This window comes from Aptenodytes patagonicus, chromosome 30, assembly GCF_965638725.1.
Source record: "Aptenodytes patagonicus chromosome 30, bAptPat1.pri.cur, whole genome shotgun sequence".
Classification (NCBI taxonomy): Eukaryota; Metazoa; Chordata; class Aves; order Sphenisciformes; family Spheniscidae; genus Aptenodytes; species Aptenodytes patagonicus.
In genome coordinates, this window is record NC_134978.1 from 112,876 (window position 1) to 248,592 (window position 135,717).

The 135,717-nt window shown below is 61.3% G+C and overlaps 7 protein-coding genes across 15 annotated transcripts in view; 3 read left to right on the forward strand and 4 right to left on the reverse strand.

Annotated features, from left to right (window-relative positions):
• Window positions 1–409: 409 nt before the first annotated feature.
• On the reverse strand, window positions 410–13,413 carry AKAP8L (A-kinase anchoring protein 8 like). The gene is made up of 13 exons (XM_076360840.1): window positions 13,351–13,413; window positions 11,860–11,892; window positions 10,548–10,788; window positions 7,944–8,412; window positions 7,385–7,508; window positions 7,163–7,218; window positions 6,464–6,500; window positions 4,966–5,074; window positions 4,454–4,595; window positions 3,854–3,959; window positions 3,205–3,335; window positions 2,098–2,193; window positions 410–1,571 (listed from the first exon to the last, which is right to left on the reverse strand). The coding sequence occupies exons 1-13, from the start codon at window positions 13,361–13,363 to the stop codon at window positions 1,050–1,052; spliced, it is 2,079 nt and encodes a 692-aa protein (XP_076216955.1). The 5' UTR covers window positions 13,364–13,413; the 3' UTR covers window positions 410–1,049.
• Window positions 13,414–17,262: 3,849 nt separating this feature from the next.
• WIZ (WIZ zinc finger) lies at window positions 17,263–76,986 on the reverse strand. Its single transcript, XM_076360830.1, has 12 exons — window positions 76,628–76,986; window positions 69,708–70,162; window positions 40,928–40,988; window positions 35,890–38,429; window positions 35,299–35,664; window positions 23,947–24,111; window positions 22,749–23,252; window positions 19,807–20,343; window positions 19,012–19,542; window positions 18,077–18,517; window positions 17,593–17,785; window positions 17,263–17,422 (listed from the first exon to the last, which is right to left on the reverse strand). The coding sequence occupies exons 1-12, from the start codon at window positions 76,984–76,986 to the stop codon at window positions 17,263–17,265; spliced, it is 6,312 nt and encodes a 2,103-aa protein (XP_076216945.1).
• A 1,293-nt stretch (window positions 76,987–78,279) lies between these two features.
• RASAL3 (RAS protein activator like 3) lies at window positions 78,280–87,856 on the reverse strand. 2 transcript variants are annotated; one of them, XM_076360819.1, is made up of 17 exons: window positions 87,785–87,856; window positions 87,580–87,664; window positions 85,543–85,631; window positions 85,358–85,446; window positions 85,150–85,273; window positions 84,549–84,647; window positions 83,126–83,662; window positions 82,554–82,698; window positions 82,186–82,330; window positions 81,408–81,644; window positions 80,712–80,913; window positions 80,469–80,572; window positions 79,337–79,649; window positions 79,118–79,246; window positions 78,839–79,038; window positions 78,658–78,733; window positions 78,280–78,563 (listed from the first exon to the last, which is right to left on the reverse strand). In XM_076360819.1, exons 1-17 carry the CDS (start codon window positions 87,800–87,802, stop codon window positions 78,414–78,416), a joined length of 2,742 nt encoding a protein of 913 aa, XP_076216934.1. In that variant the 5' UTR covers window positions 87,803–87,856; the 3' UTR covers window positions 78,280–78,413. The 2 variants fall into 2 exon arrangements, with proteins under 2 accessions (XP_076216934.1, XP_076216933.1); XM_076360818.1 differs by having other exon boundaries at window positions 80,463–80,572.
• Window positions 87,857–96,547: 8,691 nt separating this feature from the next.
• PGLYRP2 (peptidoglycan recognition protein 2) lies at window positions 96,548–101,382 on the reverse strand. Its single transcript, XM_076360820.1, has 5 exons — window positions 101,304–101,382; window positions 98,646–99,485; window positions 97,587–97,797; window positions 97,210–97,504; window positions 96,548–97,055 (listed from the first exon to the last, which is right to left on the reverse strand). The coding sequence occupies exons 1-5, from the start codon at window positions 101,353–101,355 to the stop codon at window positions 97,053–97,055; spliced, it is 1,401 nt and encodes a 466-aa protein (XP_076216935.1). The 5' UTR covers window positions 101,356–101,382; the 3' UTR covers window positions 96,548–97,052.
• A 2,763-nt stretch (window positions 101,383–104,145) lies between these two features.
• Window positions 104,146–111,287, forward strand: CYP4F22 (cytochrome P450 family 4 subfamily F member 22). Of its 3 annotated transcripts, none has more exons than XM_076360745.1 (12): window positions 104,146–104,331; window positions 105,401–105,545; window positions 106,385–106,438; window positions 106,521–106,648; window positions 107,848–107,975; window positions 108,471–108,738; window positions 109,947–110,013; window positions 110,087–110,216; window positions 110,289–110,422; window positions 110,511–110,575; window positions 110,692–110,774; window positions 111,032–111,287. In XM_076360745.1, exons 1-12 carry the CDS (start codon window positions 104,146–104,148, stop codon window positions 111,207–111,209), a joined length of 1,566 nt encoding a protein of 521 aa, XP_076216860.1. In that variant the 3' UTR covers window positions 111,210–111,287. The 3 variants fall into 3 exon arrangements, with proteins under 3 accessions (XP_076216860.1, XP_076216861.1, XP_076216862.1); XM_076360746.1 differs by having other exon boundaries at window positions 107,941–107,975; XM_076360747.1 differs by lacking the exon at window positions 105,401–105,545 and having other exon boundaries at window positions 104,151–104,331.
• Window positions 111,288–112,779: 1,492 nt separating this feature from the next.
• MCOLN1 (mucolipin TRP cation channel 1) lies at window positions 112,780–121,667 on the forward strand. The gene is made up of 14 exons (XM_076360812.1): window positions 112,780–112,812; window positions 112,971–113,161; window positions 115,317–115,484; window positions 115,581–115,740; window positions 115,898–115,985; window positions 116,744–116,840; window positions 117,018–117,117; window positions 117,257–117,363; window positions 117,750–117,899; window positions 118,399–118,500; window positions 118,766–118,888; window positions 119,170–119,376; window positions 120,022–120,152; window positions 120,606–121,667. Exons 1-14 carry the CDS (start codon window positions 112,797–112,799, stop codon window positions 120,640–120,642), a joined length of 1,677 nt encoding a protein of 558 aa, XP_076216927.1. The 5' UTR covers window positions 112,780–112,796; the 3' UTR covers window positions 120,643–121,667.
• Window positions 121,668–124,244: 2,577 nt separating this feature from the next.
• PNPLA6 (patatin like domain 6, lysophospholipase) overlaps window positions 124,245–135,717 on the forward strand; it is a 20,466-nt gene continuing 8,993 nt past the window's right edge. For 4 of the 6 annotated variants that reach the window (XM_076360781.1, XM_076360782.1, XM_076360786.1 and 1 more), the window contains exons 1-22: window positions 124,245–124,291; window positions 125,644–125,713; window positions 125,837–125,899; window positions 127,202–127,289; window positions 127,373–127,455; window positions 127,536–127,633; window positions 127,720–127,860; window positions 129,519–129,678; window positions 129,801–129,881; window positions 130,499–130,627; window positions 130,719–130,799; window positions 130,887–130,995; window positions 131,121–131,213; window positions 132,594–132,700; window positions 132,794–132,985; window positions 133,569–133,646; window positions 133,909–134,114; window positions 134,243–134,374; window positions 134,462–134,585; window positions 134,666–134,779; window positions 135,095–135,170; window positions 135,292–135,432. In XM_076360781.1, coding sequence (XP_076216896.1) covers window positions 125,675–125,713; window positions 125,837–125,899; window positions 127,202–127,289; window positions 127,373–127,455; window positions 127,536–127,633; window positions 127,720–127,860; window positions 129,519–129,678; window positions 129,801–129,881; window positions 130,499–130,627; window positions 130,719–130,799; window positions 130,887–130,995; window positions 131,121–131,213; window positions 132,594–132,700; window positions 132,794–132,985; window positions 133,569–133,646; window positions 133,909–134,114; window positions 134,243–134,374; window positions 134,462–134,585; window positions 134,666–134,779; window positions 135,095–135,170; window positions 135,292–135,432 — 2,335 coding nt within the window. In that variant the 5' untranslated portion in view covers window positions 124,245–124,291; window positions 125,644–125,674. The remainder of the gene's footprint in view (window positions 124,292–125,643; window positions 125,714–125,836; window positions 125,900–127,201; window positions 127,290–127,372; window positions 127,456–127,535; window positions 127,634–127,719; window positions 127,861–129,518; window positions 129,679–129,800; window positions 129,882–130,498; window positions 130,628–130,718; window positions 130,800–130,886; window positions 130,996–131,120; window positions 131,214–132,593; window positions 132,701–132,793; window positions 132,986–133,568; window positions 133,647–133,908; window positions 134,115–134,242; window positions 134,375–134,461; window positions 134,586–134,665; window positions 134,780–135,094; window positions 135,171–135,291; window positions 135,433–135,717) is intronic. The other 2 variants (XM_076360784.1, XM_076360783.1) reach the window with 2 other exon arrangements.

A 135,717-nucleotide genomic window follows, 5' to 3' on the forward strand; every position in this document is an offset into this window, starting at 1 on the left:
TTACACCAAGTTGGAGGTTTTTAAGACCGGACGTGGCGTCACAACCTGCGATTCAAGGCAAAGCGCGTCCTTATCCATCAACCCATCCGGCAGGAAAGCTCCCAGCCGCCCCTCTCCGTAGCAGGAATAACCTCTGCGGTACCATGGAAACCGATGTCCTTATTTCTCCCTCATTTCAGGGAGGATGATCCGTACTCCAGTTGATGATTAACCGATGACAGCTTCAGCTAAGTGGTTACTGCTGCCACGGGCGAGTAAGTCAGCTCCATCTGCAGTGTTGAAGAGGGAAGCCGAGCTGAATGCAAATAACGAACCAGAGCACGGAGACGCAGGATTTGTAGCCCGGTTCTAAGCCTCCAACCTCTCACAAGCTTTACCGGGGCACCAGAAATTAAGGCAGAGTCACAGGTAATCTCAGGATAGTCCTTTTATCTCCACCCACCAAAACATTCACCTTTCAAATGAAAGCATTTTACAAACAGTACAATGTTGACACCACTTAAGTTTCGCTCCGCGTTAAAAGGAAGAATAAAACATCAGGGAGAATATTACAGTCACATGGAAGTTATGCAGAACCTCAAACGGCGTACACCGCAGAAATTAAAACCCCGGAATAGAATTTCTGATGTTTCCAGACAGACAGGCTAAGGGGACAAACCACATCTTTGTTAAATATAGAAAAGTTTCAATTCAAGGGGAAGAGAAGAGGTTTCGTTCGCCAGATCGTGAAGTAGCACTGGTTTGCACACATGCTCAAAAGGAAATTCTCCTAGTACAAAGCTATCTAAAAAACAGAGACCGCACAAAACCTAGCTACTAAAATGAAGATTTGGTAAAAAAAAAAAAAAATTCCTCTATTTTCCAAAAAAAAAAAATCACTTTACAGGTAAAGGCTTCCACTGCCTAAGTGAGTTTAGTAGAATGAGAACTCAAAACATGTGCTATGAAATTCACAGATACAGTTATGTTCTTTAAAAGAAAAAAAAAAACAAACCAACCAACCCAAAATACGTCAGGTCTTTTACACAGCCGTTTCCCCCCTCCAGAGTTTACTCCGCGTCCTCGTCCTCTTGTGCTGCAGCAGCTTCCTCACTTTCTTCCTCCTCATCTTCCACCTCCACACCTTCTGCTGGCTGTTGCTCTTCTTCCTCAGGGAGAGATTCCTCTGCAGGCGGGGAATTCTGCTCCTCCGCGTTTTCTGCATCCGGCTCCGCCTCTGTTTGTGGTTGTGCCTCGATTTCTGGCTCTGTCCCTGTTTCTTCTCGCTCCCCCTCATTTTCAGCTCCTTCTGGGTTCTCTTCGGGATCCTTGTTTTCCTCATCTAGATTTTCCTCCTCTGGGTTTTCTTCTTCTTCTTCTTCTTCTGGATTTTCCTCTTCCGGATTTTCTTCCTCTGGATTTTCTTCTTCTGCATTTTCCTCCTCTGGATTTTCTTCTTCCGCATTTTCCTCCTCATCCTTGTTTTCATCTGCTCCTTCTGCTGTTCCTTCCTCTACGTTTCCACTGGCTCCCCCTTCCCCTTCCTCATGCTCCTCTTTTTCTTCTGGATCATCCGTGAAAGGATTCTCACCCTGAAAAGAGAAGACAAACGTTCGTCTGCTGCGAGTTTATCTCCAGCCGCTTCGAGGCGTTCACACCGCCTACACGCCAGCAAACCCTCCCAAGAAGTTCAGCATTACGGCTGCACCAAAAGCAGCCAAGTGAGCAGCTCCTGAAAGCAGACGCCACCTCGAGAATTCAAATCAACGCTAACATTGGCGGCGACAGCACAGCAACGGGCAGCTCTCCCGCCAAATTGAAGCTGGAGGCCTGGCTCATCCCGTTCTCGCTCAGGGTTCGGTGTAACGTGTGGGGCAGGAGATGACAGATGAAGTCATCTGCACTGTAGAGACTCGATGACCAGCAACCAGGAATCCAATATATGGTCAAAAATCTCCCCAAATCGCCTCAAAATTCAGCTAATAAGCACCCTCAACGGCAGCTACCGCAAAATTCCTACAGCATGAAAGTGTTGCTACAAGCTTGACCCCATACCAAGCCACTCCGGTTTGGATATATATATATATTTTTTTTATATATATATATAAAAATACCTACCTTCAGGTACCGCTCCAGTTTCTTACTGATTAGTTTGTTGTTGAGAATGCTCCTCGCAACTACTAGCGACGATTTCTTGGACTGCTCCATCATAGCCTGTCCGGGAGGACCAAAAAGAAAAACAACCATGCACTTAGATTTTTGTCCTGAATTAACTTACGAGGCCAGTAATTAGTCACAGCTCAGCAGCGGACGACAGGCTACAGAGCACGCTTCGGTATTTGGGTAGGTGACAACACAGCAATATTTAAGAAATCCGCGATTTTCTGCACGTTCCTCAATTCCGCGCTTCGGAAAGGCGAGTATCGGGCAGCCAAGGAAAAGCTGCGCGGGTTGTTTCACCCACTTCCGTCAGCGGGATCGTTTCAGCTTTCAGTCTCTGGGGACTGAAGCTGAAAGTCGGCGCGTTCCGGTTCTGCTGAAGCGTGGGGAGCGAAGGACGGCTGAACAGCCGAGCGCTGCAGACGGTAACGCAGCCTGCTCGACAGCGCCACAGTAACGCGTCGAGATTTAGTCGTGTGCCGATATACGTATTTTTATACCTAGAAAGAGCTGTCGTCTGACAGCCATCACCTCGGATCACTGCTTGTGGGCACAGTAAAGCTTGTAACGAAATCATCCTGTATGTATGTTGAAGTGGGGAAGCCAGAAAGCCGTTTGTTTTGCAAGAAACGGGGCAAGAGACACGAGATCTCGTTTTCAGAGTGGCACGAAGCTTTGCTGAAGGTGCTTTAATCCCGCGAGCGCCTTGCTCGCCAGCTTTTGCAAAGGGGAAGGTTTCTGGGGACACAAGAACAGTCAAAACTAACTGCAGACCGTGGAGAAAAATTTCTGGGGACACAAGAACATCAAAACTAACTGCAGACCGTGGAGAAAAATTTCTGGGGACACAAGAACATCAAAACTAACTGCAGACCGTGGAGAAAAATTTCTGGGGACACAAGAACATCAAAACTAACTGCAGACCGTGGAAGGCAGCACTGAAGAGGACAGAGGAATGTTCACCCTGGTTTCAGGAACCACCTGAACTCAAACCATCCAAACTCGCGCTCCTCCTATCGCGGCTGAAGCCTGCAAGACCCCCGAGGTGCCAGGCTGCCCACTCACCCGGCGGTTGTGGTTGTGGTCGAGCGACTTCAAGTGTTTCTGGATGATGCCGTACTGCATTGGGATGAAGAGGTCACAGGCAGCACAGTGAGCCGCCTCCACCTTTTTAATAAAATGCTCCATGCCAACATCTGAAAAGGAAGGTAAGAACAATATTAACCAGAAAATAATCCGGGGATCTGTGCTGTGCTACGGATTTTACTCCAGCCTCCATTATAAACTCATTTTTAACGCTTCCACCGGCATCAAAAGAGTCTTCCCGGGGGGCAGGAGAGGAGCCAAGCGGCGCGTGCGTTAGACACGGCCAGGTTGACAGAATACCGGTGGCCCAGATACAAACCCGGCCGCACGCCGCAACGTCAAGCAACGCAAGCTGCGTCAGCACTACGTGTTTGCAAAAAAAAAAAAAATAATAATAATCTCTTCAGCCAGCTAATCATTTAGCTAGCGTCCACAAAGCCGGGTAATAACCTGAAGTGGCTGACGGTGCACTTGAACGTACAGTAGGTTTTACTCTTCGGCAACACCAGCAGGTTCCCCGCCTCCCTTTTTTACTATTTTTTTACTATTTTACTATTTAAAGAGTTGACGGGGCAGCCAATACACACGAGAAAGGAACTCTTGCACGCGCACGGGTAGTAAATCTTACCTTGCGTAAGATCTTGGTCCCTATAAATCTGCTGGATAACCGCGTTAATGTCTTCAATTGCTTTACGACGCTCTTCAGTTTTCCTAGTTTTATTAGCAACGTATTCCTGTACGGCAGAATATTCGGTATTAATCTTTCCCCCCCCCCCCCCCCAACTTTGAGGTGCACCTCTCTAGCGTGCTCATCCTAAAGGTCCTACAAATCCCACCATGCATTGTCCTGCGGGCAGCACCGCCTTTCAGCGCTTAAGTCACCCACTCCAGCCACCGAAATCTGTGGTGGGCAAGTATTTTGTTTCCTACCAGTGCGGCCAGTGAGACTAGAGGTTAAGCGACCTGTTCAAAAGAAGAGGGCAGTCGAGGAAGAGCTGGAGTAGCACCTCGGATACTTTAGCCCAACTTTACTCCACTGTCTCTAGCAGTTTCTGACACAGTTACTTAGAGGGGCAGTTTGGGAGCTTTACGGCATCTCCGAAATAATAATAATAATAATAATAATAATAATAATAATAATAATAATAATAATAATAATAATAATAATAATAATAATAGAACCCCAAATTCTTAAACCTAGGGGACACAGACGTAGCCAGAGGCTCACCTGGAGAAAGTCAGCTGTTTGTTGAGGCAGCTTGGTTCCAACAAACTTGAAGTGTTCCTTGTGGAATTTACTCTCGAGGTGACTGTTCATCTCGTCATCGTAGAAGGTCCGATATTTGCATAACGAACAAACAAACTGGATCCTGTTGAGAGAGTCGGAGGGAGGCGATATTCAAGCCAATCCATTCCGGCTCTACTGGGTACCGCTTTCTCACCGGATCCGCTCCCTTGCTCTATTTAAGGGGTGGCAGATAAACTTATGGGAAGTCTCCAACCCTTTGAGCATTTACGGGATTGTTTCCCGGAAGGTTTTCCCATTTCTATTTATCTTTTAAGCATGGACGGCAAGAAGACCGGCAGGAGAGCAAAGCAGCTTCTACAAGGAACAGACAAAACACTACGACAACTGGGAACAACAGGACGGACCCCGGCTGCGAGTGCTACAGTCCCAGAGAAGCAAGCAACATCGCTAAAAAAAAAAAAAAAGAAATAAAACAAAACAGGAGACGTTACCTTTCTACCATGCGATCCCGATGCCTCTTCTTTTGCCTCTCTTGAGTTTTCTTGCCCGCCTGCAATTTGCGTTTGATTTGACTGATCTCTTCTTGAATTGTTAAAGCACCTAAGTGTTTAAAGCAGGTTGTATTTCAGGGCACTACTTGAGGACACCACCTGATTAAAGAGAATTTCCCTCGACAAGTTTAGTCGTCAGCCCGACCAACCCGCACAACCTAGAGGTGCCGTAGAGTCAAGAAGCTGCTCCCACCAGCCAACTACAGATAAACCTCTGCTTTAGACGACAGCACCGTCCACCCCAAATTAGCTTTTTTCCAAAAAAAACCAACCTTGCACTGGGACAGGCTTGGTGGGTGGGGGGGGCAGAGGGGAGAACCACGGCAGACGGACTCTAATGCGGTTTCCCAGCTCTTTATTTTAATTACTATTTACTACGACTGGTTTTACACGGTTTTAAGTATTAATTAGTTCAATTATTTGAAGTACCACCCGCTCGGATTTGCTCAGCCTCAAAGCAACCACTGGCAATGCGATAAAGCTTGGGTAAGGGGAACCAAAATTTACATCACTTATTTTTGGGACGGAAAAGCTGCTTCTGTCTCTGCCCGCCCTGGCGTACGGGCGGGCACGTCCCGGGATCAAATTTATGCTGCCCACCGGTGGGACGGGCAGCAAGGACCACACCCCCCCCCCCCCCCCATGAATGTTGCCAAGAGGTTTCTTTCCAGCCCTCCTCCTTCTCTAAGCTCCCTTCGGGTATCGCGGTGCTTCTCCGACCGGTCCCGTCTCTCCAAGCCGGGAAGCTCTATCCCGTTTCACAGCCCCAACAACTTACCCAAAGTCAAGTCTACGGCACAGCGGGAAATTAAATCTGGTTCCCTAAGGCCCAGGCTAGCAGCTTCACCAACCTACCTTGACCAAGGGATCCAGCTCCTCCCTAGCAGGGCTTTTACAGCATTTCCTTATCCCTGAGCAGACACAAAGGATGGGATTCATCTGACTAAATGCAGACATTACAGCTGAGCTAGTCCCCTGTCCCCCCGTCAGCGGAGATCTGACAGGTCTCATCCTGAAGAACAAGTGAATCGTGGCCCTGGGAAGGGCTCCCCCGTTTCTCTCCGCCGGCTACGGCGATGCAATTCCACCGGAGCCTCGCACGCAAGAGCCTCGACCGCTCTCGCTCGTAGGACCCCGCCTCTGATATCTATCACAGCACCGGACCAGCGTCCCCAGGGGACTCGGGGACAGGCGCGGAAGCCAAATCGCCCTTCATCGAGAAGGTGCAGAGGTTTAGCTCAGGTCACCAAGACGCAACGAACCAGAAGGGACAACGAAGCCACAAGGCAAACGGAGCGAACGGACTCTAAGAACCGAAGGAGCCTGAATAAACTCATCAGATTTAATTGGAAATCTCCTGGCCACGTCGGAGCCCTCGACTGGAGGGGGGTTATGCTCCGCGCGGAGCGCAAACGAGCTGTCGCACACACCAACTCACCTTTCTCCAAATCTTTTCCTTCTTCGTCTTCCCCCTCCTAAAAATGCAACGTCGGGAAGTTAAAACCATCTAGAGAAAGCGAACGCCTGGAGGCTGGCGTGACATCTCCACCAGCACCCTTCCTCTCAAACCCTCCCCAGGCACTCAAAGCACCGCACGGAGGAGCGACGTCTCCACCGGATCCGGCCGCTCCACGCTCCCTTAGCGCAGGGAAATCCGGCGCGGCGCCCGCTCGCTCGGCAGGAGGTGCTTCTACAACACCTGCAGGTCTTCCATCCGAGAGATCTCCCCCCACCAAGCTGAAGGGCGCCGGTGGAGGGGTGCCTTCAGTCCCCACCTAGAGCGAGGCAACGTAATCCCACGCTTCGGGATTCTCTGCGTCGCAGGCAATTGATTTTGGGGTTTTCCTTAGTTAAAGCTCTTTGCGCATGGGTATTTTTACTGCATTTCGCCACCGTAAAGTGTCTCGCAGTGACATTGCGGCCAGTGGGTGCAACTGGGAAACCCCTGTAACATCCACGCTTCCCGGGACGGAGCATTTTATTTCCATCCTCTCCCCCCTGCTTGTCCGAGCCTCTGCCCCCTGACTCGGTTTGGGAATAACGCGGGAGTCCGGGGATCTGCCCTCACCGGCTCCTGCACCTCCAACTAGAACCACAGCTTTTAATCACAGTAAAGTAGTTTTCAAGAGTTACTTACACCTCTGGAGCCCTCTTTCTCCTCTTTTTCTCCTGATTCTCCTTCCGTTCCCTCCTCTGAAAGAAACAACACAGTCAGCATAAAGAGAAGTAACCCAGACCGTCACCAACAGATTTGCCACCGCGTTAAACACGTGGCAAAGCACGATGGCTCTGCCGGAAATAAAGGGAGCGGCAGGTTTATACCGCTCCCGAGCGCGCCGCGAAGCCGCTCCGCTCTCACCGTTGTCGGAGTCGGAGTTGTCGGAGCCATCCGTCTTTGCCGCCTTGCTGTCGGGTTCATCGGAGCTGTTCGTTTGCTTCCGCTTCTTCGCGGTGGGATCTTTCTTGATTTTCTTTTTCTGGGGCTGCGAGAGAAGAGAAAGGTTAATCCCAGCGATACGAGCGGGTGCCCTCTGCAGCCAGCAATGTCTTGTTTCACTCATTTTTAGCGAGTTAAGTTTCTGACAGGCAGAGTTGATCAGGGCAGGACTTAATCCACCACACCTCTATCCCGTGCGATAGGCAATTAAGCTGTGAAGGACTGCAATATTCTCCTACCTTCAGAAAACAAAGCTTTTAGGATTAAAACATCCCATGTATCAATGCTGCTGTGCAACTGAGCGCAGCCTTCTCTGTCTGCTTAGGAGAAAACAGGCTACAAAGCCAGTAACACACAGAACTATATATTATCCCTTCCCAGAGAGCATTTTGGAGCCCTTCCCTGCAGGACACGTGGGTCTGTTGGGAAATAAGTCTCTATCCGAGCCGAGCAGGTGGGAGGATATTGCACAAGTACTTACTTTAAAATCCGAGTCCCACATTTTCCAGTTTCTCCTCATTCGTTGTTTCATCATTCCTCCTCCGTAACGCATATTTCCCGAGAAACCTCGCATTCCCTGGAACATGCTGAGTTCTGGGATAATGTTGTGGGAGAAGAGGGAAGGGAGCCTGGAGGAGCCGTGGGGACCGAGACCCCGTGATCCCATCGATTGCGGAGGCTCGTTCCACTGTCCGCCCATGCGCCCAGGATAGGAAGACGCCATGGGTCTGTTATTGCGTCCGTCTCTACCCCAATTCTGACCCCGTTGACCAAAGTTATCCCGTGCTCTGTTCTGGTATTGATCCCGGCGGTTCCCGTAGAAGTTGTCGTAGTGACCTTCGTAGGCGTTATCGTTGTCGTGTTCGGACTCGTTGTAATCGTAGCCGGACCGGTACATGTCACGGTCGTTCATCGAAGACCTCGAGTCGTAGGATTCGTACGAGTCGTACCTGCAAGAGACGCGTCGGCGAGACACCACTGAGAAACGGTGGCAGAGGTTAAGCAGACAAAACCCTTCGAAAGAGATTTTTACGTTTATTTTTTTCAATCGCCAGACGTTTCACTCAACATGGGACATATTTCACTGCGTGGTGGGACAGGACATGGACCAGCAAGAGCTGGTGACAGAGCTTCAAGGTTTCAGTGCCAGTGGTGGAGGAACCAGAGACCTTTAGACACGGGAAAACCCTGATGCCAGGGAGCCCCTCGAACCATCCATTTCTTTCAGAATTACCAAAATTTTATTCTTTTAAAAGAATAAAAAAACCCCCACATTGAGCAAAAGTTCCTTCACCAGCTGAGGCTGGTGTCAGGGGTCATTCCCCGCTCCCAAACATCTGCTTCAAAACGAGCTTTAGGAGCAGCCGAAGCAAACCACGAGCTGCTCGTCCTCACAGCAAGTTCCACCTTATCCAGAAACACTTCCAGGAGCAGCGAGATTTACTCCTCAGCTACTCAAGGAGCACCTTGGCCCAACCAAAGACCTATTCCAGACCCATCCTTCCTCACTCCCCATATGCAATCCAGCCATTAACAAACTGTTTTCCCAACTGCAAAGCCAACATATGCCCCAAATCGATTTTTTTTTTCCCCTCTTAGAAATGAGGCTGCGGAGGATTTTTATATTCTGCAATACTAAAACTGCGGCACACGCTTCGTACTGGAATTTAAGGCTTCGCGTGCTTGCCGGCAGCGCTTTGACTGACAAGGCAGGCGAGGAGGAAACCTGCTGCTCAAGAAAAGATCATGACGCTGAACTTAACGAGCCTCGTCAAAGCGTGACCACCCCCCCCCCCCCCCCCAGCCGCTGCGCTTTACAGCGAGGCCTCAGGAGCGCGGAGATGCGAATCAGCGGGGGAGAAAGAGATGTCATCATGGCTCCAAGGTAAGAAGAAAGTCACCCCGCTGATACAAGGAGAGACAGTGGAGCTACAAAATCAGGTTGGGCACCGATGGAGGAGCTGCCAGTGTCCGGTTACGCTCAGCTGGAGGGTGAGCGGCTCCTCCTCTGCTCCGTAGTAGCACGGAGCCAACGTTCTCCAAGTGATTTATCTTCCTCTTACCACGTTTCTCATTATTTCCTGCACAGAGCAGGAAATTTTTAGCTTTTTGATAAAGCCTACCCCATTCCCAACGGGTACGGCGGCGCCGAACCGGTGGAAACACGCCGCAGGCAGGAGCGTGTCTGTGAGCAGCCGGCTGCCGGCACACGAGATCAAAGCGGAGAAGCCCAAAACGATGTTTGAAGGGACAAGAATCCAGGGAACTATTCGGCAAACTCTTTCCAGCGCAGCTAAGCTGAGCAAGCGACCGAAACAAATCCATTGGATATAGCAGTACGGACGTGTCATTTCGTAGGAGAGTTACGGTTTTGGAGGCGTAGGAGTGGAGTAGAAAACAGTCACATCACATTTATTAATATTCACTCCTGGATTTTACCTTGTCCAACGTACTTTTACTTATTTAAGGCATTAAAAACCTGGAGCAAGTAGTCGCCCTGCAGAAATACCAAATCCTGGCTCAAACCCCACAGTGCACGTTAATAAATAAGAAATCTTTGGGGAAAGAATCCTGTTTATTAGTACTGAAACATTAACACAGATCAGCAAGGAGCTGAGCATCTACTGCGACACTGGCTACAAAAACCTCACTCCAGCAGCAGAAGTCAATCTAGTAATCAAAATTAGTAATTTAAACGCAGATTAAGTATGAAATAGCGCCTTGTTTTCCTTAACACTGCTCTACAAGTAAATAAGCTTGTGAGAACGAGGAATAAAAAGGATTCCTTATAATAATTATTTTACTGAAGAATCCTAAATTTTAGCCACTGCTGGAAATGCTGCGCTTTAAGTCCCAAATCTGGATTTTTTTTTTTTGCAAGACACGGATGAAAACTTAGTGTAAAATCCTATTTTACAGTTACAGCAGGTGAGAGGAGGACGGCTGAGCCAGCTCTGGACACTCACTTGAGTCACGACGCCGGAAAAGGCAAGAACGAGACCAGCAAGGAACAAACCGAGCAGCAACAACTCTTAACGAGCAGCAGATCGTTACCGCGTCTCCTCGCCTCACGCCCTGCGCTCACCTGTCTCCGCCAGATCCGTAGTGTCCTCCTTGCATCGTGTCCGTGTCCATGTGCGACACCATGTCCAAGCGCTGGTTCATTTTCGCGATGACGGCGTCGGCGTTGCCGCCGCCCGAACCGTCGGGGTTCATGTCAACGTCCGAATTGGCCATTTCCCAGGAGTTCGACGTGGCCATGCCGTATCCGTAATTACCCGAGTTATCCTGGCCGTATCCATAGCCATAACTGTATCCCTCGTAACCTGGAACAACAAAAATAAGAGAGCTGGGTTTATTTCTAGTTACCCGGCTTCGCTAATATTTTCATTCGAATGAAGATGCCCCAAGCAGTCGCCACAGGGAGTTAAAATAAAAAAAAAAGCTCAAATTTCTATTTAAGTCACCTATAAACTTTGAACCGTTGAGCTCACAAAGGTTTAAGGGAACAATTCGCTCGTGTAAGTCCCATAAAACACAGCCACAGCCTATAGCTTCCTCCATCTAACCTGCTCCGGAGAGGAATAAACACGGCCAAGGCAAAGCCTCCATAAAAACCTGTTTTGGGTTAACGCAGAGATACCAAAGAACCATTTTAAGCTGGTTTTTAGTTGGATACGAAAGCTGTCGGTAACCAGACGGATGCAGCTAGGACATACCTTCCCCGGGGCCTATATAAGCTGCTTTATAAGCCCTTCAATCCAAAGGGATGACGCTATAGCCCGTACCTGTCCTCTTCAGAGACGGTACAGCCGAGCACTGAAAGCAAAACCACTTTCAGCCTCGCGTTTCCCACACATTTTAGATCAGAAAGCGACAGAGAGGCTTCTCCTCTCGCTAAGGAAACCAAAACTGTTATAAACAGAAAAATAACCACCGTAGGAATAACACACAGAGCCAATTAAAAGCCTGCTGAGGATTAAAATTTAGGTTTTTCTTCTCCCTGACCTTTTATTTCGCTGCTGGCACACGCGGAGAGGGAGTTTGTATTTCCACTGTCTCCCCAAGCCTCGATTTACATCATTGCCTGCGGGTTTTCCAAGTAGCAGAAGGGGTTTTTTTTGGGGGGAAAACAATCCCAAACCCCAAATATTTTGCCTAGAACAGTTTTCCTGTGCAACCAGTTACAGCAAAGTTTTCTGTTGGCTTCAACATGACTTTTTAAAATCAAAGAAGAAAATCGTCACACAGGCGGGACAGTAAGAGGCTACACAGGGTCTGTGCTGCGGCGGGACGGCGGTTGTTCGTCACCGACCTCGGCACATCTCCCTCAGGCTCGGGAAATGGATCTGAAGTGGAAGGTAATAAAACATTACTCCAGTTTTTATTGTACTTGCCTCTGTTCGTCCCAGAGTTCCAGTCTCCATAACCTAGAAAAGAGCGAAAAGCAATTAGAGACGAGTTTATCGCTATCGTGGCACTCGTAGCCGAAGAGATTCTCGTTACCCAGCGTCAAAACGGAGCGACGCCCCGAATAATCCACGAGTCTTGCACCAAGTATCGAAGCAATCAGACCTTAACGTCGCCCCAGCAATGACACCTTCCCATGTGTCCTTTGCTCATCTTATGCAAAAAAACAGGTTTTAATTTCAAGCTGAGCTCCCGGTAACGATTTCCACGACCGAGTATTTTGGGAGCAGAGGCGAAGCGTTCGGGAAAGCGAGAGGGATCTCGCACGGAATAAACCCCGCTCCGATTAACGCCGAAGGAGGGGGGACCGGGACACGTCGGGGAAGTTTTAATCCCATTGTCCGTCAACCTGCAGCCTCCCGGGACTGACATTCAGACGCCCTTTGAGGCGAAACATATCTTGACGGCATCGCTGCACTTTGCCCTTGCAGGAAACCAGCTGAAGGTGGAGATACCGGGATGGCAGGACGCGGTCCGGAGAAGCCCCGGCCGAGACACCGACGTCCCACGCTCCCCGGTCGAGAAACCGTTACCCCGACGTTAATTTTCAAAGTAATTACAGCCTCATTAGCCAGGGTACGTATGCGCACCGCTTGCCTTCGTATCAATCCACACACACACTATGGGAAAGCGACGTTACCTTGCAGGTTCTTGTTGCGATTTCCCCCTTAATTAGAAACTCCTCTTCGCAGAAGAAAGGTAATTTATTAATTTTCTCCCCCCCCACCCCCCAGTTACAGCCTGAGCCACGTCCAGCCACAACAGCCGACACCGAATAGAGCGGCAAATCGCTTCCTACACCCACCGTACTCCACAGGTGAGCTGAGCTGCCGCTCCAGGAGCCGGCAAAGGAATAAAAGACGTCAAGATTGAAAGAAGGAAAGGCAAAATCGCCACTAAATTAGGCGAGAAGGAGGATTACGGCCGTAACCCGAGCGAGGATGAGGAATTCCTGTCAGCCGCCACCGCCAGACAGAAATCAGATGGAACCTAATTAAGCTTGATCACGGTTATGCTTAAAATAAATCAATTTTCTGTCAGAAATACAGTCTGGCTCGCTCCTTTCTCCCCCGCCACCCGCATCGGGGCTGGAAGCTCCCCGGGGAGCAGCGGGCCGGGGTCCCGGGGGTGGGAGCCGGAGGGGCCGCGGCCACAGCGGGGCTCCGAGGCGCTGGGCCGGAGGCAGAGCCACCTCCCAGCCGCGAGGCCCCGCTGACACGGGGACGGGACGAGGCCGGACGGCGGCAGCGCCCAGCGCCCCTCAGGGGCCCGCCCGAGCCGCAGCGCCCGCAGGCTCCGGCCTTCCCCGGCCTCGCAGCCGACCACCCGAGGGCCGGCGGGGGCCGCGGCAGCCCCGGCCGTGCCCCGGCTCCCCCGCGGGGCCGCCCCCGCCGCCATCTTGCGCCGCCGCCCCTCACCTGAGTAGCTCATGATGGCGGCGCCGCCGCCCGCCGCCGCCTCCTCCTGCGCGAGACGGTAACGGCGGCGCGCGGGCCCCGCCTCCCCGCCCCATTGGCCGCGCCGCTCCGCCTCCCCCGCTCTCATTGGTCGGCGGCCCCCCCGCGCCCCGCCGCCGTTGGTCCGGCCTCCCCGCGTGATCCGCGGCTCCCATTGGCGGCCGGCGGATGTCGCTCACCACCTCCCTCGCGTTCCATTGGGCGGCCCCCGCGGCGGTCGGCGGGGGCAGCTGTCAATCGCGGCGCGGCGGGCTCCTCGCTCAATGGAACCCGCAAGACCGAGCGCCGATTGATCGGCGTGGCTGTCACCGCGCGAGGAGGCGTGACCGCCACCGCTCTGTTCTCTGATTGGACAGCTAGGGGGGCGGGCTGACCCCGCCTGCGCCAATAGCGCCACAGACCCGCCTCGGGCTTCCAGCCCCGCCCCCCCCGCGCCGCGGCGCCTGCTGCTATTGGCTGCGGCTGCGAAGGCTCCGCCCCGCCAGGGACCCGCGCGACCCACCCGCGTGGGGGGCCGCGTGCCGGGAGCGGGCGCGCGCCTGCCGCGCGTCACCCACCCGCGAACGTGCGCGCGCGCGTCACGCGTGTCTGCGTCCCCCCCCCCCGGGGGGGACGGGCGGGCGCGCGCACGGGGGACTCACGGGGACACACACCCCCCCCCCGTGTCACCCGTGGGCGCGGCTGTCGCGGGGTGCCGGGTGGCGGCTTCCACCGGCCCAGACAGGGGCCACGGCCCGACCCCGCTGTCCCCGGACACGGCTCATCCCGACCCCGCCGTCCCCTTGTCCCCGGGGACACGGCCCCCCCCGACCCCACTGTCCCCATGTCCCCGGACACGGCTCATCCTGACCCCCGTGTCCCCTTGTCCCCGGGGACACCTGACCCCAGTGTCCCCATGTCCCAGGACATGGCCGCATCCTGACCCCGCCGTCCCCTCTTCCCTGGGGACAATCCTGACCCCGCTGTCCCCTGTCCCAGGACATGGCCGCATCCTGACCCCGCCGTCCCCTCCTCCCAACACAGGGCCACATCCCGACCCCGCTGTCCCCATATCCCCAGACACGGCTCATCCCGACCCCGGTGTCCCCTTTTTCCCTGGGGACAAGGCCAGCGCCTGACCCCGCTGTCCCCATGTCGCAGGACACGGCCACATCCCGACCCCGCCGTCCCCATATCCCCGGACACGGCCACAGCCTGACCCCGGTGTCCCCTTGTCCCCGGGGACACCTGACCCCAGTGTCCCCATGTCCCGGGACACGGCCACATCCCGACCCCAGTGTCCCCTCCTCCCAACACAGGGCCACATCCCGACCCCGCTGCCCCCTTTTCCCGGGGGACACGGCCTCCCCCTGACCCCACTTGTCCCCATGTCCCAGGACACGGCCACATCCCGACCCCGCCGTCCCCTCTTCCCTGGGGACAATCCTGACCCCGCCGTCCCCTCTTCCCAACACAGGGCCACATCCCGACCCCGCTGTCCCCATGTCACAGGACACGGCCACATCCTGACCCTGCCGTCCCCTTCTCCCCGGGGACACCTGGCCCCAGTGTCCCCATGCCCCAGGACACGGCCACATCCCGACCCTGCTGCCCCCTTGTCCCTGGGGACAATCCTGACCCCACCGTCCCCTTGTCCCCGGGAACACGGCCTCGCCCTGACCCCACTGTCCCCATGTCCCCGGACATGGCTCATCCTGACCCCCGTGTCCCCTTGTCCCCAGGGACACCTGACCCCAGTGTCCCCATGTCCCAGGACATGGCCGCATCCTGACCCCGCCGTCCCCTCTTCCCTGGGGACAATCCTGACCCCGCCGTCCCCTCTTCCCTGGGGACAATCCTGACCCCGCTGTCCCCTGTCCCAGGGACATGGCCGCATCCTGACCCCGCCGTCCCCTCCTCCCAACACAGGGCCACATCCCGACCCCGCTGTCCCCATGTCGCAGGACACGGCCACATCCCGACCCCGCCGTCCCCATATCCCCGGGCACGGCCACAGCCTGACCCCGGTGTCCCCTTGTCCCGGGGACACTGTGACCCAGTGTCCCCATGTCCCGGGACACGGCCACATCCCGACCCCAGTGTCCCTCCTCCCAACACAGGGCCACATCCCGACCCCGCTGCCCCTTTTCCCAGGGGACACGGCCTCCCCCTGACCCCACTTGTCCCCATGCCCCAGGACACGGCCACATCCCGACCCCGCCGTCCCCTTGTCCCCGGGGACAATCCTGACCCCGCTGTCCCCATATCCCCAGACATGTCTCATCCCAACCCCGCCGTCCCCTTTTCCCTGGGGACAATCCTGACCCCAGTGTCCCCATGTCCCGGGACACAGCCACATCCCGACCCCAGTGTCCCCTTTTCCCTGGGGACACGGCCACATCCTGACACCCCCCTCCCCTTCCTTCTGCGGGAAGGGGGGGGGGGGGGGGGGAGGCCCTAAAACCACCCCAATCCCCCCCAAAACCGCCTCCCCCCCCCCCCCCAGGGACCCCCAACCCCGCCCCCAATCCCCACATTCCGGGTATCCAGAGACTCCGCTCTCCCCCAGCTTCATTTCCAGAAGAATTTAATCCATCGTCCCATATTCCCGGGTACAAGAATCACCAGAATATGCCCCAAAAAAAGTGGAAATAAAAAAAAAAAAAAAAAAAAAAAAAAAGAAAAAAGAAAAAATATTTATCCGTTAAAATTCCTTCCGAAATTCGGAAGTTTTGGGATTTCCAAATAAAAATGAATATTCCTTATTTCTACACAAATCTAGAGTTTAAAAAAGTCAGGTCTATGGAGCTAGACAAGGAAAAAACCGGGAAAAATAAAGAAATAATAAAGCAACGGTGAAACTGGGGGGGGGGACGGGGGGGGGGACGGGACTGAGCCGAATCCTCCGGCGCCGCCACGGCCGATTCCGGAGAGGAATGCCGGGAATTCCCTGGGGATTTTTCCGGCTCCCACCGGACTTTCTTTTCTCCGGCGGGTTTGCGCTCACCCGCTGCTCCTCTCCGGTGAAATTAAACGGGATACGGCGGTGGCGGCAAGGGGCGGGGGGGGGGGGGGGGGAAGCGGTGAATCCGGCGTGGGGGGTTTGGTTGGTGTTTGTTTTTTTTTTGCCGCGGTGGAAAAGCAGGAGGGAAACGGCGGCGGTTTGGGGTTTGGTTTTTTTTGGTGTGGGAAAAGGGATTTTGGGCAACATGCAACCCCCGGAACCGAGGGATTCCGACATCTACGCGAGACTAAATTTCATCGTCGCCTACGGGGGAGGGGAAAAAAAATAAAATAATAATAAAAAAAAAAAAAGAATCGAATATACAATAACTCTAAGGGTCATATACAAATCCACAGCGTTTTCCGGGAACGCGGCTGCTCCCCGAAATTCCCTCCGGCCCGGCTCCATCCCGAATCGCCGCCGGTAAAGGCGGCACCGTTTGCTCTTTGGGTTAAAAAAAAAAACCAAAAAACCCCCCCCCAAAAAAAAAAAGCAGATTTTGGAAGCGAGGGAGGGGGGAAAATCCCGCCACCCCCGTGCCGGGACCGGCATCGAGTCGTTCCCTCCCCGATCCGATGCCGGATCCCGGTTGCCGCATGTCTCCCGCGGGATCGCTGAGGGTTGTTCTTGATCCATGTAGTGCTTGTGGCCGGGATCGCGTGTCGTCCCCCGCCTCCCCCCGCCCCCTGGCTCATCCCCTGGAAGGAGGCGGGGGGGGGGGGGGGGGGGGGGAAGGCAGGGATCGATCCCCCCTTTCCCCCCCCCCCCCCCCCCAAAAAAATAAGGAATCGTGGATGCGGGAAGGGGGAGGTGAGGAATGTTCCGGCGACATCCGCGGTCGCTTCCCCGCGCCGGCTCCGTCACGGTGAGAGCCGGGGTTTGGGCTCCTGTTACTGAGCCTCGAAGGGTGGGGGGGTTCGGGTGGGGGGGGGATCTTCGCCCCGTAAAGGATCCGCTTTGGAGAAATTCATTTCCAGGATGTGTCGCTGGAGATGCCGTACCCATTCCTCCTGGATGGAGAGGGGACCTTGGAATTCCACCTCGCAGAACCTATGGAGGACACGGCACCAGCTCGGGAATCGCGGTTTTGGGGGAAGGGGTGGAGACAGCCCCCAAAAAGAGGGATCCACGCCGCGGAGCAGGGAAAGGCAGCGCTTCCAGCCGGGAAAGAGGATCCCTAGGGATACGGAATGAAACCCCCCTTTCCCGAGAGGACCTACCTGCATTTGAGGGTGTAGATGTTCCCCACGAACTTCACCAAGGAGGTTTGCGGCGGGCGAGGGACCAGGGAAGGCACCGGCCTCATCCGCGGCGGCGGCTGCCGTGTCTCCTCCATTTTCTGTTGGAATTCGGCCCCTTCCTCTTCCCGGCGGAGCGGGGCGTCCAGGGGCCTCGCTTGCCTCCGCTCGAACTCTGGGATAGGAGAAATGGGGGGTGGGGAGGGGTTAGCTCGGGGCGGCGGCACGGCACCGCCGGCGCGGCACAGCCTCCCTGCTTTCAGGGAGCGGCCCCCGCTCATCAGGGGAACTGGGTCCCTGGGAGGAAGAGGAGGAGGAAGAAGGGGGGGGGCCCTCAGCTAAAGACCCCCCCCTTCCGGCGCTGCCGGGAACGGGCAGAGGGGACAGGAGAGGGTTTTTCCCCGGTGCTCTGCCGGTGCTGGAGACCCCCTCTGCCCCGCTCCCGGCTGGCTTCTCCCCAACTCACTGTTGATGTTCGAGCGTTGATGTTCCTCCACCTTCACCAACGAGAGGGGGGAAGTGATCATGGGTCGCTCACCGCTGCTTCCCCCATCCAGGATTTTTCCGGCATCGCCGTGAGCCAAATCTCCCGTCAACCCTTTGCTCAGAAGGGTCACGCCGCCGGCTTGAAGGCTGAGCGGCATCCGTCGAGCACCGCCGTCGTGATCCCGGGCGTGGGAAGAGTTACGGAATTTCTTGGTGAAGGGTCGCCCGCCTTGGATGTAGCTACGGTAAGCGCCGGCTTTTTGGGGTCGATGTCGGATCCATTCGCTGAGGGTCTCGATAGGCGAACCGTTAACGCACCATTCGGTGACGCCGAATTGCCGGAGATGCGCCCGCGCGTGGCTGGCCAAGGCTTTGCGGTTCTCGAAGTAGAGGCCGCACAGCTCGCAGCAGGCTTCGCTAGCTGGGGGGGGGGAGGGGGGGGGGGGGGCGGGAGGGGCAGGGGGAACGCGGGGCGGGGGGTGAACGGGCGAAGGCAGGGACGCGGCACGGGGCCGGTTCCCCCCCCCGCAACGCCGGTGCCTCCCCGCTCTGCGCGGAGGCAGGTCCACCGTGGGATTGAAATTCCCCGTGTTTTTCCAGCTCCAGAAGCGTCCCCCGGCCCCGCTGCGGGGGTGGGGGGGGTGGGGGTGGTGCGTGGGGGTGGGGGTGGGGGTGTCGGGGGTGGAGAAGGCTCCACGGAACCAGGCTCATTTGGATCAGGGGAAGCAACAACCCCAAACCTCCGCACCCCTCTCCCTGCTCTGCATCCCGCCCCGAGCCAAAAACCCTTCCCGGCACGGGGCTGGGGGTTCACCGTGCCCACCCCACCGCACGACGGACATCCCGGGGAGGGGCCGCACCGCGCTTCTCTCCTCCCCGCGCCCTCCCCCCCCATCCCGCATCCCCCCCACTTACACGTGTGCGCAGGTTTGTCGTGCACGGACTTGGTTTTGAAGGGCAGCTCGGTCTGGATGTACGCCTTGTGCTTGACTTCGGCGTGAGGCCCCAACCGATCGTCCTGTAAGGGCCGTTTGGCAGACAACGGCGTCAGGAAACCGCCCTGGGGTTTGCTGGTGAGAGGCGACAACGAGATCTCCCGGTTCAAGGTGGAACTGCCGGGGTTGGGTTTCCCCGTCCGCCCGCCCAGGGGAGGCAGGGCCATGCCCTGCAGGATTTTTCCGGGGGACTTGGGATCCGTCCCTTCCTCCCCGATAGATTTAGGGGGTTCGATGCTGGAGGTGTGCGGTTCCTTCTTGATAACGCAGGGTTTGGATTTCTTCTTGAGGATCTCCCGTAGCGTGTCGATGGGCGAACCGTTGACCGACCACTCGGTCACCCCCATTTGTCGGAGGTGAGATCGAGCGTGGCTCGACAAACCTTTGCGGTTTTCGAAATACTCGCCGCAAAACTCGCAGCGGATGTCTCGCACCGGGTCGGCTCGGGAGGCTGCGGGGAGAGACGTGGGGTCAGGGGGGAGAGGGACCGGGCTTAACCCCCCCCCCCCCCGCCCTCCGCTCCTCCCTGGCCGCAGCGAGGGGTCCCCCGACACCACGGCCCACGGAAGATGATGTGGGCTCCCCCCCCAGAGCACCGGGGAGAGCCCTCGGCCCCTCCCAGAGCAAGAGGGACCCCCGTGTCCCCGTCCCCGAGGGAGCGCGGTCCCACTCGGCCCCGCAGACAGAGCGGGGAAGGCGACGGCCGTGCACTTACAGAGGTTCAAGGGAGACATCTCCTCCCGCGGGGACCAGGCTCGGTCGGACGGGTGAGGTTCTCCGTGGAGTCCTCCCGACATCATCTCCCGTTTGATTTCCACCCTCAGTTGATCTTGTTTGAGTTTCTTCTGCAAGGAGGGAGGAGAAAGGCCTGGAAACATCTTCCGGGCGGTGGGAGGTGGGGACGAGGTAGGAGATTGCCCCATGGGGCTGCCGGGTTGCTGGACCTTCTTGGTGAGGGTGTGGATGTGAATCTCTCCAGGACCGCGCGGCTCCAAGGATCCCATGCTGCCCAAGAGGGTCTTGGCCATGGCTTTTTGCCCGGGACCGGCGGGATTAGAGGCGCTGCTCCGCGGTTGGGTTCTCCGTTTGAGGATCTCCCGTAGCGTGTCGATGGGCGAGCCGTTGACGTACCACTCGGTCACCCCCATTTGTCGGAGGTGGGATCGAGCGTGGCTCGACAGCCCTTTGCGGTTCTCGAAGTATTCGCCGCAGAACTCGCAGCGGATGTCTCGCACCGGCTCCGACCCCGAGGCTGCGGGGAGAGAAAGAGAAAGAGAGAGAAGAAAGACCGGCGTTGCTCAACGGACGGACAGGACAGACAGACGCAACCCACGGCGGCAAAGCCAATCCCAGCCCGAAATCGGAAGCAGGCTCGAACGCATCTGGGTACCCCAGGAAAACGCAACGGACGGGGGCTGCGGTGAGCCGGAGGGCTTCCCGGTGGGGCCAACGGCAGAGCCGTGGTCCGGAGCACTGGGATAACGCGGACGCTCGTGTCCCTTCCCGGCTCGTGGCCCCGGGAAGCGGCGAGTCTCACTGGTGCCGGCAGCGTCCAAGCCCAGCTGCCGCGGGGAGGAGGAAGGGCTCTGGATGAAGACACGCTCCCAGCCGCCGCGGTGCCGGTGGCACCGGGACAAACACCGCGTGCCTAAACCGAGCACATCCCCGCTAATCCCAGTGCTGGATGCTCGGCCCTCGAGCGGGGACGTTTCCCGCCTCCGGGAAGCGCCGATTCCCGGCACGTCGATGAAGAGGAGGAGGAAGACGAAGCGGGAAGAGGTTTTACCGCCAAAACCAAGCCGCAACCTGAGCCACGCGATACCCCGGAGGAGAAACGCAACTTCACCGGTCCTCGTCCACCCTCCGGCTGCGGAGGGTAAGGGAGAAACCATCGGCACTCAGTCGGGATGGGGAAATCGAGGCAGATCCCTGCCTGGAACTGGGGCAAAACCGCGCCAGCGGTTTGAACCCGCGCGGCACGGGAGACTCGAGCAGGGCGATTTCGGGAGGGGAGATCGGCGCAGGCAGGACTTGTCCAGCCGCTCCCCGGCACCGTGCAGCCGTCCCCACCGGTGGAAAGAGCTCACCGGGGAGGCCGGGGCTGTAATTTCTAACCCGAGTCAGGATTTTAGGCGTCGCTGAAGCGATGCCGGGAAGGGACCTACGGAGAGGGAGCGGCGGCATTGCGGCAGACGAAACCCTGCTCACCGCGCAGACCGGCCCCGGCCAACAGCCGGCACGGCCGCGGCTTTGGTTTCTTGGCCAGCGAAGGGGAACGAGGGAGAAGATCGGCTGATTCCTCGTGCCGCGGCTTGGGCTCTGACGGCCGCTGCAGCCTGCCGGGGACTTAGCTTACGCCAAGCTGAACGGCCAGCCAAGAGGTCGTCTGCTCCTACGGCTCCGTTAGCAGGCAGCCCTAACGAAGAAGAATTACGGCGCCGGCTACGAGAGGCATAAAGCGCTTTTCTGTTGCTGCTCCAAGTCTTTAAAGGGCTGCGAGGACGAGCCGGGGTCAAACTCTGCATCTTCTGTCACCGGCGGAGGAGCAGCACCCGGAGAGCGTCTCTGCTCCGGCAAACCCACGGGCGCATCCTCCAGCTACCGAGTCCGTCCCGCCACCGGCCAGCGTCCGGCTCTGCCATCCCGGAGCTTTTCAGCTTGGGAAAAGCGAGACGGTAACCGGGACGGAGCGATTTGATAGCCCTACGGCTCCAAGAAACCTCGCGGGGTTAGGTAATCCCCAGCCACAGGGATTTTGAGGGATATCGAGGGATATCGGGTCTCGGAGCCGCTCCTGCAACAAGGGAAGGAGCCGCTACAGCAAACGTTAGGACGCCGTCTTCTGCTTTATCGCAGGAAACGACCCCAAGCGTGCCGCAGTTCCCACCGGGGAAGATGAGGTGCCTGTTGGTGCTGCCAGAGGTGGGACGGGCTGGCTGGGCAAGCCCGCTAACGAGGAGGAAGAACTAACGAGCCAGAGAAGGCAAACAGCCCTTTGAGCTGTTGGGGAAGACGTTCCCAGCAAGACGCGGGGCTCTGGGAGAAGGCGGCAAGAGCCGGCTGCTGCCGGGAAAACCATTTTGGTCCCGAGGCGTCGGAATAAGTCACCGACGGAGCTTGGGGACGAAGAGGGACGGGTCAGCGCCAGGGCTGCGGTGCCAAGAGCCGCGGCAGCGCCTCCCCGAGCGCATCCGACGCTGGAAGTGGCAGCGGGGAACGGGCTGTCACCGGCCAAACCCACCGCGCTCTGTTGGGATTGGGGAGCCGGCCGTGTGTGGGATCGAGCCACGGCACAGGAGGGTGCTCCACGTCAGCCGAACCGTGGCCCGGAGGAGCCGAGGGATGGCGAGAGAAGTGGGGAAGAGAGATTTAGAGAGCTCGGAGGGCAGGGAGCCAGCGGTTTTCCTGAAATCCCGACGGGAATGCCCGTTCGCCCCGTCAGGGAAGACTGTCCCCTCCGATAATCGCGACGGAGCGGCGCGTGTCTCCCCCGGCACGGCGGTTACCAAATGCCGGCTCCTCCACCGAGCTTCTGCGCCCTCCCAGCCGCCGAGGGATGCCTGGCTTGGCGGGAGCGGGACGGGAGAAGCCGCGGATTTTCCCCCGCCCTCAGCCGGATGGGAAACACCAGGGGGGGAAAAAAAAAAAGAAACTCACTTAAATTGAGAGGTCCTTCCTCATCCGCCTGCGGCCACTGCGCTTTCGGGGAGCTCTGCAGAGGGCTCAGCGAGAGCTTGGAGCTCTTCTCCTCGGGGTTTTTCGGAGACGGGGACCCCGAAAGAGCCGACGGCACCTTCTTAAGGATGGGGGATCCCGGTTGCGAGAGGTTTTTTGAGAAGCCGGGAGGGGATTTGATGGCTTTATTAACGGGACCGTCCGGCGGGCGATCGCCGGCCTTGCCGAGCGCCAGGAGCGTGGGTCGAGGGGAACCGGCGGCGGCATCTTTGGGGGAACCGGATTTTTTGCCGAGGGTGGGAGACATGGGGCTGCCGTCGGGTTTGCCTTTTTGTTTCATCAGTTCGTAAAGCAAATCGATGGGAGCCCCGCTGCTCTCCGATTCGGCTACGCCGAGTTGCCGTAGGTGAGAACGGGCATGGCTGGATAAGCCTTTGCGGGTTTCGAAGCAGGCGCCGCACACTTCGCACGTCGTAAGGTTCTGGGCTAAAAAGAGAAAGGGAGGGTGGGGGGGGAAAAGAAAGAGAGAAAAAAGAAAATCAGGGCACGGTCGTGGCAAGAGGCACAAGGAGCAGCGTCCAGCCAGGTTGTTTCTCCCCCCACCCCCCCGAGGGATTTTTTTTGACCACCCCCAACCCTAATTTTGAACGTTAAGATGCTCCGCGCGTCCCTGCGCGGGCAGGAGCAAAGCGGGGAAGAGCGAGCAGAGGTGTTGGAGGAGAAGGATCGCTGCCCTGGGGTGGGAGGAGGCCGGTTTTCCCGCTCGATGATGTCTTCCAGAGTGTTTTCGAAAGCCTTGCCCACGGTTCGGTGAGCCGCAGGCAGGCTCCGAAGGCCAGCCAGCAAAGGAGGGGGATCTCAAAGCGATTATTTTAGGGGAACATCGTTAATTAGGAGAGGAAGGAGCGATTGAGGTGGTTTAAGGAGGACAGGGAGTGCACGCCGGTCCCAGCGAGCTTTGGAAAGCTGCTGGCGCCAGGGAAAGGAAAGCGACGTAAACAAGCGATACCGGAGTACAACACGACCACGCTCTTAATTAGAGGATTAATTAAGAAAAAGGACGTGAAAATCCTCCCGGATCAGGTTAAACAAACGCCTGCCAGGCTCCCCACTCTCTCCTCGCAGCAAAAACCCTGCACTCAGCTATCGGAGACGACGAGAAGCCCGGCAAAATACTCACTTTTGGAGTCCTGAGGCTCTGGTTTGCTCCCGGGCGGCTCAGGAGAGAGTTTGGTCCCTATCCTGGCGGGGGGTTGATCCAGCTGCCCGGCGGGAGCGCTTTTTTTCGGGAGAGGGGGTGAACCCACCTCCATGGCCACCAGTTCTTCCTCTTCCGGAGCCAGGACTGCCAAGAGAAGGAGACCATCAGCCCCCGAGGGCGAGTAACGCGGCCGAGGGAGGTCGGGGTGAGGAGGTGGCTTCGTTAGGCGAAGGTTTAAGCTGCCCCAAAGAGCTCAAGAGGAAGAAGCGTCGCCGTCGCCGCAGAGAACGGGGCTCTGCAGGGGGCTGGCGGGTGCTTTTAGAGGGGGACACCCGCCCCGGCGGCAGGCGACGTGCCCACTGGGACGGCGGTGACCTGCCAGCGGGATTTGGGGGCGCTTGGGGACAGCGGGAGGGGGGGAGGATGGTGGCATCTCCCGGCAGAAGAGGAGACAGTGGCAGCCCCCTGCGGAGGGGGGGAAATGGTGGCAGTTCCTTCGCTGGGGACGGTGGCAGCTCTGGGGGGGGGGGACACGACAGGACACGAAGGGGGCAGCTCCCCGGGGTGGGGACAGGGACATAAAAGTGGCATCTCTCTGCGGTGGGATGGATGGATGGATGGATGGATGGATGGATGGAGGCAGCTCCCTGGGGGGATGACGGGGACGGTGGCGGCTCCTTGCTGCGAAAGGGGGACACGAAGGTGGCAGCTCCCTGGGGGCAGGAGGACGGGGAAAGTGGCAGCTCCCTGGGGGGAAGGGGACACCGATGGTGGCAGCTCCCGGGGGGGGGCAGGGAGGACAGGGAAGGTGGCAGCTCGCTGCGGGGGGGGGGGCAGGGAAGGTGGCAGCTCGCTGGGCGGGAGGGTGGAGAACGACAGGGAAGGTGGCAGCTCCCTGGGAGGGGGCGGCAGGGAGGACAGGGAAGGTGGCAGTTCCCTGCAGGGAGGGGACAGGGAAGGTGGCAGCTCGCTGGGGGGAGGGGGCAGCGAAGGTGGCAGTTCCCTGCAGGGAGGGGACAGGGAAGGTGGCAGCTCGCTGCGGGGGTGGGGGGGGGGAATGTGAGACGGCCGTTGGCAGCCCCGCCCGGGCCCGGGGGCGGGTTGGGGGCTGCCTCGGGCTCACCGGGCACCGCTTCCCACCCCGGGGCGGTGCCGGGGCGCAGCCGGGATTTGCATCCCCCCCCCCCCCCCCACCCCACCCCGGATCGTCGTCGTCGTCGTCCCCCAGGAGGGCGGGGAGGAGGAGAAACGCCCCCCCCACCCCCCCACCCCGGTCCCAGCCGTGACAGGAACCGGGCGCGGCCCGTTGCGATCGGACAGGCCGGGCCCGGGGGGCCCCGCCGAGGGGATGGCGGGGCCCCCGTGAGGGACAAAGCGAGGCCGGGGTACGGACAAAGGAGGGCGGCGGCTCGGCGACAGCGGCCCTCAACCGGGCCCTCCCCACCGCCCTCGCCCCTTCCCCGTCAGGGCCGGGCCCGGAACCGGCGGCGGCCCCGGGTCGGGCCCGACGCTGCGGCGGGGGAAGGGGGTGGGGGGGATGGGGTGGGGGCCGCGGGTGGGCCCGGGCGCGACGGGGCGGGGTCGGCGGAGGAAAAGGGGGGCTCACCCGGCTCGGGCGCCGCCTCGGGCTCGGGTTCGCCGTCCCCACCCCGGTCCCGGTCCCGGGGTCGCGGCGCCGCCGCCGCTTTTGTCACTTTGGGCTGCGAGGAGGTGGAGGCCGCCATCTTGGCTCCGGCACATGCGGGGCGGCCGCCAGGCCGCCAGGCCGAGCGCCGAGCCGCGCGCGCCCGCCCGCCAGGCCGAGCGGTCGAGCGCCGAGTGAGGGGAACGGAGATAAATCGGGGCGGGCGGGGGGCCGGTCCCCGGGGCGGGAGGCCGAGCGCCGAGCGATCGGCGCCCCGGCCGGCAGAGGCGCGCGGGAGGAGGGGGGAGCGCCGAGCGATCGAGCGGTGGAGTGGGGGCGCTCCATGGCGGGGTGCGAGGCCCAGGCCCAGGCCCAGGCCCGGGCCCGGGCTCCGGGTTACTGGAGAAGGCCCCGGGGCCAGGCCCAGCTCGGCCCCGGGACCGACGTGCCCAGGCCCCCGGGGCTCAGCTCTTGTCCAGGCCCATGGGGGTCCCCTGGCCCTTGCAGGCCCCCACCGGGCCTGGCTGCACCCCGGGCCTGGGCTCCAGGTACGGGCCGGGGCCGGGGCCGGGGCCGGGGCCGGGGCCTGGGGCCTGCATCCCTCCACGGTCCCCCTCACGCCTCCAGCCCGGCCCCACAAGCCCCCCCCGGGGGCCCACCAGCCCCCCGGCCCCTGACTCAACCTGCCCCCTCACCTAAGGGGGCTCTCCCCCTCCCAACGCCGCTCATCCGGGGCTGGCCCCAGCCCAGGCCCGTTCCCCAGAGGACGGGACCACCCAAGTCAAGCACCACCCCGACACCTACGGAGATGGAAAAGGCCACCCAAGGGTTTCTCCGTCCCCATCCTCTCCCTTCTCCGTCCCTGTTCCCCCCCCCAGCCTCTGGCCACAGCCCGGGTTGCCACAGGGAGGGGGTTTCTATTCAAACCACTCCAATAAAAAGCAAAAAAGAGACGCAATTCGCCGTCCAGAGGAGGGATATGGGGACATCAGCCATCTCCTACGGCACTGCCACCCCTCCCCAAAGCAGGGGTTACAAATAACGGCCTGAGCACGGCTTCAGACCCAAAGGGACAGCGGCAGCAAAGCCTCCCCGAAAGCCCCGCTCCTAAACAGACCGACAAGCGCTACCGGAACCAGCTGAGAATTCCGAGTTTTTGGCAAGAGCTATTCCAAAACTACAGCAGGTGTTGGGAGAGAGCGAGCCCTGCGAAGGGAGACGCAGCCACGCGCTGCCCGAGGCGAAGAGCAGCAACGACGAGTCCTATCGGAAAAGGGAAACGCTGCCCGAGGCGAAGAGCAGCAACGACGAGTCCTATCGGAAAAGGGAAACGCTGCCGGAGCGCGGCGTGAGGAGGAGGAGGAGGAGGAGGAGGAGGAGGAGGAGAAGGGAACGTGGTGGAAACAGGTGTAGGAAACCAAAATCCACCCGGACTTGGAAACAAAATCCACCTGGATCGCAAAGCAACCGTAACAAGCGCAGAGCGTTAACCTCAGCGGTGAGCGGAGGTGACCGATCCCTGCCGGAACCGTCCCCATCCACTCCCGGCACAATAGGATGAGGAAGCTGGCTCTAACCGAAGGAACTTACGGGCAAATAAAAGTTACTTATGGAGCCCAAAATAGAAATAGAGAAAGACGGAGCGTGTAATCGTTACCTTGGACGGGTTCTGCTCAGCCCCATCCTCCTCCTCACCTCCCCAGTGAAGGACAAGCAGAGTCCCAACGCGGCCACAAGCATTTCCTTACAGTTTCTGAGCTTACGACTTGAAAACACGCGTTCAAAGCCAGCCGATTCGGTCCGTAATTACACCAGGAAAACCCACGTGCGATGGCAAACCTGCCTGCCGTTCCCAGAGCGCATAAACGAAACCGAACCAAGAAGAGGCAGTGGGGGAAGAGGAGAGAGCCCGCGAGAGCCACAGCTAAAACAGAACCAGAGCCACACCGGACACTTGGGTTTTCAGCATGGGGAAGCTTTGGACGTTCAAATTCCTACTTACTTTTGCATCTCAGGCAGCTTAAAAAGGGGCGGGTAGATGGTTAATCCAGCTTCTGCCAGATTAACCAGCTTCTGCGAGGCTAAAGAAGCCACGATGGGCTAAATCCTGACATTTTTAGGGAGTTTCAAAGCCTGCAGCGGTAACCAGAGGTCCCCAGGGGCTCTGGTCTCCGTGCAGTCACAGCACGGAGGGTCTCATCCTGGCAGCTTTCGGCTGCTGAGGTGACACGTGCTCACATCTGCGGGGCAGCACAGAGATTCACGAGTCCTCAAACACCCGTGAAGCATCCTCACGCTAATTCTCAACAAACCACGCTTCGAAGACGGGAGCGAAAAGCCCCTCGTAGCGGCCGACAACCCCATCGCACCTGGAAAAAGGCTCCCGTCGGACAACCTGCTGCTTTAACCCGGCTTGACGGGATGATCCGTGGAGCAGCCGGTGCCGCTTTCGAGCTGCAGAGCTCAGCTGGGGTCTGAGAAAACGATCCCCCAAATTTGAACCAAATCTTCCCGAAGAAGATCCAGCGAAGGCAACAAGGGGCACGGGAAACGCCGGGAGGGGCAGGACTGCCCGATCGCTGGCTTGCTAACGGGCTCCGTCTGGGGTGAGGATGAAAGCATCTGTCTTTGCTGGCCAGCCTACAGCGTCCAGAGCTCTCTGCGAGCCGATTCCTTGCCAAGGGGGTTTCGCCAGCTCTCTGTCGCGCTTCTGAGCTATCGAATCATTTCAAACACGGCGCTTCCCCTCGCTGGCTCTGCCGAGGAGGACAGCCTGCTAACGAACTGCGCCTAAAGTTCCTCTCTTCTTTCTCTACCGGGGTGGTAAGACATAAAACCTCTCCTTGGCTTAAAGGAGCTGGAGAAAAACCACCATCAGGACTGGGAGGTCATGAGGAATCGCTGTGGCAGGCGCAGGAGCTCACCGAAATTTAACGGGGAGAGGAGAAATTACAAGATGCTGTTCCTTTCTCCGCGGATATCCTGCTGGCATGCGGAGGCTTGGTTTGGGACCCGACGTGGTCGCAGTATCCATGGGTCTCCCCGGGTCATCCCAACTCGGAGCTCCCCCCCTGCAACACCCCCTTCTCCAGCAGTTACAAACCAGGGCCTCCCAAAAACATTAGGAAAGGGACGATTTCTATCCTTGATTGCCAAGGCCGAAATAGGTTATTGCGACCATCTGCCTTCGAGTGCTGCCCCCCGGGGATCCTCACTCCACGATTCCCGCGCTGGAAGACCTGGCTGAGAGATTTCACGCCGTCTCCTGTGGCCATAGATCAGCAGCGGTGAAAACGGAGCTCAAATTCAGGCTAAAAACCGACGTCCGGCCTCCCTGCGGCGCTGCCTACCATCAGAAATCTTCAGAGACCGGGAGAAAAGACAATATCAAGGGCAACGGCCCGTGTTATCCCCGTGCAGGGGAAGGAGGGAAGGGAAGGAGGCGGCCAACGTGAGCTTTTCAATAACCTGGAACTCGAGAAAGGAATCAAAGACGGCGGAAAGTAGGTCAGGCTGCGGGTGAGCGCAGAACGAGCACGCAGGGAGGGGAAGGGAAAAAAAAAAATAATAAATCAGAAAAGCCGACACAAAAGGAGAGCGTGACCCGAGAACCGTAACACGAGGAGGGTCCTCGGGGCACGTTAACCCGGGAGAGAGGTGGTGGCACCTCCAACCCTCTCCAAACTCAACGGGACACGGCCCTGAGCAACCTGACCTGGCTTTGAAGCTGACCTTGCTGGCAGCCGGGGTCAGGTACGGACCTCCAGAAGGTTTTTTTCTAACCTCCATTCATCTGCGATGAACGCAGCCCGCCACGGGACGCGCGGGCGTGCTCCTCGACGGACGGGAGGACGAAAGGCCGCGTCCACAAAGCGTCTCGGTTCCTTCGTGGAGGGCAACCACAATTAACCAGAGGAAGCAAAGGTCAGGATGGAAATCGGAGCCGCTGCTGAGCTGCGCCGAGGTCTTCGCTCTCAAGTCAAAGCGTCGAGGAAGAAATGAGGCTCAAAAAAAAAAACCCCAACCCATAAAATCTACAATGAACGTCCTCTTCCAGCCCTAGTTGAGCTGGTGGAAGAGCCTTGCCCTCCTGATCTCCTCCAGCCTCTTGCCGAGGCTCGGGCTGCGGTTGTCCCCATCCCAGGCACCACAAAGTCACGGGCTCCTCCTGGCTCGCACACCCTGGATAAAAAGAGGCGGGGGGGAGGAATCGAAGCGGCTGTGGGGTCTCTGCCCGCTTGGCTCTCCGAGCGGACCACACCAGGGTTCCCCCTTGCACACCCCTAAAATCAATTTTGGAGTCCTTGACACTCGTCGTCCACTGGAAGGAGCTCTCTGTTCTCCACGTGTCCTGGAGCGCAGCCCCGCAGAGAGGGATCTGGGGCTTTTGGTTGACGGGAAGCTCGGCGGGAGTCAACCGCGTGCCCTCGTGGCCAAAAGGGCCACCCGTATCCTGGCACGGTATAGCGAACCGGTCGAAAGCCGCCGTTGTCCCATGCCTTGGCGTGGCCTCACCTTGAGTCCCGTGGGCGCTTTGGGGCTCCACAATCTAAGAAGGACGTAAGAAAATATTAGAACGTGTCCAAAGGAGGGCAGCAGAGGTGGCGAAAGGAGTAGAGGGCTTGTGAGGAGCGGCTGAGGATACCAGGGTTGGTCAGCCTGGACGAGAGGAGACTGAGGGGTGACCTCGTTGCTGTCTGCAACTTCTTTGTGATGGGGAACGGCGAGGGAGGTGCTGATCTCTTCTCTCAGGCGTCTGGTGATAGGGAAGGGCTTAAAGTTGCGTCGGGGGAAGTTCAGATTGGCCGTTAGGAAAGAGTTCTTCATGGAGAGGGTGGTCAGGCACTGGAACGAGCTCCCCAGGGATGAGGTCATGGCCCCAGGCCTGTTGGTGTTCAAGAAGTGTTTGGAGAACGCGCTTAGATGTAGGCTTTGACTTTTAGGTTGCCCTGCGTGGAGTCAGGAGTTGGGCTTGATGATCCTCGTGGGTCTCTTCCAACCCAGGAGATTCTAAGAATGTTCCTTTCGTTCTGAAAACTGTGCTCTAGAGAGGGAGGAGACACTTCAGCTAAGGCAGGACCTCGGGCGTGGTAGGAGCAAGCCCCACTTCTGAGTCCTCATCTGGGGGCTCAACGCGAGCAAGCGGCAGATGGAGGAGTTGGAGAATCATTCCTGAAGCTCATGCCGTTCAACCGACCCTCTCCTCCTCCTCCTCAAAACCTGTGCTACATCAGATGTGCTCCAGAAGGAAGGACAGACCCTGTCGTCTCCGGCTCCGCGTGGGGTGAAAGGCCAACCGGCAAACAAACATTTGCTCCTCTTCCTAGACGGGGTGAAACGTCACTGTCGCTGCACAGGAGCGGATCGAGAGGAGAAATCCAGGTCTAGCAGAAGACCTCGTGGTTTGGGACGGTAAGAAAGACCATGGGGAGTTAAATCTGGGGGAGGAAAAAAAGGGGGGGAGAAGAAGAATGGAGGATGACGGTGCCAACCCCGCGAAAGCCGTCTGGCGGACAGAGCAAGGCGAGGCGGGCTACGAGGAAGGAGAGCTGCGAGCCGTTTTGAGGAGGATGCAATCGCCTCAACGCTTCCTAACGCCTGCCAAGAAGCGCCACGTGTTCCCCAAGGCGGCTGCCAATAGGTTCGGAGCCAGGAGATACACAAACAGCCTCGCTAACGAGCCAAAGCCGGGCTTCAAGGAGGCGGTTGCAGCAGCGGGGCACACCTTCGCCCGTCGCAACGTGTGGGGAAAGCCACCGCTGGGCGCAGGGACCTCCCCGGAGAAGCCACCAACTCCACTGGGGACAGCTCAGGAGCCAGTGGTCTCGCGGAAAAGGGCTGGCGGGGGCGGGGGGGGGGAAGGTTTTCAGACTTTTAAGCTGTTCAAAACCAAACCAGAGTGAATGTTGCAACCCCTGGCTACGTCACAGCCCGTCCCGGGATGGGCAAGAGCCGAGATAACCCTCCTGCTCTCCGCAGCACTGCAGCCGGGACACATCTGACGTTGAGCGCGGCACTTCAGGGAGGGTTCAGACATAATCGGGGAGGGAATCGCGAACGATCGAGGGCCTAAAATCACGACCAAAAAGGGGAGGTTGAAAGATCTGGGCCTACGGAAGAGCATAAACTGTTGTCTTTGCTTACTGCGGGTAAAATGAACAGCAATGGATTTAGATACTAAAACCACCAAAGACCCCATCCGCTTTCTAAGGGTGAGGGCTGGTGACGGCAGCGTGGGTGCCAAGGGCAGCGGTGGAGTCTCCGTCAGAGCCCGGAGCAGCCAAGTTCAGGTTGGTTTAGGTACCGTGGACTTGCTTGGAAGCGGCGGGAGGGAACAGGTAACCTCCGAGATCCCCCCGGTATCTCAAAACATCCTGTTTTTACCACAAACGCTCCCATCTAAACAACCAGCGCAGCCAAGTTCAAGTTCTCGCCGCAGACCCAAACACCTACTTCCTCCCTTTGACTTTTAGTTTTGCTTAAAGAGGGGGTGTTTTTTTTTGTTTTGCTTTTAAACAAGCAGCCAAGGGTATGAGACCAGCAAGAGCCAAGCCAGCTCTCCCGCTCCGTTCACGGGCAGAGCGAGCGCGTGTTAAACCCACAGCCCTTTCCCGACGCCGCTGTTCGTTTCTTCTCCGCGTCCCACCTGCGAGCAGCTCCGGGAAGGGAAACTTCGCCCCTCGAGGACAGAGATGCTCAGGTCTTGCCGTGATTTGATTACAAGCCCAAGAACGGAAAAGCACCACCATGCTCATTGAATCAATCTCCCGGCAGTCGGGGCCGAATCCTCCGCCTTCGTTTCTCGCTGCAGCCTCGTTAGAAACCATGAACCGCAGCCGGCGCAGAAAACGGTTCACGAAACGCTCCCCAAAAAGGGGATTTCTCCCTGCCTGCCCCCGCGACGGAGGGTTTCGGTTAAGGGTCTACCGATATTCTTAGCTCTTAACAGCTCGAGAGGCATCTTGCAACGCCGGCAGAGACCTTCTGGCAGTTCACGCGTCTGGAAGCGGAGAGGAAGGAAGCAGGAAGCGGTTCGCGGGGAGCTGCCTGCAGACGCTGAGCTGCGACATCGTCCCGGGGCGCGAGCAGCATCGCTGCTCCCACGGCACGGGGCTGCCGGCACCCCCGACACGGAGCCGCCGGCGGAGACGTCGCCAGGTCTGGTGCGGTGCCACCGCCGCCTTTTCACGAGATCCTCCTGCCATTATAACTTGCTAACGGGCCTTTATCTCGTTAGCGTTGCTTAAAACCCTCTATAAATGACGGAATTAGCATAACACACTAGCAGAGGACGTTAACACTAAGCAGGTGCCCTTAAGGCAGCTCCTCCGCTCCGGCCTGGGAGCGGCCGTCGAGCTTTTCGCGTGGCCGCAAAGATCCGCACAAGAAGCGGGCAGCTCGCTCGAGCTCTCGCACGTCTCACGAGTGATTTGAAGAGACACGGGGACAAGCAGGCTTAAAAAAACCCCAAAAAGCCCCCCAAAAACAAACAAAAAAACCCCGCCAACCCCGGCTAAAATCCTCCCGGCTACAGATTCGGCATCCCCCATCTCCAAACCCGCTTCACTGTTTGCTCAGCTGCTTCCCCGCAGCCGTACCCAGAGCGGGAGTTAAATAAATATTGCAACGCAACGGGCGCCACTTCATTCTTAAATCGGGTTGCGACAGATACTTTCAGCACGAAGCCAGAGCGCCCCGAAAGCGTCGTTTCGGGCTGGAAGCAAAAGAAGGAGGGTTTCGACTCACGGAGAGTCGTCTCCACGAGCTTGGGAGCGTAACTAAGAGACTTCGGGCTTGGATTTAAATACAAAAGCCGTCCACCGACGGCTATCTCCACGGGATCCGCTGTGCGTGCTTTGGTCACGCAACAGGTTGCTGGGCCGGGGTTTTTTAAGCTTTCCAAAAATTTACCTGTTTTCTTGGCATTGTCCCCCAAAGACACGACTCGTAAGGAAATACGGAGCACGCGAGTTTAAATCCAGGAGCGCGGCTTAAGGGGGTGTTTGAGCTCTTGCTCTTGTGCAGGTCACGCTCGCCCTCCGCCTCATCCCACGTGTCCGTCCTCAACCTTATCCGGGTTTAAATACGACGCTGAAGCGGACCAGAATTAAGCTCTAATTCAACTACTTTTACCTAGAAGGACAATTCCCGACCCGATTTCTCCCACCTTGAACCGGCGTTTCAAGGCAGCTGGAGATGGGCACAGCCCCGGGCCAACACCACACGCTGAAAAAACTTGAGTGACGTTGCCCGAACCGATAAGCGAGGTCGTATTTCAAGACGTGACCCATTTTTCTTCCCCCCCCCCGCCCCCAAAACTTCACATTGGGGACATTCGATATCAGATCTGCCGTGGTAAGAACGGCATTAACCTCTTCTCCAATGGGCGGTCGTTACTGAAGGGTGGCCGCACCCTTTCTTCACCGAAACGCTTTCCACCCTTTGTAACTACAAAATACACGAGCCCTAGTTTTTAAAACGGCGGTGCTATCCGTAACGGCTCGTGCCAGCGAATTTTGGGCACCGGGAGACCTAAAAATTACCGAGCGATAGTCACAGTCAGCAGGAGCATCCAGCCCCTGGCAGCAGAAACTCAGCTGAGCCCTCCAAAACGCCTCTCGTTGGCATCAGCCGCCACCCCGGGCTGGTAGCTATTCATCCTCCAAGGTTTGCCACGCCAAGAAAGAAGAGTTTGGGTTTGTTCGTATTTTAATTTGTGTTCGGTACGCTCAAGACTCGTTCCAAACTGCGGCCAGGCACGTGGAGCAGTCTGGCGAGCCGGGATCACAGGCTCTTTCATATTTCAATTAAAACCAGATCGCTTCTCGCTGCAGGGATGTACCTAAACGTAGGATCAGGCTGAGCGGAACCTAGCGAGAAGCTGCTTCAAGGACTTCAAGACGCTGCCAGAAGCGCCAGGGGCCAGTAGGTGGTTGGTTTTTCCTAATGCGCGAGCAAGTTTTTAGTCTTTGGGGGAAATGGTACGTTGCAAAGGTTTTGGTGCGAACTCAGTTTTTTGGAGCTTTGCAGGGGAAACCTGGAAGCTGTTTGGGACGGGCTCTGCCCTGGAACCGATGATCCCGGGCGAATAATTTGGAGCTCCACTGACGGAGGGGGACCAGCTCAGACCCAAATCCATTTGGGAAGGAGCATTTACGCTCCCCCCACGGTAACGTAACACCTACGGAAAATAAGCAGCCGAGGGATGAACACAGCTCCCCGCCCGGACCAGAGGTCGCATCCTGCCTTCTGCGTGGCCGAGCACTGCCAGCATGGACCGGTACCAGCGACCACGCTCTTCTCCTTCCCTCCAGCCACGCTCTGCCCTGTGATTTGCGAAGCTTTAGGGGTTTCCCCCCCGATGGAAACCTCGTTCCTAAACATGACACTTTTTACATGACAAAGCCCGAACGTCCAAAGCACAGCTCCCCGGTGGGATGCGTCCCCTCCATCCACCCCTCGAGAGACCGCACTTGCCCGGCTCTTTCATCTGCCGGCATCTCCATCCATCTGCCCCAAGCCAGCATCAGATTTCACAGGACACAGAGCGTCAACGATGGAGACGGATAAATCAACACCAGGTTACGCCGACTAAACCCTTCCCTGTAAATACCCCGCCTCCAGCAAGGCTCTGTTCAGCAGGATGCGACGGTTTGGGGTTATCAAAAGGGTTTCTGGCTTGCACGGGGGCGTTCGGGGACACTTACCGTCTCTGTAGGACTGCAGGGACTCATCTCCCCAGGACGGGGGGAACGGGGACAGAGGAGACCGTGGAATGCTGCACTCGGACATGGGGGTCATGCTCTTGCGAGGCACGAAGCCGTGAGCTTCCCTCTCTCGGCTCGGGGACGAGGGCTCCGCTCCCATCGCCGCTTGCAGCATCGGATGCTCCGATGAGTTGGCCAACAGCTCCTTGAGGATGTTAATGGGTGAGATGGTGAGTTCCCAGTTGGTAATACCAAAGTCTCTCAGGTGGGCTCTGGCGTGGCTGGAGAGACCCGCTCGCGTGTCGAAACCGGCCCCGCAGAATTCGCACCGCATCAGGCTGAAAGTACTCGGGTCGAAGTTTGCAACTGCGGAAAGAAGGACAGACAGTCAGCGCCGCCGCCGAAACCCTTGGATCAGGCCTCCGAGGGGGGAGTTTATTGCACCCGAGACAACCGCACGCCACCGGTTGTGCCGTGGCCACCACAGTTCAGGTTGACCACAGTACCATACGTACCCAATTCTCGATGGGAGGAGAAAACCCCACCGATTTAAAACAAGAAAATAGAAAGCACAGTGAATTGAATACATACTACCTTTTTTCTTCTTCTTTTGGAAGGAAAATTTTTGCTCAATAGCTTTCACTTCTTCCGCTGAGATGAAGTGACGGACGTTGTAGCTCACCCCCACCCTGTTGAGGTGGCCCCGCACGTGGTTCGCCAGCCCGATCCCGTTGTGAAACCGGTCTGGGCAGTAGGGACATTTCCTCTCCTCGTTCTTCAGCATGGGCGAGTCGGAGTCCAAGAGGTCATCGAGCTCCAGAGGACCCTCCAGAGGAGAATCCAGTAGGAGCATATCCAAGGGAAGGGGCTCTTCCATCATGAATTCCCGGGAAGGGAGTGGTGTTTTCTTCTTGAGCGGCTTCCCCCGGGGCCGCTTCGTCGCCTTGGGGTGCAGGTTCACCTCCTCCAGGAGGACGATGGGGACCATCTTCCGCAACTGCTGCTGCTGCTCCTCCGAAGCTATCGAAGAGTCCGTGGCTTTCAAGGTGTCTCTGAACGTCCTCTTGAGGTCCAAGGCAGCTTGAGGGATGGTGACGGGCTTGATGCCTCTGTTCTCGCTCAAATCCATTTCTGTGCTTACGGAGATCTCCTCCTCCATGCTCCCAGCATCGTTGGCCAACACCCACTTGTGCCTGAGCTCTTCCAGCCCCATCGGGTGGCTCCTGAGACCATCGCCTTCTCCTTCAAGGTGCTGAGCTGCTGCTTTTTTTTTCAGCTGCTGCAGAGCAAACTGGGAATAAGCTTTAGCGGAGGGAAAACCGGACAAGCCCAGGTTTTTATGCGGGGCAGCGTACGGGGCTGCTTTCCTGGCATGAAACCCTGGTGTCTGGTAGTCCTTTTTACTAGCCCCGTTGCTTTTGTCGAGTCTCGAGTGAGTTACGGCAAAACCGTGGACCCCTTCGTAATGCGATGTGCTTTCTCGGTGAGGTGGAGGGAAGAGCCGGTCTGCTTTGCCGAAATAATCCGTGTCTGCAAACCGGCCTGGCCTGGCCGGGCTGTAGGCATCTCTGCTAGTTCCCGGTTGATTGGGATCATCCTCGTACACCTCCGTGTCCCAGGAGAGGTGGGAATGGGCGTATTTCATGTGGTCCTTGAGGACGTTCTCGTTGGGGGCCGGGAAGCTGCAGAGCATACAGGTGCTGAGCCCTTTGCCGCTGCCTTGAGGTGGTACCTGCATCTGCAGGGACACGTGTTCATTTGGTTTGAAGTGTTTGTAGATGCCGTGCACGGGGCTATCCCGTATTTCTCCGCTGCCCGCGCTTCCGAAGAGATTCATGTTCTTTGCCCCTTGGTCCTTCCTCTCCTTGACGTGCATCTTGGCGTGCTGGACAAAGATCTTGGAGGAGTTTGTACCAAAGACACACTTGGGGCACTGGAGCCGGGCTTCCCGACCTTCGTCTGGAAACTCGTTCAACTTCTGGATCTCTTCGATAATTTTTTCCCTAGACTCTTGGTGGAGCCTTTTGTGCTGCTCCAAGGACGTGGGGTCTCCAAAGGCCCATCCGCACTCATTGCAGCAGAACTGACACTGCCCTCCCAAAGCATCTCTGTCTTGGTCCCTCCCTGGTCCACGATTATGCTGGAGCATGTGATCCATCAAGTGTTCCTTCTTCTTGAAGTAAATGCTGCACTCGATGCAGGTGTACACCGTAGGGTCCTCCTCCGGACCCAGCTCCTCCTTCCCCTGCTCCTCCAGCAAGACGCTGCACACGTAGGGCCTCATCTCGATGTCGTAGGAGCTGCAGGGAGCAGGCTCCAGAGACATCAGTGGGATCCGCTCCACCGAGTCTTCGGCATTTACCGTCCAGGACTGTTTGCCGACGGCGAGGTCCGCGCCGAGCTGAAGACCCGGCTTCTGTATTGTCCAGTCGGCCACGTTGACAGGGTTGATCTCGCCCAAGTCCGAGTTGACCATCAGCCCCTTCCTGTGGGACGAGGAGCTCTCCAGGGATTTGGACTTGCCGAGGACAGGGTTTAGCGTTTTTCTGAACACCGTCGGAGTCAGCGGAGGAGGCACTTCACGCACAGCCTGTCCCCGAAAGGGCAAGTTGGTTGCTACATCTGTCGGCTTGCTTATGTCTTTGTAGTGAGGACTTGGGCTTTTGTTGGGTCTAGAAATCCAGTCGACCCTCTGGATTCCTCTCTTGCTTTTATCTAAGTGCTCTTTGCTGAGGCCTTCAAGTTGCTTTGGTTCATTTTTAAGATATTTCTCTTCCCCGCCGCCAACCGATGCCCCCGCACAAGGGCTGGGCGTCTCTGCTGCCGCCTTGCCACCATCCAGGTCCTCGGAGTCGCTCTCCAGTTGCTCAGGATCCACCTGCACAGTATTTACAACCTGGGGCTCCACGGCGAACGCCGACTCCTTCACGCACCGCACGTCCTTCGAGTCCTTCAAGCCAGAGAGTCTCTCTAAAGTGCTTTCTTCTCTCCCGTCGCCCGCTCTCGTCTCCAGGGCGGAGGTGTCCCAGGTGACGCTGCCGGACACGGTCATGTTTCGCAGGTCTAGGGAGCTCCTGGCATCCGTTCTGTACAAAGCCTTCTTGAACTCCAAATGCTCTTCATTCGTGGAGCTGCAAGTAAGTTTTGAGAGTCAATAACTGGTTAACGGGATAATACAAACATTTCCATTTACAAAAGGGCTGTCGTGGAACCAGAGCGAGCCTACGTGGTGTTACAGCATAACACAGGCTGGGAATTTCACGGTGACTCCCATATCGCCCAAATTGTTAAAGACTTGGCACAAAAACAAGCCCTTGGCCACGCGCAGCTAGAATAATTTCTGCATCTTCTTCTGGGCTTGCTCCAAGCCCATTGCAGCGATGGCTGTAGCTGCTCCCCTACCGTGGCTCTTCCATGTTCGTGCCAGGCAGAACAGGAGCGCTGGGTTCCCATCACCACGTCCCCAGTTCCTGCCATGGGCCAGAAGTCACCTTTCCCTTGCTCCACCCCCCTCTCTGCTTCTCCTTCCCTTTCCCTTGCTAACTCCTCGGGATGCTCGGACACCTTATCGCCTCCTTTTTACCCAGCCCGACAGGGATATTTGCTCTTAACAATGACGCTTGTCACTATCGGGCCAAAGAACAGGCCAACGAGCTCTTCAAAGTTGCACAAAAACAGATTTAAGTGTCAACGTGGACCATTCCAAAGGTCTCTGGGACCAAAGGATGGTTCGTCTCCATGATTCAATGGAAGTCCCTGGGTGATCCCTCTCCACAGCAGGAGCGGGAAGTCTTTCTTGCCTGTGCAGAGACCTCAAGCCACAGTGGGATCGAGGTGGTTCCTCCCCATCCTCTTCCAAACCCTCAGCAAGGATCCCAAAGCTGGGAAGACCCCACATCAAGCAGCTGGAGAACATGAGCCTCCATGGGGTGAGCTCTACAGTGGGACTGGCTGGCCCCATGCCACTCAGACGGGTGCTGCTGGTACCACCACGGCACTGAAGACGTGTTGGGTGTTAGAGAGGGGCCGAGCACACCCGTGGGCAGTCCCAGCCCGGTGGTTTTGGAATTCCTACATTGGGCTTGGAGGCTTTCTCCTGGAAGGAGGGACATGGTGAGGACCATGAGGGTGCAACAGAGGCACTTGATGTTCTCCGAGATGCCTCGAGGGATTGGAGACACCTGCACGGGACCAACCGTTATGAGACAGGTTCTACAAGAGCCTCAAGCCCTTCTGCTGGGGTGGCGAGAGACTCGGTGGGGAAGCAGAGAGCCTCGAATGGCACCAGATCCCCCCATTTAGGCTTCTGAACTGGGCCCAAGAGGCCCAGGAGCCCCGATGTCCCTGATGGCAGCTTCACAGGGGCTTGGCAGATGCCGGCTCTGGGGCCGAGCAGACTTGGGGCATCCGCTGAGCTGCAGAGCGAGGCAAGACTCCTCCACGTCCCCATCCCTGCCCTAAGGATGCGACCCAGCTTCTGTCCTCCACAGCCAGCTTCATGCCCGGCTTCTCCCTCTACGCAGCGCCCGTGGCATGGATGCACGGCCAAGAGCCGGATGCAAACCGCCACATCCCGGCTCCTGCTCCCTGCTAAACCATCCCTAGGGAAGAAACCTGCCGGACCGCAGAGCCCGACACCCGGAGAAGCCCGGTGACTCGAGACCTTGTGCAAGGAGCTGCTCCAGGGCCAGCAAAACACTATCTCACGGGTCAAGTTGTGCTGCCAGGAGAACAAAGCGCCTTTGTTGGAGACAGCAGGGCTGCCAGTTCCACATGGTTCTCGTGCTGCCTCTCTCTCTCCTTTTTAAACCTGTTTATTTCCAGTTTGTTCCTGGAAAAAGCCAAGCTGAGGGGCGAACCGACCCTCACACCCCACCGCAGTCGCCCTCCCAGCTCCAAACCTTTCCCTATTTTTACTCGGGAGAAATTACTGCGGGCTGGAGGACGGGCTCGCCATCGTCTGTGGCTTGATATCAGGGAAATGTGATTCCCATGTGCACCGTAAACCCTGCAAACGTTATTAAAAATAACTCGCTAAGGAAACCGCTGGCCCAGGAAGGATCAGTCAACAGCAGATACTAAAATAAGCCTATTAAAACGTGCTGGGCATTGGTTGCATTGCTAAACAGGCTAAGACAGAGAGCGATTCTGAGCCAGGCGCGGGTCCCCGGTGCCACGGGGGACAAGGACCCTTGCTCTGCATTAGCCTTGGGCTGGTACCCCAAAATCTGCCTTTTCCAGGGTGCTCGGAGCTATTTGGGACACCCCTCAGCAGCTTCGGGACACCCAACGCAATCAAATCAAGCATCCACCTCCCAGCGTCTCTCTCTCCCTCGCAGCAGGGACAGCCCCAGCAGCACCGAGGGGAACCCGGATGGCTCCGAGGGGTAATTTAGGGTAGGCAGAAGCAGGGTGGTTTGTTGGGAAGCGGGACAAACGAGATGAATTAGAGCAGCCAACACTGCTCTGCAGCGAGGGGACTGTGCTGCCTGGCTCCGAAGGGACCTGCTGACGTCCTCGGTGGCGGGACAACCCTCTTCGGGGACAGCCAGGGAGATATTTTGGGGCTTTGTGTAACTGGAGTACCAGTAGCAAAGGGAGCACTCTGGGACATCCCTTGGGAACTTACCCGAGTTCGGTCCTGTGAGCTGTGGCTGGGATGGCACCAGAGAGGGCAGGATCAGGCTCATCTGCAACAGAGAGGAAAGCTCCAAGGTCAGTGCCCAAGTGAGGCTTCTTCAACGCAATTTGCAATAAAGTGATTGTATTTTTTGTGCGTGTTAACAAAGCTTTCCCAGCAGATAAACCCCCTCTGCTCCTGCTGCCCGTCCTTCCCTCCTACAGCCGGTTCCGGATTACGGGAGGATTTCCAAGCCACACTTAAGAGGGTTTAATCCCACGCACAACTATTTAATGTGTAATCGTTCCTGCAGCTAAGCAGTTTAACGGGAAGATGCACACGCCGCTGGCCGCACTCTCACCACCCCTGCTTGCCGGAGAGGTATCCGGCACGGTGCCGCGGCCGAGCAGCTGGACGAGGGCTGTCTTGGTCCACCCCGTGAAGAAGACCAGTTCCCCCGGCTCTATGGATGGGGCTCACAAATCTCCCCGGTGCCGGCGTGCTTCCCTGCCCTTGGACCGGTACGCAGGGTTTCTCCGGGTGCCCAAGCATCATCTGGGGCTTGGAGGAGCTTTGCTTCGCTCCGGTGTTGGCCGAACCCCCGGGATGGCTCCTGGGCTAAAATCACCTCCAAGCCTGCTCGCGAGAAGATGCAAGGCAGGATTTCAGGCAGCGACGACAGGGAGGCAAATGCCTCCTGAAGATCTGCAGGGCCTGGTGAGATATATCAGACCCAGACACGTCCTTCCAAAAGAGGAGGAAAGCCTTCAGCTGTCTCCAACGAAGACGTCTGGATCGAACCTACCTGGCCCAGAGGCTCCGTCAGCCGGGGCTGAGCTCAGGGCAGGACACGGGGGTCTCGCTCCTCGCGCCGGATCCCCCCCGCTCCTGATCTGGCCACGCGTTGCCTTGTCCCAGCCGTATGGAAAGCAGGGACTCGCTTGTTATTACAGGCGAGGCTGGGAGCTTGGGGAAGCCGAGGTGTAGCTGGGTGAAACCACGTTGTTTCCTGCTGCGAACCAGCCCCAGGCAAACAAGCTTGCTGCTAGGGCAAGGAACTGTCCCGCGTCCCTGCTCCCATCATCGTCATCTTGGGTCATGGGCAGCCCAGCAGCCCGGCCCCAGGCAAGCAAGCTTGCTGTTGGGACAAGGAATTGTCCCCCGTCCCCCGCTCCCATCACCGTCATCGCGGGTCATGGGATGCCCAGCAGCCCAAGAGTTGCCTGGAGCTCACCGGCGCGGTGGAAATAACCAGGAGGCCACGGGAAGGAGGTGTTCGCAGCTTGATGGAGGGGGCAGACCTGGCACAGACCATGCCTGGGGCTGACGGAGGAAAGGGACGTGCAAGGAGCAGCTCAGCCTCCACCACGCACCGTCCAACGACCCGGAGAGCCTTTACTGTTGAACGCAAAGATGAGAGAGAGAGCAGGATCAAGCCGCACGTCCTGGGAAGGAAACAGGGAGCGCTTTGGAAACGCAGGGCCAAGGAGATGGGGTTTGCTGCAACGGTCTGCGGGCTCAGCCCGTGAGAGCCTCTGCAGCCCAAACTGACCTCTGTCCTCTCCGGGATGGACGCAGCCGCTCACAGTTTGCATTTATTCTACAGATTACTGGTTACGTGCCGTAAAACCAGGAGGAACGTGGTATTCGTGCCACCATACTGGTTATGGAGATGAGGAAGGCAGGGCAGGACCTGCCCTGAAAGCAGAGGAGGGACGTGAAAAGCCAGGGTTGGCTTCCCATCCTTCTAATATCTTAGGTGAGCCACCTTAGAGGCGAGACTTTTAAGGCTGAGCATCTCCAACGTGTAGGTCTCGTCCGGAGATGACGGGGTTGGAGCTCTTTCATCTAGATGCAGAGCTGGGACCACGCACATCGCCGGGGTTTATCCGGCATCGGCGCTGTCAGAGCCCGTCCTGGAGAGGTGGCAGCATCCCTGGCTCCCAGGAGATCAGCTCCTTTGGACTTCAAAAAAAATCATTTCGGAAAAGGCCGGCGGGATCCAGAGCCAAGCTGCCGAGGTCATGGGAGACCGGCAGTGTTCATTCAGGAAAGCCTGAGTCACCAACCGGCCAGGGTGGGAATGCCAGGGGAAAGGACGGGGGGGGGAACCCAAACAACCAACCCCAACCCTCCCAAATCGGCAGATTTTAAAACACTTCCATAAATCCCTAGCGTGTGGATGGAGAGGGGCAGAGAGCACCGATCGCCGAGAAGGGACTGTGGCAGGAGCCTTCCAGGGACTCTTTTGTTCTCTGGAGCTCCAGCACGGCTCCTATTTTTAGAAACTGTCTCCTTTAGAGGAAAACATGCGGTGATTTATCTTTCTCCTGATGAGCACGTAACTGCACTCCCTGCAAATCCTGGTTTCTTGGAAACAGTGAGAGATGAGGGAGTTTAATGTCTTGGACTTAGGAGGCTCAAATTTACCCTCTATGGTAATCCAGCAAGAGCTGCTCCTCTAACCACAGGAGCGTGGCTGCAGCTTCTCCCGAGAGAGCACAGCGAATCTGAATTCATTTTTGAGCTCACGGTCTCTCCTCCAAGAGGTCAAAACACCCTCGTATCAGGGACACAGGTCTCTCCTCTCTGTTTTTCCTCTATCCCAAGAGTTAAAGCAACCCGGCCAGGACACCAAGACACTTTCAAAATCAAACCATCACATGAGCCCGTGGCCAAAACACACGCAAAAAGCCAGAGATAAGAGAAAACCCGTGAGTTTCCCAGCATGGGAGCGGTTACGCAGAGACCAGGAGCTCTCCTAGACGTGGCAGACCCGGCTCTAGACAAATTCGGCGATGGTTACTTACATAACGCGTTTCAAAGGTCGCGGATTGAGAAATACCGACATCTCCAGAAGAGCCGAAAGAGCCCCGACTCATCGAGGCTGTCACAATCAGGGTCGATAAGCAGAGGTTAACGGCACGCTCAAGAGCCTCGATAGCGCATCAAGGTGCAAAAGTTTTGCCTAAACCCTTCACCACCACCCCAGCAAACACCAGGATGCACCTTGAGGTGCTTCTCCCCATCACCACTCTCCGGGTGGCAGATGCTTCCTACGCAAAGGGTCAGGTTTATTTCGTACCGCATCTACTCAACACGCATTTTTTTAAGACTAACGACACACTAAACGGTAGCTGTGATAATTAGCAAGGCTGCCCTGCTGCGTCAGGAGGTCACAGAGATGTTGCTAGATCCAACATCCAACGAAGCCAGCCACGTGAAGGTCCCCAACCATCGGGGACCGGAGGACGCGATGGATAAAGACAGGCTGGGGGAGCTGGCCTCCTTCTGCTTCAAGATGAGAGCATGAAGGTGCTGCCTACAGCCACTAGCCGGAGGGTGTAGAGAAGATGAAGCCAAACTCCTCCTGGACACGTGCAACGAGAGGACAAGGAAGTTGCAACACGGGAAACTCTTCCCTGTGGGAGTGGGACAGCTCTGGGACAGGCCAGAGGTGTGGAGGATCTCCATCCCCGGAGTCGCTCAAAACCGGATGGGGCTTGAGCAACCTAACTTTGAAGTTGGCTGTGCTTCGAGCACAGGGGTGGGATGAAGACCTCTGGAGGGTCCTTCCAACCTCAATTATTCGGTGATTTTAGGATTAAAAGCCCAAAGAAGTTCAAGAGTCTAAAGCAAAGAGCTCTTTTGGATGGTCGTTTCCATCAAGACCCCAGACCACCCTGAGACAGGGAGAGGATCTCTCTCCTGAAGAGTTCAGCCAAGAAACTGTATTCTCCTGAGAGCTGCCCAGCTCCCAAGAGGTGTCTAGTGACAGTTTAAAAGCGCATAAAGGAGCGAAGACTTAAAGAAAACTCTAAAATACTATTATTTCCCAAACTTCAAACTGTGTAAGGCTCCACCCCCCGAATACAACAGAAGGTTTCCCTTCCATACGATCCTCCAAGATGGGAGGAAGGGCACCTACCTGACCTCCAGGTGCTCTCTGCATCTCACATCTCAGCGATAAAGGCTGAGGAGGGAGACCCGGCTCCAACTCAAGCTCTCCACCAGCTCCCAGATCAGCTGGGTTCCCACTGCAGAAGGACCGGCACTTCCAAAAGGACATCGGTCTGAGGACGGGGTGAACCGGTCTCCAGTCAGGGGAGGGAAAAAAAAAAACCAGGCTCCTCCAGAGGCTGATGACTTGGTTTAGACCAGAACTGGAACTCGTCAGAAATGAAAAATTTAGCAACTTGGACAGGAATTTGCAATACCACTTGTCCAAGCAATCTGAGGGCTTCCAAAAGCCCTCAAAACCAACCGATCACCTCCAAAAAGCCTTCACTGAGCCTACACGTGCTCTCCCAGGCTTTGTTTTTTCCCCAGCCTATCTAAACGAGCTGAAAAAAGCAGCAAGAAGAGATATTTTAGCTCCTCTACACCCAGGCTGAGGGACCTTGCCATTTAAGCAATGGTATTAGGCAAGGGGTGAGTTATTGCATCATCTTCCAAGTAACGCAAGGTGTCGCAAGGCACGATTTAGTTCTGGAATTAAAGACTAGCTCCTACTTAAGGCTCACGCTTTAATCTCGGGTGTTTAATTTGAGAGCAAAAGGTACCAGAAGAATCGCTCGTTGCCACCAGCAGCTGATAACAGCTTCTGCATATTGTAAATAACCTGGGGAAAAAAAAATTGGCTTGACACGTCGCCTTTCATCATCCAAAAAAACATAAGAGCAACCAGTGGTGCCAAAAAAAACAGCAGACGGACCCGCACAGCAGGATTACTGCTCGACAGCGGTGGGAAAACACCGCGTCCCCATGCCGTGGTGGTGCCGGAGCCGAGCGGCTGGGTTTTTACCGGCGTGCTACCACCCAACCCAACCATGGGGATTTCTGCCGCATCGGACGGCGCAGATTTGGGTTTGTTACCAGTGCAACGAGGAATCCCACGCTGGAAACGTTCAGTCACCTGGGGCTACATGATGGCCAAGAGATGGGGTGGGGTTTCCAGCCCCCAACACCACAGGAGATATTTAGCTCCCCAAAAGCTCGCTGGAAATGCCGGGAAGCAGGAGCTTCGTTTCCCACATTCCAGCCCATCTCCAAATCCATCCCGTGGCCCCAAACTTGGCTCTTCCAGCCCAAAGCAGCCATGCAAGAAGACCTCTCCAAGGCTACGTCCATGCTGGCAGAGCCACGGCAGGTCCAACCCGAGCTGGGCTTGTGTTTGCAGTGCAAACAGTGGCGTTCGGTGGGCAAAGGCGCCGTCGGTACTTTTGCTCGGCAATCCCGACATCCCCACGCACGAGCACGTGGCTCCGGGCTGAAAGCGGGTGACAGGAGAAGCAAAACATGGGAGATCCTGCAAAAGAGGGTGCAACCGGCAGCTCTTTCCTCTCCGACCCACTCTACATAGGACCAACAGCTCCCACGTGAAGGCAAGGGCTTTGCATGAGCGCCACGAGATGCTCCACGGCAGAGCTTTTCCCTTGCACAAGAGAAGACGACCGCCTGCACTCTGGCGTCCCACCGTCCACTGAAAGCACCTGGACGAGCAACCTGGGTGCTTTGCAACGTGTCGGGCTCAGTCTGAAGCCGTTTGGGTGGCCACCCATGCCAGATTCAAGCTCTTCGATGGTATTCCTGCCCCAAATCCCTGAGGTAGACACTACTCCTCCGTCCCAAGAACCCGGCATCGCTCCGCGCTCGCAACAGCCACTCTCCAGCAGAAATCATTTCACCCACAGTCTCACGCGAGCGTCCAAACGCTCCCTCCGGAGCCAGACGAGACGACTGCGTTCTCCGATCCTTCGCTGTGGCTTGCCAGAAGCGAGCTGGAGATTTTGCTCCATGCTCCTGAATACAGACGAGCTGGCGTGAGGACAGGCTTTGCTGTGGGAGGGCTTGGCCAGAAGCACGAACTTCACATTTCCACTTGAAAATGGGCACGTTTGGGTTTGGTTTTCCTGCACGTAGCTCCGGGTCCTGCTCCGACGAAAGCCCTCAGCCATTTGCAGATAGAAACGAGAGAGACATTTCTTTCTTCTTTGCGCTGCGTGGCAGTTCAGGGCAGTATTTAAGGACGCTCCTAAGCCTGCGGGCAGGTGACCTTGAGGACAGGAACTCTTCAAAGCACGGCGTGCTGGCAGCACATCGCGTCTCATCTGACTCGGGCTTAGCCGGCTGCTGACAGAGCTGGGGACGGTGCCGTTGTGTTCACGCGACACCGACAGCTCCCCGCGTTCGCTTCTGCTTGGGCTTCCCGGGAGCGACCTGGGTCACTTCACCCCTCTGCAGGTGCAGGGTGCTGGAATTTTGTGTATTTAAGGGCTGGAAATGCCCAGGATTGTGCAACCAGCATCCAGGTGCTGATATTTCTGCTGCTGGACTTTGCACAGGCGGGAAAAGACACCGCAAAGGGCCCAAGCGACGGCAGTCCACGAAGAGCGGTGCAGATAAACACTTACGTCCCCAACGTGTCTGCTCTAGTCCCAGGAGATGAATGCCGCAGGCTCGCACGCAAGGGGATCAGCTCGTCGCAGCAGGATGAATAACCCACCGGTTGGAGCTGCTCGTGTTTTAACCCACGCTCTGGCCTGGGAGGAGCTGCCTGGGTTGGGACTTTGCTCAGCTCGGGGCAGCGGCTGGACTCGGGAGCTTGGAGGACTCTGTATCATCGCTGCGAGGGGGTGGAGCAGATTCTGCTGATGAAAGAATGACGTCCAGCCCCGTAACGAGGTGAAAAACCCAACGTAGGGGTAAGAGCATCCGGAATAGATGCAGCTCGGTGCTCCCCAGCCAAAGGATCCCATATTTTTAATCGCACCGGTGCTACCGTCTTGTCAAATTATTCTCCCATCGACTCACCGAGGCCACACTGAGCTGTATTAATCCCGGTAGGAGTGGAGCCATCCGTACGTGGTCCCTCTGGCTCCTCGAGCTGCTTAGCAATGCTGGAGATGACCCAAAAAGAGGAGGCAGGACTGTGCAGGCAGGGTACAGGCAGCGTGAATTTAGACCAGCTCCAAAACCACAGCAAACGGTGCGCCGAGTGCTGGCAGCCGCGGTCCCATCCCTCCTGCCGGCACCGCATGCCCCGGTCATCCCTTGCACCGGCTCGGCCCTTTTTTTTTTTTTTTTGAGCCGTTTCAGCAAGTCTAACGTAGAGAATTGCTGGGGAAGACGGGATCGGGATCAAAAAAACAAGGACTGCAGATATCTCCGGGGAAGGACAGAGCCGGCTGCCAGAGGATCAGGTCAGAGCTCTTGCCCTCCACAACTTGACGCTTATCTCAACGCGGTGACTCATGCGGGATCTCTCCACCGAGAGAGGCCGGGCGCAAGATATCCGAAAGGCATTTGGGAGGCCGGGGATCGGCACGATTCCCCGTCCTTTGATCTCCTCCTTGGGTTCATTTTGTATGTGGGGAGAGAGGGTGCCCCCCCCCCCCCGCCCCGAGACACCACGGCACCTCCGTCCTTGGAGATCTTCCAAGCTGGACAACCTGCTCTTGCTTTGGCATTAGTCCTCCAACCCAAATCTCCCTGTCTACCCAAAAAGATGTCGAGGCTAAACAAGAAGCACCCCAACTATTTTTTCCCCAGCTTCATAAAGGCTTCGCGCTTGCTGCTCTCTGCCTGTTCCCAGTATTAATCCGGGCACAAACAGCCAAACCATCCCCCAACCACCGAAATTCAAGGGGTAGAAGCCTTCGGTGGGGGCTCAGAGACCTCCCAAAGCCTTGCTCGGGCAGAAGATAAAGCAATTTTGGTGCGGAAGGAGCCAAAACCTCCTGCCTTTCGCTCCAGCGAGCCATTGGCCCGTGCCTGATTTGGGGGGGGGGGGGGGCGCGGAATAAAAAAATAAAAAACCGAAATCCTGGAGGACAAGTACAACATCCTGGTCCCACCAAGTCCAGAAAACTCTCGGCAAGAGAAACCGGACCACCGGGAACTTCAGAGCAGGAGACAAGGACCTCCAGGCACTACCAAAACCAGCAACGCTCCAATATCAGCATTACCGGAGAATTTTAAGACAACCGTGAGCCACGGAGCAAGGACAAACACAGAGACATTTCCCATAGGAGAAGACCACAGAGGCCACGTTGACTCCGGGCCAAAGCCGCCCTGCGTTCCCCATCCACCAGCAACACGCGGTGATGGCTGCGGGTCTCAGCGGGCACAAGGAAACCTTGAAGCAACCCGCGAGCGCCCGTCCCTCCCGACGGATGGGCTTTGGGATAAGTACCGGTCTCCCCCGCTGGCTCCCACCTCCCCTAAAACCGAGCCCGTGGGTTTCCACCCTCCTTTCGCACAGGAGGAGGATCACATCCCCACGCGGAGTCGATCCCATCTGCTGAGTCCCCTCTTTGCGTTCTAGATGCGAAATAGGATTTGTTTTCACCCTGCCCAGACACCGCAGACCCCAAAACCCCACGCGAGACCGTGGGCACGTGGCCCCACATCCTACCATGTGCTCGGGGACGAGCGGGTCCCTCTCGCCTCCGTCACCAGCAGCGGTCCGGGGTTATCCTGTCCCCGCTATCACAACCGGTTCTCCCTCGAGCAGTTAGAAAGGCAACGCCTGCTCAGGAAGTGGTCTCTGCAGCAGACGGAGGTGGGGAACGGCACGGCTGCAAGGGGAGGGTGCTGGATGTGCTGACTCAGCACCCCAGCAAGCTCCGGCTCGTCCCGGCGACCCAGCCGCTCGGAGCAAGGCACGCAAGACCCCCCCCACCCCCCACCCCAGCCCACTTGGGCGGCGAGGCTGAGTGACGCACCGCGGGCCCGGAAAAATGCCAAACGGCTCTGACCCCACGAGCACCCATTTTTCACAGGGGGTTTCCCGATGCCACCAGCCCTGGTTATCTTTCGCTCGCCTCTCGCCGTGCAGGATTTCCCTGCCATCGCTGTCACGCCCAGGCTTAACTCTTCCCCTCAAAACACGGACCCGGCACCCCGGCTGTCTCTCGGCTCGGCTGTGCCCAGGCACGCTCCCTCCAGCAGCTCCGGAGTTCGTTCTTGCCGGTCCGGACAGATCGGTGCGTGTTGCATCCGTACAAAAACCCGCTCGAACCTCTCTGGATGGGACCTCTGCGTTAGCGAGCAAGCCTTGGGTTGCTCCGTGTGCCGTCCCCCGGTGCCAAGCAGATGTTTCACAGGATGCAACGTCTTCGCCGTGTGCTCGGCGGCCGCGTTTGTCTCTCCTCCGATGCAAAGCTCGGAGATTTGGCACCGGTTTGGCACCAACCGGCCACTTACGCTCAAGTCAAGCACTTCTCTTCCCAGCGCTGATCACCGATAAGAGCAACAACCCTCCTGCTGAAACACACCGTTCCCCACACACGAGCTCATCATCCTCCAAGAGATCCTCATGTTTTGGCTCAGGGGAAACAGTCACTCAAGAGATCTTCGTGTTTGGCTCAGAAATAAAGAATCACCCAAGAGATCCTCGTGTCTGGCTCAGAAATAAAGAAACACCCATCCATCGCTGCTGTCGATTCTCAAGACGGCACCCAAGCTTTCACGCCGAGAGGGCAGGGGTCCCGTGGGGACAGCTGGGTTTAAGCAAACTGCTCCCACTGGAGGAAAAATAAAAAAAAAAACAAACCAAAAAAAACCCACCCAAAAACCAACCCTGAACTAAGCCAGCGCCTGTTGGCTCGTGCGCACGGGCTCGCGTTCAAGCTGCCCGAGTCAGCAGAGCTCAGGAAGCCTTGCGCGCTTCTGGAAGACGGAGCTGTAGGAAGCATGACACATCTCGAGATGTTGGCTCCGCTCCCTGGGATGTTTATGGTCAGCGAGAGCTTGCCATGATTTCACAGGCTTTGCATAAACATCTGGATGAAGGACTCTACCGAGGCTTAACCGGAGACGCCGTCCCAGTGTGGGACCGGCAAGCGCCGCGTTACGCCCGGGCCGGAGCAGCAGGACCTCAACGTGGACGTGCAGGAGAGCCAGCAGCTTCAGGCACCCGTCCCACCGCAAGCACCGGCACATCTCCATCGGAGAGAAGAGCAGCACAGGGTGACTCGCTCACCCACCAAAGCCATTCCACCGGGGACCCCATCTTTCTGCTGAGCTCCGATCAAGGAGGAAAAGGATGAAACCAGGGATGAGGTGCCTCATCTCACTGGTCACCAAGGGCTGGAGAAGTCCCACCGGGGGTGGAAAGGAGATGTTAAGTGTCTGGATGGGAGCCACACCGCAGCTTCGAACGCTTCCCTTCAGCTCTCCCAGGACAGCGCAGTCCCTCCAGCCCTTGCAGGACTTGCCAGGGCCACCCAGGGGTGGCCAGAAGACGACGCTGAATTTTTATCTCCCAAACCTCGACCATTTGGGCACCGTCATCTTCTCAGAAACAGCTGCGCAGCGACACGCGGTTTCTTTTCCAAGAAAGAGGCCAACCTGCAGGTCTGCAAGCCAAAGAGCGGAGCCAGGAGAGGACAAGCTGTCTGCCCGGAGGAAGGGCCGCACCCTTCCATGACCGACGGAGCTGGGAGACGTCCCCGCAGCAGTCCAGAGACCTCGGGGCGGGGGAGCGGATCTCCACCGTGGTTTTGGCCACCGCAACCCAATGGTGAGGGCTTGTGAGGGCTTTGGAGACCAAGCAGGACCAACAAGGTAGAGAAGGAGAAGCTTCACAGCAGTATAAAACCCAGCAGGGCCCGTGAACGCAGAGGAAGATCTATGGAAGATCACAAAGGCCGCTGGAAAAAAGCATCTACGGGGGCAAAGACTCAACCAAGAAGGAAGCATCGAGGGGTTGCACTAAAGTGTCTCCTGGAGAGCCCGAGCAGCTGCCGGTGACGTCCCATACCTGCTCCTGACCCCAAAGGGTGCGTTAGACAGGTCCCCGATGTGGAGGAGAGCCGGGCAGCAGCACCCCGAGGGAAAAGGAGAGGGATATTGTGCCAAAAAAAGCCAGGGGTAATCCCAGGAATCGGAAGAGAGACAGGGGTGATCGACTGCAACGGGATGGGAAGCTCCTTAGCTGGATGACGGACGACCTGCTGCACTCAGCGATCACATGGGAACTGTGAGTCACCAACGGTGAGTTTGGGGGGGGGAGGAGAAAAAAACAACACCAAAAAATAGAAGAAAAAAAAAATATATATATATATATAGCTGTGGTTTGCAACCTGCAGTTCACAGACGACTTCGAAAGGCAGCGGAGAAAAGCCAGCCCGTTGTCAGCAGCTTGAACTCGCTCCGCAGGCATCCGCCTCCCGCTGGAAAACCTCCGGTAAATCTAACGAGGCGGAAAACCCCCCCGTTTCTCCCCGAAACTCCACGCACGACGGGGTCAAGGAGTCCGTGCCGAGACCCCGTGCAGGGTTTCAGCGCTGGCGTACGAGTGAGATCAACCGAAACTGAAACAGGTGCGAGGAAGGGCTACCATGGGGAAAACCAGCTCTTCTGCTGCAAGCAGACGAACAGCGTGGCTTGTTTAGCTTGGCACGGCCGAGAGGGAACCCGACACTTTCCCAGCGAGGAGCTTTGCTCTTATTTCCAGCCTCCCCACGCTCCCCGGCCAGAGGACATGAGTTATACTCGGGTTTTCTCAGCTCTCAGGGTATTTGCGGAGCCCAAGGGGATGCACCGGAGCCGTGCCCCGCACCCGGCCCCAGCGTGGGGGGATGCAGAGCCCAGACCCATCCGGAAAAGCTCCAGGCGCCGCGAGGCAGAGCTTTGGGCTGCGTTTCCTCCAAGAGAAAGGCAAAAGCTGGTGGTACGAGCCCGACAGTCAGGGTTGAGGGCTTGCTCCCAGGCTCGAGAGCGATACAGACTTCCCAGGATACTCCAAACGTTTGCATGACTTCGGGCTCCGGTGGTTATTTCCGAGGCTCCCGCAGAAGCAGGATGAGACCACGGGGCAAGGGCAGAAACTCAGTGCCCCAAACCCGGGGCTGATCCTACGACCCGCATCGGGTCGGGAGGATGCTGCTGCTCCTTCCCTCGCCGCGCTTGGACCACGCTGCCACCTCTCAGCATCACTCGCGCCAAAGATGCTCGGCCCACAGCACCTCTCAGGACAGCACCAACCCCGCTTGGCGATCCCAAACCCAAAACCTCCTGCTTTGAGCCCAGAAAAACCTCCAGCAAAACCTTCACGTGCTTCTGCAAACAGCGCTGAGGTCTGAATGGGTTTGAGACACAACACCAGCTCCTAAATGCTAATTGCTCTCCAGCTCCTGCTGCCCGCTTCGGGCAGGGGAGGCACTTGCTCTATGGCCATCCCCTAAAAAGACTTTTCAACCCCCCTAAAAGACTTTTCAACCCCCCTAAAAGACTTTGTCTTCTTTGCAAGCTCTCCTTAACCATCCCTGCCTCATACAGCCCCGAGCACGGCACCAAGCCATCTCCCAAAGTGTTTTCAAGCAAGCCGACGGACCGGGTGTGGATGCTCCGTAAAACCTGGCCAGTCCTTTACCACTTAAAACCCTCGGGGCTCCCCAGCCGTACCCTCAAATCTGGTGGGATGAGGATTGCCCTGAGCATCGTGGTCCCCCCTCCCAGGGACGCTGCCCGTGGCGGGTCCTGCATCCAGCATCTGCACCGGGTTTTACAGCTGCCGCACCATGCGGCGGACACCTCTCTCTGCAAATCAGGGTGCAAATACCTGTTTTAACAGGGTATTTTCTACCCGAGGTGTTTCCAATTCTGCATTTCCCCCATTACCAAGCCTTTTAAAAACAAAAGGCAAGTGAGAAAGAACACTGCCCGAGGGTGCCAGCCCTCCATTCAAGTCTTTTACCCGCAGCTAAGAGCCCAGATTGAGCCTTTTCAGAGGCGATTCCAAGCCGATCCTTGAAAACCTTTTTTTTTTTTTTTTTTTATTTCCCTTAAAGAGTTATCAGGCCTCCAAGCAAATCCATCCTCTAGATCCTGCTCTGCTCCATCCAGCTTTAAGCAAGATTTATGTGACGGGTGGCAGAAAACTTTCCTCGTCAGCAGAGGACACATCCAGCATCTAATGAAAGAACAGTTTCTATCCAAGCTGCTTGAAAGGCATCCAGACTCTGTTGCAAGCTCATCTTGTTTGGATCCATCTCTATTAAATTTCCAGCAGATCTCAGCTGCTCCCATAAAAGTGGTAGTGTTTTTACCGGCGATGAATGCAGGCGATTCACATCGCCATCCCCTTTTCGCTCCGGGTCCTTCCAACTCTGCGTCTTTCACCCCCATCAACTTTCTCCTCCATCTGCCGGCAGGTTTTGACTTCGCCATCATTAAAACAGGGTTTTAGGCACTTAAAAAGCAACGACAGGCGAGCGCTGGGAAGCCACAAGGCTCAGCTCTTTCGTACCTGTAATATTAGCAGGGGAGAAGATCCCCAAAGGCTGTTTTGGATGCTATAAGGCCACAGAGAAGACTCCTGAGGGATCTTCTTGTTGCTGTCAGCCTGTAACGAGCTGTCCTTTCCAATTACAGAAACCCACCGACCGCCACAAAGACCCGGGAACGCTTATTAATCACGCTGGTGTACGTGCTGGAGCGCTCCGGAGAGCACGCGACGTTGATGGGTGAGCCTTGCCGAGCGCGGATGCTTCCCCGAACCGAGCCAAGAGGTTGGATTCGGTCCTTGGCGCGAGCGCGGGCTCTCGGGGGCCGCCTTGGCATGGCGTCGGTGCCAAGCGCTGGTGTTATTGCGGTGACAGAGAAATCGCTGGACGGCTTCGCCTGGCAGCATCTCACCCCCCATGTCGGGGCTGGCAGGAACACGTCAGGCTCCAGCAACAAGGATGATGAGATGGAGCCCAAAAAGCTGCTGAGATCCTTCCTCCACTCAACCATCCTACATAAAGGAGGGCTGGGGGGCTCCTAAACACCCCAGGGAAGTCCCCAGGGTGGAAAAGCAGGACTCTGGCCCCAGGATGAGCAAGAAGGGACCGGCCACCAGCAACGCTTGCTGGAAAACAGCGATAAACTGAGAACATTTGCAGCCCCTGCCCAGGTCTTACAGTTAAGGCTGTGCTTGGACATCTCTACAGGGACTATCCGGTACAAAGTGGGGAGAAACACTTTCCCCAGCTCCTCCGTCCTTAAACTAATCCTTTTTTCTACATCCTGGAGTCTTTGATGGCCAAGCCCCAGAGGTCTCTTCCCACAGATACACACTTTTTCGGGAGACAGCAAGAAAAGGAAGGATTTTGACCACACGGACAGCCCAAAACTATAGTAACGCACCAGATAACACGGTTACAAGGAGGACAAACCAGACATGGTGCCACCGGGGAGGAAGGGAAGCAGCTGCTCAGCTCCACGTTGCACCCTAGAGACAAACCCAAGTGGGATAAGTGCCACCAGTTCTCCTACAACAAGTACACCATGCTTCCGCGGCAAGAACTTCACGTCTTAAAACCAGCTAGGTTCCCCCAAAACCGCAAAGCACCGGCTGGGTTGAAACCAGTGTGTCCCAATGACACAAGGACGTAGAATCTCCTGGGTTGGAAGAGACCCACGAGGATCATCAAGCCCAACTCCTGACTCCACGCAGGGCAACCTAAAAGTTAAAGCCTACATCTAAGCGCGTTCTCCAAACACTTCTTGAACACCGACAGGCTTGGGGCCATGACCTCATCCCTGGGGAGCTCGTTCCAGTGCCTGACCACCCTCTCCATGAAGAACTCTTTCCTAACGGCCAATCTGAACTTCCCCCGACGCAACTTTAAGCCCTTCCCTATCACCAGACGCCTGAGAGAAGAGATCAGCACCTCCCTCGCCGTTCCCCATCACAAAGAAGTTGCAGACAGCAACGAGGTCACCCCTCAGTCTCCTCTCGTCCAGGCTGACCAACCCTGGTATCCTCAGCCGCTCCTCACAAGCCCTCTACTCCTTTCGCCACCTCTGCTGCCCTCCTTTGGACACGTTCTAATATTTTCTTACGTCCTTCTTAGATTGTGGAGCCCCAAAGCGCCCACGGGACTCAAGGTGAGGCCACACCAAGGCATGGGACAACGGCGGCTTTCGACCGGTTCGCTATACCGTGCCAGGATACGGGTGGCCCTTTTGGCCACGAGGGCACGCGGTTGACTCCCGCCGAGCTTCCCGTCAACCAAAAGCCCCAGATCCCTCTCTGCGGGGCTGCGCTCCAGCCTCTTGGCCCCAAATCTATACGTACATCCTGGATGACACCATCCCAGGTGCAGAATCTGGCATTTGTCCTTGTTCAGTGTCATACAGCTGGTGATTGCCCAACGCTCTGATCTATCAAGATCTCTCCCTGAGGCCTCTCTACCCTCGAGGGAATCAACAGCTTCTCCTAATTTAGTAGCATCAGCAAAGTTACGGAGTGTGCACTCAACTCCCGTGTCCAAGTCATCGGTAAAAACATTGAAGAGAGAAAAACCCCTAGGGAACACCACTAGTGACTGGTCACCAGCCAGATGTTGCCCTGTTGACTATAACTCTTTGAGCCTGACCCTTCAAGCCAACTGTTCACCCGACGCGTTGTGTCCACGTCTAGCTGTATGCTGGACGTTTCGTCCAGAAGGATACTCTGAAACAGTATCAAAAGCTTTGCTAAAATCCCCAAAAACCTCATCCGCTGCCTTCCCTTCGTCCATGAGGCGGGTAACCTTGTCACGAAAGGATATCCAGTTAGGAAGACATGACTTTCCCTTCATGAACCCACGTTGGCTTTGACCAATGACTGCATCGTCTTTCAAGTGTTTTTCAATAACTCCCAGAATAACCTTCTCCATAATTTTAACAGGCACCAAAGCGAGACCGACAGGTCTATAATTACCAGGGTCATCTTTCTTGCCCTTCTTGGAAACTGGAATAACATTTGCTAGCTTCCAGTTGACTGGGACCTCTCCAGAGTCCCAAGACCCTTGATAAATAACAGAAAGGTCTCGCAATAACATCGGCCAACTCTCCCAGTACCCTGGGATGAATCCCATCGGGACCTGTAGATTTACGTGCATGCAGTTGCTGCAGCAAATCCCATACAAGGTCAAAGTCAGCTGGGAGCTTACCACTCCCCCCAGTTGTGGTCCTCCAACCCAACTCCACGGGGCCCCAGGGCCCATCACTGGTCTTAAAGAGAGGGGTGAAGAAGGCACGAAATGTCTCCGCTTTATCTTCATCTCTATTTATGAGGTGACCAACCTCATCAAGTAACGGACCAATGTTTTCTTTAGGCCTCCTTTTGCTGTTAACATACTTTAAAAAACCCTTTTTTTTTGTTATTCCCCACAGGACCGGCCAGACACGGTGCTGCAGGAGGCACAGTGCAAACATGCATTTCATTTTCTCAGCAGCAGCAAACTCCGGAGAAGGATTAACGTGGCCTCGTGCCGAAGCATTAGCTCATTTCTGCTGGGGTTGGGAGAAGGTTACGGTATCGCCATCCCCAGCTTGACCCAGCAGCAGTTTGCTCTTGCAAAAGGGGTCATTGCCACAGCCACTTATCCCTTACACCCTCCTGAATACCTTTTATCCTCCCAATATTGAGGAAGAAGAAAAAGAAAAAAATTAGATTGAGGCCACTTGCTGAGGTTTTCCAGACATCTGGCAGCCTGGATGGAGCAGGAGAGCAGCCTGGGCTGTAAGGCAGAAGCAAGCTGCCCCCAAAACCCCAACGCCGCAGCCATACCACGTTCACTCCCCACTTGCCCCAACCAAGAAGTTGGCTTTGAGTGGCCAAAAAACAGGCTTGCGCCCACTACAGCACCTTTCCTGCCCATAAATGCGCAGCGGAGAAGATGGATTGGGCCATGTCCTACTTTGCGAGGCAGCAGGAGAATCCACGGCTGTGCCCGGTGTTGCCCCCGGCTTATTTTTAAACCGTGGCCCGGTTAAGCACTAGCGACGGCACAGGGGAGAGAGGCTGCTCGGGGGGTGCTGGATTTGGGAGGTTATTTATAGACACCGAAAGACGGGCACGGCAGGTGCTCCGTGCCTTGGACAACCGCTTCCAAGCGCGGGTGTGAAACCTTCTCCCAGCACACCGAGGAGGACCAGAGGGCACCAGACAGGACCCCTCCTCGCCGCAGACCTTCAGGGCCACGGTTTTGGGTTACCAAAGACCACCCATGGCAAGAAAACGCCTCGAACGACACTCACCCCATTCTCTGGGCGGCACGTTTGAGGACCACGTCATGACCCACCTTCCCACCCCACAGGAACGTCGCCGTGCTCGCAACCATCAACCCAACCCTCGTGCTGCCATCAAACCCTTATTTTAGTGCTTATCCACGGCACGGGTGGAAAGCTACTAACCCCAAAAGTCTTTGGGAAGAGATTCACGGTCGAGAGCTTTGTTACCCCTGCGTTAGAAGAGACGTAGCGTGGGTTTTTTTCCATGCAACTTTAGGGTTTCCAACTGTACTCCACGTCCCAGCTCCAGCTAAGCCCTGCCTGTTGTCTTGGACTGAAGTATTCAATTATTTATTTGCTAGGCAACAACATGACATCTTTCCTGGCACCGTTCGCAGGCTAAGAGGCTGACGAAGCGGTAACTAGTGAGGAAGGTTACTGGGACTGCGAGCTCAGCCTCCCGGTTAAGAGAGGTTGAAAGCCAACAGCTTAAACTCAGCCCAACACCAGCGAGGAAGGAGACAACGTTGGAAAACAGCCACGATTTCAGGGGCAGCCCCTCACCCATGCAAGAAACCTCAGAAGAGGCCACTGGATGTAGGCACCGGGAACTGTCCCAAAGAGTTAAGGCAAGATTAGCAAGAGCTGCACCTCCGTTGGGTTTCTGGTCTCATGACTTGCATATCTTTTCTGGATGGAGTTCAAAGGCAGGCCATAAAAAAAATGGCCCAGCGGTTGGCAAACACACCTTGGGACGGGCTACACATGAGCTGCTCCGCTCCAGAAAAAGGTTTAGAGGCACCTGGAGCTCTCTGCTCAAACCAAGATCAAACCAAAGCATGATTTCCTACGCTGGAGCACTTCACGTGGGGACCCACCTTGCAAGAAAGACACGTTTTCCCCCCAAACACCCCTAAAACTCACTCTGATGCTTCACAATTAAAACTAGGACAGTGCCATGAGGTCTCGTCACCCCACCAAAGCCCAGATCTAGGACAAACCCCAGCGTTGCAAGGGCTGAGTGTACTTTGACCTCCTCACCCTGTTCATTTTATTTCCCAGGCTCCCGTAAACCAAGTGCTCCAGCTCTTTGCTCCTACCTCTCATCTGCAAGTCCCTACCCCCAAGAAGGGTCATCCAGATGCTCTTTGGAACAACGACAATCGGGAAGAGGTGGGACAGACGGCAGCACCTCAAGACCCTCACACATGCTCCATGACAAAGAATTCAAGACTTGGTTAAGGGAGAGTTTGAGGGTTGGGCTTGTAAACCACATGAACATCTACCAGAAGACTTTAAGGACCAAATTCTTGGGGTTTTTTGGTGTCTTCCTGGGCACGGGGCTGTACAACCGCCGGCTGGGGTAGCTCAGGCCAAGACAGACGCACGGACTCAACCAACAGTTGAGCAACAGCAGAAATTGCTCTTCAGAAACCGCTGTTTAAGAGACCAACGCTCCCTTCGTGCAAGCCCCAAACACCACTTCCCTTCTCCGTTGCTTTGCTCGTAGCTGTTGGCAGCCGACGCGAAACAAGCCCGACACTGGTGACCTGCTCGGGGACAGGAGGACACCACCAAGAGCGAAGCAAAAGATGTTCCTTCAGCTGCAGCGAAATGATGTTAAACCGTTATTTTGCGCAATTTCCAGACACGAGTTTTTCATCTCGGGCACGGGCAGGATCCTTTACCTTCCCCGGAGGACAGCGGTGAACCGCAGCCACCAAATGCCACCACTTTAGCACATCTCCAGCCAACCCATGCCCCCACAGGGTTGATTTGTGCTCCATCGGAGGTCCCTATGGCAGGCTCCCAGTGACCGGCATTAAAATAAAAAAAGAAAATAAATCACACATCCTAAAATCATCTCCCTTTCTCCAGCTGCTCCCAGTACGGCTCTGGGTGCAGATGCTTTTCAGTATTTTAATGCGAAATTGCAACCGGACCACATGCGTCCACTCAACATCATCCAGATTAACGCAACACAAAGTCATCTTATTTATCGCCAGACTGGCCACGCTCAAAGGTACCAGCGAGATCTCCGGAGGGCGGCTCAAAAAAATGGCAATTATTGGGTTGGTTGGGGTTTGTTGGTTTTTTTCCAGCGGTGGATCTGTTTGGATCAGCTCTGCAGCGTACAAGTCCTGGAGGAGCTTTGCCAAGCCGGTCTGTGTTGCGGTGCGGAGCACAGCCGTACACTGGCTCCATCCAAAACCCGACACCCCAATTTAGGGCTGCCCCCCGGCTCCGTCCAAAACCCGATGCCCCAATTCGGGGCCGTGCACCAACTTCATCCAAAACCCGACGCCCCAATTCAGGGCCATCCCCCGGCTCCGTCTCAAACCCGACGCCCCGATTTGGGGCCATCCCCCGGCTCTGTCCAACACTCGATGCCCCAATTCGGGGCCGTGCAAAGCAACCGGCAAACATTTGCCATTTGCAGCAATATTTGATGCCCTGCCGCCCAATTTTAGCAGCGCACGCGGCCCTTTGCAACACCTTGGCACCCGCAAACCACCCGGCACGTCTCCGTCTCCAAATCCTTGTTGCACAAGCCAGGAAAAACCATGCCGTACAGCTTAAATCCAGCTTTTCCAGCACCCAACGTCCAAAGGGCTCGATCCGGCACAAACAGGAACCTGAGCCCAGCACCCAGCCACGTGCCGCGGATCCTGCTCGGGCATCCCCGGACCGCGACATCCATCCGCTGCTGGGATTTATTGATTTCTACTGTACAGCCGAGCTGCCACCGGTGCTTTTCCAGCCGCTTCCTCCTTATCTCCATCCGCCCCGCGGCGGTTTGATTATTTAAGCACCATGCAGACTTTGCTCTTCCGAGCAAAGAAAAAAAAAGTCACCTTTGCCCTCTTCCCCGCTCCCATCCCCTCCGAAAGGATACTTGGGACTTTCGGAGGAGGGAAGCGGGTTCGGAGAGTCGTTCAGCCTTCATCCACCACCCCCCATGCTCCCACAGAGAGGATGAGCATGGTTTTGGGGTGAAAGCCATCCCCTGGAGAGGTTCCAGGGTGGGTGGGGAGCTGGGTAACGTGGATCAGGAGCCAGCCCCACCCACGGTGATTCGTCACCGGTGCCACCAACCCCCCCCAAAAAAAGACCCAAATTTGGGCAATTTCATCCTGGTGATTCCCTCGTCCTGCAAAATCCCTGCGGCACCTCGCGCTCAGCCCGGAGAGCAGCTCCCGTGTAGCAGGACGCCCCTAGAAAAGCCCCTGCCGCATCTAACGAGCTTTGCTTTAACGATGACGAAGGTGGCAACATCGCAGAGGCCAGGACCGAGGACATCTACAAGGATACACTCCGTGAGCGTGCAAAAAGAGACGCCGCAGGGCTCCCACCATCCCCAATCTCGCTGGATTTCTCCCCATTTTGCAAGGGGAGCCAAGCACACAGCCCCGGATCCCTCCCTCCGCGGCAGCGGGATTTTGCCGGGGGTGCAAGGGGAAACTGAGTCACGGATTGGAGCCCTGCAGCTTGAGATGATCTCTTTTTAAGGTAATTTAAGCCAGACATCACCCTCTGGGCAGCGGCGCCCCAAAATCAGGCTCTTCTCGGCATCACGGAGGGGGATGCAGCCGAACGGGTGAGCATCGTTATTCCCCAGCGGCAATTAAAACCCAAATTACCGCCAACCCAAGGACGGGTTGTCCCCAAACCTCTCCAGGCTGTAAAACACGGACGGGGACAACTTCCCAACACAGGCAGCACCGGTGACCGTCAAACCCCGTGGCTTATTTCTGCCACTTAATTACTTTCCGAGAGCTTATTCGGTAAGAAAAAAATACCTACAACCTCCAGCCCCACGGGACCGGCGAGCACTGAGCTGTCGGGACAAGCCAGTACCTTCCCCCAGGGTTGTTCCCTGCGTGGGCAGCAGGCGCCGAGCCCACCTCCGCCCCGGGAACGTCGTGTCCTGCCCCTCGATTTCCCGACTGCATCGGGCGGTGACGGGAGCGGAGGCAAACACGGCTCCGAGCATCCTTCCCCGGGTTCTTATGCGTGACTCCGGGCTCAAGTGGGCTCTTGAGTTTCATTCCAGCAGGGGGAAAAAAAAAAAACAAAAATTAAAAAAAAAAAATATATATATGTGTGTATATAAAAAATAACCGGGTCGTGCACGTGGATGCTGGAGAGGGGAGGGGATCTCCGAGCGTCGAGATCAGCCTTTCCCAGGAGCGATCTCAACTTCAAGAGCTCCTTAGTGGTGCTTGAAGGGATGAATCAAAAGAGGCTCTTGGCCCGTGACAGCGGTTCTTGCAAGTCAAGACTGGAGGGGGAAGGGGAGAGGGATGGAGAGGGGACACAGAAGAAGGGATTAAAAAGAAAGAAGTGGAGTTGGGGGGGGGGGGGGGGAATAAAATAGGTGGAGGAACAAAAGGGACACGGAGGTGGGACAAAGGCTGAGCCTCAGCCCCTGCCACATGCAGTCCATCTGGGGTATTGTCCTCGCTGTCAGACCTGTATAAATTAAACCCCCGGCGCCGTGAGCGCCTCCCCTACCTCCTTGCCGCGGCATCGTCTCTTCTTGAAGGGAGCAGGAAAAAAAAAAAAAATAAAATAAAATAAGTCTGTAAAAACTTCTCTATCTCCAGCTTCCCAAGCTGCCACGCCGCCTGACGCCGCAAAAGCTTGAGCGTCCTTCGGGGAGCTCAAAGGGGTGATTCCCCCCAAGGTGGGAGGGTTTGGGGTGGGGGGGTGGGGGGGATTGGTTTGCTCCTGCTAGAAACCCCCTGCCAAGAGGACGAGGCGGTGCAGGGTGCTGCACGGTGCCGAACAAGCCCGCGGGCTCTGGTTCTCCGCCAGCCCTTTCGTATCGCCTCCCAAAAAAAGACACAGTGGATTTATTTAGTCACCGGCATCCTAAAAAAAAAAAAACCCCACAAAACCCAAAAAACCTAAAAACACAAACCCAAAAAACATCCTGCTTCTTTCCCCCCCCCCCCCCCCGAGCTAGAAATGGCCCCAAACTAAACCGAGAGCGGCTTCCCCACAATCGCAATCAAAATAACCGTAAAAAGCTCTAAATTGGGAATAAACGATGCTGCGGCCGGGTTTCACCGCCTGCAGCATGGGAAAGCCCTGGGGTGCCCATCGGGGGCGGGCAGCGGGACGTCAAAGCAATTTGGGATGAAAAACGCTTCTTTTTAGCTAAAGCACACGAGTTGTTTGTACCTGAACTGGGTGTTTTCCCAGTTGTCCCGGTTCGGCACACGGCCGAACCTCGCGGCGTGCATCGGTTTGGGCTTTCCAGTCCAATATACGATGGATAAAATCCCGTCCTGCAGAACCGGGCTCAACACCGGGGATATTAAAACATCGAGACCAAATCAAACCCCATCTCCGATGCGACCGGGAGCAGAAGAGGAGCCTGATGCTGACCCGCAGTAGCTCGGTCGGATCCTGTACCGTCGATTCAACGCGTTATAAGCCATAAAAGAGAAGATTCGGCTAAATCGAGACATATCTGGCGGCTCCAGTGCCGGGAACGGCAGATTTCGGGTGGATAATCTCACGCCAGGACCGCAAACGCTGTTTCCCCTCTTCTACCTTCCTCGTATTAAATCAACGGGGGACTGTAGTGACACCACACGCTGCCACAGCATCCCCAGACCAGGATGTCCCTGCGCTAGGGACCTTGGTGACGCCGCACACTGCTGCATCGGGGACCTTGGTGACACCCCACACCGCCACAGCATCCCTAGAGCAGGACGTCCCTGTGTTAGGGACCTTAGTGACACCGCACGCTGCTGCATCGGGGACCTTGGTGACACCAGGCACTGCCACAGCATCCCCAGAGCAGGACGTCCCCACACCGGGGACCTTGTGACAGCCACAAGCATCCCTGGTGTAGCGTGTCCCCGTGCCAGGACAACATGAAGTGCCGTAGCAGGATGTCCCTATATTGGGGGACCATAGTGACACCCCACACTGTCACATCAATCCCAGAGCAGGATGTCCCCGTATTGGGGACGGTGGTGACACCCCACGCTGCCACGGCAATCCCAAAGCAGGACGTCCCCAAATCGGGGACCGTGGTGACACCCCACGCTGCCACAGCAATCCCAGAGCAGCACACCCCTGTACTGGGGACCTTGTGACACCCCACACTGCCACAGGAATCCCAAAGCAAAATGTCCCCAAATCGGGGACCATAGTGACACCCCACACTGCCATGGCAATCCCAAAGCAGGACGTCCCCAAATCGGGGACCCTGTGACACCCCACACTGCCACAGCATCCCCAGAGCAAGGTGTCCCTATACTGGGGACCTTGTGACACCCCACACTGCCACGGCAATCCCAGAGCAGCACACCCCTGTACTGGGGACCTTGTGACACCCCACACTGCCACAGGAATCCCAAAGCAAAATGTCCCCAAATCGGGGACCATAGTGACACCCCACACTGCCACAGCATCCCCAGAGCAGGACGTCCCCGCGTCGGGGACCCTGTGACACCCCACACTGCCATGGCATCCCCAAAGCAAGATGTCCCTGTACTGGGGACCTTGTGACACCCCACGCTGCCACGGCAATCCCAAAGCAGGACGTCCCCGTATTGGGGACCCTGTGACACCCCACACTGCCACAGCATCCCCAGAGCAAGGTGTCCCTGTACTGGGGACCTTGTGACACCCCACACTGCCATGGCAATCCCAAAGGAGGACATCCCTGTACTGGGGACCTTGTGACACCCCACACTGCCACGGCAATCCCAAAGGAGGACATCCCTGTACTGGGGACCTTGTGACACCCCACACTGCCACGGCAATCCCAAAGCAGGACGTCCCCGTGTCGGGGACCCTGTGACACCCCACACTGCCACAGCATCCCCAGAGCAAGGTGTCCCTGTACTGGGGACCTTGTGACACCCCACACTGCCACGGCAATCCCAAAGGAGGACATCCCTGCATCAGGGACCTTGTCATGCCCCACACTGCCCCAAGCATCCCCGATGCAGCATGTCCCCATGCCAGGGACATCAGGACACTACACATGGCCACAGCAATCCTGAAGCAAGACATCCCCACACTGGGGACCTCGTCACACCCCACACTGCCACGGCAATCCCAAAACAGGACGTCCCCACATCGAGGACCCTGTGGCACCATCCCCAAGCGCGGAGAGGAGCCGGGTATCATCCCTCCCACACGTGTAGCCGAAAGCGCAACCCCAACCCACCCGTCCCCAGCCCCCCAGCCAGCAAATCTTCCTCCAAAACCTCCCCACGCACCGGTGGCACCCGTCACCTCCGGTGAAACCTCCGACCTCGTGCTCCATCGCCAGCGGGGACATGAAGCCGGGTGACCGGGAGCCGGGGGAACTGAGGGGACCGGCCCCTCCCCGGGCAGCCCCAAGCCAACGCGATGCCGGGAGCGGTGCAAGGGAGGAAGAGCCGAGCAAAAGCTTGACGTGTTGATGGGCCGTGACCGACCGCAGCTCCAACCGCCCCAGCGATCCCCAGGCCGATACGGGGAGGAAAAACCCCTCCGGGTGCGGGTTGATAAGGGTGCCGGCGATTCGGGAAACAAGGAGGGAACCACAGCTTGAAGATAAAGGCTCGGCGATTCGGATCCTGCCTCGCCGGGTCCCACAGGGAAGCGGCACACCCCGCTTTACCCCGGGGGATGAGCCCCAAAATAGGAAGGGAGCGAAGGTTGGAGCATCTCCAAGCCCTGTTGCTGCTGCCCGCGGCAACAAGTTACACTAAAAGAGCCCCCGCGCGGCGCAGCACCCCAAAAAAATCCCGGTGAGCAGCCCGAAACATCCCCCCAAAGAGCAAGGAAGGGAGATGAGGCCACCAAAAAGTTGCGAGAAGGGTCCCCGTGGGCCGCGGCACTCAGCCCCCATCACTCACGGTGCCTCCAGCCAAAAACAGGGTGATGGTTCGGGTACTACAACCGGAGATGGGAAATCCCCGGCACCGGCTCCTTCCTCCTCGCCGGCTCAAAGCTCAGTCGGGCAGAACGGAGCAGCTGCCCGAGCCGCCACGGCGCTCGTTCCTCCACTAACGAGCCCGCGCGCTGCAGAGCCGGCGTGCCGCGATCACCAGCACCGGGGCGAGCAGCAACGTGGGGTTTCTTCCTCCACCTCTTCTCCTGAGCCACCATCCTTCAGGCGTGCCGGCAGCACTGGCACCGGCTCGGCGCTCTCCGGCACGCAAGCAGGACATGCCGCTGCTCTGGAGGGATGCTCCACGTCAAGGGCACCCCAAAAACCAGCCTCATTGCGGGGAGCGTCTCTCCCGGCAATCGCTTGCTGACCTCCCAGCAGCAGCGTGGACTCTGCCTGGCTCGGAAAAACTTACCGGCAGCTGCCAAACCACCTCTGGCTCACGGTCGGCGGCGCTCGGCAGAGGCTGGGATAATTTCGCCGTGATGAGGCTGTTGGAGGCATGAGAAGAGCCCCAAAACCTTGAGGTTGGCGGCACCGCAAGCATTTGTGCGGGGTCTTCCCACACGACAAGACCCTTAGACCGGCGTGCCAGTCTTAGCCTCCGTTTTGGGGCATCTTGGGCCATTTCACCTTGGTTTTTCGAGCTGGGAAGCAGCGATGGGGGCTTGCATCACTTTAAGTCTGCCCATGAGCAGGGCTGGAGCTGGGTCCCACCCGAAGCACCCCAGGACCCCCGCTGAGCCCCACCACGCACCCAGGGCCAGGTTGGACACCCGGATGGGGACATTCTCCATCTCCCGACGCAGCCCTCGCTATTTTTTGGGCACCGACTCCCTCCCCTTTTTTAAACGCCCGCGTCCATCCTGTGATGCCCGTGCCCCCACGTAGCTGGACACAAGGGAGCAAGGACCGTGCAGAAACGGGGGACAGGACGGAGCGAAGGTCCCATAGCTCTCGCCTGTTCGGACACGGTCATCCTTGATAACACCTCTCGCAGTCCTGAGGCCTAAACTTACGTCAAGGGCCTAAAGACCCAGGCTCTGAAACACATTTGAACCCACTGAGAGAGAAAACCTAAGGCGGGGAAGTAAAAGGAGAACCTCGCCCGCATAAAGTTAAAAGTAAAACCAACTTGTGATACCGAGCGCTTAGTTTAGTGATACAGCAGTTACGGCTCCTCATTATTAAAATAAGAGGGAAGGGGAGAAGACGGCGCATTTGAGTAAAAGATAAGCCCCAACCAAGGGCTTATCTACCGAGACCACGCGGCAACAAAAGCATAAAGGACGCGGACTGGAGGAGGCTCCTCGGAGCTGGACTGAGATCCCCGAACCGTCTGTGACCACCGGCTTGATCCTTATCGACAGGTCGTATCACCCTCCCTCCGTATGTGGTTGTGTCGTGTTAGGTGTTACTATTTCGCGAACCCGGACGCTTGCTTAAGGATCCTGGCTCTCAATAAACTGTCACCACATAGTACCCGCCTGCCTGTGGAGTCTGAGCAGGGGTTGGTTCCCCCCCCCCCCCCCCCCAACCCCTTCTTTTAGTACTATACGGTGCACGACACATCCCCCGGAGCTCATTTTCCACCCGTTGACCACGGTGAAGGAACCGAGAGCTGAAAAGCTTCCCAGATGCAACGTGGTCCTTCCCCACCCCCCTCGTGGCGGGTAAATAACAGGGGGACTCACCAAACAGATCGCCTGCGCCGGGAGATAAGGTTTTAAGTCAACCGGTGTTTGCGGAGGTGGGCAAACTCATGACGGGGAAGCGGTGTTGGAGAAGAATCGCAGCCGGCGACTCCACCGCTGTTACTGCTTCCAGCTGGGGAAAAAGCCACCCACCAGCCAGGGGACAATCGATGAGGCAAATCACCGGCCGGTGGAGGGATCCGTGGCCACCATCCACCTCGTTTTCCAGTGAGGACACGGGGATGGGGAAGGACAGGAGGGTTGCAAACGCATGGAGGGGTTCAGGTAGGACCCGGGATGGTGGAGGCACCTATCCAGCGTTTGGCACTGAAATGATGGAGTAGTTGAGGTGGGACAGGGTTAATCCTCCAAAGCAGGCAGAGGACAACCAGGGATCTACAAATGAGCGGACAACTTGCAGCAGCCGTGCTCGATAGATAAGGAACTGGCCGGAGAGCCGCATACAAAGAGTTATAGGCAACGTCTCAATGCCCAGGTGGAAACCAGCAACAAGTGGAGTCCCTCAAGGGTCCATACCGGGACCAATGCTATTTATTATCTCCACCAACACCACGGATGGAGCACACCCTCGGCAAGTTTGCGGGTGACAGCAACCTGAGTTGGTAACTTGAGGGAAGGGATGTCGTCCAGAAGGACCTCGACAGGCCAACATGACTTCTTGATGAGCCAACGTGAACCTCATGAAGTTCAACGAGGCCAAACGCAAGGTCCTGCACCTGGGTCGGGGCAACCCCCAGTATCACAAACTGGGGGACTGAGAGCAGCCCCATGGAGAAGGGCCTGTTAGGGCGGGTCCAGAGGAGGCCACGAAGATGATCCAAGAGCTGGAGCACCTCTCCTATGAAGAAAGGATGATATAGTTGGGGTTGTCCAGCCCGGAGAAGCGAAGGCTCTGGGGAGACCTTCTTGTGGCCTTTCCATATATAAAAGAGGTTTATAAGAAAGATGGAGGAAGACTTTTTACCAAGACCTGTAGGACAACGGGCAACAGTTTTGAACTGGAAGAGGGTAGATTTCGATTGGAGTTAAGGAAGAACTGTTTTATGATGAGGGTGGTGAGACACTGGACCGGGTCGCCCAGAGATGCTCCATCGTTGGGAGTGTTCAAGGTCAGGCTGGTTTTGAGCAACCTCATCTAGTGGAAGATCTCCGGGCCCACGGCAAGTTGAACTAGATGATCTTTGACAAGGGGGACAAGGGGTCTCCAACCCAAACCATTCTATGACAACCTCCCTGCTCATCCAAGAGCCCTTGGAGGAGAGTTTTTCCCAAAGCCGAGTCAGGGATGGACCCAACGGGGTCTCCCACGGGTGACGAAGATCTCCCACCCCATAGCAGGACATCCCCTGCAAGAGCATCTGGCGCGCGCAAGGGGTTTTCACGATGCCAAGGACATCCCAGTATAGCTCCACACCAGTGCTGGGGACCACCCAGTCCCTGCCGGAGCTCCTCATCCCCCACCACCCTCGTGGCACCGGCGGCACGGCTTCCCCAGCACCGAGCAGTGAGGGAGAGGACGATGCCTTTGCCCTGCAAGCGCGCAGCCGCCCTCGGCAGAGCCGGAGGAGCGTTTCCGTTTCGAGAAGAGGGGATTTCAGCGAGGCCAGGCGCAGGTGGCACGGTTTCGCTCCGCTCGGCACGGCTGCGGCTTCACCAGCAATACCGAAAACGCATGGGTCACCACCGGTGCGGCACAGCCCCCACCTGCTCCCTCCCAACACAGCACCAGTCCCACACCGACACACGGTGGAGCACAGCCCCCCCCCGTTTGGGGACACCTTCGGTTTGGGGTCCCGACACCACGCCAGGGGGGACAAGGGGTCTCCAAAAAGCCACCAGCTGGACCCACCATCGGGTTTTGCGCCTGTCTGTGGTGCTGAAGCCGGGCAGCGGCGTGTGGATGCCGGCCCGGCATTCGCACCCTCGCTTCTCCTTCCATCAAATCCACGTGTTTCTCATCGTACCGCGATTCCCGTTTCACCGTGAGATGCTGAGAGTTGGGGAACATCTCCGACACCAAGAGAGCAAACGCCCACCGCAAACCGCCCCGGCGCGATGGTGCGACCATCAGGCAAACCAACCGAATCAACCCGAGCATCACCGGGCACACACGAAGCACCGGGAGACGTCCCCGTCCCCCAAGAAGCCACCCCAACGGCGCCGACCGGGGACTTACCGGCCACGTCGTGCGCTTCCAAAGCAACATCAGGCTCCTGGCGGGAGAGCGACGAGAAGAAGTCGGGGTCCTCTTGCAACGGGCGCAGCTCGGCGCCGGAGGGTCCCTTCCCCTCCCTGCTCATCGTTGCCAGATCATCCGCGGCGTAGAAAGCATCTTCCTCGAGCTCCGTCTCCGTTTCCACCGACGTCCCAGATAAAGCCGGGTTCTCCAGGGGCTTTTTTGCATCTTGAAGGAAAGCGGCTCTTCGTTCTTCGCCTTGGGGGCACTCAAGGGCAGGAAAAGTCTCTTTGTTTGGCTCCGGTGTCATTAACAGGGCTCTGCCTCCATCTCCTTGGCGCTCTGAGAAATTAGGGACAGCTTTCTCCATCCCTCGCCGATTGTGCTGTGTCACTCGGAAAAAAACACCGCGCCGGCACTCAGGAGGGTTGGCGGCCAGGGACTGCTGGCAAAATCTACAAGAAATAAGAGATAAAAGAGGAGAAAAAGAGAAAAGAGGCTGGATTTTGCCGAGGTGGAGGAGAAACGGTTGCGGCTCTGCCCATGCCGGGAAACCCAACGGTCTCGGTGTCTCACCGTGGTCACCAAAGCTCTCAGTGTCCCGGAGCCGCGTAAGACATCAGGTCCCATCACTCTCCCCTTGCAAAAATTGATGCCACCAGCAGCCAGCACGGTGCCGGGTCCCTGCCAGAGTCGAAGGACCCCAAAAGGTGCCGCTTCTCCCCAACACGAAGCTTTTTCCCCGCTCCCCCTCTGCGCCGCGATTTGCCGAGGGAACAGCATCCCCTCCATCCCCTGCCACGCACCCCCCCAAAAAACCCCAGTCGCCCTCAAATCGATTATTTATCCCCCCAAAAATTCAATCCCGCCATGCAGCGCGGGGAAAGCCACCGGTTTGCACCCCTGGGAGCTCTGCTCCGCTGCCAGCTGCCCCAAAACCAGGGCGGCTGCCCCCAAAACCAGGCCGGGGCGGGGGGGGGGGGGGATTTTGGGGATGCTGTGCCACATCCTTCCCCTGTATGAATTCAAGTGGATGGGACAAAGTGGTACCTTCGGGCTGGGGGACCCTTGAAGGGTTTGGGGACCCCTCGAAGGGCTTGGGGACCCTTGGGGGGCAACCAGGTATCCGCCACCCAAGTGTGGAACCCCCCACCTCAAAAATAAACCGTCACCCCCAAAACACCTTCCACCACCCGACGCTGCCGCAGCTGCAGGTTAAAGGGTGAAAAATAAAATCGTTGGGAGAAATAAAGGAGAGCGCTCAGGATCCTGATCTCTGCAGGGCGGAGATGCCGGGTCAAATCCTGACCCGGAGCGGGCGGAGAAGGGAAAAATAGGAGGAAAGAGGCGCTAAAAAGCTGGGCTTATCAGCTCCGCTGGAGGATAAAGGCACAGGAGGAGAGCGAAGGAGCTAAATTTACCCCGCCGAGGAAGAAGGCAGAGAAGAGACTATAAATACCTTCAAGGTAAAGAATGCAAATGAAGAGGGAATTATTCGAGCTGGCGCAAGAGCAAGATGTTTCCCCGCCCCGGGGCCGAGGGAGGAGAGCGATGGAGCAAACCCCAATGCCCGGCAGCCACCCTGAAACCTCTCCCGTCCCGAAGCAGCCGGTGCCCGTCGCTTCCCCCGGGGGGAACGATGCCCGGAGCCAACATGGGTTAGTTTGCCAATAAGAAGTGAAAATAGAAATTCAATTAAATCAATTAAAAATACGTTGGCTCCAAACGCCGGCATCTTTCTTCCGTGAGGATCGGTTGCTCCGGCTGGCTTCGGTTCGTACGGAGCCTCCTCCAGCGTCGCCCCGAAATGGCACCCGATGCCCACGCCGTGCCGGCGGGATGCTCTCACCCTGAAGAACGGCGCCGCGTCGACGCTTCCCCCAGGCCCGGGGGAGGTTTTTGGGGAGCAAATCCCAAATTTGTGGATGTTTAAGGGTTTGCCGCGGTGTCAGCTCGGTGCCGGTGGGCTGGGATGAGGGTTGCTCCGCCAGGATGAAGCCACCCGCACCAGCTTACCGGGCAGAAGCAGGGGATCGCGGCGTCACCCCGTCTTTAACCACAGTCTGGCTTAAATCCGGTCGGACACACACGGCACTCCCTTTTTACCGCATCTACCATCGTGCCACAGTGGCTCATCCATCGTGCCGGCAGGATGGGAGCCCGGCAGCCGGCACGGCACCGGCGTTTCTCCCGGTGTTTCCCGGCGTGCCGTCAAACGACGAGGAGTCACCCCAAAACACGTTGCCCCGCTGCAAGGGAATAAAAAAAGCACGGCAACGTGCCGGGCGCGTGGTAGCGATGCGCCGGCAAAACTGGCAGGGGACAGGCAGGGGACAGGCAGGGGACAGGCAGCAGCACCTGGGATCCAGGGGGAGAAAAACCATCGCGGGGGTTTTGCTTTTTAATTGCAGCCGCATCTCGGCCCGGCCGGAGACCCCGGCACATCCCCGAGCCGGCGGGATCCATCCAGGCGAGAATGGGTGGGGGAAAAAAAAACCCCACGCAATAGGTTTCTTTTCAAAAGCTGCGGGGTTTTTTGGGATGCGGGTTTGGTCCGAGCCAACTCCACGACAGAATCTGGCATCCCTCAGGGACCACCGGCTCCTTTCCCCGGCGATAAATCGCAGCATCCCTTCGGCACCGTGCTCGCCCGCCTCGGTCCAAACCTTCGCTCACCGAAACGTGCCTCACCGCGGCCACGCCGAAACCCCCGCGCCGGGAATGACGCCAAATCCCCCACCCGCACCCCGGCATCGGGCTCGGCATCACCCACCGGCGCCTCAACCCACCAAAACCCCAATACCCAACCAAACACGAGCCGGCGCAGACAGGGCAGGACATCGGTGCCGCATCCCCCACCTTGCTCACTAAAAAAACCCCAGATTTTTCAAAGTTTTCCCTTTTATTCTTCCCAAAACACGGATCCACCCATCCGCCGTGCCGGCGGCGCTCCCTAAAAACCCACCGTCCTCCCCAAAAACCCACTTGGGGTGTCTTCAAGCTCACCGGGGCAGGGGGGGAAAAGGGAGTGGGTTTTTTTTTTCCCCCCCTCGGCTCGCTCTGCGCCAGCACCCTGAAAGACCCGAGCGCTCACCGTAAAGTTTAAAAAGCCTCTTCCCAAGCTCTGCTCGCTTCCCTGCTCGCTTCCCGAGCTCTGCTCGCTTCAAGGGTGGGAGCCGGACTGCGGAAACCCTTCCCCCAGCCCATCGCCCCAGAGCCATGCAAAGGCGGAGCAGAATTGGGACAATTTAAATGCTAAACCGGTTAAGTGGGGACAATCGCTGCCTTCCCTGGAAGTCAAGAGGAAGGGGCCTTTCCCCAGGCCAAACGGCTCCCGGCGGAGTTCTTGCAGTGGGTCACCCTGCGCCCTTGCCGCACGCTTGAGTCAGGAAGGCTTTGGCTGCGTGTTTTTTTTCCCCCCTGTGCGGCTGTTTGGGTTTTTTTTTTCTTTTCCCCCCTTTGCTGGGAGAGCAGAGCCACAGCGCAGGAGGACGGTGCCGGTTTTTCCCCCTTCATATTGGATCATGACCAAGCGTGCGGGGTCCGGCACGCTCATGGCACGCTTGAGCCGGGCAGGCTACGGCCGCGTGTTTTTTCCCCCACATGGTTGGGTTTTTTTTTTTCCTCCCTGGGAGAAACCTGTGGCAGAGCGAAGCCGCGGCGCAGAACGGCACTGGTTTTTTTTTCCCCTTCGTGGTGGGTCACAGACAAGCGCGCAGGGTCCGGCACGCTCGTGGCATGCTTGAGCCAGGCAGGCTACGGCCGCGTGGTTTTTCCCTCGTGTGGTTTTTCTTCCTCCCTGGGAGAAATGTGTGGCAGAGCAGAGTCGCAGCGCAAAGGGAACGGCACTTTTTCCCCTCTCCGTGCCGGGTCACGGCCAAGCGCGCGGGGTCCAGCGCGTTCACGGCGCGCTTGAGCCGGGCAGGCTCCAGCCATGGGCTTTTTTTCCTCCCTGGGAGAAACGTGTGGCGGAGCGGAGTCGCGGCACAGGAGGACGGCGCCGGTTTTTTCCCCCTCCGTGGTGGTGGTTCATGGCCAAGTGCGCGGAGTCGGCGCGCTCACAGCATGCTTGAGCCGGGCAGGCTACGGCCGTGGGGTTTTTTTTTTCCCCCCTACATGGGTAGTTTTTTTTTTCCTCACCGGGCAGAGCAAAGTCACAACGCAGGAGGACGGCACTGCTTTTTCCCCTCTCTCTGTGCCGAGTCACGACCAAGCGTGCGGGATCCAGCACACTCCAGGCATGCTTGAGCCGGGCAGGCTACGGCCGTGTGGTTTTTTTCCCCCCTGTGTGGGTTTTTTCCCCCCTCCCTGGGAGAAACGTGTGGCAGAGCGGAGCCGCGGCACAGGAGGACGGCGCCGGTTTTTTTTCCCTCCCTCCGTGGTGGTTCATGGCCAAGTGTGCGGGGTCTAGCGCGCTTGCGTCGACCAGGCTCCAGCCACGTACGTGGGTTTTCCCCACGTGTTTTGTTCGGGGTTGGGGGTTTTTTCCCCCCTCCTGTGGCAGAGCGGATCCACAATGCAGGAGGACGGCACCGGTTTTTCCAGGTGCCAGGTCACGGCCAAGTGCGCGAGGTCCCGCATGCTCCAGGTGCGCTTGAGCCGGGCAGGCTCCAGCCACGTGGTTTTTTTTTTTTCCCCCCACGTGTTTTTTTGGTTTGTTTTTTTTTTTTTCACCCTCGCTGGCAGAGCAGAATCACAACGCAGGAGGATGGTGCTGGTTTTTCCTTCTCCGCGCTAGGTCACAGCCAAGCTCGCAGGGTCCGGTGCACTCCAGGCACGCTTCAGCCGAGCAGGCTGCGACTGTGTGGTTTTTTTTTCCCCCCTGTGTGGTTTTTATTCCTCGCGTGGCAGAGCAGCGTCGTGACGCAGGACAGCACCAGTTTTTCCCTCTCCGTGCCAGGTCGCAGCCAAGTGCACAAGGTCCCGCGCGCTCCCAGCACGCTTGAGCCCGGCAAGCTCCAACCGTGTGTTTTTTTTTCCCCCCCCACGTGTTTGGTTTTGGTTGGTTTTTTTTTTTTCCCCCCTTGCTGGCAGAGCAGAGTCGCGATGTAGGAGGACGGCACCGGCTTTTCCTCCTCCGTGCCAGGTCACGGCCAAGCTCGCAGGGTCCAGCACGCTCCCACCGTGCTTGAACCGGGCAGACTCCAGCTGCGCGTTTCTCCCCCCCCCCCGGCCCCCCCCGTGTGGTTTCTTCTTCCTCGCGTGGCAAAGCGGAGCCGTGACACAGGAGGACAGCGCCGGTTTCCCTCGCTCCATCCCTGGCCACCACCAAGCGCGCAGGGTCCGGCGCGCTCGCACCAACGCCGCTTACGCGCAAAACACATCGCACCCACGAAGAAAACTCCGAAGGGGAGCGAGCACTCCAGATTTCAATGCGGGAGGAATTCGGGGAGGATCCGGAAAGCTCCCAGGACTCAAGCCAGGATCGTGGACAATTTCCTTCCACGGGGAAACCTCGAGCGATCGGCGACATTCCTCCCCGGCGTTAACGAGCTCGTTTAGCAGAAAAGCGTTTTGGGTTTTTTTTTCCCCCCCCAATCCCGGAGCAAAGGACGCGTCCCCCAGGGAGCTCTTCCATTTCTGCTCTGACGGTCGTGGCTAGAAGCCAGTAAATCCCGTGCCGAGGGGTTTTGTTGGGACGCGGGGCTTTGCCGGTGCTGGGATCCTCGGGGAATTCAGCTACAGGGTCGTCGGTGCTGCCAGGGTGGGGATTTTGCGGCGTCGAGCGGAGACAATCGTGCGCCAACTCCTCTAAACGATGCGCCAGGGAGGGAAATCCGGCGTCGAGCTGTGCCGGGATGAGCCAAAAGCTGCTCCGAGCCGTGCCAGGATGAGCCGAAAGCTGCTCCGAGAGATGGTGGCACCGCTCTCGCCTTCATGCCGTACGGCAGTGGCGCCGGCTGAGCTCCGACCCGCTCCCCGCCATCGAGCTGCTTGAGAAGAGGAAACATTCCCGGCACCACGGCACCGCACCAAAAACCTGCCACCGAACCCACCAGCGCTGCCAATCCCCGGCACGGGATGAAACGCCGCGGCACCGCTGCCTTCACAGCCCCCCCGTCGGCCCCGACACCGCTCCGGCCGGCGGAGGAGGGAGATGAAAAGTTCCCGGCGGAGATTACGAGGTCGCTGGATGCTCGTTTAACCCCGGTTAAGGAGCTCAGGAGAGGTCGGCCTCCTCCCACCGGCGCAGGAACGGTGCCGGTGATGGCGACGGAGGTGAACCGGCACGGGAAGGGCCGGGGGAAAGCGTTAGTGCGGGTCCGGATCCATCCCGTCCTCCCCCCACCCCCCGCGTTCCCAACCGGTGGATACCGAATCGAGCACCGCTCGGTACCGGCTCTCCCGGTGTTGCTGCCTGGCACCTGCCTGTACTTAACCCCCTGCCTGCCCCGGTCGCCTGGGTCCCCCCACATCACCACAACCACCCCCCCCCCCCCCCCGATGCCCACCCGGTCGCCTGGGTCCCCCCGCATCACCACACACACCCCCCCCCGATACCCACCCGGTCGCCCGGGTCCCCCCCTTCACCACAGCCCCCCCCCTCCCCTCCATGCCCACCCGGTCGCCTGGGTGCCCCCCCCTTCACCACAGCCCCCCCCCCCCCCCCCGCGGCCGCCGCATGCCCGCCCTCCCCGGGCCGCCTGGGTCCCCGACGTCCCCCCCGGCCGCCTGGGTCCCCCCCGGCCGCCTGGGTGTCGTGTCCCCCCCCCCCGCGTTTCAGCACCCCGGACGGGGCCGGTATGAGGTGGGGTGGGGGGGGGGGGGGGGGGGTTGGGGGGGAGAAGGGGTGGGTGTCAGCGTCGCCTCCCCCCGACCCAGCCGCGGGTCCCCCGGTAGCGGCTCCCGCTTTGGCTCCCGCCGGGCCAGGGCACCCCCCCCAGCCCCTCCCCGACACCCCGCCCCGCCCGGGCACTCACCCCGCCGGCCCCCCGGGGCCGGGCCCGCCGGGCTGCTGCTCCTCCTCAACGGCGCCGCTGCTGCAACCGCCGCCCCCGCCGCCTCCTGCCCGGCTCCGGCCTCCACAGCAGCCGCCGCGCCGGGGACATGGTCCCTTTAAATCCCCCCCCGGGGGCCCGGCCGGTCCCGCCGCCGCCGCCGCCGCCGCCGCCGCCGCCGCCGCCTCCTGCGCCGCTCCGGCCGCTCCCCCGCCCCCCTCCCGGCGGCGGGGCCTGACTACGTCACGCCGCGCGCGACCAGGCCGCCGCCGACATCTTGGGGGCGGCGAACGGGGTCCCAGCGCCGCCTCCGCCGCCGCTGCCGCCGTCGCCGCCGCCATGTTGGGCCGCGCCGTCCCCGCCGCGCGCTCCCGCCCCGCCGGAGCGGCCGCCGCGCGTCGCCGCCGCCGCCCTCCGCCCTCTCCGACCCGCGCGGCGCGCTGCTGATGACGTCGGCAGCTGGGCGCCGGCGCCATCTTGGGAGTGGCGGGGCGGGGGGGGGGGGAGGAGGGAAGGGGAGAGGCGGCGCGGCGACCTTCCAGGAGGGAGGGGGGGAGAGCGGCGCGGCTTTGCGCGTCATCGGCGAGCGACGGCGGCGCCGCGCGGCCATCTTGGGGGGGCGGAGGGGGAAGGTCTGGCTGGTCGGGGAAGGGCTGGCCCCGAGGGGACCCCAGGGGGACCCGCGGTCCTGTCAGCCCCGAGGGGACCCCATGGCCCGGTCCCAAGGGGTCCCCGTGGCCCTGTTGTCCCCAAAGTGTCCCCGTGGCCCTGCCCTGAGGGCTCCCCGTGACCCTCTTGTCCCCTGAGTGTCCCCATGGCCCTGTCCCAAAGGGTCCCCATGGCCCTGTCGTCCCCTGAGTGTCCCCGTGGCCCTGTCATCCCCAAAGTGTCCCCATGGCCCTGTCCCAGAGGGTCTCCATGGCCCTGCTCCAAGGGGTCCCTGTGGCCCTGTTGTCCCCAAAGTGTCCCCATGGCCCTATCCCAAAGGGTCCCGATGGCCCTGTCATCCCCAACATGTCCCCATGGCCCTGTCGTCCCCAACGTGTCCCCGTGGCCCTGTCCCCAGGGGTCCCCATGGCCCTGTCATCCCCAATGTGTCCCCGTGGCCCTGTCCCCAGGGGTCCCCATGGCCCTGTCATCCCCAATGTGTCCCCGTGGCCCTGTCCCCAGGGGTCCCCATGGCCCTGTCATCCCCAATGTGTCCCCGTGGCCCTGTCCCCAGGGGTCCCCATGGCCCTGTCATCCCCAACGTGTCCCCGTGGCCCTGTCCCCAGGGGTCCCCATGGCCCTGTCATCCCCAATGTGTCCCCGTGGCCCTATCCCAAAGGGTCCCGATGGCCCTGTCGTCCCCTGAGTGTCCCCATGGCCCCACCCTGAGGGGTTCCCATGGCCCTGACATCTCTGTCACTGCCCCAGGTCCCCATGGGTCTGCTCCAGGTCCCCATGGCCCTGACAGCCCCATCGCTGGCCCAAAGACTCCCCATGACCATGTCCCCGGGGGTCCCTGTGGCCCTGACATCCCTGTCACTGCCCCAGGTCCTGGGATGTCCCCGGCAGGCGTGGGGTGCTGGGGAGAGGGTGGGATTGGGGACAGAGCCCCGAGCGGTGGCAGGACACAACCAAGCACCTTGTGACGGTGGCACCAGTGCTGTTTATTGCCTGGGGAGGGGACACCCCGCGGGATCGGGATTAAACACCCTTCGGAAAGACCCAGGAGGTGGTGGGTGACTGGGCTGCAGGGACACGTTGGGGACACCGGGACAGCCGGTTACACGCTGGTGGCCTGAGCATCGTCACCGCTCTCGTCCCAACCCCGCGCCAGCATCCGGCGTCCCGTCCTCCCGGGGTGGCCCAGGGCTTGGGCGATGGCACCCCGCAGCTCCGCCTGCTCCCTCTCCAGCGCCGACAGCCGTCTCTCCTGCGAGGGGACCGCGTCAGCCCCCCCCCCCCCCCCGCCCCCGGCCCCGGGTCCCTCTTGTCACCCATGGATGCACCCGCGTCCCGGCTCTTACCAGCTCTCGGCTCTTCTCCTCGCTGGTCTTCAGCCTCTCCAGGTCTTTCTTCCTGGTGCCTTCAGCCGCCGTCAACCTAATTGGGGTGGGGATGAGCCGAGACCCCGACCCGGCGGTGGGGCACCCACTGGCAGGGGGCACCCACTGGTTTGGGGCACCCACTCCCCATCCCCATCCCTACCTGGCACCCAAATTGGCCGCACGGGCGTTTGCCTCCTCCAGCTGCTGCCGGAGACGCTCGAGCTGCTCTCGGTGCTGACCCTGCTCCTGCCGCAAGCCGCGGTGTTGGACCTCCATCTCGCCCGCCCGCGTCTCCGCCAGCCGTAACTTCTCCCGGTTCTCCGCCACCTCCTTCCGCAGCGCCTCGATCAACCGCCCGTGCTGGAGGGGGACGAGGACGGGGTGGAGGGGGTCAGCGGGGCACCCCGGTGGGTTTGGCTGCCGCCCACCCCAGGGTTACCTTCTCCAACGGGCGGATGGCGTAGAGCTCGCCCTGCGCCGCCGCCGCCGCCGCCTCCTCTGCGTAGCGCTGCCACGGCACCGTCGACTTGCGCGGCAGTGACGCCGATGAGCGCAGCTTCCCATGACCCTACGGCACCGGTGGCACCCGTTAATGCCGACGTTCTCCTCGGAGCACCGGCATCGATGCGAGGGTGGCGTGGCGGCCACCGTGGCTTACCGGGGCATCGCGGGGGACGAGGGACCCCGGGTTGTCCTCGGCCGGTGGCTCCACCACGTGTTCGGCGCTGCTCTGCTTGCGTAGGCGCCGGGCGGCTTTGCTCTGCGCCGGCACGCTCTGGGTGCGCTGCACGTTGCGGCGTTCACGGCTGGGCGGTGGTGATGGCACCGGTGCCGGTGATGGCTCTGGTTCTGGCCCATCCTCCCGGCCCCGGACGCGGCGGATGCTGATGAGGGACTGGCTCTTGATGAGGGGGCTGTGCTTGCTCAGGTCCCGTGGTGGCACGAAGCCTGGTTTGAAGCTCTTCGCCGGACTGCAAAGGGAGATGGGGCAATGGCACGGCCGGCTACCGGGGTGGTGCCAGACCCAGGAGGCGCCTGAACCACCCCGAACCCAACCAGGACCAGAGGCACCCCAGACCCAGTTGGGATCGGACCCATCTCCTGAACCCAGGCTGGACCTGAAGCACCTCAAACCCAACTGGGACCAGGACCATCCCTCAAACCCAACTGGGACCAGAACCATCCCTCAAACCCAACTGGGACCAGGACCATCCTCAAACCCAGCTGGCACCAGAACCATCTTCAAACCCAACTGGGACCAGAAACATCCCCCAAACCCAACTGGGACCAGGACCATCCCCCAAACCCAACTGGGACCAGAACCATCCCCCAAACCCAACTGGGACCAGAACCATCCTCAAACCCAACTGGGACCAGAAACATCTCCCAAACCCAGCTGGGACCAGAACCATCCTCAAACCCAGCTGGCACCAGAACCATCTTCAAACCCAACTGGGACCAGAAACATCTCCCAAACCCAGCTGGGACCAGAACCATCCCCCAAACCCAACTGGGACCAGAACCATCCTCAAACCCAACTGGGACCAGAAACATCTCCCAAACCCAGCTGGGACCAGGAACATCCCCCAAACCCAACTGGGAGCAGAACCATCCTCAAAACCAGCCTTGACCTGAACCGCCTCAAACCCAGCTAGAACCAGAGTCACCCCAAACCCAGGCGGGACCAGAACCACCCCAAACCCATCCTAGTGTCACCCCTCTACCAAAGCTCCTCCTGGCCCCGCATGTCCACCTTGGTTGCGTGTGTGTCCCTGTCCACCCACCGGTACCTTCGCTCCGTGGTGGAGCTGAGCCGGACAGAGACGGGGACAGGGGTCCCCTCCCTGATGGCGGTGAGGATGGTGGGCAGGGGCTCCAGCTCCTCCTGCGTGGCCTGCCAGGATGAGACAAGGACATTATGGGGACAATGGGTGACCTTGTGCCATCCACGGGGCAATGGACGCCAGCTCTGTGTGTGGGGAGGAGGTGGCCGGTCTCGCCAGCTACCCTTGGGGACAACTGGGTGGCGGCACCTGGTCCAAGCTGGAGAAGATGTCACAGAGCAGGAGGTGGAGAGTGGCGAGCTCCAGGGCCAGATCCACGTAGCCGTCGTAGGTGGCCATGTGGACGCTGCTCTCGGGGTTGGCCACGCTCTGCAGGAAGGCCGTCATGGTGCTCCAGTTGTGCTCCAAGAACTCGTTCATGAAGCCCATGTAGGCCTCCTTCTCGCCAAACCTGAGGACCACGATGGCCGGTTACCTGGGGGCCAGGCGACGGCCTGGGCCACCGCCATGGTCATGGGCCAGGCCACCTCCTGGATCATGGACCAAGTCACTGCAATGTCCCTGCACCACGTCACCACCCTGTCTACAAGCCAGGACATGGGTGAGGACGCTGCCGTGTTCTTGGACCAAGCCACCCATAGGTCAGGCCACCACAGGTGACGCAGGAGGCTCTGCTACTGGGACACCTCAGCCCCGTGCATGGAGTGGAGACGTTCTCTGCTGCCCCATGGCTGGTTCATGGCGTGTAGGAGATGTCCCTGCTGCCCCATGGCGTGTAAGGGACATCCCTGCCGCTCCATGGTATGTTGGGGACAACCCTACTGCCCCACGACCGTCCACGGCACGTGCCACACAGCGTGTAGGGGATGTCCCCGCCGCCCTGTGGCTTCCCCGTAGGGATGTCCCTCCCCACCGGTACCAGTGCCGTGCCCTGCTGTGACGTACGTGGTGAAGTTGGCCAGGTTCTGGATGACCTTGGCCACAAGGGTGAGGGTACGGGCGGTGGCCTCGCTCGGGTACTCCTGGACGAGGCCGAAGAGGCTGGGGGACATGACGGCGGGGCAGAGGAACCGCAGGAAGAGGGAGGCCGAGACCAGGCGCTGCCCGATGGGCGCCTTGCCCCGCGCCGCGCACTCCTCCTGCCACGCCGCGAAGATCTCGCCTAGCTCTGCCGGGAAGGCGCTGCGGGGAGAGACGCCCCGATGGAGGCTGGGGCAGGTGGGCGGCCCTGGAACCCCCACCATGATGTGCTGTGGGACACGGTGCCCACCGCGCCTATGCTTGTTCCTGTGCCGGTCCCCTGTGCTTGTCCCCAAGGTTGTCCTCAGGTCCTTCCTGGTGCCCATCCCCATGTCCATCCCAGGGATGGTGCCCATCCCTGTCCCCCATCCCCCATCCCAAGCTTGTCCCTGGGTCCTTCCTGGTGCCCATCCCCATGTCCATCCCAGGGATGGTGCCAGTCCCCAAACCCATCCCCACGCCCACCCTGGTGCCAGCGCCTGTCCTCCTGCCCATTCCCATTCCCGTCCCCAAGCTCATCCCTGCGCCCGTGCCCATCTCCAAGCTTTTCCCCAGGTCCTCCTGGTGTTGGTGCCCACCTTCGTGCCTGTCCCATTGCCCGTGCCGGTGTCCAACCCCAAACCCCCCCATCCCCGTGCGGGTGCCCACCCCCGTGGCCATCCCCCGTGCCCAACCCCATGCCCACGCGAGGGCTGGCCCTCACTCGCAGGACGCAGCGATGCGCTGGAAGGTCTCCTCGCAGACCTGCCGCAGGTTGTTCTGGTTGTCGGAGAGGTCAAGGCCGGCGCATTTGCCGGGATCAACCTCGCAGCTATCATCCGAGGTGCAGAGCTGGGCCACGGCCTCACCTGGGCACCGAGGGACAGCCCGTAAGGGGACCAACCAGCCGCCACCGTGGCCACGGTTGTGACAAGCCCCCGCCACATCCCCATGGATGTCCTGGGGGTGTCCTACAGCCCATGCCCTGCGCCCCGTAACACCCTGTAGCACCCTGTAATGTCATGCCCAGGATGTCCCGCACCCCGTAACGCCCCGTAATGTCCCACAAAGACCTGTAACGTTCAGACGTACCCAGCGTGTCCTGGAGGTACTTGCCCCCCACCAGCTTCATGTACTCATCGATGGCCTTGGTGGCCAGCGTGTTCTCACGGAAGATCAGCGCCTCACGGTCATCGAAGCGGTCCAGCTCGGCCACACCGAGGTCGATGAGGAACGACTGCCAGGTGGACGTGTTGAAGGGCTCGGCGGGCACCCATGGCCCCAAACGGCCTTGATCAACCCACCCTGGGAAGTGCCAGGATCTCCTGGCACTCCCCCGAATTGCGTTTCCCATCCCATCCCACCCATCCCACCCCATCCCATCCCACCCATCCCACCCATCCCATCCCATCCCATCCCAACCCAACTCACCCATCCCATCCCAATCCATCCCAACCCAACCCAACTCTCCCATCCCATCCCATTCCAACTCAACCCAACCCATCCAACCCATCCCAACCCAACTCATCCACCCCAGCTCTCCTGGCACCCCCAACCCATGATGGCCATCCCACCCCAACCACCATGCCCACAGCACCCCAGGCAGCACCCATCTTGCCCTCACCCACTCTCCCCACATCCCCCGTGGCCAGCACCCGCTCCACCTTGGCCTTCCCGGTGCTCTGCAAGACGCGGACCAGAGCACCGGCCAGCTCCTCCTTGTGCCGCACGGCGATGGTGGGCTCCAGACAGGCGCACAACTCCCGGTAATGGAAGGTGATGAACTCAGCCAACTCCTTGTAGCGTACGATGGGCAGCACCCGCACCTCCCGGTAGCGCCCGCGCACCCTCACCGACGGCACCCGCTCGCCTCCCCCAGGACCGCTCAGCGGGTACCAGCGCTCCAAGGGCTGCCGGGCGGCCGCCAGCTCGGCCAAAGGGACGGTGATGGAGGCCACCGGTTGACTGGGGTTGTCATCGCGGCAAAGGGCAAGGGTGAGGGCACGGGCGGGTGGTAAGGCGGCCAACTGGAAGAGTTCACCCCAAAAGAGCTCGCCGTCGGGGCCGGCCACCTTGGCGGTGGTACGGGCGAAGAGGGTGCCATCCAGGTGGAGGTGACAACGGAGGCGACGCCGAGGTGGCAGGTCCCGTGCTTCGTAGACCCACAGGCTCAGCGCCAGCTCCAGCCGCTCGCAGTTGTCCTGCCAGGGTGGGGGACATGGGTGGGGGGGATCAAGGGGACAGTGGGGGACGTGGGCGGGGGTGGGTGAATCTGCCGGGGGGGGGGGGGGGGGTTGGGGGGGACAGGGTGCAGGGGATAGGGAATTCTGCGGGTGAACGTGGGGATGGGGGGAATGGGGACAGGAGGGGACGTGGGGGACCGGGAGGGACACGTGGGAATGGAGGGGACATGGAGGGACAGGAGGGGACATGGGGGCCGGGGGGGACACTGGGGACAGGGGGGGACTGGAGAGGACATGGGGGGCTGGGAGCAGACATGGGATTCAGTGGAGGGACTTGGGGACAGGAGGGGACACAAGGGATGGGGCAGGACACTGGGGACAGGAAGGGGCATTGGGGACAGGAGGGGACAGGGGATTTTCCAGGGGGACATGGGGGACGGGAGGGGACATGGAAGAATAGGAGGGGACAGGGATTCTGTGGAGGGACATGGGGTCTTGATGGGACATGGAGGACTCGAGAGGACATGGGGGTCAGGAAGGGACACGGGGACACGGGTGGACAACCAAATCCTCAGGGGGACAGGAGGGGACAGCCAAATCCACGGAGGGACAGGAGATGACACGAGGGGACAGCCAAGCCCCCAGGGGACAGGAGAGGACATGGGGGACAGCCAAGCCATCCGGGGGACAGCAGGACACAAGGGGACACGGGGCTGTGGGTGCCTGCAGGGGTCCAGGGTGGGGTGGGGTGTTCGTGCCTCAGTTTCCCCGCCCAGCCCTGCCAGCGGGCCTCATCCCGCCCGTTGGGGAGACAGGAGGGGAGCGGGTGGCCCCTCACATCAGGGTGCTGGGGGTAGCGGGGGGTGGTCCCATGGGTGTCCCATGGGTGTCCCCACGGTCCCACCTTGTTGGGCTGCACGGTCCGGCGCAGGTTCTCAATCCAGCGGTCACGCTCGGCCAGGGACGTGCACCCGAAGGACCGGCTGCCCTCGCCCGTGATGATCTGGGTGCAGGGAGGGTGTCTGGGGAGCATCCTAGGGGCCTGGGGGGACTGTGCTGGGGGCGCTGGGTGCCCAAGACCAAGGGCTGTGCTGGGGTGTCCCGTCGGGGTGCCCTGGGTGCCTTTGCAGAGTGCCCTGGGTGCCCCTTCAGGGTGCCCTGAGTGCCTTTGCAGGGGGCCTGGGTGCCTCTCCAGGATGATTAGGGTGCCCTGGGTGCCCCTCCGGGTTGCCTGGGATGCTCTGGGTGCCTCTCCAGGGTGTCTGGTGTGCCCTGGGCGACCTGGGTGCCTCTCCAGGGTGCCTGGGATACCCTGGGTGCCTGTGCAGGGTGCCCTGGGTGCCCTGGGTGCCCTTCCATGTTGCCTGGGGTGCTCTGGGTGCCCCTCCAGGATGCTTAGCGTGCCCTGGGTGCCTATCCAGGGTGCCCTGGGTGCCTGTGCAGGGTGTTCTGGGTGCTCTGGGTGCCTCTCCAGGGCACCCTGACCACCCACCCAAGCCCATTACCTGAAAGCAAAACTTCTCGCCCACGATGCTGCCATGCACGGGCCGGATGATGACATTGTCCCCGGTGAGGTCCAGCTCGGCCACACTGGGCGGTGGCAACAGTGACTCCCATGAACCGTTCCGGCTGGGGACCCCACAGGGACAGGACCATCACCGGGGCACCCTCACCAGCACCCACATCTGCCCCCCACCCTCCGCGGTGCCGTACCTCTCGCCATCGGGGACCGTAACCACCGGCGCCTCGGCTTTGGGGACACCACGACCTTTCCTCTCACGGAGCCTCTTCCACAACAGCCCCTGGATGGGGTAAGGAGACGGCTGCCGTGTCACCCGTGGGTGGGGCTGAGCACCCTAGGTGGGGGGGGGGCTAGGATCAGGGTGGGGGGTGCCCACCTTGACATTGCTGAACTGGGAGGTGGGGGGGGTCTCGCTCTCGGTGCTTCTCCCGGCACCCCGGCTGCTCCTCTCATCCGCAGTCAGGTCTGGAGGGGCACCCAGCATCAGGACCCGCCCTTTACCCGCACCCCGAGCACCCCAACACCATGCCAGGGTTTTGGGGGGGGCCAGGATACACCCATACCCCCCCCCACCCCCTTGGGAAACATCAGCCAAAGCTGGAGGAAGGACCCAGGCGCCTGGTTCCGGGTGCCGAATCCCGCCAGCACCTCACCGTATCTGCAGCCCTGAGATGCAGCCAAGCTTTGGGTGCTGAAAATGGGTGCTCATGGGTGCAAGGGAGAAGGGGGCAGAGGGGTGTTTCCTGCTGCCTCGGCTCTGGTGCACGGCGCCGGTGCTCAGCCCCGGTGCCCAGCCCCGGTGCTGCGATGCCGAGCACCCATCCAGGATGGTCCCCACCCAGGTGCCATGTGGATGACGGCCCCGGTGCCAGGCGGGTGCCAGGGGTGTAACTCACCTCCCTGCGCCGTGCAGAGCAGCCAGCGGCGGGGCCCCATGGCTGGCAGCGATGCCGTCTGCCCGCGCTGGCGAGGGGCGCAGGGAGGAAGCCGAAAGCGTTTATCGCTCGGATCAGCAGACGCAGCAGCGTGGAGGAAGCGGTAATGGTACAAGGCAGCCTTGCACCCAGCGCTTCCCCCACGCACCCGGCTCGGTGTGGGGCACGGGGCATGGGGCACGGCGGGGTGCGCGGCACAGGGCATGGCATAGTGCATGGTGCGTGGCGTGGCGCGTGGGGCATGGCACAGGGCATGGCGTGGGGCATGGGGCACGGCGGCGTGATGCACGGCACAGGGCATGGCATGGTGTGCTGCACGGCACGGGGCATGGCACGAGGCATGGTGTGGTGCGCAGTGCATGGTGCACGGCACGGTGCATGGCACAGGGCATGGCGTGGGGCGTGGGGCATGGTGCACAGCATGGTGCACAGCACAGGGCATGGCGTGGTACATCGTGTGGTGCATGGCACGGGGCACGGCATGCTGCACGGCACGGTGCGCAAATGGTGCACAGCATGGGGCACGGCACGGGGCACGGCATGGGGCACGGCATGGGGCACGGCACAGGACACGACATGGTATGACACGAGGCTTAGCAGGGTGGACGACACGGGGCACAGCACGGGGCACGGCTCGCTGCGTGGCACGGTGTGCAACATGGGCACGGCACAAAGTCTTGCATCTGGCACGGCATGCGCGCAACGTGGGGCACGGCATGGGGTGCGGTACAGTGCACGGCACAGGGCATGGCATGGGGCATGACCGTGGAGCACGGCACGGGGCACGGGGCATGGCCATGATGCAAGATGTGGGGCGTGGGGCACGGTGCATGGCCGCACGGCGCATGGCACGATGCACGGCACAGGGCACGGCCATGATGCACGGCATGGGGCATGGTGCACAGTGCACGGCATGGTGCGTACCGTGGTGCACAGTGCACGGTGCCTGGCACGGGGCACGGCCGTGGTGCACAGCACAGCGCTCAGTGCACGGTGCGTGGCCGCATGGTGCATGGCACAGGGCATGGCCGTGACGCACGGCACAGTGCGCAGTGCACGGTGCACGGTCATACGGCGCGTGGCGCAGGGCATGGCCATGGTGCACGGCACGGTGCACGGCGCATGACGACACGGTGCATGGTACGATGCACGGCACAGGGCACGGCCACGGTGCAAGGCATGGTACAAGCTGCGTGGTGCACAGTGCACGGTGCATGGCATAGGGCATGGCCACAATGCACGGCACAGCGCACGGTGCGTGGCGCGTGTCATGGTGCACAGTGCCTGGCCACAATGCACGGCGCGGCGGCGCACGGCGCATGGCCGTACGGTGCATGGCACGGTGGCAAGCCACGGGGCACAGCCCAAGGGGCTCCATGCACAGGAGCTGCACCGGACCTGCATGCCCACGGCTCACACCAGCACGTGCCAACACCCCGTGGCATTGTCGCGTGCCGGCGCAGGGCGAGCTCACTCACCAGGGTCCCTCCTGCTGCCCGCCGGGTGCAGGTTGGTGCTCTCGGAGATGGAGCTCCCCGTCCGGTTCCTGCTCCTGCAGGAAGCCTGGTGGCGCAGAGGGGTCAGCCACCACCGTCCCCAGCACCCATCTGTGCACCCCGTCACCCAAGGGACTCCGGCACAAGCCCCTGGGTGCCCAGGGGACTCTCGTCCCCATGTCCTCACCTCCTCGTCCCTGCCCATGAGGACCAGATGTCCGTCCACCAACGAGAAGTTGGAGACATCCCACACCAGGGCATCGGGTGCCGGAGCCAGCGGGATCGATGACGTCCCATGGGTGCCCGCTGGGGGTGCAGAGCAGGGTGTCGGGGGGAGATTGGGTGCTCCCCATGCCCCCGTCACCCATGGGCAGCGTGGCAGTGCCGGGGGACATGTGGCTGTGGCCATGCCGCTATAGGTGTGACAATACCAGGGCACACGGGGCCACGGCCACGGTACGGTTGGGGTGATGGTGCCAGGGGACATACGGCCGTGGCCATGCCACCACGGGTGTGCTGGTGCCAGGGGACATATGGCCATATGTCGGGGTTTGACCCCAGCTGGCAACTAAGCCCGGCACAGCCGCTCGCTCGCTCCCCCCCGGTGGGACAGGGGAGAGAATCGGGGGGGTAAAAGGGAGAAAACTCCCGGGTTGGGATAAAGGCAGTTTAACGGGGAAAGCAAAAGCCGCACGCGCAGGCAAAGCAAGCCAAGGAATTCCTTCGCTCCTTCCCATGGGCGGGCAGGTGTTCAGCCATCTCCAGGACAGCAGGGCTCCATCACGCCTCACGGTGCCTTGGGAAGACAAACGCCATCGCTCCGAACGTCCCCCCCTCTTCCTCCTTCTTCCCCCAGCGTTATACGCTGAGCACGACGCCATACGGTGTGGGACATCCCTCGGGTCAGCTGGGGTCAGCTGTCCCGGCCGTGTCCCCTCCCAACTCCTTGCGCCCCCCCCCAGCCTGCTCGCGGGTGGGGTGGGGTTGAGGAGCAGAAAAGGCCTTGACTTAGTGTCAGCCCTGCTCAGCAGTGACGAAAACACCCCTGTGTTATCAACGCTCTTTCCAGCACAAATCCAAACCGTAGCCCCGTGCCAGCTGCTGGGAAGGAAATTAACCCTACCCCGGCCAAACCCAGCACATTCCCCACCCCTACATAAACCCAACGCGGGGCTCGAAGGGTTCGAGATAACGACGGGTTTGATCGGCATGTGCTAGATGGAATTTACAGCTGTTGTTGCTGTTCAGCTATTAATCGGCAGGCTCCCGCGCTTGCCGTGGGGCTTGCTCGCCCCGCTGGGTATCAGCGTCCCGTGCTCGTTCGTGGCTGCCTTTTGCGTTCGCTGCCCGCTGTCCTGCCGATCATCTCGCTCTGCTGAACCCGGGAACGTTTCGATACCAGCAATGGCCACGCGCCTGGGCTGGCAGACGGCCGGGACATCGCCGCTGTTTCTGTGCTGCTGCACCGGACGGGCTGGAACTCCGGCGTGAACTCGAGTCGTAGGGACCGCGACCCGTGGATGAATCCACGCGGGTGCAGGACACCCCGAAGCGTCTGTGGCCGTGGGTAAGTCCACGCCAGAGCAGGTAGGTTCTCGAAGCGTCTGTGGCCGTGGTTATGGCTGTGCCGCAGCAGGTACGCCTCTGAAGGGATTGTGGCCCAAGGGTAAGTCCACGCTGGAGAAGGCGCGCCTCGAAACGTCAGGGGCCGTGCATGAGGTCATGCTGGAGCATCTTAAAGCGTGTGGCCGTGGATAAGCCCATGACGGAGCAGGTACGCCCCTGGAGGGACTGCAGCCGTGGGGAAGGCCACGCTGGAGCAGGTTCACTCCCGAAGGGACTGCGGCTGCGGGTAAGGCCACGCTGGAGCAGGTATCTTGGACAGCGTCTCCCACAGCGTTCTCCTCGAGAAGCTGGCGGCTCACGGCTTAGACAGGTGGACTCTGTGCTGGGTAAAAAACTGGCTGGACGGCCGGGCCCAGAGAGTTGTGGTGAATGGAGTTACATCCAGTTGGCGGCTGGTCACGAGCGGTGTTCCCCAGGGCTCAGTTTTGGGGCCGGTCTTGTTCAATATCTTTATCGATGATCTGGATGAGGGGATCGAGTGCACCCTCAGTCAGTTTGCAGACGACACCAAGTTGGGCGGGAGCGTTGATCTGCTCGAGGGTAGGAAGGCTCTGCAGAGGGACCTGGACAGGCTGGATCGATGGGCCCAGGCCAACTGTATGAGGTTCAACGAGGCCAAGTGCCGGGTCCTGCACTTTGGCCATAACAACCCCAAGCAGCGCTACAGGCTTGGGGAAGAGTGGCTGGAAAGCTGCCTGGCGGAAAAGGACCTGGGGGTGCTGGTCGACAGCCGGCTGAACATGAGCCGGCAGTGTGCCCAGGCGGCCAAGAAGGCCAATGGCATCCTGGCCTGTATCAGAAAGAGTGTGGCCAGCAGGAGTAGGGAAGTGATTGTGCCCCTGTACTCGGCCCTGGTGAGGCCGCACCTCGAATACTGTGTTCAGTTTTGGGCCCCTCGCTACAAGAAGGACGTCGAGGTGCTGGAGCGTGTCCAGAGAAGGGCAACGAGGCTGGTGAGGGGTCTGGAGAACAAGTCTGATGAGGAGCGGCTGAGGGAACTGGGGCTGTTTAGCCTGGAGAAGAGGAGGCTGAGGGGAGACCTCATCGCTCTCTACAACCACCTGAAAGGAGGTTGTAGCGAGGGGGGGTCGGTCTCTTCTCCCAAGTAATAAGCGATAGGACGAGAGGAAACGGCCTCAAGTTGTGCCAGGGGAGGTTTACGTGGCATATTGGGAAAAGTGTCTTCACCGAAAGGCTTGTCAAGCTTTGGAAGAGGCTGCCCAGGGAAGGGGTGGAGTCCCCATCCCTGGAGGTATTTAAAAGACGAGTAGATGAGGCGCTCGGGGACATGGTTTAGTGGGCATGGGGGTGTTGGGTCGACAGTTGGACTCGATGATCTTAGAGGTCTCTTCCAACCTCAATGATTCTATGATTCTATGATCTCTGAAGGCATTGCGGCCCATGGAGAAGGCCACGCTGGGGCAGGTGCACCTCAAAGCGACTGTGGCTGTGGCTAAGTCTACGCCGCAGCAGGTTCACCCCCGGAGAGACTGCGGCTCACAGATAAGGCTCCGCTTGGAGCAGGTCCGCCCCTAAGGGACTGCAGCCTGCGGATAAGCCCAAGCCGGAGCAGGGGCAAGGGGAGGAGTTCATTGCGATGTTAAACCTGACGGTCCAGCCCAAAGGGACGAGGGGGCGGAGATTGCGATGGAAGTACCTTTAAATTGTTGTAACCCGGGATCCGAGTTGCAAATCCGATTTGGGAATTGCTATGGCGGGAACCACCCGAACCGGCGGAGGAGAAGCCTGACAAGCAGCAGCGACCCGGCCTGAGCTGGCTTTGGGGCCCTGTAACCCCACGCAACGCACCACCTCTCCTGCCCTGAGTGACCACCGTAACGGCCGGAGCCCAAAGCCGCGGACTAAATGAGCTCACGGGACGTTTTGTGGGCATTCGTGGACATTTTACGGACATTTCACAGTCCACAGACATGGGCTAAGGGAACGATGTCTGCGTATGGTCTCAAAGGATGGGGAGGGGGAGGGGGTGGTTAATGAGGGTGTGGGACCTGAGCATGACGTAAAGGGTGTGGAATAAAGGGTGGAGAATGTGCTGGGTTTGGCCGGGGTAGGGTTAATTTCCTTCCCAGCAGCTGGCACGGGGCTACGGTTTGGATTTGTGCTGGAAAGAGCGTTGATAACACAGGGGTGTTTTCGTCACTGCTGAGCAGGGCTGACACTAAGTCAAGGCCTTTTCTGCTCCTCAACCCCACCCCACCCGCGAGCAGGCTGGGGGGGCGCAAGGAGTTGGGAGGGGACACGGCCGGGACAGCTGACCCCAGCTGACCCGAGGGATGTCCCACACCGTATGACGTCGTGCTCAGCGTATAACGCTGGGGGAAGAAGGAGGAAGAGGGGGGGACGTTCGGAGCGATGGCGTTTGTCTTCCCAAGGCACCGTGAGGCGTGATGGAGCCCTGCTGTCCTGGAGATGGCTGAACACCTGCCCGCCCATGGGAAGGAGCGAAGGAATTCCTTGGCTTGCTTTGCCTGCGCGTGCGGCTTTTGCTTTCCCCGTTAAACTGCCTTTATCCCAACCCGGGAGTTTTCTCACTTTTACCCCCCCGATTCTCTCCCCCATCCCACCGGGGTGCAGTGAGCGAGCGGCTGTGCCGGGCTTAGCTGCCGGCTGGGGTCAAACGCCGCCGCCATGGAGGTGCCGCCATGAGCGCGGCGATGCCAGGGGAAATACGGCCACAGCCGTGCCACAGTTGGGGTGGCAATGGTGGGGGACACACGGCTGTGCCGCTATCAGCGCGGCAATGCCAAGCCACGCTTGGCCGTGGCCATGCCGTGGTGGGGACAAACCCCGGGTGGCTGCCCAGCACCAGGGCCCTGCCTGCACCGTGGGTGGCCCTGCCAGAGCCGAGCCGGTTTTGCCAGATCCGGGTGCCGCAGGGGCTGGCACGGCTCCACGTGCCGCCACCGAGCCCCGTGCCGGGCACACACGGGGAGCAGGGCCACGTGTGGCTGGGAGCGGGCCCTGGGGCCAGGTGGGACCCAGGCATCCTGCACCCATGGGTGCTCCCCCAACCCTGGAGGGCGCCTGCAGGCAGGAGCTCCCCAACACCAGCAAAGCCTGGCCGCATCCTGCACCCCGCTATGTCCCTCACCATCACCCACCCATCGCCCACCGCCTCCCAGACCCCAGCGGTCACCATCACCCATCACCACCACCCGCTACCCGCTGCCCCCAACCCACCGCCCATCACCCATTGCACCCCGGATCATCACCCATTTCCATTGCCCACCACCCGTCAGCCCCCAACCCATCATCCATCACCCCCAACTCATCACCCATCGTCATCACCCACCACCCATCACCCCCCAACCCATCACCCATCATTATCACCCCCTGCCCATCACTCCCAGCCCATCACCTATCGTCACCACCCGCCACCCATCGCCCCTAACCCATCACCTGTCGTCATCACCCACCACCCATCGCCCCTAACCCATCACCTGTCATCATCACCCACCACCCATTGCCCCTAACCCATCACCTGTCGTCATCACCCACCACCCATCGCCCCTAACCCATCACCTGTCGTCATCACCCACCACCCATCGCCTCTAACCCATCACCTGTCGTCATCATCCACCACCCATCGCCCCTAACCCATCACCTGTCGTCATCACCCACCGCTCCCCAACCCGTCACCAACCACCGCGCACCACCCATCATCCCCCAACCCATCGCCCATCACCCCCAACCACACTCCCCCCCCCCCGGCCCATCACCAGCACCCACCACCAGCACCCAGCACCCCGACCCCCACCCCTCCCCAGCACCCCCATACCTGGAACAGCATCATGGAGCACCTGCTCAGCCCTGGCGCCGTTCTCCACGTGACCCTTCCTCTTGGACATGGAGCGCAGGTACTTCTGCAGGGTGGCCTTGCCACCCTCGGGTCCCCGTGTCTCCTTGGTCCCCTTGGAGGGGGCTGAAAAAGCCCGTTGGAAGAGGGACCGGCGGGTGCTGGCCTTGGGTGCCCCCAAGCTGGAGCTGCCCTTTCCGGTCCCATCATCGGGGCCATCGGACTCGGGTTGGCTGTAGGAACGTTTCCAGCCCTGCAACCGGGTCCAACGCCGGCTGCCCGGGGACCCTGTGCCCCGCTCGGCTTCTCGGTCACCCATGGGTGCTGCCGTTCGCCATTTGTAGGTCTTCAGTAGAGTTGGCGGCTCGGGTCCCAGCGGGGGTTTCTCCACCTCCATCTGTGGGATGGGGAGAGCCACGGTAGCCACGGGGCGTCCACGAGCCGGCATGGGGAGCTGGGTGGGTGGCGGTGGGAAGGGCGCCCTTCTCTGGGCGCCCCCAATCTGGCATCCCCACCCGGGCACCCCTATTTGGGTGCCCTGTCCTAGTATCCCTATTGGAGCACCCCCACCCAGGCACCCCTATCCAGGCACCTCTAATTGAGTCCCCCTTTATGGGTGCCCCTATCCAGGCACCCATGTACAGGCACCCGATATGGGCACCCTATCCAGGCAACCCCCTATTTGGGTGCTCTCACCCAGTGCACCCCCATCCAGGCACCCTGTGTGGGTGCCCTTATCTGGGGGGTCTCTATCTGGACACCCCCACCCAAGCACCCCTATCCAGGCACCCTTATCTGGGTGCTCCCATCCAGGCACCCCAATCCAGGGACCCTTATTGGGGTACCTGTATGTTATGACCCCATTTGCGCACCCTTATCTGGGTGCCCCTCTCTGGGCACCCCTACCTGGGTGCCCTTCTCCAGAGCACCCTCATCCAGGCACCCCTATTTGGGTCCTCTCATCCAGGGCACCCTTATCTGGCCACCCTTATCTGGGCACCCACATTGGGGGGGTCTCTGCCCACCGAGGGGTCCCCATCTTGTGGGTGCCCACGTCCCTGGGGTGCCCCTGCCCACGGAGGGGGTCCCCCACCCAGTGGGTGCCCATGCCCCGGGGTAGCCCTGCCCATGAGGGGTCCCCATCTTGTGGGTGCCCACATCCCTGGGGTACCCCTGCCTGCCGAGGGGTCCCCACCTTGTGGGCACCCATGACCCTTGGGTGCCCCTGCCCATGGAGGGGGTCCCCCACCCAGTGGGTGCCCATGTCCCTGGGGTGCCCCTGCCCACCGAGGGGTCCCCAAATTATGGGTGCCCACATCCGTGGGGGTGCCCCTGCTCACTGAAGGGCCCCCATCTTATGGGTGCCCACAACCCTCGGGTGCCCCTGCCCATGGAGGGGGTCCCCCACCCAGTAGGTGCCCATGTCCCTGGGGTGCCCCTGCCCATGAGGGGTCCCCAAATTGTGGGTGCCCACATCCGTGGGGGTGCCCCTGCCCACGGAGGGGCCCCCACCTTGTGGGTGCCCACAACCCTCGGGTGCCCCTGCCCACGGAGGTGGTCCCCCACCCAGTGGGTGCCCATGTCCCTGGGGTGCCCCTGCCCACCGAGGGGTCCCCAAATTGTGGGTGCCCACGTCCCTGGGGTGCCTCTGCCCACCGAGGGGTCCCCAAATTCTGGGTGCCCACATCCGTGGGGGTGCCCCTGCCCACGGAGGGGTCCCCACCTTGTGGGTGCCCACAACCCTCGGGTGCCCCTGCCCACGGAGGTGGTCCCCCACCCAGTGGGTGCCCATGTCCCTGGGGTGCCCCTGCCCACCGAGGGGTCCCCAGATTCTGGGTGCCCACATCCGTGGGGGTGCCCCTGCCCACCGAGGGGTCCCCACCTTGTGGGTGCCCACGACCCTCGGGTGCCCCTGCCCACGGAGGGGGTCCCCCACCCAGTGGGTGCCCATGTCCCTGGGGTGCCCCTGCCCACCGAGGGGTCCCCAAATTCTGGGTGCCCACATCCGTGGGGGTGCCCCTGCCCACGGAGGGGTCCCCCACCCAGTGGGTGCCCGTGTACCCGGGGTGGCCCTGCCCATGAGGGGTCCCCATCTTGTGGGTGCCCACATCCCTGGGGTGCCCCTGCCCACGGAAGGGGTCCCCCATCTTGTGGGTGCCCACGCCAGCCCCTGCCCCCTGCAGCACCCATCCCTACCAGGGCGCGGTGGCACCGAGGGCACGGCAGCATCAGGATTCGGTGACACCAGGGTGCGGTGACACCAGGGACACAGTGACACCCAGGCAGGTGGCCCGCCACCACCTTGGCCCCGAGCGCAGGCGGGTGCCGGAGATGCTTCCGTCGCCGTCACGGCCGCGTTTCCCCTCACGCCGCCACAGCATTTCCTCCCGGCACCTGCACCCCACGCCGAGCCCGGGCCCTGGGGACCCTGCCAGCACCCCCGGGTGCACACATGGGTGCAGGCCAGGGTGGGGGTGGACGGGGCCGGTTGCACCCCAGGACCTCCTTGCTGTGGCACCCCCCCGGTGTGGCCCCAGGGTGGAAGTGAGCTGTGGGCACCCGTGGCTTTGGCGCCCGCCAATTTAGGGGTGCCAGCACCCTAGAGCTGAGCTGCAGAGGGTGCCCAAACCCTGGGGCGGGGGTTGTGCACCAGTGTTTTTGGGGTCCCCACCCCAACTTGCAGCACCCTACAGCACCCCATCACCCATACCCTCCCCTGCAGCACCCCTTGCTCCTCAGGGTGCTGCCTCACCCCGCCCCAGCACCCCCGCATCCCCTGTGCACCCCCAAGGCTGGAGCATCACCCCGGGGGGGGTGCCACCCCCACCCACCCACCCCCCGTGCACCCCCCCGCCGTCCCCGTGGTACCTCGGCTCTTCTCTGCCTGCTCCGGCACCCGAACTCGGCCGTCCCGGTTCCTGTCGTGGCTTCCCCATGTGACCAGGCAGGAGTTTCAGTCACACCCTCACCTCCGCCTCTGCCCCGATGATGTTATCTACGCTCCCAGCTCGGCCGGGCTCACGTTCGGCCACGGTTCGGGACGTGCCGAGAAGGGTGAGCTATGCCGGGCCACCCCACGGCGGGGGGGGGGGGGGTCTGGGTACCCTGGTGGCCGGTTGCGTGCATCCGGCTGAAACGCCATCATTAGGTTTCAGAGTGAACGGGTGCTGGAGATGGCAGCACCTGGGCGCTACGGTGTGGGGTGCGGCATGGGCACCTCTGGGGGCTGGATGCCCATCTTGGGGGGGCGGGGGGGGGGGCATCTTGGGGGGGGGGTATGGAGGTGGGGGTCTCCTTGGGGGTCATGTGGGGTTTTCAAGGTGGGTTAAGGGGGGACAGTGCTGCTTGGGCGCAGGACATGCGTGTGCGTGCACACACACGCGTGTGCCACAGCAGGTCCCAGGCACCTGGGTCCCTCATTTGAGTCCTCTCCTATGACCCCATGGCCAACCCCTACCCCGTGCCTCAGTTTCCCCCTCACTCTCCAGGGACCACCCGAAGCCGATGTCCTGGCACTGACTTTATTGTGGCTACGGGGCTGGTCTGCTGGGCCAGTGGGGCCGGGCCAGGAGCCATCCCGGCTGATGCCCACCTGGGCCAGGATCTGTCCAGGCTGGTAGCCTTCAAGGCCGGGGTCCTTCCGGGCCAGTGTCCATCAGGGTTGGCATCCGTCGGACCGGCGTCCACCTGGACCGCGGTCCATCTGTGCTGGCATCCATTGGGCTGGCGTCCACCTGGACCAGGGCCGATCCGTGACGGCATCCGTTGGCTCAGGGTCTGTCTGGACCAGGGTCCACCTGGGCTGGCACCCGTCCGACCAGGATCCATCTCAACCAGGGTCCACCCAGGCCGGTGTCCATCCGGACCAGGGTCCATCCAGGCTGGCATCCATTGGGCCACCACCTGTTGGACCAGGGTCCATCCAGACCATCACCCGTTGGGCCAGCATCCATCTAGACCATGAACCAACCTTGCCGGCACCCATCCAGACCGGGACCCACAGAGCCGATCCTCACTGCAGAGGAGGGAAGAAACCACGGTCAGTCCCAACATCACCTCCCACATCCACCCCCACCAAACCCCCGTCCTCCTGGCCATGCCAGACCAGACCAGACACCCCGACCGGGCACCTCCCAACCCCTGGAGATGCCACAGAGCTTGGTGCTCACCTCGAAGCCGTGCCAGGTCTCAATCTCATGGAAGAGGGAGTTGCCGGGGCAGTCGGTGTGACCCATCTGGCGGTGGCCACGTAGGGTGTAGTTGCGGTGAAGCCGGCCGGTCCGCACGGCGCAGGGCAGGAGCCTGTCCCGCACCAGGGCGATGGCATCGGGGTCCGGCAAGGTGGCCGAGAAGTCTCCAATGTAGCTCACGCCGTAGCCTTTGCTGTTGTAGCCTTTGGTGTGGGCACCAACCCAGTGCCAGCCTCGGCCTTGGTACAGGTACCCATCCGACCCCACCACGAAGCTGCAAGCACCCATGGGTCAACCCGAGCTGCCCGGAGATGGGTGACGGGGACTGCGGTGGGGTGACGGTGACAGAGTCTCACCTGTAGCCGATGTCATCCCAACCGCGGGTGTCCTGGTGAAAGCGTTGCATGGCGCGCATGTCCCGGGCGCAGGCGGTGAAGGTGCGGCACGGGGCGCTGGGTATGAAGGTGTGGTGGACGTAGACAGAGCCCAAGGGGAGGGTCAACGGTTTGGGGGTGCCCCGGTAGGGACGGGCACCCCACATGCACCGGGGCACGATGGCCGGGCACTCTGCGAGGGAAGGCAGGCGGTGGAAGAAGGGGACTTGCCTGGTCCCACGGGCAGGTGGGGACGTGGCAGCGTCCCCCTGGGGTCTTGGGGACACGGAGCATCTGCCCAGCTGAGGAACCCCTTGGCCTGGGACATGGTAGTGTCCTCCTGGGGTCCCCTCATCTAGGGGACGTGGAGCATCTGCTCAGGGTGTCCCTTGGCTGGGGACATGGCTGTGTCCAGCGTCGGGCGGACACACCGGTGTCCATCCAGAGGACATGGTGGTGGCCATCCAGGGGACACATCGGTGTCCATCCAGGGGACGAAGCAGTGTCCAGGGACCCATTATCCAGGGGACATGGTGGTGTCCATCCAGGGACCACCATCTGGGGACACACCAGTGTCCATCCAGGGGACACAGTGGTGTCCATCCAGGAGACACACCGATGTCCAGCCAGGAGACCTGTGGGTATCCATCCAGGGGACATGGTGGTGTCCGTCATGGGGACACACCGATGTCCATCCAGGGGACACACTGGTGTCCATCCAAGGGACCTGTGGGTGTCCATCATGGGGACACATCAATGTCCATCCAGGGGACACGGTGGTGTCCATCAAGGGACCACCCCCTGGGGACACAGTGGTGTCCATCCAGGGGACCTGCGGGTGTCCATCCAGGGGACATGGTGGTGTCTGACCATGCCAGGCCGCATGTCACCAGTCAGCTCTCAGAGTGCCACCAACACTGGGGTGACACTGGGGACCCCCAGCCCCACCCAGGGTGCAGCTCTCCACCCATCCTCCCACCCAGGTTTTTTTTGGGGGGGGGGGGGCAGATGTGATATCGCGACTCGGTGCCACCTCCCTACCCACGTAGACCTCCGTGAAGTCCTGCGCCGCTTGACGAGCGATGGCCACCACCTCCTCCGGCCCCACGTCCTCCAAGAGCTCCTGGGTGGGTGGCAGCACCCGCAGCACCCTCAGCATCGCCGCCACCTCCTCCTCCAGCTTCCCCGGCCCCGTCAGCACCCCGAAATCTCGTCGCCGGTAACTGCTGGGTGGTCGCTCCTTCTCCGTGCCGTTGCCCGTCCCGTAGTAGCCCCGGAGAAGGTCGGCGAGCGGAACGGGTGCTTGGGCCAGGTGGGCACCCAACAGCACCCCATCCATCGCCCCGTTGGCAACGGCATCAGGGATGGGCGAGGGGGGTCCCAGCAGGGTGTAGTTTTGGGGGTCATCCACGTCATCCCAACAGCCGTCAGGTCCGAGTGTGGTTCGGTTGCCATCACCGTCACGAGCCAAGAGGAAGGATGTCCCCAAAACCTCGGTGATGGTGACGGCGTAGAGCGCGTCGATGGGTGGCTCGACGGTGGGGAAGGGCCACCCCGCCGCCCGCTTGAGGCCAACCTCGATGCCGGCGAGGAGGGGGCCAAGGGCAATGGCGGAGCCGTCGGGTGCCAGCACCACGCCGCGCTCGGGTGCCGTGGCGTCCTGGTGGAGGAGTTGGGTGAAGAGCAGCCACTGCTCACGGCTGAGCGTTCGTGGGGCTGGTGGGACATCGGGTGGCTCTCCCAGCACCGCGCGGCACCCCGGGGTGCTGCAGCCACCCAGCGCCCGCGCCAGCTCCGGCACAGTGCCGGTGAAGTCGTGGTCAGTCGATTCAAGGGCTTCCACGATCTGAACGACCGAGTCCATGTGGCGCGGTGGGAGACCTGGGGAGGGGACGGAGACGTGGGAGGGGACCGAGGGGCACCCGTGGGGTCGGGGGTGCCCGTGGGTGCAGGGATGGCGAGAGTCTCCCCAGGGTGGGTGAGTGTGCACCCAAAACAGGGTGACTGCACCAAAGCGAGGGGAAAGGCACCCAAAACAGGGCGAAGGCACCCAAAACAGGATGAAAGCACCCAAAACAGGGAGAATGCACCCAAAACAGGATGAAAGCACCCAAAACAGGGAGAATGCACCCAAAACAGGATGAAAGCACCCAAAACAGGGAGAATGCACCCAAAACAAGATGAAAGCACCCATAGCAGAGCAAATGCACCCAGAAAAGGGCAAATGCACCCCAAACCAGAGCAAATGCACCCAAAACAGGGTGAAAGCACCTAAAACTGGGTGAATGCACCCAGAGCAACATGAAAGGACCCAGAGGAGGGCGCAAGCACCCAGGAAAAGGGTGAATGCACCCAAAACAGGGCGAATGCACCCAAACCAGGGTGAATGCACCCCAGGCAAGGGGAAAGCACCCAAACCAGGGCGAATGCACCCAGAAAAGGACGGCTGCACCCAAAACAGGATGAAAGCACCCACTGCACAGCAAATGCACCCAGAGCAGGGTGACTGCACCCAGAAAAGGGCAAACGCACCCAAAACCAGAGCAAATGCACCCAAAACAGAGTGAAAGCACCCATAGCGCTGCAAATGCACCCAGAGGAGGGCGCAAGCACCCAGGAAAAGGGTAAATGCACCTAAAACTGGGTGAAAGCACCCAAACCAGGGTGAAAGCACCCAAACCAGGGCGAATGCACCCAGAACAGGGTGAAAGCACCTAAAACTGGGTGAAAGCACCCAAACCAGGGTGAATGCACCCATAACAGGGTGAAAGCACCCAGAAGAGGGCGCAAACACCCCGGAAAAGGGTGAATGTACCCAAAACGGAGTGAACGCGCCCAAAACAGGGCGAAAACACCCCAAAGCAGGACAAAAGCACCCAGACCAGGGTGAAAGCACCCCCAAACAGGGTGAGAGCACCCAGAAAAGGGCAAATGCACCCAAAACAGGGAAAACCCACCCAAACCAGGGCAAAACCACCCGGAACAGGGTGCAAGCACCCCAAAAAAGGCGGAAGCGCCCTCCCAAAAAATAGCAACGGCACCCGGAACCGGGTGACTGCACCCAAAACAGGGCGAAAACACCCCCAAAAAGGCAAAAGTACCCCCCAAAAAAGGGCAAAAAGCACCCCAAACCAGGGCGACTGCACCCGTCGCGAGCACCCGAAGCCCGACTGAAGCGGAACGTGCCCAAAACTGGGTGCAGCCCCTCCCCCGCCCCCGCTGACACCACCCACCCCCCCCGGCACCACCCATGTGGGCACAAATTTGGGCTAGAATCGCCCTAATTAGGGAAAAAAATGCAACCGGAGCCATTTTGGGCTGAAAAGGGGCTCGGGGAAGGCCCCGGGGTTGCCACACGCGTGTGGTGGCGTGTTGGGGCATGTCGTAGCAGGTGGCCGCACGCCGGGGTGCGTTGTGATGTATCGTGGCATGCTGTGACGTGTCATGGGGTGTCGTGGGGTGTCGCGGCGTGCTGTGGGGTGGCGTGGCGTGGCGTGGCGTGTTGTGGCGTGGCGTGGCGTGTTGTGGCACGTCGCGGGGTGCTGTGGGGTGTTGTGGGGTGTTGTGGGGTGTTGTAGCGTGTCGTGGCGCGTTCTAGCACGTTGCGGCGTGTTGCGGCGTGTTGCGGCGTGGCGTGGGGTGTTGCGGCGTGGCGTGGGGTGTTGCGGCGTGGCGTGGCGTGGCGTGGCATGTGCTTACCTGTGCCGGGCCGGGCGCAGACGCTCAGCACCCCAAGGAGCCACGGGAGCATGGTGCAGGATACGGCCCCCGCTCGCCGCGTCCCGTGTCGTGGCCTCGCCGGACTTTGGCCCCGGGGGCGGGGGATGGTGGCGGGGCGGGGCGGGGGGGGGGACGGGACACGGGGGGGACGGACACGACACACGGGCACGGTGGGGTGTGTCAGGGTGGCACACGTGTGTGTTGCGTGGGCGCTTCTGGCTCTGCAGTATTTGTGTGCCTCTGTGTGTGTGTGCGCGCGTGTGGTGGCGTGCACACGCGTGGCGGGGGGGCGCCTCGGAAGGGGCTACATGCGTGTGTGTGTGTGCGCGCGCGCGTGCATGGGGTGTGTGCGCACAAGAAGCGTGTACATGCGTGCACGTGTGTGCGCGTGTGCTTGTGCATGGGGTGCATACGCACCCGTGTGCGTGCACATACGTGTGCGTGTGGCTGCATACGTGCGTGTGCGTGTGCACGGGGGGGTGTGCATACGTCCATGTGTGTGTACAGGGGGATGTGCCTATGTGCACGTGTGTGTGCATGTGCTTGTGTATGGGGTGCATACGTGGGGGGGGGGTGTGCACGGGAGGGGGTGCTTACACACGTGTGTGTGCACAAGGGGTGTGTGCATACATGGGGGGGCGTGCACAGGGGGCGTGTGCTTACACACGTGTGTGTGTGTGCACGGGGGGTGTGCATACATGCACGTGTGTGCGTGGGGGGTGTGCACAGGGGGTGTGTGCTTACACACGTGTGTGTGTGTGCACGGGGGGTGTGCATACCTGCACGTGTGTGGGGGGGTGCGTGCACAGGGGGTGTGTGCTTACACACGTGTGTGCACAGGGGGTGTGCATACGTGCACGTGTGTGCGTGGGGTGTGTGCAGGGTGTGTGTGCTTACACGTGTATGTGCACAAGGGGTGTGTGCATACGTGCACGTGTGTGCGTGGGGGGTGTGCACAGGGGGTGTGTGCTTACACACATGTGTGTGCACAAGGGGTGTGTGCATACGTGCACACGTGTGTGCACAGGGTGTGTGTGCTTACACACATGTGTGTGCACGGGGGGTGTGTCATATGTGCACGTGTGTGGGGGGGTGCGTGCACAGGGGGTGTGTGCTTACACACGTGTGTGCACGGGGGGTGTGCATACGTGCACGTGTGTGCGTGGGGTGTGTGCAGGGTGTGTGTGCTTACACGTGTATGTGCACAAGGGGTGTGTGCATACGTGCACGTGTGTGCGTGGGGGGTGTGCAGGGGGTGTGTGCTTACACACGTGTGTGTGCATGGGGGGTGTGCATACGTGCACATGTGTGCATGGGGGGGTGCACAAGGTGTGTGCGTTTACACACGTGTGTGTGTGCACAAGGGGTGTGTGCATACGTGCACGTGTGTGCGTGGGGGGTGTGCACAGGGGGTGTGTGCTTACACACGTGAGTGTGTGCACGGGGGGTGTGCATATGTGCATGTGTGTGCATGGGGGGCGTGCACAGGGTGTGTGTGCTTACACACGTGTGTGTGTGTGCATGGGGGGTGTGTGCATACGTGCACGTGTGTGTGCATACATACATGTGTGTGCATTGCGTGTGCACGGGGGTGTATACATACGTGTGGTGCATGAGGTGCGTGCGCACACATACGTGTGTGCGCACTGCGTGTGCGTGGGGGGGTGCGCACGGGGCGTATGTGCACACATACCTGCGTGCGCGTGTGCACGCGTGTGTACACATGGTGTGCGTGTGCGTGGGGGGTGCACGGGGTGTGTGCACAGCTTGGGTGTGTGCACACGTGTGTGCGTTGGCGGGCGTGTGCAAGCAAAGGGTGCGTGTGCATGTGTGTGTGCACGTGTGTGCGTGTGCATGTGTGTGCGTGTGCATGTGCCACAGGGACACACGTCAGGGCATGAAGCCACCAGGACACACATGGGGTGACAAAGCCACCAGGACACATGTCAGGGCGTGAAGCCACCGGGACACGTCAGGGGACGATGCCACCAGCACATGCATGGGGGGACGGTGCCACCAGGACACACATGAGGGGACAATGCCACCAGGACACATATGGAGGGGACGGGGACAAAGCCACCGGGACACATGTCAGGGCATGAAGCCACCGGGACACGTCAGGGGACGATGCCACCAGCACATGCATGGGGGGACGGTGCCACCAGGACACACATGAGGGGACAATGCCACCAGGACACATATGGAGGGGACGGGGACAAAGCCACCGGGACACATGTCAGGGCATGAAGCCACCGGGACACGTCAGGGGACGATGCCACCAGCACATGCATGGGGGGACGGTGCCACCAGGACACACATGAGGGGACAATGCCACCAGGACACATATGGAGGGGACGGGGACAAAGCCACCGGGACACATGTCAGGGCATGAAGCCACCGGGACACGTCAGGGGACGATGCCACCAGCACATGCATGGGGGGACGGTGCCACCAGGACACACATGAGGGGACAATGCCACCAGGACACATATGGGGGGGGATGGGGACAAAGCCACCAGCACATGCATGGGGGGACGGTGCCACCAGGACACATGAGGGGACAATGCCACCAGGACACATGTGGGGGGGACGGGGACAAAGCCACCGGGACATGTAGGGAGGGACGATGCCACCAGGACACACATGTCAGGGCATGAAGTCACCAGGACACACGTCAGGGGACAATGCCACCAGGACACACATCACGACAAAGCCACCAGGATGCGCACGATGACACCCCGCTGCAGGGACACACGTGACAACGCAGTGCTGTGCCCACCCCCCCGCCTGACCTTTGCCCTGTCCCCAGGGAGCGGGTGCCATGGTGGTGGCCTGGGCTCTGGGTCCCCTGGCTGCGGTGGCCATCGGCACCCTGCTCCTGGCCCTGCTGCTGGGATGGCTTTGGGACGCCGTTGTCACCGTCACCCGCTTCCGGGCCACTTGCCACCGACTGCGCCAGTTCCCCCGGCCGCCGTGGCGCAGCTGGCTGCTAGGTCACACCGGCTTGGTGAGGGGACAGCGGGGGAGACAGGGTGGTGGCACCTGGGGGGTGGCAGGGACAGGGTAGAGGCACCTGGGGGGGGGGACAGCAGAGGCAGGGTGGTGGCAGCTGGGGGGGACAGCTGGGGGGGTGGCAGGGACAGGGTGGTGGCACATAGGATGGGGGACAGCGGGAACAGGGTGGTGGCAGCTGGGGGGGTGGCAGGGACAGGGTGGTGGCACCTAGGATGGGGGACAGTGGGTGACAGGGTGGTGGCACCTAGGATGGGGGACAGTGGGGACAGGGTGGTGGCAGCTGGGGGGGTGGCAGGGGCAGGGTGGTGGCACCTAGGATGGGGGACAGTGGGGACAGGGTGGTGGCACCTAGGATGGGGGACAGTGGGGACAGGGTGGTGGCAGCTGGGGGGGTGGCAGGGACAGGGTGGTGGCACCTCGGGGGGTGGCAGGGACAGGGTGGTGGCACCTAGGATGGGGGACAGTGGGGACAGGGTGGTGGCAGCTGGGGGGGGCGGCAGGGATAGGGTGGTGGCACCTAGAATGGGGGACAGTGGGGACAGGGTGGTGGCACCTAGGATGGGGGACAGCGGGAACAGGGTGGTGGCAGTTGGGCGGGGTGGCAGGGACAGGGTGGTGGCACCTAGGATGGGGGACAGTGGGGACAGGGTGGTGGCAGCTGGGGGGGTGGCAGGGACAGGGTGGTGGCACCTAGGATGGGGGACAGTGGGGACAGGGTGGTGGCAGCTGGGGGGGGCGGCAGGGGCAGGGTGGTGGCACCTAGGATGGGGGACAGTGGGGACAGGGTGGTGGCACCTAGGATGGGGGACAGTGGGGACAGGGTGGTGGCAGTTGGGGGGGGTGGCAGGGACAGGGTGGTGGCACCTCGGGGGGTGGCAGGGACAGGGTGGTGGCACATGAGCTCTGCGTGTCCCCCAAGTCCATCTGTGAACCCAAGCTGAGACCATCCCCACGGCTGGCCACGAGCTGGGTACAAGCATGTCCCCAAGGCTGGCCATGACCCTGGGGGACAAGGGTGTCCCCAAGCCTGTCACTGAGCCCCGGGGTGCCCCGTGGCGCAGGGGAAGAGCACGGAGGAGGGACTGCGGCAGGTGGACGAGCTGGTGGCACGGTACCGGCGTGGCTGCCTGTGGTGGCTCTCGCCATGGACGCCCATCCTACGCCTCTTCCACCCCGACACCCTCCGCCCCCTCCTCCTGGCCTCAGGTAGGACACGAGGGTCACAACCCGCCCCTGAGGGTCCCCCAGGGTCACCCAGAGGTGTCACCGCGCCTGGTCTGGTGACCCGGCCATGCCCAGGCACCCATCCTGTGGTGGCCACCAACCCAACCCCAAGGGTCTCCAGAGCCACCCAGAGGTCACCCTTGGCTGGCCCAGTGAGTGCCCAAATGCCCATGCCATGGTGGCCACCAACCTATCCTTGAGGGTCCCCAGGGCCACCCAAAGGTGTGACCCATGGCCAGCCCAAATGCCACCCCATAGTGACCACCAACCTGCCCCTGAGGGTCCCCAGGGCCACCCAAAGGTGTGACCCATGGCCAGCCCAAATGCCACCCCATAGTGACCACCAACCTGCCCCTGAGGGTCGCCAAGGCCACCCAGAGGTGTCACCCATGGCCGGCCCAGTGAGTGCCCAAATGCCCATGCCATGGTGGCCACCAACCTATCCTTGAGGGTCCCCAGGGCCACCCAAAGGTGTGACCCACGGCCAGCCCAAATGCCACCCCATAGTGACCACCAACCTGCCCCTGAGGGTCCGCAGGGCCACCCAGAGGTGTCACCCATGGCTGGCCCAGTGAGTGTCCAAATGCCCATGCCACGGTGGCCACCAACCTGTCCTTAAGGGTCCCCAGAGCCACCCAAAGGTGTCACCATGGCCAGCTGGGTGGCCTGGTTGTACCCAAAACCCCATCCTGTGGCGGTTATGGGTGCAGGTGGGGGGGGTCCCCTCTCCCTAGGGACCCCACCCTCCTTGGAAGCCCCTGAGGGGACCTGATGCCACCCTGGTGGCACCCCTCCCCAGCTCCCGCTCTCCCCTCCCGCAGCCTTCGTCGCCCCCAAGGACCAGCTCTTCTATGGCTTCCTCAAGCCCTGGCTGGGTGAGTGGGTGCTTGGGGGCGGCGGGATGGGTGGGCAGCACCCATGGGTGCCCCATGGATGGAGCTGGGTGTCTCCCCGCAGGGGACGGGCTGCTGCTGAGCCGCGGGCAGAAGTGGGCTCGGCACCGGCGCCTACTGACACCCGCCTTCCACTGGGACGTCCTCAAGTCCTACGTGGGCGTCTTCAACCAGAGCACCCACATCATGCATGTGAGCACCCGCCGCCTGCACCCCGAGCCCTGGCCTGCGCCCGCTGCCTGCGGCTGGACCCCAACCTGCACCTGCTGCCTGCACCCGGAGCCCTGGCCTGCACCCGCTGCCTGCACCCAGACCCCAACCTGCACCCGCTGCCTGCACCCAGACCTGCACCCGGACCCCAACCTGCACCCGCTGCCTGCACCCGGACCCCAACCTGCACCCATTGCCTGCACCCAGACCTGCACCCAGATCCCAACCTGCACCCAGACCCCGTCCTGCACCCAGACCCCTGTCCTGCACCCGCTGCCTGCACCCAGGTCCCGTCCTGCACCCGCTGCCTGCACCCAGACCTGCACCCAGACCCCAACCTGCACCCAGACCCCTGTCCTGCACCCGCTGCCTGCACCCAGACCCCAACCTGCACCCGTTGCCTGCACCCAGACCTGCACCCAGACCCCAACCTGCACCCAGACCCCTGTCCTGCACCCGTTGCCTGCACCCAGACCTGCACCCAGACCCCAACCTGCACCCAGACCCCTATCCTGCACCTGCTGCCTGCACCCAGACCCCCGACCTGCACCCATTGCCTGCACCCCAACCTGCACCCAGACCCCAACCTGCACCCAGACCCCTGTCCTGCACCCGCTGCCTGCACCCAGACCCTAACCTGCACCCGTTGCCTGCACCCCAACCTTCACCCAGACCCCTGTCCTGCACCCGCTGCCTGCACCCAGACCTGCACCCAGACCCCAGCCTGCACCCAGATCCCGTCCTGCACCCAGACCCCAACCTGCACCCGCTGCCTGCACCCCAACCTTCACCCAGACCCCTGTCCTGCACCCGCTGCCTGCACCCAGACCTGCACCCAGACCCCAGCTTGCACCCAGATCCTGTCCTGCACCCACTGCCTGCACCCAGACCTGCACCCAGACCCCAGCTTGCACCCAGATCCTGTCCTGCACCCGCTGCCTGCACCCAGACCTGCACCCGGATCCCAACCTGCACCCAGATCCCATCCTGCACCCGCTGCCTGCACCCGAATCCCAACCTGCACCCAGATCCCATCCTGCACCCAGTCCCCTGTCCTTCACCCGCCTCCTGCACCCGGATCCCAGTCCCTGCCCCAGCCCTGCACCCGGACCCTGATCCCCAACCCCCTGACCTGCACCCAGACCCCAACCCGCGCCCAGACCCCCACCCCCTGCCTGCAGGCCAAGTGGCGGGCAGCGGCGCGGGCGGCGGGGGGCCCGGTGGGGCTGGAGGTGCTGGAGCAGCTCAGCCTCCTCACCCTGGACACCCTCCAGAAATGCATCTTCAGCCACGAGAGCCGCTGCCAGGAGTGAGTGTCACCCTGTCACCCGCCAGGGTCCCCAGCACCGTCCCTGTCCCCCCTTCCTGGGGGGGGTCTCCCCGCAAGGGACATCCCCCACCCCACTCCCCACCTTACCCCGGCTCTGTCCCCTGCTGGGGTCCCCCCCCCCCTGCCCTGGTTTGGTCCCCAACTGGGGTCCCCCCTGGGCTTTGCACCCATCACGGTCCCCACCATCCCAACACTGTGTGTGTCCCCCCCCCGGGTCCCCCCACCCCAACTCCGTCCCTCCTGGGGTGTCATCCCCCCCCCAGCTTTGCCCTCCCATCAGGGTCCCGTCCCCCTCCCCCAGGGCTCTGAGTCCCCGCCCTGGTGTCACCCCAGCCTGGCCCCACATGTCCTCACGGGCCAGGGTCCTGCTGCCACCCCATGTCCCCGCTGAAGCTCACCGTGGCCAGAGGGGTGGCCATCCCCGGTGGCCTGCGGTGGCTGTCCCCCCCGCCAGCGGTCCCCGGCACCCCGCAGGCAGCCCAGCGAGTACATCAAGGCCATCCTGGAGCTGAGCACCTTGGTGGTGAGACGCCATCACCGGCTGCTCCATCACCCGACGTGGCTCTACCGCCTGTCGGCCGACGGGCGCCGCTTCGCCCAAGCCTGCGCCACCGTGCACAGCTTCACCGCCGCCGTGGTGCAACGCCGGCGCCAGGCCCTCGACCGCCTCGGCCGCCAGGCCTGGCTGGAGAGCCACCAGGGACGGAGCATGGACTTCATTGACCTTCTCCTGCTCACTAAGGTAGTGCCGGGGTGAGAGATGGTGCGGCCGGGGGCAGGGTTGGCCATAGGGTGGTGGCCACAGGGGAACGGTGGTGGCCATGGAGAGGGTTGGCCGTAGGGTGGTAGCCATACGGAGGTGGTGGTGGCTGAGGGGATGGTGGTGGCCATGGAAAAGGGTGGCCACAGGGTGGTGGCCACAGGGGAACGGTGGTGGCCATGGAGAGGGTTGGCTGTAGGGTGGTAGCCATACGGAGGTGGTGGTGGCTGAGGGGATGGTGGTGGCCATGGAAAAGGGTGGCCACAGGGTGGTGGCCACAGGGGAATGGTGGTGGCCATGGAGAGGGTTGGCCGTAGGGTGGTAGCCATACAGAGATGGTGGTGGCCGAGGGGATGGTGGTGGCCATCAAAAAGGTTGGCCATAGGGTGGTGGCCACAGGGGAACAGTGGTGGCCATGGAGAGGGTTGGCCGTAGGGTGGTAGCCATACGGAGGTGGTGGTGGCTGAGGGGATGGTGGTGGCCATGGAAAAGGGTGGCCACAGGGTGGTGGCCACAGGGGAACGGTGGTGGCCATGGAGAGGGTTGGCTGTAGGGTGGTAGCCATACGGACATGATGGTGGCCGAGGGGATGGTGGTGGCCATGGAAAAGGGTGGCCACAGGGTGGTGGCCACAGGGGAACGGTGGTGGCCATGGAGAGGGTTGGCCGTAGGGTGGTAGCCATACGGACATGATGGTGGCCGAGGGGATGGTGGTGGCCATGGAAAAGGGTGGCCACAGCGTGGTGGCCACAGGGGAACGGTGGTGGCCATGGAGAGGGTTGGCTGTAGGGTGGTAGCCATACGGAGGTGGTGGTGGCCGAGGGGATGGTGGTGGCCATGGAAAAGGGTGGCCACAGGGTGGTGGCCACAGGGGAACGGTGGTGGCCATGGAGAGGGTTGGCCGTAGGGTGGTAGCCATACGGACATGATGGTGGCCGAGGGGATGGTGGTGGCCATGGAAAAGGGTGGCCACAGCGTGGTGGCCACAGGGGAACGGTGGTGGCCATGGAGAGGGTTGGCTGTAGGGTGGTAGCCATACGGAGGTGGTGGTGGCCGAGGGGATGGTGGTGGCCATGGAAAAGGGTGGCCACAGGGTGGTGGCCACAGGGGAATGGTGGTGGCCATGGAGAGGGTTGGCCGTAGACTGGTGGCCCTGGGGGGCCCCTCGGCTGCCGCGCTCGCCCTTGCAGGACAAGGACGGCAACACCCTGTCGGACGAAGACATCTCGGCCGAGGCTGACACCTTCATGTTCGAGGGTAAGGGGAAGCCACCAGGTGCCATCGGAGCGGGGGACTCGCATGTCCCCTCGCTAACCCCTTGTCCCTGCAGGCCACGACACGACGGCCAGCGGTTTGGCGTGGCTGCTCTACAACCTGGCCCGCCACCCCCAGTACCAGGAGCGGTGCCGCCAGGAGGTCCGCGAGCTCCTCAAGGGCAGGGACGTGGAGGAGATCGAATGGTGAGAGGTCCCCGGTGTCATCCCCCAGCCAGCCGGCTTGGGGACACCGGTGCCACCATCCCTCGCCCCCAGGGAGGACCTGTCCCGCCTGCCCTTCACCACCATGTGCATCAAGGAGAGCCTCCGCCTGCATCCCCCTGTCACCGCCGTGTCCCGGTGCTGCACCGAGGACATCGCCCTGCGTGATGGACGAGTCATCCCCAAGGGTACGGCTCGCCCGGGGTGCAGGGTGTCCCCGATGTCACCATCCCTCCTTGTCCCCTGTCCCTAAGGTGGCCGTTTCCATCCCACCAGGGATCATCTGCCTGATGAGCATCTACGGGACCCACCACAACCCAGACGTCTGGCCCGAGCCCCAGGTAGAGCCACTTGGCCCTGGTGGCACCCACCCTGCCATGACCGTGGGACAGCAGCTTGTCACCGTGGGCAGGGACAACCATGTCCCCACGGCACGACGGTGTCTGTGTCACCCCAGGTCTACAACCCGCTGAGGTTCAGCCTGGAGAACAGCCAGGGACGGTCCCCGTTGGCCTTCATCCCCTTCTCCGCCGGTCCCAGGTAAGTCCACGGTGGGGACACCGGTGTACCCCACGTGTCACCCCCCAGCCTGGTTGGGTTCAAGGTGGGGTGGTTGTCCCCAAGCTGTGACATTCGGGCGTCACGGAGGACAACGCCGTCCCCACGTTTCGAGGAGGTTCCACCATCTGCTCCACCACCCAGCCCAGCTAGGGGGTGGGGTCTGCTGTCCCCCGCGTCCGCGTCCCCGTCCCCGTCCCCCCCCCCTACAGAGGTGACAGAGGGGGACGTGGTGGCAGGAACTGCATCGGGCAGAACTTCGCCATGGCTGAGCTGAAGGTGGTGGCGGCGTTGACGGTGGCACGCTTCACCATCCGGCTGGACGCGGGGCGGCCACCGCGCCGCAAGCCCGAGCTCATCCTCCGCACCGAGGACGGGCTCTGGCTGCTGCTGGAGCCGCTGCCGGAGGTGGCCTGAGGGACACGGGGGACAACGGGGGACACCCCACGCGGTGGACGTCCCCACCCGAGGGAGGAGCAGTGAATAAATGGTGGCAGGCGAGGGACAGTGTCGTGGTGGTGTGGTGGGGGACGGGGTGGGGTGGTGGCACTGGTGGGGATGTGTCCTCCTCGATCACGTGCCACCTCACGGCGTGGACGTGTCCCTCCATGCCACATGTGACCATCCCGGCATGGATGTGTACCCCTGGGCCACACGTCACCATCCTGGCATGGACGTGGCCACACGTCACCATCCTGGCATGGAAGTGTCCCCCTGGGCCACATGTCCCTGTCCTGGTTGGGAAGTGTCCCCCCTATGCTACTACATGTCACCAGCCTGGCATGGATGTGCCCCCCCCCGCCACATGTCACCGTCCTGGCATGTCCCCCTGGGCCACATGTCACCATCCATGGGCATGTCCCCTCATGTCACATGTCACTGTCCTGGCATGGACATGTCCCCCTGGGCCACATGTCACCATCCATGGACATGTCCCTCTGTGCCACATGTCACTGTCCTGGCATGGACATGTCCCCCTGGGCCACATGTCACCATCCATGGACATGTCCCTCTGTGCCACATGTCACTGTCCTGGCATGGACATGTCCCCCTGGGCCACATGTCACCATCCATGGGCATGTCCCTCCGTGCCACATGTCCCCCCCCCATGCCACATATCACCGTCCATGGACGTGTCCCCTCCATGCCACATGACACTGTCCACGGACATGTCCCCTCACGCCACATGTCACCATCCATGGACGTGTCCCCCTCATGCCACATGTCACCATCCATGGACGTGTCCCCTCACACCACATGTCCCCATCCACGGACATGTCCCCTCATGTCACATGTCCCCATCCACGGACATGTCCCCTCACGCCACATGTCACCATCCATGGACGTGTCCCCCCCATGCCACATGTCACCATCCATGGACGTGTCCCCTCACATCACATGTCCCTCTCATGCCACATGTCCCCATCCATGGACATGTCCCCCTCGTGCCACATGTCACCGTCCATGGACATGTCCCCTCACGCCACATGTCACCACCCATGGACGTGTCCCCCTCGTGCCACATGTCACCATCCATGGACGTGTCCCCTCACACCACATGTCCCCATCCACGGACATGTCCCCTCACGTCACATGTCCCCATCCACGGACATGTCCCCTCACGCCACATGTCCCCATCCATGGACGTGTCCCCCCCACGCCACATGTCACCGTCCTGGCACAGGCGCGGGGGGGGGGGGAAGAGCGACGGCGGCGGGTGGGCGTGGCTACGGCCAAGCGGCAGGTGGGCGTGGCCACGGTCGGGCAGTGGGCGGGGCCACAGCGCTCTGGGCGGTGGGAAGGCGTGGCTACGGCCAAGCGGCGGGTGGGCGTGGCCACGGTCGGGCAGTGGGCGGGGCCACAGCGCTCTGGGCGGTGGGAGGGCGTGGCTACGGCCAAGCGGCGGGTGGGCGCGGCTAGAGCCGACCGGCGGGTGGGCGGAGCCGCGGCGGTGCCTTCCGGTCACGTGAGGCGGGGCGGCTGAAGCCGCGGTGCGGCGGCGCCATGGCGGCCCCGTCCGGTGAGCGGCAACCGGGGAGCGGACCGGGTAGGGGAGGGCGGCGGGGAGGGAAGGGGGGGGGACGGCGCGGGTCCGCGCCGTCCCCCCCCCTTCCCTCCCCGCCGCCCTCCCTGCCGGAGGCCCCCGGTACCCGCCTGTTAACGGCCGTTTCCCCTCAGAAACGGAGCGGCTGCTAGGCCGCGGCCCCGGGTACGGCACGGCGGAGTCTCCGGCGGTGGCGGAGGAAGAAGAGCTGCGACGCCGCCTCAAGTACTTTTTCATGAGCCCCTGCGATAAGTACCGGGCCCGGGGACGGCGACCCGTTAAGTTGGGGCTGCAGCTGGCCAAGATCCTCCTCGTCACCGTCCAGGTGCGGGGACACCGGGGGACACCGGGGAGGGGTGGCCTTGGGGCATGGGTGGCCCTGGGGAACGGGGACACCGGGCACCGGGGAGGGGTGGCCCTGGGACATGGGGACGCTGGGGAAAGGGGGCACGGGGACACCGGGGAGGGGTGGCCTTGGGGCATGGGTGGCCCTGGGGAACAGGGACACCGGGCACCGGGGAGGGGTGGCCTTGGGGCATGGGTGGCCCTGGGGAACGGGGACACCGGGCACCGGGGAGGGGTGGCCCTGGGACATGGGGACGCTGGGGAAAGGGGGCACCGGGACACCGGGGAGGGGTGGCCTTGGGGCATGGGTGGCCCTGGGGAACGGGGACACCGGGCACCGGGGAGGGGTGGCCCTGGGACATGGGGACGCTGGGGAAAGGGGGCACCGGGACACCGGGGAGGGGTGGCCCTGGGGCATGGGTGGTCCTGGGGAACGGGGACAGTGGGGAGGGAGGCACTGGGGAGGGTCCTGGGACATGGGGACACCGGGGAGAGGAGCCTGGGGGCACTGGGGGGCAATGGGGCATGGGGACACCGGGGTGGGGTGGCCCTGGGACATGGGGACACCGGGCAAAGGAGCTGGGGGGCACTGGGCACAGGGACACTGGGGAAGGGGTCCCCTGGGACATGGGGACAGCGGGGAGGGAGGCACTGGGGAGGGTCCTGGGACGTGGGGACACCGGGGAGAGGAGCCTGGGGGCACTGGGGGGCAATGGGGCATGGGGACACCGGGGTGGGGTGGCCCTGGGACATGGGGACACCGGGGAGAGGATCCGGGGGGCACTGGGCACAGGGACACTGGGGAAGGGGTCCCCTGGGACATGGGGACAGCGGGGAGGGGGACGCCAGGGTGGCACTGAGGGGCGATGGGCAGGGGGACACGGGGACATGGGGAAATTGGGGGTTGACAATGACACAGGCACTCTGGGGGAGGGGCTCTGAGCACAGGAGGTGACCTCTGAGGTGGGCACTGGGCATGGGGACATAGGAGGGGACACCCTTAGTGAGGCCTGGGGACATTGTGGGGAGCGCTGGGGGTTTGGGGGGGCGGGGCTTGAGTATTTGGGGACACTTGGGTGGGGGTGCTTGGGGACAGCGGGGGACTCGGGAGAGGTCCCCTGGGGGGGGGGTGTGTGTGTCATCTGTTGGGGTTATGGGTGCCACACGGTAACCCACGGTTACCTTGGGGTCCGCGTGCCACACACTGGGGTGTCTCAAGCAGTGGGTGATGCCGGGGTGCCCCAAAAAAGGGGGGGGGGGGGGGAGCAGAAAGGACACCCTTCCCCGCCTCAGGGTGTCACCGGCTCCCCGACGGGCGCCAGGCTCCATCCCGGGGCGGAAAAAAAAAATCCCTTGGCGGCTGCCAGGCTGCGGTCACAAGGCAGGGAAGAAACAGCCAGCGTGTGACATCCCCTTCCCGGCGACGGAAATCGGGGCGCCGGGGCCTTGACCGTCCCCCCCCCCACCCCCACCTCCACCCCCACCCCTTTGCTGCCTGCTCAGCGCAGCCTGGCTGCCTGCACCCTGCCTGACAGGCAGCAGCTCCCAGCTCAGCAGTCCTGGGTGCTTTCCCCCACACCCCCCCCCCCCCCCCCCCCACCCCGAGGCTTTGAGCGGTGTCACCCGGAGCCACCCGTGCCCTCGCCCTGTCGACAAGCAGCGCTAACGAACGCCGTCTTGTGTTAATAAACGCAAGCTAATTACCGGCATGGGGAAGGGTATAGAGCGCGCAGGCAGGGAAAAAACGCTGACGAAGAGGAGGAAGATCAGGGTCGGCTCTGCCGTCCCGTTCCCGGGGTGTTTGGTGGCACTGGGGGTGGTGGTGGGGGGGACACGATGACGCACGCGTGTCCCCAAGGCGATCGTCCTCCCCCCGTCTGCGGTGGGAGAGGAGCTTCGCCGCAGGAGATCGGCCGGTGTAGGAGGTTTTGGGGCAACCAGGTGGACGTGGGGGACAACCCTGGGGACGCGCTAGCTGGCCCTTGTCTTCTTGGGATCACCCAAGTGTAGGGCGATGGTTTTTTTGCCTCCTGCGAGCGTCTTCGGGGCGAAACAGCTGCGTTTTGGGTCGTGGCATCGTTGTTTATGGAACCGCTGGGGCAGGGATTTAATCGTGATCTCTCTTTGTCCCTCAGCTCATCCTCTTCGGGCTCAGCAACCAGATGGTGGTGACGTTCAAGGAGGAGAACACCATCGCCTTCAAACACCTCTTCCTGAAGGACTACGCGGACGGGGCGGACGACTCCTACGCCGTCTACACGCAGCGCGACCTCTACGACCGCATGTTTTACGCCGTGGAGAAGGTGAGAGCCGCGGACGGAGCGGGACGGGGAGGCGGCTCGGGGACGCGGAGGTGGCTCGGGGCCACGTACAACCGCTGAGGGCATCTCCTTCTCCAGTACTTGGCCATTCCCAACGAGACCATCGGCCGCTACGCCTACGTGCGGGGGGAGAGCGGAGGGAACCAGTCGGCCCTCATGCTGTGCCAGCAGTACTACCGTAAAGGGCGCATCGATCCAGCCAACGACACCTTCAACATTGACCCCAAGATTGTCACAGGTGGGTTGTTTTGGGGAGGGTGGGGCTGAGGTCGCTTGTCCCACAGCCACCACTGGGTCCCGGGGAGGTTTTATGATCCTCGTCCTGGGCTTGAGAGGCTCTAAGGGGTCTGCGTGGGGCCTCGGGCTTCCCTGAAGGCGGTTCTCCCTCCCTGCAGACTGCCTGGGAGTGGATCCTGAGGACCCACAGCCTCTGCCCCCAGAGCTGGACCGCAGCTACAAGAACTTCACCCTCAAATTTCACAAGTAAAAATGAGGGGTGTCCCAGCGTTTGGGTGCTGGGGACGTCCCGTCGGCGCAGGGTACGGGCGAGGGCGGAACAGGGACCCCAACGCGGGGACTTCCTCACGCTGAAACCTGCCGCCAGGATGGAAAAGCCCCAGTTGGTTTTAAAAACGCCGCTCGCGGGATAGGAAAAAAAAAAAAACAAACCCCGACCCTTTTGCCGAGGGAGATGTGAAACCGGTGAGGTTGCACAACAAAGCAGCTGCTTTCCGGCCCCGTCTCCGTCGGCATCAGCTGCAGAGCTGGCCCCGACGCACCGCGGCTGTCTTGCGACACTTGCACTGGGGGTTGTTTTCCCCGAAACCCTGTGCTGGCTTTCGGCAGCGTTTTGATGGCCCGTGGCCGAGTCCTGCAGTTGTGGGCACGTTATCGGAGCGGGCAGAGCCCGTCTTCTTGCCGGTGCCGGGCAGAGGGATGCCGGTGCTGCTGGCGCCAAGAGATGCGGCGTAGCTTGTGGCACCGTCTCTTCCGGAGGGTCCGACCTCCCCTTCGAAGCAAAATTCACCGACGCTGGGGCATGTTGGCAGCTGTTTGCTCCTCTAAAGCTGGAGCCACCCTTTCCGGGGGCTGTACGCACCCCCAAGGAAGGTGTTTACCCCCCCTCTGTCGGTTGTTTGACTCTTGGCGCCGTGTTTTGGGGGTTTGGGGGGGGGTCTAAGTGGGCCGAGACACCCCGGACCGGCCCCGGGAAGAGGATTAACGAACATCCCTTCCCGCAGACTCATCAACGTCACCATCCAGTTCAAGCTGAAAGCCATCAACATCCAAACCATCATCAACAACGAGATCCCCGACTGCTACACCTTCACCATCACCGTGAGTGCGTTGGCACCGCTCCCCACCTCGGGGGTGAGCCGGCCGGGCTGCGTGGGGGTGACGGCGGCCCTCGTGGGCACGTAGGGAACCGGGTACGGGCAGCGTCCCGGCAGCGAGGAGCTGCCAGACGGTGTCACGGGCGGTAACTGTCCCGTGTGTCCCCCCCCTTCTCCCCAGATCACGTTCGACAACAAGGCGCACAGCGGCCGGGTGAAAATCCGCCTCGACAACCGGGCTGACATCAAGGAGTGCAAAGATCCCAGCGTCTTCGGCCGAGGTAGGAGCCACGAGGGCGTGACAAAGGTGGCATCTGTCCCCAGTGGGTGCCACAGGGCTGTGTGTGTGTAGGGGGGGGCCTCAGGGTGCTCCTGGGCGGCTGTCCCCCTCGTTAAGAAGAGCCGCCGCGCGTCTTGCAGGTGACAATTCCTTCCGGCTGTTCTTCGACGTCGTCGTCATCCTCGTCTGCTCGCTCTCCTTCATCCTCTGCGCTCGCTCCATCATCCGGGGCCTGATGCTGCAGCACGTGAGTGGTGGGACGGCGGGAAGCGGCGCTAACCGTAGCTACCTTCCACGGTGAAACCGGTGGGGACGGACAGAGCTGCCACCGGGACGCTGTTTTGGCGCTGCCGGCTTTCAGAGGAGGCCCTTTCCCCGCGGGGGGACGGACAGAGCTGCCACCGGGACGCTGTTTTGGCGCTGCCGGCTTTCAGAGGAGGCCCTTTCCCCGCGGGGGGACGGACAGAGCTGCCACCGGGACGCTGTTTTGGCGCTGCCGGCTTTCAGAGGAGGCCCTTTCCCCACGGGGATGCTCAGTCAAAGCTGTGGGTGCCGCGAGACGGGCAAAACTCTCCAGGCGGTGGGTAAAGGACCCCGTTTGTTTGGTTGGTTGGTTTTTTTCTCCCCACGCAGGAGTTCAGCCGGTTCTTCCAGCGCCGTTACGACCAGCACGTGTGCTTGTCGGACCGCATGGAGTTCCTCAACGGTTGGTACATCCTCCTGGTGATCAGCGACGTCCTCACCGTGCTGGGAACCATCATGAAAATCGGCATCGAGTCCAAGGTATGGGGGGGACACCGGGGAACGAAGCTGGAGGTTTGGCAGATCCTGGGTGCGCTGGGGGCTGCTGGCACGGGTGTCCCCTTGCTCCGGGGAAGGGGACGTTTCTGGGTGGCAGGGGTAAGCCTTCCCGCTTGGCCGGGAACCGGCCTCTCCGGGGTGCTGGCGGCGTGTCGTCTGCCCCGCCGAAGCTGTCCTGGATGTAATCGGAGCCCTGGCAGCGGGTTAGGGGACAGACATCGCTCCTTGAGGGGTTCACGGAGGGGTCCTGGCCCAAGTGGCACCCCAGAGCCCCCCCTTTTCCCTTTGGGACAGGGAGATGGCAACAAAGGGACAGGCAGAGTCCTGTCCGGCTGCTGCGTCGTGGCTTGCGGCACCGGGATTTCACTCGCCGCTAGCTTGTGGCTAGCGCAGGGGGTTGTTAGGGCTTCAGGGATGGCGTTGGGGACTTCGGGGACGGCGCTGGCTGTGCCTCGGGCCCGTGACACCTCTGTCCCTGCAGAACTTCGCCAGCTACGACGTCTGCAGCATCCTCCTGGGCACCTCCACGCTACTAGTCTGGGTCGGGGTCATTCGCTACCTCACCTTCTTCCAGAAGTACAACGTGAGTGACACCAGGGAGGTGACCTGGGAGCCGAGGGGACACTTTCCAGGGCTGGGAATGGCCGTGCCAGCCCGGTCCTGAGCGCCCGGGCAGGCTCAGGCTCATCCTGCAGCTGCTGCGTGTCCCCAGGGTCCCCATCCTGCTCTGCCGGGGACCTCGGGGGTCACACGGGGTGCTTTAACCGCTGTTGGGTCCCCTCCCGCCGGCACCCTCGGCGGAAGACTGGGGGGGGGGGTTTAATCCCAGCTGTTTTTTCCTCCACCAGATCCTCATCGTCACGCTACGGGTGGCCCTCCCCAACGTCATCCGCTTCTGCTGCTGCGTGGCCGTCATCTATCTGGGCTACTGCTTCTGCGGGTGGATCGTCCTGGGCCCGTACCACGTCAAGGTGCTGCTCCGGCTCGGTGGTGGGCTTCACCCGCCTCCGGGTGATTCCCTGCCCGGATTTGGGAGGAGATGGGTGCGGGGCCGGTCCCCGTTTTGGCAGCGTGGGTTAGATACGGCGCCGCCCTTTGCCACGGCTTCTCTCCTCGTAGCACAACGGCATCGGGGTGGCACGTAGGGTGTCGGGGAGCGCTCACTCCCTGTTTGGGAGCTTCCAGCCAAGGAGGGGGGGGGTGACGCGGTGGCCTGGGCCAACGACCAACCCTTTGTCACCTCCCATCCCAGTTCCGATCCCTTTCCATGGTGTCCGAGTGCCTCTTCTCCCTCATCAACGGGGACGACATGTTCGTTACCTTCGCTGAGATGCAACAGAACAGCTATTTGGTGTGGCTCTTCAGCCAGATCTACCTGTACACCTTCATCAGCCTCTTCATCTACATGGTCCTCAGCCTCTTCATCGCCCTCATCACCGGCTCCTACGAAACCATCAAGGTGAGGCCGGACCCTGGTGTTTAAGCAAAGTTTCGTGGCTTGGTTGGGGTTTTTTTTGGGGGGCGGGGGGGAATTCAGTTTTGGGAAAACTGAACTGTGTTCAGTTTTGGGCCCCTCGCTCCAAGAAGGACGTCGAGGGGCTGGAGCGTGTCCAGAGAAGGGCAACGAGGCTGGTGAGGGGTCTGGAGAACAAGGCTGATGAGGAGCGGCTGAGGGAACTGGGGTTGTTCAGCCTGGAGAAGAGGAGGCTGAGGGGAGACCTCATCGCTCTCTACAACCACCTGCAAGGAGGTTGTAGCGAGGTGGGGTCGGTCTCTTCTCCCAAGTAACAAGCCATAGGACGAGAGGAAACGGCCTCAAGTTGTGCCAGGGGAGGTTTACGTGGCATATTGGGAAAAGTTTCTTCACCGAAAGGCTTGTCAAGCTTTGGAACAGGCTGCCCGGGGAAGTGGTGGAGTCCCCATCCCTGGAGGTATTGAAAAGACGCGTAGATGAGGCGCTGAGGGACATGGTTTAGTGGACAGGGTGGTGTTGGGTCGACAGTTGGACTCGATCTTGGCGGTCTTTTCCAACCTTTATGATTCTATGGTTCTATGAATCCCCTTTGCCAGAGGGATTCAGCTTCCCCGTCCCCTTTCCCCGCAGCACCAGTGCGAGGGCGAAGCGCCCGTCTCCCAGCTCCACGCCTACATCGCCCAGTGCAAGGACAGCCCCAAATCGGGCAAGTACCGTCGCGACAGCGCCTCGTCCTGCTCCGTCTTCTGCTGCTGCGAGCGGTGAGCTGGCGGTGGCGGGGTGGGGGGGGCTTCTGGCCGGCGGATCGGGGCCGGGTACGCTCCGCGACATCCCTCCCCTCTCCCCTCCCCGTACCCCGCTCCCTCCTGCATGCCGGGAGAGGAGGGTTTTCACTGCTGGCTCCTCGTACGATGTGGCCGATCCCACGTGGATCGTGATTTCCAGCCCTTCTCTGTGCTGGTGAGTCTCTTGCCAGCGCCCCAAAACGGCTCTGGGCCCGTGGGGGACCCCTCCACCTGGGTATATAACCAGGGTAGGTGGGCTCCCTGCGTGTCCCCGTCCCCCCCACCTTGCTTCCTGCTTCCCATCCCGCTTGTTTCAGGGGTGGGGGGGGCTCCCTTTAGCTACGGCTGGGTCTCATTTCCAAAATTGAAGCCGCCTTCCCCAAATTCATCGAATTTCCCCCCGTTACCGCGAGCGCTGTCTCCCCGCAGGGCTCCTCTACAGGACAACGCGCTGCTGGTGAACTGAGGGGGGGGGACCCCACGGCGCGGACCCCCGGGGACACGAAGGAGCGGTGCCCCGTGCTCCCCCTGGCCCCGAGCGCTGCTTTTAATTTATTTTATTATCTGTTTTTACCGGCTCGGGGCCCGGAAGGAGCGGGGAGAGACGGCGCCCGCGTCCCCCGCACCCGGGGGACACTAGACGGACGCTTGTGTGGCCCCGTTATTTTTCTTGATGGACTTTGGATCCTGAACTGGAGCCGGGCGCCCCTCGGGGGGCTCGACGTTGGAGCCCTGTTGACCCCTTGGACGTGATTTAGGGGGGCAGCCGTGGAGCCCTGTCACCCCACAGATGTGTTTTGGGGGGCAGCCTCGGGAGCCCTGTGACTCCTCGGATGCGTTTTAGAGGGGAAGCCTGGAGCCTTGCAACCCCTCGGACGGTGTTTTTGGGGACAGCTCGGAGCCCTGCAACCCCTCGGAGCCCTATTTTGGGGGGCTCATCCCCAGCCTTGCAACCCTTTGGGCGTGTTTTTGGGGGCTCAGCCTGGAGCCCCCTGCAGCCCCTCGGCCGTGCCGGGGCTGTGGCCGAAGCCTCATCCTAAAGCTCCCCCCCCCCCCGGTCCCTTGGCTGCCTCGGGGACTCGTCCCCACCCTTGTCCCCGAGCCCGGCTGCCCCGTGGCGGCATCGGGGACTCGTCCCCACCCTTGTCCCCGAGCCCGGCTGCCCCGTGGCGGCATCGGGGACTCGTCCCCACCCTTGTCCCCGAGCCCGGCTGCCCCGTGGTGCCATCGGGGACTCGTCCCCACCCTTGTCCCCGAGCCCGGCTGCCCCGTGGCGGCATCGGGGACTCGTCCCCACCCTTGTCCCCGAGCCCGGCTGCCCCGTGGTGCCATCAGGGACTCGTCCCCACCCTTATCCCTGACCCCGGCTGCCCCGTGGTGCCACTGGGGACTCGCTCCTACCCTTGTCCCCAAGCCCGGCCGCCCCGTGGCGGCATCGGGGACTTGTCCCCGAGCCCTGCAGCCATTTCAGGGGGAGCTTCTAGGCACAGAGGGCCGCAGCAGCGCCCCCCCCCCCCCCCCCCCCCCCCGCCTTGAGCCCGCCAGCCCCCCTCTGTCCCACTCCAGCCGGGAGCAGGGCTGTGGGGTAAGAGCGAAACGGGTCCCTCGTCCCCGTCCCCGGGGGGACAGGGGGGGCTGCGGTTTGGGCAGAGGGACAGCGTCGCGTCCCGGAGCTGTTTACGCGCGGCGGGACGGGTCAAGGGCATGTTTTGTAACCGGAGGAGCAGCTGCTGCCGGCTGGAGCGAGGCCAGCGGCCGCTCGCGCCAGGCACCGCCGCCCGCGCCTGCCTTCCCCGCACCCAAAAAGGCCAAATTGAACCCCAAATCGGGGGGGGGGGGGGCGGCCCCAGCAATGGCAGGGGGGTGCTTGGTGCTGCTCTTAACGGGGCTTTCATTCACGGACTGAGTTGTGGCCGGTCTCAGCTCACGGCGGGGGGGGCGGGGGTGTTGCTCGCCCTGGGTTTTGCTCCCTGTTTCGGGGTCGGGGGGAGTCGTGCCCCATGGGGGGGTCCCCGTGGGTGCCCCTGTGGCGGGAGAATAAAGCGCCCTGGGAGAATAGCGAGTCTGTGCTGCCGTGGGACCCCCTGCGCTGGGGTGGGGGGGTGCCAGCACCTTGGGGTGCCCATGGGGACAGGGGTAGTAGCGGGGCTGTGGGTGCTGTCACCCTGGGGTGGCTATGGGGACGGGGCTGGTAGTGAGGCCATGGGTGCTGCCACCGTGGGGTGGCTGTGGGGGGATAAGGGTGGCAGTGGGTGCCGCCACCCATGGGGACAGGGCTGGCAGTGGGTGCCAGCACCCCGGGGTGCCTGTGGGGGGACAGGGCTGGCAGTGGGTGTTGCCACCCCGGGGTGCCCATGGAGGGACAGGGCTGGCAGTGGGTGCCAGCACCCCGGGGTACCCATGTTGGGGACAGGGCTGACAGTGGGGCCATGGGTGCTGTCACCCCGGGGTGCCCATATTGGGGACAGAGCTGACAGTGGGTGCTGCCACCCCGGGGTGCCTGTGGAGGGACAGGGCTGGCAGTGGGTGCTGCCACCCCGGGGTACCCATGTTGGGGACAGGGCTGGCAGTGGGTGCTGCCACCCCGGGGTGCCTGTGGAGGGACAGGGCTGGCAGTGGGTGCCAGCACCCCCTCTATGAGGGGACAGGGCTGGCAGTGGGTGCCAGCACCCTGGGGTGCCCGTGTGGGGACAGGGCGGGCAGTGGGTGCCAGCACCCCCTCTTGAGGGGACAGGGCTGGCAGTGGGTGCTGCCACCCTGGGGTGCCCGTGTGGGGACAGGGCTGGCAGTGGGTGCTGCCACCCCGGGGTACCCATGTTGGGGACAGGGCTGGCAGTGGGTGCCAGCACCCTGGGGTGCCCGTGTGGGGACAGGGCGGGCAGTGGGTGCCAGCACCCCCTCTTGAGGGGACAGGGCTGGCAGTGGGTGCTGCCACCCTGGGGTGCTCATGGGGGGACAGGGCTGGCAGTGGGTGCTGCCACCCCGGGGTACCCATGTTGGGGACAGGGCTGGCAGTGGGTGCCAGCACCCTGGGGTGCCCGTGTGGGGACAGGGCGGGCAGTGGGTGCTGCCACCCCGGGGTGCCTGTGGGGGGACAGGGCGGGCAGTGGGTGCCAGCACCCCCTCTATGAGGGGACAGGGCTGGCAGTGGGTGCCAGCACCCCGGGGTGCCCATGTTGGGGACAGGGCGGGCAGTGGGTGCCAGCACCCCCTCTATGAGGGGACAGGGCTGGCAGTGGGTGCTGCCACCCTGGGGTGCTCATGGGGGGACAGGGCTGGCAGTGGGTGCTGCCACCCCGGGGTACCCATGTTGGGGACAGGGCGGGCAGTGGGTGCCAGCACCCTGGGGTGCCCGTGTGGGGACAGGGCGGGCAGTGGGTGCTGCCACCCCGGGGTGCCTGTGGGGGGACAGGGCTGGCAGTGGGTGCCAGCACCCCCTCTATGAGGGGACAGGGCTGGCAGTGGGTGCTGCCACCCTGGGGTGCTCATGGGGGGACAGGGCTGGCAGTGGGTGCTGCCACCCCGGGGTGCCCATGTTGGGGACAGGGCTGGCAGTGGGTGCCAGCACCCCGGGGTGCCCATGTTGGGGACAGGGCGGGCAGTGGGTGCCAGCACCCCCTCTTGAGGGGACAGGGCTGGCAGTGGGTGCTGCCACCCCGGGGTGCCCATGGAGGGACAGGGCGGGCAGTGGGTGCTGCCACCCCGGGGTGCCCATGCTGGGGGAAGACCTGAGGCTGCTCCCCGGTCCCCACCCTCGGGGACCCCTCTCCACGTTTGGGGTCCCCCCCGCCTCCATCCCCCGGCCGCCCTCCCCTGCCACTCCCAAGATGGCGCCGGGGCGCGCACCAAGACGCCCACACGCCCGCGCCGTCGACCTGTGATGACCTCACCACCACTCTCCGCGCCACACCCAAGATGGCCCCCACCCGCCTCGCCGCGCTCTACCCCCTCTCGCCTGACCTTCCCAACATGGCGCCGCCGCCGCGACGCGCTCACCGCCCCCCTGCGTGACGTCAGGGCGGGGGGGCGGGGCGGCTTTAAAGGGACCATGACCCCGCGGGGGCCGCCGCTACCGCCGAGGCCGGAGCGGGGCGCGGGGCGGCGACCGGCGGTTGGTGAGTGCGGGGGGGCGGCGTTACCGTCCCGGGGGGGGGGGAGGGTGCGGGGGCAGCACCGGCTTTGGGGGGCCCGGGGGGGGGGGGGCCAGATCTGGGTTTGGGGGTGGAGCAGAACCGGTCTGGGGGGGCGGGTTGGGTGGGCAACCCCCCTCAGGGGGGGGAGGGGCAGCGATAGCCCCCGGGGGGGGAGGGGGGGGGCAATATTAGCCTGGGGAGGGGGCAATAACGCCTTGGCGGGGGGGGGGGGAGGGCTTTGGGGGGGGGGGGGCGATACCAGCTGGGGGGGAGGAGGGGGGGGGCAATATTACCTTGGGGGAGGGGGCAACGGCCTTGGGAGGGGTAGTAAAGGCGGGGGGGGGGGTGCGGGGGGGGGGTAATATTGGGGGAGGGGGGTGATGGGGGCTGGGGAGGGGGCAATAGCAGCCGGGGGGGGGGGGGGAGTGATGGCGGGGGGGGCAATACCGGCTGGGGGGGGGGCACTATTGCCCCGGGGGGGGGGGGGCACAAGTTGGGGGGGAGGGGTGTAATATTGCCCTGGGGAGGGGGCAGAACCAGCCGGGGGGGGGGGTAATATTTGGGGGGGGGGGGGGGAGTTGTCACCCGGGGGGGGGGGGGTGTCACCGGGCCCCGGCGCCACCCTCGCCGCGAACAGGGTGCCGGCGCGGTGCCACAGCGCTCAGCTGTGGCGTGTGTCCCCCGTCCCCCCCCCCAATAGCGTGGCCACGATGGCAGGGGGGGGGGGGGGGGTGACATGTGCCGGCCTCGGTGACGTCCCCGCTCCGGTGCCCGCCGATGCCACCGGCACCTCCCTGGGGTGTCCTTGGGAAGGACGGTGGTGACTGGGGGGGGGGGGGGTGGGGGTGACACACCGGGGCTGGGCCCAGCGGTGGCATCGCCGCTCGGGGACCCTTGTTGCGTGGCGGGGTGACATCGGTGACGGGTGATGGCGGCCGGTGGCCTCGGCGCGGTGACCAAGGGTGTCACAACGGAGGGTTCCTGCCACCGCTTCCTCTCCCCGCCGGGGAGGGGACGCTCAAACCTTCAAGGCGGGGGGGGGGGACACGGACGCTAAAGTCCCCTCCCGGCCACTCGATGTCACCGAGCACCTTGGGGACACCCCGGGGACGCCCCGGGTCCCTACCGCACCCCATCACGTAGCAAATCCAGGCCAAACTCAACCCCCGGCGGAGTTTTACCCCCTGCGGGGATGTCACGCACCCCCCCCACACACACCCCCCCCCACATTGTCACCGGTCCCTCGGTGGCCGTCGCGGGTCCCCGTTGTCACAAACCTCTCTTTTTTTTATGGTTTTTTATTTTTTTCCCCCCGTTTTTCCCCGTTTTCGCAGGTTTTTGCATGGGCAGAGCCCCGCCGCGGCCATGGGGCAGAGCGAGTCGGAGCCGCAGGAGGAGGCGGAGGTAGGAAACGTCACCGCGGCTGGGCGGGGGACAGGGATGGGGACGGTCACCCCCCCCCCCCCCCCCAACCCCCCCGACGTGTCCCCACCCCGGGGGGGCTCACCTGTCCCCTTGTCCCCGCAGGATGCGTCCCTGACGGCCGTGCTGCCCAAGCTCTTCGCCGAGGAGCAGCTCCCCAGCGGCGCGGTGAGCACCCCCAGGGGACGTGAACTTGTCCCCGTGTCCCCAGGGGACAGCGTCCCCGTCCCCGGTGCCGTTCAGCAACCCCCCCCCCCCCGAGGGGACACAAACGTGTCCCTGCGTCCCCAGGTGACAGCATCCTGGTCCCCGATGCTGTCGAGCACCCCCAGGCGACACAAACTTGTCCCCATGCCCCAGGGGACAGTGTCCCGATCCCCGATGCTGTTGAGCACCCCGAGGGGACACGAACTTGTCCCCATGCCTCTGGGGACAGTGTCCTGGTCCCCGATGCTGTTGAGCACCCCCAAGGGACACGAACTTGTCCCCATGCCCCTGGGAACATGAACTTGTCCCTGTGCCCCAGGGGACAGCGTCCTGGTCCCCGATGCTGTTGAGCACCCCGAGGGGACACGAACTTGTCCCCATGCCCCTGGGGACATGAACTTGTCCCTGTGCCCCAGGGGACAGTGTCCTGGTCCCCAATGCTGTTGAGCACCCCGAGGGGACGCGAACTTGTCCCCATGCCCCAGGGGACAGTGTCCTGGTCCCCGATGCTGTTGAGCACCCCGAGGGGACATGAACTTGTCCCCATGCCCCAGGGGACAGTGTCCTGGTCCCTAATGCTGTTGAGCACCCCCAAGGGACACGAACTTGTCCCCATGCCCCTGGGGACATGAACTTGTCCCTGTGCCCCAGGGGACAGTGTCCTGGTCCCCAATGCTGTTGAGCACCCCAAGGGGACATGAACTTGTCCCTGTGCCCCAGGGGACAGTGTCCTGGTCCCTAATGCTGTTGAGCACCCCGAGGGGACACGAACTTGTCCCCATGCCCCTGGGGACATGAACTTGTCCCTGTGCCCCAGGGGACAGTGTCCTGGTCCCCAATGCTGTTGAGCACCCCAAGGGGACACGAACTTGTCCCCATGCCCCAGGGGACAGCGTCCTGGTCCCCGATGCTGTTGAGCACCCCGAGGGGACACGAACTTGTCCCCATGCCCCAGGGGACAGCGTCCTGGTCCTCAATGCTGTTGAGCACCCCCAAGGGACACGAACTTGTCCCCATGCCTCTGGGGACAGTGTCCTGGTCCCCGATGCTGTTGAGCACCTCAAGGGGACATGAACTTGTCCCCATGCCCCTGGGGACACGAGCTTGTCCCCATGCCCCTGGGGACAGCGTCCCGATGCTGTTGAGCCCCTCCCATCCCTCCGTGTCACCAAGGTGGCAGTGCCATCGGTCACCCCCTGCGCTCGTCCCTGTCCCCTGGGGGACACCGGAGACCGCATGGGGACCCCCCCTCTCCCTCCGCAGGTGCTGGGGGTGATGCTCGGCCTCGGCCTCTTCACCGTCATCATCGCCACTGCCATCGTGGTCCTGGTCCGCCGGCTGCGCCTGAAGAGTGAGTGACACCGCCGCGGTGGCCTTGGGGACAGGGGGTGACAGGACCGCGCCCCATTAACCCGTCCCCGTCGTGCTCCCCAGAAATACCCGCGCAGGGGACACCGAAATACCGCTTCCGAAAACGGGACAAGATGCTCTTCTACGGCCGCAAGATCATGCGCAAGGTGACGCTCGGGGTGACAGCTGGGGTGACTTCGTGGCGTCGCCGTCGGGTGACGCCCCGGCTCGGTGTCCCCAACCCCAGGTCTCCCAATCCACCTCCTCCTTGGTGGACACCACCATTTCCAGCGCCTCGCGGCCCCGGATGAAGAAGAAGCTCAAGATGCTCAACATCGCCAAAAAGTGAGGTGCCGCCAGCGCTGGGAGACGCCGGGGGGGGTGAGGGGGGGGTGGTGGCCGTGCCCCGATGTCACCTCGTTGTCCCCAAGGTTCCTGCGCATCCAGAAGGAGCTGCCCACGCTGCAGCTGAAGGAGCCTCCGCCTTCGGTGCTGGAAGCCGACTTGACCGAATTCGATGTGGCCAATTCCCATCTTCCCTCCGAGGTCCTCTACATGCTCAAAAATGTCCGGTGAGGCTCAGGATCCATCCCCTGGCGGGGCAGGATCAGGCCCCGGGGGCTCAGGATCCATCCCCGGGGCAGGATCAGACCCCAGGGGGGACAGGATCCATCCCCGGGGCAGGATCAGGTCCCGGGGGGACAGGGTCCATTCCCTGGGGGGTCAGGAGCAGGCCCCAGGGGCTCAGGATCCATCCCCGGGGAACAGGATCCATCCCTTGGGGGCTCAGGATCAGGCCCTAGGGGCTCAGGATCCATCCCCGGGGAACAGGATCCATCCCTTGGGGGCTCATGATCAGGCCCCGGCGGCTCAGGATCCATCCCCGGGGCAGGATCAGGCCCCAGGGGGAACAGGATCCATTCCCTTGGGGGCTCAGGATCCGGCCCCAGGGGCTCAGGATCCATCCCCGGGGAACAGGATCCATCCCTTGGGGGCTCAGGATCAGGCCCTAGGGGCTCAGGATCCATCCCCGGGGAACAGGATCCATCCCTTGGGGGCTCATGATCAGGCCCCGGCGGCTCAGGATCCATCCCCGGGGCAGGATCAGGCCCCAGGGGGAACAGGATCCATTCCCTTGGGGGCTCAGGATCCGGCCCCAGGGGCTCAGGATCCATCCCCGGGGAACAGGATCCATCCCTTGGGGGCTCAGGATCAGGCCCTAGGGGCTCAGGATCCATCCCCGGGGCAGGATCAGGCCCCAGGGGCTCAGGATCCATCCCTGGCGGGTCAGGATCCATCCCCTGGGGGGTCAGGATTAGGCCCCGGGGGCTCAGGATCCATCCCTGGGGAACAGGATCCATCCCCTGGGGGGCTCAGGATCAGGCCCCGGGGGCTCAGGATCCATCTCTGGGGCAGGATCAGGCCCCAGGGGGGACAGGATCCATGCCCTGGCGGGTCAGGATCAGGCCCCAGGGGCTCAGGATCCATCCCCAGGGCAGGATCAGGCCCCGGGGGCTCAGGATCCATCCCCGTTTAACAGGATCCATCCCTTGGGGGCTCAGGATCAGGCCCTAGGGGCTCAGGATCCATCCCTTGGGGGCTCAGGATCAGGCCCCGGGGGCTCAGGATCCATTTCTGGGGCAGGATCCATCCCCTGGGGAACAAGATCCATCCCCTGGGGGGCTCAGGATCAGGCCCCAGGGGCTCAGGATCCATCCCTGGGGCAGGATCAGGCCCCAGGGGCTCAGGATCCATCCCTGGGGGACAGGATCCATCCCCTGTGGGTCAGGATTAGGCCCCGGGGGCTCAGGATCCATCCCTGGGGAACAGGATCCATCCCCTGTGGGGCTCAGGATCAGGCCCCGGGGGCTCAGGATCCATCTCTGGGGCAGGATCAGGCCCCAGGGGCTCAGGATCCATCCCTGGGGAACAGGATCCATCCCCTGGGGGGTTCAGGATCAGGCCCCGGGGGCTCAGGATCCATCTCTGGGGCAGGATCAGGCCCCAGGGGGTGTGAGGATCTATCCCTGTGGGTCAGGATTTGGCCCCAGGGTCGGGATCCAACCCTGGAAACCCTCTGTAAGGGGAGGCTGGACCACTATGCTGAAGGATGCTCTTCCCCTCTGCATCCCCATCGCCGCGGCAACCGGCCACCGGGGTGGCTCCGGAGGACCGGGGCAGGTCCCGGCGGGCTCTTTGTCACCCGCTGTCCCTGTCCTTGTCCCCGTAGAGTGCTGGGCCACTTCGAGAAGCCATTGTTCCTGGAGCTTTGCAAGCACATGGTTTTCCAGCAATGCCAACAAGGTGACTACGTTTTCCGTCCCGGACAGCCCGACACCAGCATCTACGTGCTGCAGGATGGCAAGTTGGAGCTCTTCCTCACCGAACCGGTGCGGGGACGGGGACAAGAGGGGGGGACAGGGAGGTGGCAGGGGGATGGGGACGCTGTGGGGGATGGGGACGCTGTGGGGGATGGGGACGGAAAGAGCAAGGGGGGGGTTGTGCTTCGCAGGACGGGAAGGAGACGGTGATGAAGGAGGTGTTCCCTGGGGACAGCGTGCACAGCCTGCTCAGCATCCTTGATGTCATCACGGTACCGGCGCTGTGGCTGTCCCCAACACCCCCCCCGTGACAGATTGTGGTTGTCCCCAAACCCCCTAAGCCTGATCATGGCCGTCCCCAAACCCTCCCAGGACAGTTGTGGCTGTCCCCAAGCCTCCTAAGCTTGGTCGTGGCTGTCCCTGAGCGCCCCAGGCTGATCATGGCTGTCCCCAGGCCCCTCCAGCTGTCCCCAAACCCCTCCAACCTGACTGTGGCTGTCCCCAAACCTTCCCAGCCCAACCGTGGCCGTCCCCAAGCCCCACCAGCCATCCCCAAACCCCTCCAACCCCGACCGTGTCCATTCCCAAGCCCAACCATGGCTGTCCCCAAGCCCCACCAGCAGTCCCCAAGCCCCTCCAGCCCAACCGTGGCTGTCCCCAAGCCCAACCGTGGCCGTCCCCAAGCCCAACCGTTGCCATCCCTAAACTCCTCCAGCCCAACCGTGGCCATCCCCGAGCCCAACCATGGCCATCCCCAAGCCCAACCGGCCAAAAGCCCGGCGCCACCGGCGGGCTTCGCCAGCCCCCAGCTGCCCCCATCCCTAATCCATGGCCGGGGATAGACCTCCCCGTCCCAGCAAGGCCACCAACGCCACGGCGTGTCACCTAGGGCCACCAGCGACCATACCGGACGGTGTGTGCCCGGGCGGCGGAGGACTCCACCGTGCTACGGCTGCCGGTCGAAGCCTTTTCTGCCGTCTTCGAGAAGTACCCCGAGAGCTTGGTGCGGGTGGTGCAGGTGAGTCCGGGTTCGAGGGACCACGGTGGGGGGGTTCCCTTGGGGTGGCAGGGGACCACTGATGGCTTCTTGTGTCCCGCCCCCCCCCCAGATCATCATGGTGCGCCTGCAGCGCGTCACCTTCTTGGCTTTGCACAACTACCTTGGGTTGACGAACGAGCTCTTCAGCCACGTGAGTTCATGCCGAAAATGGGGGGGGGGGGGTGTGTCAGGCCCCCACTTCGGGGGGGAGCACCCTGCTGATGTCCCCCTTTTGCAGGACATGCAACCGCTACGGCTCTTCCCCCAACCCGGCCACGCCGCCCGCACCAGCCCCATCCGCCACGGCAAGCGGGGACTCGGCGGTGCCGATGAGGGCAGGGAGTCGGGTAAGAGCTGAGAAAGGGGTGCTGAGAAAGGGGTGCTGGGACACACACACACCCCCCCCCCCCATGCCGCCACTGCCGCGGTGGGGGGCTCGGCTGCTGGTGCTCAGGGTGGTCTCATCCTGCAGCCGACCCGCTGAAAGCCGGAGGCCTGGAGACCCCCGCGCCGCTGCCGCCGCCGCCGTTGAGCCGCTGCATCTCCATGCCGGTGGATATCTCCGGTGGGTCGGAGGCTGGAGGAAGCGGGGGGAGTCCCGGGGTCATGCAGCGCCCGCCCGCCCCCCCCCCCCCCCCCCAGGCTCATGCATCCCCCCCTGCCTCCAGACTCATGTATCCCCCTCCCCAGGTCATGCATCCCCCCACAGGCTCATGCACCCCCCCACCCCCAGGCTCGTCCATCCCCCCTGTGCTTGTGCACCCCCCCCCCAGGGTCATGCATCCCCCTCCCCAGATTGTGCACCCCCCCACACCCCCCCTGGGCTTGTGCTTCCCCCCGCCCAGGCTCATGCAATCCTCCTCCCCAGAGCATTTTTCCCCCCCCCAGGCTCATGCACCCCCCCCAGGCTCGTGCATCCCCCCCTGGTGCTCGTGCACCCCCCCCAGGCTCATGCACCCCCCCCAGGCTCGTGCATCCCCCCCCAGTGCTTGTGCATCAGCCCCCCAGGCTCGTGCACTCCCCCCAGGCTCGTGTACCCCCCCCGGTGTTCATGCATCACCCCCCCCGTGCTCATGCAGCCCCCCCGGGCTCGTGCATCCCCCCCTGGTGCTCGTGCAGCCCCCCCGGGCTCATGCACACCCCCCCAGGCTTGTGCATCCCCCCCTGGTGCTCATGCATCACCCCCCCCAGCTCGTGCAGCCCCCCCCGGGCTCATGCATCCCCCCCTGGTGCTCGTGCATCCCCCCCCAGTGCTCGTGCATCAGCCCCCCAGGCTCGTGCACTCCCCCCAGGCTCGTGTACCCCCCCCCGGTGTTCATGCATCACCCCCCCCCCGTGCTCATGCACCCCCCCATGCTTGTGCATCCCCCCCTGGTGCTCATGCATCACCCCCCCCGGCTCGTGCAGCCCCCCCCGGGCTCATGCATCATCCCCCCCGTGCTCATGCAGCCCCCCCCGGGCTCATGCACCCCCCCCAGGCTCGTGCATCCCCCCCCGGTGCTCGTGCATCAGCCCCCCAGGCTCGTGCACTCCCCCCAGGCTCGTGTACCCCCCCCTGGTGTTCATGCATCACCCCCCCCGTGCTCATGCACCCCCCCATGCTTGTGCATCCCCCCCATGCTTGTGCATCCCCCCCTGGTGCTCGTGCATCACCCCCCTGGCTCGTGCAGCCCCCCCTGGGCTCGTGCACCCTCCCTGGTGCTCGTGCATCACCCCCCTGGCTTGTGCACCCCCCCTGGCTCATGCATCCCCCCCTGGTGCTCATGCACCCCCCCTGGGCTCATGCACACCCCCCCCCCGGGCTCGTGCTTCCCCCCCCTGGTGCTTGTGCATCCCCCCCTGGTGCTCGTGCAACCCCCCCAGCTCGTGCATCACCCCCCCCCACCCAGCATCCCCATCTCGGGCGCCGGTGACCCCCCCCGGTCCCCTCCCTCACCCATCACAGGCATCCAGAAGGGTCCCCGCTCCGACTTCGACATGGCCTACGAGCGCGGCCGCATCTCGGTGTCGCTGCAGGAGGACAGCACCGGCGCCTTGGCCGCCTTCTCCCGGGTAAGGCCGGATCCAGCACCCCCACGTCCGCCCAAATCCTCCCCACCGGGGTGACCGCGGGACGGGTGCCGGAGCTGTCCCGTCTCCCCGCAGTCCGTCTCGCACGAGCCCAAGGAGCGCAAGTCAGTGACGGTGGAGGAGCAACCGTCTGGCGTCTACCACTACAACTACTGCGAGGACGATTCGGCAACCGGGGACTGTCCCTTCGGGCCCTACCAGGGCCGCCAGACCAGCGCCATCTTCGAGGCTGCCAAGCGGGAGCTGGTCAAGCTCATGAAGGTGGAGGTGAGGGGCAGAAACGGTGCCGGCACGGGGGAATTGTGGCTTTGCGGTGGTCCTCTGTTGCATTGCGGCGGGTTCCCATCGCTTCGTGGTGGTCCCCCATGGCTTTGTGGTGGTCCTCGTCACTTCATGTTGGTCCCCCGTCGCCTCGTGACGGTCCCCCGTCGCCTCGTGGCGGTCCCCCGTCACTTTGTGTTGGTCCCCCCGTTGCTTCGTAGTGGTTCCTGTTGCTTCATGGTGGGTCCCTGTGGTCTTGTGGTGGGTCCCCATCACCTCATGGTGGGTCCCCATCACTTCGTGGTGGTCCCGTGGCCTCAGAGTGGTCCCCCATCTCTTTGGGATGGGCCCCCATCTCCTTGTGGTGGTCTCCATCGCTTCGTGGCGGCCCCCATTGCCTCAGGGTGGTCCCCTGTTTCCTCGTGGTGGTCCCCCATCGCTTTGTGGTAGGTTCCCATCTCCTTGTGGTGGTCTCCGTTGCTTCGTGGTGGTCCCTGTGGCCTCCTGGTGGTCCTCTGTCTCCTCGTGGTGGTCCCCATCTCCTCATGATGGTCCCCATCGCCTCATGTGATGCCGTTCTTCCCTCTAGGACCCTTCTCTCCTCAACAACCGTGTCTTGCTCCATCACGCCAAAGCCGGGACAGTCATTGCCCGTCAAGGGGACCAGGTGGGTCTGGGTTTCGGGGAGCTGGTGTGGCACCTTGCTCGCCCCCGCCCTATATTTCCATGGGGTGCTGCTCTTCCTACTCCTGCCCTGGGGGGAGGCGGGGGGGGGGGGGGGGGGCAGGAATGATCCCCAGAGCCATCCGGAGGGTGCAAAACACCCTTGTGAAGAGGACCAGAAGAAACCCTAAGCGGTGCTGGTGGGATCCCTCATGCCTGGGGGTCCCAGGTGGCCCCCCAACGGTGATAGGGTGCCATTTCGGCAGGACGTGAGCCTCCACTTCGTGCTGTGGGGCTGCCTGCACGTGTACCAGCGGATGATCGACAAGGCGGAGGACGTCTGCCTCTTCTTGACGCAGCCCGGCGAGATGGTGGGACAGCTGGCCGTGCTCACCGGCGAGCCCCTCATCTTCACCATCAAGGCCAACCGCGACTGCACCTTCCTCAAGATCTCCAAGTCAGACTTCTACGAGTGAGTCCCGGCACTGGCGGAGGAGGTTTGGGGCAAAGGGTGGATGCCAAAGGGGATTCCTGCGGTGAACGCTGCGGTGGCACCTCTTGGGGCCACCACCGTGTCCCCCAACTGCTGTTGACCCACAGGATCATGCGGGAGCAGCCCAGTGTGGTGCTGAGCGTCGCCCACACCGTGGCTGCCCGTATGTCACCCTTCGTGCGCCAGATGGACTTCGCCATCGACTGGATGGCGGTGGAGGCCGGCCGGGCGCTCTACAGGTGGGTACCAACAGGTGGGTGCCCACCTCAGCTTGGTGAGGACCACCTTGGCAGGGGGTTGAGGTCCCACTGGTGGGTGTCCCCCAGGCAGGGTGACAAGTCGGACTGCACCTACATCGCGCTCAACGGGCGCCTCCGCTCCGTCATCCAGAAGGGCAGCGGCAAGAAGGAGCTCATCGGGGAGTACGGCCGCGGGGACCTCATCGGCGTGGTGAGAGCCATGTCGGGGCCAAGCGATGGACACCCTATACGTCTTGCCGATACATCTTGGCTATATGTCTTCTTCTCCAGGTGGAAGCCCTCACCCGGCAGCCCCGTGCCACCACGGTCCACGCGGTCCGGGACACGGAGCTGGCCAAGCTGCCTGAGGGCACCTTGAACAATATCAAGCGCAGATACCCCCAGGTACCCCCCAGATCCCCACCCTGGGGTCTGCACCCTCTTCCCATGGAAGGAACGTGTCCCCATGTCCGTCCCCCCCCAGCTGGTGGCTGCGACACTCATTAAAAACAGCTTAAATTAAGGAATTAAAGATGTGATTAGAGCTGTTGGAGAAGGGCTGATGTGCTAAAGGGTTGTCCCTCTCCGAGGTCCCCAAGGGATGGGTGGCGGCGGTGGCACCCAAAAAGGCGGGTGGGACACCAGCGTGGGGCGTTAATGAGTCTCCAGCTTGGGAAGCCCTGCCAGGTCTGATGGCCATCCCTGTCCTCGTCCCTGCAGGTTGTCACCCGCCTCATCCACCTCCTGAGCCAAAAGATCTTGGGAAACCTTCAGCAGCTCCGTGGCCCCTTTGCAAGTAGGTCCCGAAGGGATTGGGGACAAGAAGGTGCCCTCTCCATCATCCGAGCAGCACGTGGAAGGTGCCCAACGCCCCATTGTGGTGTCCCCCTGCTGCCACCGCGTCTCTGTCCCTGCAGGCTCTAGCTTGGGCATGGCCTCCAGCTCGGAGCCCACCAACCCCACCAGCAACCTGTCAACGGTGGCGGTGCTGCCAGTGTGTGACGATGTGCCCACGGCTGCCTTCACGCTGGAGCTCAAGCACGCGCTCAACGCCATCGGTGAGTGCCAGCGCAGCGGTGACCACGGCACGGTGGTGGCTGTGGCGTGGAGGTGACCGTGGTCCTGTGGCACGCCAGTGACCTGGTACAGTGGTGATTGCAGCCCCACGGCACGGTGGTGGCCGTGGAAAGGAGGTGGTCACGGTCCTATGACGTGGCGGGCACCATGGCATGGTGACCATCACAGCCTCATGGCATGGTGGTGACCACAGTCCCGTGGCATGACGACCACAGCCCCATGGCACGGTGGTGACCAGAGCCCCGTGGGACACCAGTGACCATGTC

What these genes read in the sequence shown, in the direction of transcription:
- AKAP8L (XM_076360840.1), bottom strand. An exon ending in GGACCAAGATCTTACGCAAG is followed by an intron (nt 3,336 to 3,853) that starts GTAAGATTTACT and finishes CTTCCTTTTCAG; the next exon opens with ATGTTGGCATGGAGCATTTT. An exon ending in ACCACAACCACAACCGCCGG is followed by an intron (nt 2,194 to 3,204) that starts GTGAGTGGGCAG and finishes CCTCCCGGACAG; the next exon opens with GCTATGATGGAGCAGTCCAA.
- WIZ (XM_076360830.1), bottom strand. Translation starts at nt 76,986, where the DNA reads ATGGCGGCGGCGACGGCGGCAGCGGCGGCGGAGGCGGCGCTGGGACCC. An exon ending in GGCCCCGGGGGGCCGGCGGG is followed by an intron (nt 70,163 to 76,627) that starts GTGAGTGCCCGG and finishes TATTTCTTGTAG; the next exon opens with ATTTTGCCAGCAGTCCCTGG. An exon ending in GATGTCTCCCTTGAACCTCT is followed by an intron (nt 19,543 to 19,806) that starts GTAAGTGCACGG and finishes CTCTCCCCGCAG; the next exon opens with CCTCCCGAGCCGACCCGGTG.
- RASAL3 (XM_076360818.1), bottom strand. An exon ending in ACCACGGAGCGAAGGTACCG is followed by an intron (nt 79,650 to 80,462) that starts GTGGGTGGACAG and finishes CTCCCTTTGCAG; the next exon opens with TCCGGCGAAGAGCTTCAAAC. An exon ending in AGGAGAAGAGCCGAGAGCTG is followed by an intron (nt 78,564 to 78,657) that starts GTAAGAGCCGGG and finishes GTCCCCTCGCAG; the next exon opens with GAGAGACGGCTGTCGGCGCT.
- PGLYRP2 (XM_076360820.1), bottom strand. Translation starts at nt 101,355, where the DNA reads ATGCTCCCGTGGCTCCTTGGGGTGCTGAGCGTCTGCGCCCGGCCCGGC. An exon ending in CTGCGCCCGGCCCGGCACAG is followed by an intron (nt 99,486 to 101,303) that starts GTAAGCACATGC and finishes TCCCCTCCCCAG; the next exon opens with GTCTCCCACCGCGCCACATG. An exon ending in TGGGATGACATCGGCTACAG is followed by an intron (nt 97,505 to 97,586) that starts GTGAGACTCTGT and finishes GGGTGCTTGCAG; the next exon opens with CTTCGTGGTGGGGTCGGATG.
- CYP4F22 (XM_076360745.1), top strand. Translation starts at nt 104,146, where the DNA reads ATGGTGGTGGCCTGGGCTCTGGGTCCCCTGGCTGCGGTGGCCATCGGC. An exon ending in CTTCCTCAAGCCCTGGCTGG is followed by an intron (nt 106,439 to 106,520) that starts GTGAGTGGGTGC and finishes GTCTCCCCGCAG; the next exon opens with GGGACGGGCTGCTGCTGAGC. An exon ending in TGACACCTTCATGTTCGAGG is followed by an intron (nt 110,014 to 110,086) that starts GTAAGGGGAAGC and finishes TTGTCCCTGCAG; the next exon opens with GCCACGACACGACGGCCAGC.
- MCOLN1 (XM_076360812.1), top strand. An exon ending in TCCTCCTCGTCACCGTCCAG is followed by an intron (nt 113,162 to 115,316) that starts GTGCGGGGACAC and finishes TTTGTCCCTCAG; the next exon opens with CTCATCCTCTTCGGGCTCAG. An exon ending in GGGGCCTGATGCTGCAGCAC is followed by an intron (nt 117,364 to 117,749) that starts GTGAGTGGTGGG and finishes CTCCCCACGCAG; the next exon opens with GAGTTCAGCCGGTTCTTCCA.